The following is a 144,179-nucleotide window of genomic DNA, read 5'->3' on the forward strand; positions in this document are numbered from 1 at the left end:
CAGTATCACTGTGCAGCAGACTGGGAGGAGTGTGAAGCAGGTCAGTTTCACTGTGCAGCAGTCCAGGAGGAGAGTGAAGCAGGTCAGTTTCACTGTGAAGCAGACCGGGAGGAGAGTGAAGCAGGTCAGTATCACTGTGCAGCAGACTGGGAGGAGAGTGAAGCAGGTCAGTTTCACTGTGAAGCAGACTGGGAGGAGAGTGAAGCAGGTCAGTTTCACTGTGAAGCAGACCGGGAGGAGAGTGAAGCAGGTCAGTTTCACTGTGAAGCAGACCGGGAGGAGAGTGAAGCAGGTCAGTATCACTGTGAAGCAGACCGGGAGGAGAGTGAAGCAGGTCAGTATCACTGTGAAGCAGACCGGGAAGTGAGTGAAGCAGGTCAGCATTATTGTGAAGTGAATGAGTGAAGTGCAGCAGGTCAGGATAACTCTGAAGAGACCGGGAGGAGAGTGAAGAAGTTCTGTATCACTGTGAAGCAGACCGGGATGAGAGTGAAGCAGGTCAGTTTCGCTGTGAAGCAGACCGGGAGGCGAGTGAAGCAGGTCAGTATCACTGTGAAGCAGACCGGGAGGAGAGTTAAGCAGGTCAGTTTCGCTGTGAAGCAGACCGGGAGGAGAGTGAAGCAGGTCAGTTTCGCTGTGAAGCAGACCGGGAGGAGAGTGAAGCAGGTCAGTTTCACTGTGAAGCAGACTGGGAGGGGAGTGAAGCAGGTCAGTTTCACTGTGAAGCAGACCGGGAGGAGAGTGAAGCAGGTCAGTTTCACTTAGAAGCAGACCGGGAGGAGAGTGAAGCAGGTCAGTTTCACTGTGAAGCAGACTGGGAGGGGAGTGAAGCAGGTCAGTATCACTGTGAAGCAGACCGGGAGGAGAGTGAAGCAGGTCAGTATCACTGTGAAGCAGACCGGGAGGAGAGTGAAGCAGATCTGTATCACTGTGAAGCAGACTGGGATAAGAGTGGAGCAGGTCAGTTTCACTGTGAAGTTGACCGGGAGGAGAGTGAAGCAGATCAGCATCACTGTGAAGCAGACCGGGAGGAGAGTGAAGCAGGTCAGCATTACTGTGAAGCAGACCAGGAGGAGAGTGAAGCAGGTCAGTATCACTGTGAAACAGACCTGGAGGAGTGTGAAGCACTTAAACAGTGAAAAATTAATAATAGGACAAACCCAAAGGTTTTGTATCTGAACACATGGAGCATTCGGAATGAAATGAATTGAGTTAACAGCACAAATAGATACAATCAGGTATGATTTGGTGGCGATTAATTATTGATCTGTGAGTAAAGGATCCTCTAGGGAAGAGTGATCATTGTGTGCTTGAATTTCAAATTCAGTTTGAGGGCAATAAACTTGGTAATTACGCCGGCGTGCGAACAGATTATGTATTATCTGCCGAGTGAATTGGGCAGAAAGACTAAAAGATAGGACAGCTGAGATTAGATCGGCCATGATCGTACTGAATGGAGGAGCAGGCTCTATGGGGTGAATTCGCTACTCTTGTTCCTAGTTCTGATGTAGAATGAAACAGAGAAGGATCACTGATGCAGACACTCAGGAATGTGAAGCAGGTCAAGATCACGGGAGGAGAGTAAAGCAGGTCAGCATCACTGTGAGGCAGACCGGGAGGAGAATGAAGCCGGTCAGCATCACTGTGAAGCAGACCGGGAGGAGAGTGAAGCAGGCCAGCATCACTGTGAAGCAGACCGGGAGGAGAGTGAAGCAGGTCAGCATCACTGTGAAGCAGACCGGGAGGAGAGTGAAACAGGCCAGCATCACTGTGAAGCAGACCGGGAGGAGAGTGAAGCAGGCCAGCATCACTGTGAAGCAGACCGGGAGGAGAGTGAAACAGGCCAGCATCACTGTGAAGAGACCGGGAGGGGAGTGAAGCAGGTGAGAATCGCTGTAAAGAGTGCAGGAGGAGAGTAATCTTTTCAGATGTGCAGTGGGAGACAGCTGAGTGAGGCAGAGAGAGTGGGATTGAAAGTCGGTTATTTGGATCAGTGTGGTAATTAAAGAGGTAAGTGGTAAATCTAATTTTCCTGGGGTTTTTTCAGTTATATGTTTAGTGGTCTTGTTAGTTGGTAAAAAGGATCTAATCTCAGCCTCATTTCCACTTTCCTGTTACTCCCCAAAAGCCTTCATCCTGTTACTAATTAAAACCCTATTTAGCTCCTCTTTAAATGTGTTTAATGTTCTGGCGTCCATTGCAGTCTTTGTAACTGTTAATCTGCAGGGGGAAATCCAGAGTAAGGTAAGTGATATAATAACCTACCTCAGGTATCTGCAGCAATAAGTGAAGGTAAGAACATAGAACATAGAACAATACAGCGCAGTACAGGCCCTTCGGCCCACGATGTTGCACCGAAACAAAAGCCATCTAACCTACACTATGCCATTATCATCCATATGTTTATCCAATAAACTTTTAAATGCCCTCAATGTTGGCGAGTTCACTACTGTAGCAGGTAGGGCATTCCACGGCCTCACTACTCTTTGCGTAAGAGTTTAATACATTTTCTTAAATAATTTAATTGGTGATGGAAATGTCGGTCAGTGGGGTTAAGTGCTGCACTTGTGAGATGTGGGAGATCCGTGACGCCTCCAGCGTCTCGGACGACTATATCTGCAGGAAGTGCACCCAATTGCAGCTCCTCACAGACCACATGGATAGGTCGGGGCAGCAGTAGGAGCATGAAGGTGGCGGAAAGTGTCAGAGACAGGAGTTCTGGTGATGTGGTGATACCCAAGGTGCAGGCAGATAGATGGGTGACCGCTAGAAGGGGCAGGCAGTCAATGCAGGAATCCCCTGTGGTCATCCTCCTCTCTAACAACTATAAAGTTTTGGATACTGTTGGGCGGGATGGATTATCAGGGGAAAACAGCAGAAGCCAGAACAGTGGCACCACAGCTGGCTCTGTTGTTAAGCAGGGAGGGACAAAACACTAGAGCAATAGTTATAGGGGACTCTATAGTTAGGTATACAGATAGGCGCTTCAGTGGACGTGAAAGAGACTCCAGGATGGTATGTTGCTTCCCTGGTGGCAGGGGCTAGGATACTTCTGAACGGGCAGAAGCATTCTGAAGGGAGAGGGTGAACAGCTGGAGATCTGATACATATTGGTACCAACGACATAGATAAGAAGAGTGACGAGGTCCTGTAGCAGCAGTTTAGGGAGTTAGGTTAAAAGTTAAAAACCAGGACCTCCACGTTTGTAATCTCAGGATTACTCCCTGTGCCACGTGCCAGTGAAGCTAGAAATAAGAGGATAGTTCAGCTCAAAAACACGTGGCTAAACAGCCGGTGTAGGAGGAAGGGTTTCAGATATCTGCGCCATTGGGATCTCTCCCGGGGCAGGTGGGACTTGTACAAGAAGGATCGGTTGCATCTAAACTGGAGGGGCATGAATATTCTGGCCGAGAGGTTTGCTAGTGTCACACGGGAGGATTTAAACTAGTTTGGGCAGGGGGCTGGGAACCAAAGCAAAGGTGAATTAACTGAAGGGGAACGAGAGAGTAGGACCAGTGAGACTCCGAGGAAGAGCAGGCAGGGGGTGGTTGATGATCAAAGAGGGTCAGGTGGGCTGAAGTGCGTTTGTTTCAATGTGAGGAGTGTAACAGGTAAGGCAGATGAACTTCGAGCTTGGATTGGCACTTGGAACTATGATGTTGTTGCCATTACAGACACTTTTTCAAGGGAAGGACAGGATTGACAGCGTAACGTTCCAGGATACAGATTTTTCAGGCGGGATAGAGGGGGGTGTAAAAAGGGTGGGGAAGTTGCACGACAGGTTAAGGAGACTATCACAGCTGTACTGCAGGAGGACACCTCGGAGGCTCATACAGCGAGGCAATATGAATAGAGCTCAGGAATAGGGAGGGTATAGTCACAATGTTGGGGGTTTACTAGGCCCAACAGCCAGGAGGAGATAGAGGAACAGATATGTAGGCAGATTTGGGCAAGGTGTAAAGATAACAGGGCTGTTGTGGTGGGTGATTTTAACTTCCCCTATATTGACTGGGACTTACTTAGTGCCAGGGGCATGGATGGGGCAGAGTTTGTAAGGAGCATCCAGGCGGGCTCCTTGAAACAGTATGTGGAGAGTCCAAGGGGCAGTACTGGACCTGGTATTGGGGAATGAGCCCGGCCAGGTGGTCAAAGTTTCAGTAGGGGAGCATTTCGGGAACAGTGACCACAATTCAGTAAGTTTTAAGGTACTGATGGATAAAGATAAGTGCAGTCCTCAGGTGAAGGTGCTAAATTGGGGGAAGGCTAATTACAACAATATTAGGCAGGAACTGAAGAATGTAGATTGGGAGCAGACGTTTGAGGGCAAATCAACATCTGGCATGTGGGAGGCTTTCAAGTGTAAGTTGATAGGAATTCAGGACCGGCACATTGTGGAACGATAAAGGATAAGTATGGCAATTTTCGGGAACCTTGGATACGAGAGATATTGTGAGCCGAGTCAAAAAGAAAAAAAAGGGAAGCATTTGTCAAGCTTAAGAGGCTAGGAACATACGAAACAAGTGTGGAATACAAGGAAAGTAGAAAGAAACTTAAGCAAGGGGTCAGGAGGGCTAAAAGGAGTCATGAAAAGTCATTGGCCAGCAGGATTATGGAAAATCCCAAGGCTTTTTATAAAGAGCAAGAGGGTAGCCAGGGAGAGGGATGGCCCACTCAAGGACAGGGGTGGGAAACTATGCGTGGAGCCAGAGGAAATGGGCGATTAAATGAGGTATTAAATGAGTGTTTTGCGTCAGTATTCACCAAAGAGAAGGACTTGGTGGATGATGAGTCTGGGGAAGGGTGTGTAGATAGTTTGGGTCATGTTGAGATCAAAAAGGAGGAGGTATTGGAGGTCTTGAAAAACATTAAGGTAGACAAGTTCTTTAAGGGTAGCAAGGATAATCCAGGTAATTACAGGATGTTGAGCCTTACATCAGTGGTAGGGAAATTATTGTAGAGGATTCTTCCAGACAGGATGTGCTACCACTTGAAAATAAATGGACATATTAGAGAGAGGCAGCATGGTTTTGTGAAGGGGAGGTCATGTCACGAAGTTGATCAAGGTTTTCGAGGAAGTGACAAAGATGACTGATGAGGGTAGGGCAGTGGATGTTGTCTACATGGACTTCAGTAAGGCCTTTGACAAGGTCCCTCATGGCAGACTGGTACAGAAGGTGAAGTCACACGGGATCAGAGGTGAGCTGGCGAGGTGGATATAGAACTGGCTTGGTCATAGAAGACAGAGGGTAGCAGTGGAAGGGTACGTTTCTGAATGGAGGGCTGTTCCTCAGGGGTCAGTGCTGGGAGCTTTGCTGTTTGTAGTATATGTAAATGATTTGGAGGAAAATGTAACTGGTCTGATTAGTAAGTTTGCGGACGACACAAAGGCTGGTGGAATTGCGGATAGCAATGAGGACAGCACGGTAACATTGTGGATAGCACAATTGCTTCACAGCTCCAGGGTCCCAGGTTCGATTCCAGCTTGGGTCACTGTCTGTGCGGAGTCTGCACATCCTCCCAGTGTGTGCGTGGGTTTCCTCCGCGTGCTCCGGTTTCCTCCCACAGTCCAAAGATGTGCAGGTTAGGTGGATTGGCCATGATAAATTACCCTTAGTGTCCAAAATTGCCCTTAGTGTTGGGTGGGGTTACTGGGTTATGGGGATAGGGTGGAGGTGTTGACCTTGGGTCGGGTGCTCTTTCCAAGAGCCGGTGCAGACTCGATGGGCTGAATGGCCTCCTTCTGCACTGTAAATTCTATGGTACTATGATAGGGCCGTCAGAAGGTATAGATCAGTTGGAGACTTGGGCGGAGAGATGGCAGATGGAGTTTAATCCGGACAAATGTGAGGTAATGCATTTTTGAAAGTCTAATACAGATGGGAAATATACAGTAAATGGCAAAACCCTTAAGAGTAGGGCAGCACGGTGACACAGTGGTTAGCACAGCTGCCTCACGGCGTCGAGGTCCCAGGTTCAATCCCGGCTCTGGGTTACTGTCCGTGTGGAGTTTGCACATTCTCCCCGTGTTTGCGTGGGTTTCGTGTGGGATTGTGGTTCATATAGTCCCATCAGCAACAGGATGGTAACTGTTTCCAACATTTAACATGGAGCTAAGCCCAGTGAAAGGGTCTGGTCAGCTTTTTAAATGACAGGAAGTCAGGAAGAATGTTTCTTCACAGAACGTCAGACACCAGCCTATTCAGATACTACTTTATTATCACAAATACCTTACAGTAACCCAACAAAGTACAGTCAGAACACACTGCTTCAGAGCAAAGGGCATACCCCTCTCTCTCTAGCTTCCACTATTTCCACAGTAACCTAACCATAGATCAGTTTTAGTATTGTTCCCCATGTACTACACGCAGTGCAAACTTTTCACATTTTTACAATGACAAGGGTCTGATAATCTAAATGGGGAAGAAAGCACAGAAAACACAACCTATGAAAGACATTGAGGTCTTGCTTTGTTCCAATATCCCCACTAATCAATGTGGGAGTTGTGGAGAGATTGGAGAAGGTTACTCCCTCCTTTGAATGAAAGGTGCGTGTGATTTACAGTGTTCCTAAATGATTAAATGTATACATTGGACATAACCTTCCGAATTGTTGTGTAAAGTGATGTTGTTGGTTCCAGCAACACAGAGTGGGGCAGGTGCGATTGGGGGGAATGGGTTCTCTGGGAGTGGGATGTTGCTCAGTGGGCAAGACTTGACTGTCATCCTTTGCACCCCCCCCCCCCACCCCCCCCCCCCACCCCCCTGACACCCCAGGAGACATTCCAGCCCCTTCCCAGGACCACTGACAGGGTTAAGGTCGGAACAATGCTCAGTGGGGCTGGACGAACTTGTCCATCACTGCACGGTGTAAAGGGTTAACAGATGAGCACCACAAAGATAGTTCAGGCCCTGGGCTTGGCGTTTGGATACAATGAGATGTAAGTGCACATTAAATGCTACAAAATGTTAATCTGTGTTAAACATTGCATTTGCTCAACAGAAATGGATATTTTAGGCTCTCAACTGGGGGCAATGTGCTCCAAGTCTTATCTTACAGTGTCATTTGTTTTCCCAGTGAACCTTCCTCCTTTTACCTCTCTTGTGTTACTCGCCTCGCCTGTTATTTGCTGATAATCCAACAACGCACCCACAATGAGAAGCCATGCTCGTGGGACACGTCCTACTCTTAGGTTGGAGACACCGTCAAGTCACTTCCATTGCTCCCCCTCCCCGCACTTTTTCAAAGGGTGAGAATGGAAATTGGCCCTTGGAGGAGAGGGGGGGGGGGGGGGGGGAGAGGGGAGGCCGGGGGGGGGGGGGGGGGGAGGGGAGGGGAGGCGGGGGTGGGGGGGGGGGGGAGGAGGTGGGGGGGGGGGAGAGAGAGAGGGGGGGGAGGCGGGGGGAGCGGGGGGGGGGGGGGGGGAGCGGGGGGGGGGGTCCAAGCCAGCCAGTTCAGACTGGCGTGGTTCGCCTGTTCATCACGTTCACACTGAGACCCTCCTTCAGCTCCTTCTGGAAGCAATTGTGAACCTGGAGGAAGCTCTCTTCCTGCTCTGGGTGATAGGCGCCTCTGACTCCCGCCTTGCTGGCGTCTCTTGTCAAGGTGTACATGGAGATCTCGGTCAGTGGCACCATGCTGCTGACCACCTTCATGTTGGCAGCAGCAGAGATTTCCCGAGCTGGAGAAGGCTCCTCCGACCTGGAGCTCGACCTGGATCTTCTCCTTTGTCTGTACCTGTAGCTGGACATCCTGGCGTAAGGGGAGGAGGAAGTCTTTAGATACTCGCGGTGAGGCTGGGTCCTGACTGCTTTGTTTTTATCGATGTAAATACTGACGGCGAGGACTCCAGCCATCTCCGCCACTATAAAGGACAAGGCTCCGAAGTAAAAGGACCATCCATAAGAATACAGGTTCTTCTTGTCATCGTCATTCTTATCCCACGGGTCACCCGTGTTGCTCGATATATACACGATAATCCCAATAATGTTGCTCAGCCCTAGGACAAAAAACAAATCTATCAGCCTCATCAAGCAGATCAGCAGTGGGAGTCTTCACACTTTCTGTAATGACCTCCAATTGGCATTATTGGTTGGCCAATTGGAGTATGAGCTCCCTCAATGATAGCTCATTGAGGAGGCCCATATAAGCACCTGTGTAGGCTTTGTGAGGCAGTCTTTAGTTGACTGGAGTGTGAGCAGCATTGTTTGGAGCTGCTCTTGTATATAGTTAATGCAAATAAATACTGGTGTGGTGACGGAACCCCTGCCTCCTGTGGATTATTACACTTTCAAACTGATTTAAGAACTTTTGGGAGTTGAACATAATTTTGCTAATTCTTGCTGTTAAAAGTACGCTGCAGATAGTGGCACTGTTATTCCGGTTCACTATTGTGTCGATGTCTCCCGTCAATCAATCCTGACGCCCACACTGCTGTCAATAGCCGGGATTATTTTACTACTTGTTTCTATTCTCCACCCACTGCATTTTATTGGAATAGTAATCCTGCTTTTGGAGGGAGACTTTACAGTAGTTTCGGGGACTCTGCTTAAATAAACTCTGCTCGGTATATCGACTTTCACAGAATCAGAGAATCACATTGTGCAGAAGAGGCCTTTTGGACCATCGGGCCTGCACCTGACCTGCCGACCTGACCCCATTTACCTGCGCTGGGCCCATAGCCTTGAATGCTGTGACGTGCCCAAGTGAGTGTGTGAGTGAGGACAGGGTGAGTATATGAGTGAAAAGAGGGTGAGTGTGTCAGTGAGTGTGTGAGTGAGGAGAGGGTGAGTGTGTGAGTGAGGAGAGGGTGAGTGTGTGAGTGAGGAGAGGGTGAGTGTGTGAGTGAGGAGAGGGTGAGTGTGTGAGTGAGGAGAGGGTGAGTGTGTGAGTGAGGAGAGGGTGAGTGTGTGAGTGAGGAGAGGGCGAGTGTGTGAGTGAGGAGAGGGTGAGTGTGTGAATGAGGAGAGGGTGAGTGTGTGAGTGAGGAGAGGGTGAGTGTGTGAGTGAGGAGAGGGTGAGTGTGTGAGTGAGGAGAGGGTGAGTGTGTGAGTGAGGAGAGGGTGAGTGTGTGAGTGAGGAGAGGGTGAGTGTGTGAGTGAGGAGAGGGTGAGTGTGTGAGTGAGGAGAGGGTGAGTGTGTGAGTGAGGAGAGGGTGAGTGTGTGAGTGAGGAGAGGGTGAGTGTGTGAGTGAGGAGAGGGTGAGTGTGTGAGTGAGGAGAGGGTGAGTGTGTGAGTGAGGAGAGGGTGAGTGTGTGAGTGAGGAGAGGGTGAGTGTGTGAGTGAGGAGAGGGTGAGTGTGTGAGTGAGGAGAGGGTGAGTGTGTGAGTGAGGAGAGGGTGAGTGTGTGAGTGAGGAGAGGGTGAGTGTGTGAGTGAGGAGAGGGTGAGTGTGTGAGTGAGGAGAGGGTGAGTGTGTGAGTGAGGAGAGGGTGAGTGTGTGAGTGAGGAGAGGGTGAGTGTGTGAGTGAGGAGAGGGTGAGTGTGTGAGTGAGGAGAGGGTGAGTGTGTGAGTGAGGAGAGGGTGAGTGTGTGAGTGAGGAGAGGGTGAGTGTGTGAGTGAGGAGAGGGTGAGTGTGTGAGTGAGGAGAGGGTGAGTGTGTGAGTGAGGAGAGGGTGAGTGTGTGAGTGAGGAGAGGGTGAGTGTGTGAGTGAGGAGAGGGTGAGTGTGTGAGTGAGGAGAGGGTGAGTGTGTGAGTGAGGAGAGGGTGAGTGTGTGAGTGAGGAGAGGGTGAGTGTGTGAGTGAGGAGAGGGTGAGTGTGTGAGTGAGGAGAGGGTGAGTGTGTGAGTGAGGAGAGGGTGAGTGTGTGAGTGAGGAGAGGGTGAGTGTGTGAGTGAGGACCGGGTGAGTGTGAGTGAGGAGAGGGTGAGTGTGTGAGTGTGGAGACGGTGAGTGTGTGAGTGAGGAGAGTTTGAGAGTGTGAGCGAGGAGAGGGGGCGTGTGTGAGTGAGGATTGGTGCGTAAGAGTGAGGGTTGGTGCGTGAGAGTGAGGGTTGGTGCGTGAGAGTGAGGGTTGGTGCGTGTGAGTGAGGGTTGGTGCGTGTGAGTGAGGGTTGGTGCGTGTGAGTGAGGGTTGGTGCGTGTGAGTGAGGGTTGGTGCGTGTGAGTGAGGGTTGGTGCGTGTGAGTGAGGGTTGGTGCGTGTGAGTGAGGGTTGGTGCGTGTGAGTGAGGGTTGGTGCGTGTGAGTGAGGGTTGGTGCGTGTGAGTGAGGGTTGGTGCGTGTGAGTGAGGGTTGGTGCGTGTGAGTGAGGGTTGGTGTGTGAGAGTGAGGGTTGGTGTGTGAGAGTGAGGGTTGGTGTGTGAGAGTGAGGGTTGGTGTGTGAGAGTGAGGGTTGGTGTGTGAGAGTGAGGGTTGGTGTGTGAGAGTGAGGGTTGGTGTGTGAGAGTGAGGGTTGGTGTGTGAGAGTGAGGGTTGGTGTGTGAGAGTGAGGGTTGGTGTGTGAGAGTGAGGGTTGGTGTGTGAGAGTGAGGGTTGGTGTGTGAGAGTGAGGGTTGGTGTGTGAGAGTGAGGGTTGGTGTGTGAGAGTGAGGGTTGGTGTGTGAGAGTGAGGGTTGGTGTGTGAGAGTGAGGGTTGGTGTGTGAGAGTGAGGGTTGGTGTGTGAGAGTGAGGGTTGGTGTGTGAGAGTGAGGGTTGGTGTGTGAGAGTGAGGGTTGGTGTGTGAGAGTGAGGGTTGGTGTGTGAGAGTGAGGGTTGGTGTGTGAGAGTGAGGGTTGGTGTGTGAGAGTGAGGGTTGGTGTGTGAGAGTGAGGGTTGGTGTGTGAGAGTGAGGGTTGGTGTGTGAGAGTGAGGGTTGGTGTGTGAGAGTGAGGGTTGGTGTGTGAGAGTGAGGGTTGGTGTGTGAGAGTGAGGGTTGGTGTGTGAGAGTGAGGGTTGGTGTGTGAGAGTGAGGGTTGGTGTGTGAGAGTGAGGGTTGGTGTGTGAGAGTGAGGGTTGGTGTGTGAGAGTGAGGGTTGGTGTGTGAGAGTGAGGGTTGGTGTGTGAGAGTGAGGGTTGGTGTGTGAGAGTGAGGGTTGGTGTGTGAGAGTGAGGGTTGGTGTGTGAGAGTGAGGGTTGGTGTGTGTGAGTGAGGGTTGGTGTGTGTGAGTGAGGGTTGGTGTGTGTGAGTGAGGGTTGGTGTGTCAGAGTGAGGGTTGGTGTGTCTGAGTGAGGGTTGGTGCGTGAGAGTGAGGGTTGGTGCGTGAGAGTGAGGGTTGGTGCGTGAGAGTGAGGGTTGGTGCGTGAGAGTGAGGGTTGGTGCGTGAGAGTGAGGGTTGGTGCGTGAGAGTGAGGGTTGGTGCGTGAGAGTGAGGGTTGGTGCGTGAGAGTGAGGGTTGGTGCGTGAGAGTGAGGGTTGGTGCGTGAGAGTGAGGGTTGGTGCGTGAGAGTGAGGGTTGGTGCGTGAGAGTGAGGGTTGGTGCGTGAGAGTGAGGGTTGGTGCGTGAGAGTGAGGGTTGGTGCGTGAGAGTGAGGGTTGGTGCGTGAGAGTGAGGGTTGGTGCGTGAGAGTGAGGGTTGGTGCGTGAGAGTGAGGGTTGGTGCGTGAGAGTGAGGGTTGGTGCGTGAGAGTGAGGGTTGGTGCGTGAGAGTGAGGGTTGGTGCGTGAGAGTGAGGGTTGGTGCGTGAGAGTGAGGGTTGGTGCGTGAGAGTGAGGGTTGGTGCGTGAGAGTGAGGGTTGGTGCGTGAGAGTGAGGGTTGGTGCGTGAGAGTGAGGGTTGGTGCGTGAGAGTGAGGCTTGGTGCGTGAGAGTGAGGCTTGGTGCGTGAGAGTGAGGCTTGGTGCGTGAGAGTGAGGCTTGGTGCGTGAGAGTGAGGCTTGGTGCGTGAGAGTGAGGCTTGGTGCGTGAGAGTGAGGCTTGGTGCGTGAGAGTGAGGCTTGGTGCGTGAGAGTGAGGCTTGGTGCGTGAGAGTGAGGCTTGGTGCGTGAGAGTGAGGCTTGGTGCGTGAGAGTGAGGCTTGGTGCGTGAGAGTGAGGCTTGGTGCGTGAGAGTGAGGGTTGGTGCGTGAGAGTGAGGGTGAGTGTGTGAGTGAGGACAGGGTGAGTGTGAGTGAGGAGACGGTGAGTGTGTGAGTGAGGAGAGTTTGGGAGTGTGAGTGAGGAGAGGGTGTGTGTGTGAGTGAGCTGAGGGTGAGTGTGTTAGTGAAGACGGTGAGTGTGTGAATGAGGAGAGGGTGAGTGTGTGTGAGGAGCGGGCGAGAGTGTGAATGAGGAGAGGGTGAGTGGGTGAGTGAGGAGAGGGTGAGTGGGTGAGTGAGGAGAGGGTGAGTGAGTGAATGAGGAGAGGGTGAGTGAGGAGAGGGTGTGTGTGAGTGAGGAGAGGGTGAGTGTGTGTGTGAGGAGAGGGTGAGTGTGTGTGTGAGGAGAGGGTGAGTGGGTGAGTGAGGAGAGGGTGAGTGAGTGAATGAGGAGAGGGTGAGTGAGGAGAGGGTGAGTGTGTGAGTGAGGAGAGGGTGAGTGTGTGTGTGAGAGTGAGGGTGAGTGTGTGAGTGAGGACAGGGTGAGTGTGAGTGAGGAGACGGTGAGTGTGTGAGTGAGGAGAGTTTGGGAGTGTGAGTGAGGAGAGTGTGTGTGAGTGAGGGATGGTGTGTGTGAGTGAGGGTTGGTGTGTGAGAGTGAGGGTTGGTGTGTGAGAGTGAGGGTTGGTGTGTGAGAGTGAGGGTTGGTGTGTGTGAGTGAGGGTTGGTGTGTGTGAGTGAGGGATGGTGTGTGAGAGTGAGGGTTGGTGTGTGAGAGTGAGGGTTGGTGTGTGTGAGTGAGGGTTGGTGTGTGTGAGGGTTGGTGTGTGAGTGAGGGTTGGTGTGTGAGTGAGGGTTGGTGTGTGAGGGTGAGGGTTGGTGTGTGTGAGTGAGGGTTGGTGTGTGTGAGTGAGGGTTGGTGTGTGTGAGTGAGGGTTGGTGTGTGAGTGAGGGTTGGTGTGTGAGTGAGGGTTGGTGTGTGAGTGAGGGTTGGTGTGTGAGTGAGGGTTGGTGTGTGAGGGTGAGGGTTGGTGTGTGAGGGTGAGGGTTGGTGTGTGAGAGAGGAGAGGGTGAGTGTGAGTGAGGAGAGGGTGAGTGTGAGTGAGGAGAGGGTGAGTGTGAGTGAGGAGAGGGTGAGTGTGAGTGAGGAGAGGGTGAGTGTGAGTGAGGAGAGGGTGAGTGTGAGTGAGGAGAGGGTGAGTGTGAGTGAGGAGAGGGTGAGTGTGAGTGAGGAGAGGGTGAGTGTGAGTGAGGAGACGGTGAGTGTGTGAGTGAGGGGAGGGTGAGTGTGTGAGTGAGGAGAGGGTTAGTGTGTGAATGAGGAGAGGGCGAGTGTGTGTGTGGAGCGGGCGAGAGTGTGAATGAGGAGAGGGTGAGTGTGTGAGTGAGGAGGGGGTGAGTGAGTGAATGAGGAGAGGGTGAGTGTGTGAGTGAGGAGAGGGTGAGTGTGTGAATGAGGAGAGGGTGGGTGTGTGAGTGAGGAGAGGGTGAGAGTGTGAGTGAGGAGAGGGTGAGTGAGTGAGTGAGGAGAGGGTGAGTGTGTGAGTGAGGAGAGGGTGAGTGTGTGAGTGAGGAGAGTTTGGGAGTGTGAGTGAGGAGAGGGTGAGTGTGAGTGAGGAGAGGGTGAGTGTGAGTGAGGAGAGGGTGAGTGTGTGAGTGAGGAGAGGGTGAGTGTGTGAATTAGGAGAGGGTGAGTGTGTGAATGCGGAGAGGGTGAGTGTGTGAGTGAGGAGAGTTTGGGAGTGTGAGTGAGGAGAGGGTGAGTGTGAGTGAGGAGAGGGTGAGTGTGAGTGAGGAGAGGGTGAGTGTGTGAGTGAGGAGAGGGTGAGTGTGTGAGTGAGGAGAGGGTGAGTGTGTGAGTGAGGAGAGGGTGAGTGTGTGAGTGAGGAGAGGGTGAGTGTGTGAGTGAGGAGAGGGTGAGTGTGTGAGTGAGGAGAGGGTGAGTGTGTGAGTGAAGACGGTGAGTGTGTGCGTGAGGAGAGGGTGGGTGTGTGAGTGATGAGGGTCGGTGTGTGACTGAGGAGAGGGTGGGTGTGTGAGTGAGGAGAGGGTGAGTGTGTGAGTGAGGAGAGGGTGAGTGTGTGAATTAGGAGAGGGTGAGTGTGTGAGTGAGGAGAGGGTGAATGTGTGAATGAGGAGAGGGTGAGTGTGTGAATGAGTGGAGGGTGTGTGTGAGAATGAGGAGAGGGTGAGTGTGTGAGTGATGAGAGAGTGAGTGTGAGTGAGGAGAGGGTGAGTGTGTGAGTGAGGAGAGGATGAGTGTGTGAGTGAGGAGAGGGTGGGTGTGTGAGTGAGGAGAGGGTGAGTGTGTGAGTGAGGAGAGGGTGAGTGTGTGAGTGAGGAGAGGGTGAGTGTGTGAGTGAGGAGAGGGTGAGTGTGTGAGTGAGGAGAGGGTGAGTGTGTGAGTGAGGAGAGGGTGAGTGTGTGAGTGAGGAGAGGGTGAGTGTGTCAGTGAGGAGAGGGTGAGTGTGGGAGTGAGGAGAGGGTGAGCGTGTGAGTGAGGAGACGGAGAGGGTGAGTGTGTGAGTGAGGAGAGGGTGAGTGTGTGAGTGAGGAGCGGGCGAGAGTGTGAATGAGGAGAGGGTGAGTGTGTGAGTGAGGAGAGGGTGAGTGAGTGAATGAGGAGAGGGTGAGTGTGTGAGTGAGGAGAGGGTGAGTGTGTGAATGAGGAGAGGATGAGTGTGTGAGTGAGGAGAGGGTGAGTGTGTGAGTGAGGAGAGGATGAGTGTGTGAGTGAGGAGAGGATGAGTGTGTGAATGAGAGGGTGAGTGTGTGAATGAGGAGAGGGTGAGTATGTGAGTGAGGAGAGGGTGAGTGTGTGAGTGATGAGAGAGTGAGTGTGAGTGAGGAGATGGTGAGTGTGTGAGTGAGGAGAGGGTGAGTGTGTGAGTGAGGAGAGGGTGAGTGTATGAGTGAGGAGAGGGTGAGTGTGTGAGTGAGGAGAGGGTGAGTGTGTGAGTGAGGAGAGGGTGAGTGTGTGAGTGAGGAGAGGGTGAGAGTGTGAATGAGGAGAGGGTGAGTGTGTCAGTGAGGAGAGGGTGAGTGTGTCAGTGAGGAGAGGGTGAGTGTGTCAGTGAGGAGAGGGTGAGTGTGTGAATGAGGAGAGGGTGAGTGTGTGAATGAGGAGAGGGTGAGTGTATGAGTGAGGAGAGGGTGAGTGTGTGAGTGAGGAGAGGGTGAGTGTGTGAATGCGGAGAGGGTGAGTGTGTGAGTGAGGAGAGGGTGAGAGTGTGAATGAGGAGAGGGTGAGTGTGTCAGTGAGGAGAGGGTGAGTGTGTCAGTGAGGAGAGGGTGAGTGTGTGAATGAGGAGAGGGTGAGTGTGTGAATGAGGAGAGGGTGAGTGTGTGAGTGAGGAGAGGGTGAGTGTGTGAGTGAGGAGAGGGTGAGTGTGTGAGTGAGGAGAGGGTGAGTGTGTGAGTGAGGAGATGGTGAGTGTGTGAGGGAGGAGAGGGTGAGTGTGAGTGAGGAGAGGGTGAATGTGTGAGTGAGGAAAGGGTGAGTGTGTGAATGAGGAAAGGGTGAGTGTGTGAATGAGGAGATGGTGAGTGTGTGAATGAGGAGAGGGTGAGTGTGTGAATGCGGAGAGGGTGAGTGTGTGAATGCGGAGAGGGTGAGTGTGTGAGTGAGGAGAGGGTGAGTGTGTGAGTGAGGACAGGGTGAGTGTGAGTGAGGAGACGGTGAGTGTGTGAGTGAGGAGAGTTTGGGAGTGTGAGTGAGGAGAGGGTGTGTGTGTGAGTGAGCTGAGGGTGAGTGTGTTAGTGAAGACGGTGAGTGTGTGAGTGAGGAGAGGGTGAGTGTGTGAGTGAGGAGAGGGTGAGTGGGTGAGTGAGGAGAGGGTGAGTGAGTGAATGAGGAGAGGGTGAGTGAGGAGAGGGTGAGTGTGTGAGTGAGGAGAGGGTGAGTGTGTGAGTGAGGAGAGGGTGAGTGTGTGTGTGAGAGTGAGGGTGAGTGTGTGAGTGAGGACAGGGTGAGTGTGAGTGAGGAGACGGTGAGTGTGTGAGTGAGGAGAGTTTGGGAGTGTGAGTGAGGAGAGTGTGTGTGAGTGAGGGATGGTGTGTGTGAGTGAGGGTTGGTGTGTCTGAGTGAGGGTTGGTGTGTGAGAGTGAGGGTTGGTGTGTGAGAGTGAGGGTTGGTGTGTGAGAGTGAGGGTTGGTGTGTGAGAGTGAGGGTTGGTGTGTGAGAGTGAGGGTTGGTGTGTGTGAGTGAGGGTTGGTGTGTGTGAGTGAGGGATGGTGTGTGAGAGTGAGGGTTGGTGTGTGAGAGTGAGGGTTGGTGTGTGTGAGTGAGGGTTGGTGTGTGTGAGTGAGGGTTGGTGTGTGAGTGAGGGTTGGTGTGTGAGTGAGGGTTGGTGTGTGAGGGTGAGGGTTGGTGTGTGTGAGTGAGGGTTGGTGTGTGTGAGTGAGGGTTGGTGTGTGAGTGAGGGTTGGTGTGTGAGGGTGAGGGTTGGTGTGTGAGGGTGAGGGTTGGTGTGTGAGGGTGAGGGTTGGTGTGTGAGGGTGAGGGTTGGTGTGTGAGAGAGGAGAGGGTGAGTGTGAGTGAGGAGAGGGTGAGTGTGAGTGAGGAGAGGGTGAGTGTGAGTGAGGAGACGGTGAGTGTGTGAGTGAGGGGAGGGTGAGTGTGTGAGTGAGGAGAGGGTTAGTGTGTGAATGAGGAGAGGGCGAGTGTGTGTGTGGAGCGGGCGAGAGTGTGAATGAGAAGAGGGTGAGTGTGTGAGTGAGGAGAGGGTGAGTGAGTGAATGAGGAGAGGGTGAGTGTGTGAGTGAGGAGAGGGTGAGTGTGTGAATGAGGAGAGGGTGGGTGTGTGAGTGAGGAGAGGGTGAGAGTGTGTGAGGAGCGGGCGAGAGTGTGAATGAGGAGAGGGTGAGTGAGTGAATGAGGAGAGGGTGAGTGTGTGAGTGAGGAGAGGGTGAGTGTGTGAGTGAGGAGAGGGTGAGTGTGTGAATGAGGAGAGGATGAGTGTGAGTGAGGAGAGGGTGAGTGTGTGAGTGAGGAGAGGGTGAGTGTGAGTGAGGACAGGGTGAGTGTGAGTGAGGACAGGGTGAGTGTGAGTGAGGACAGGGTGAGTGTGAGTGAGGAGACGGTGAGTGTGTGAGCGAGGAGAGGGTGAGTCTGTGAGTAAGGAGAGTCTGAGTGTGTGAGTGAGGAGAGTTTGGGAGTGTGAGTGAGGAGAGGGTGAGTCTGTGAGTGAGGAGAGGGTGAGTGTGTGAGTGAGGAGAGTTTGGGAGTGTGAGTGAGGAGAGGGTGAGTGTGAGTGAGGAGAGGGTGAGTGTGTGAGTGAGGAGAGGGTGAGTGTGTGAGTGAGGAGAGGGTGAGTGTGTGAGTGAGGAGAGGGTGAGTGTGTGAGTGAGGAGAGGGTGAGTGTGTGAGTGAGGAGAGGGTGAGTGTGTGAGTGAGGAGAGGGTGAGTGTGTGAGTGAAGACGGTGAGTGTGTGCGTGAGGAGAGGGTGGGTGTGTGAGTGGAGAGGGTGGGTGTGTGAGTGAGGAGAGGGTGAGTGTGTGAGTGAGGAGAGGGTGAGTGTGTGAATTAGGAGAGGGTGAGTGTGTGAATGCGGAGAGGGTGAGTGTGTGAGTGAGGAGAGGGTGAATGTGTGAATGAGGAGAGGGTGAGTGTGTGAATGAGTGGAGGGTGTGTGTGAGAATGAGGAGAGGGTGAGTGTGTGAGTGATGAGAGGGTGAGTGTGTGAGTGAGGAGAGGATGAGTGTGTGAGTGAGGAGAGGGTGAGTGTGTGAGTGAGGAGAGGGTGAGTGTGTGAGTGAGGAGAGGGTGAGTGTGTGAGTGAGGAGAGGGTGAGTGTGGGAGTGAGGAGAGGGTGAGTGTGTGAGTGAGGAGACGGTGAGTGTGTGAGTGAGGAGAGGGTGAGTGTGTGAGTGAGGAGAGGGTGAGTGTGTGAGTGAGGAGCGGGCGAGAGTGTGAATGAGGAGAGGGTGAGTGTGTCAGTGAGGAGAGGGTGAGTGAGTGAATGAGGAGAGGGTGAGTGTGTGAGTGAGGAGAGGGTGAGTGTGTGAATGAGGAGAGGATGAGTGTGTGAGTGAGGAGAGGGTGAGTGTGTGAGTGAGGACAGGGTGAGTGTGAGTGAGAAGAGGGTGAATGTGTGAGTGAGGAGAGGGTGAGAGTGTGAGTGAGGAGAGGATGAGTGTGTGAGTGATGAGGGTGAGTGTGTCAATGAGGAGAGGGTGAGTGTGTCAATGAGGAGAGTGAGTGCGTGAGTGAGGAGAGGGTGAGTGCGTGAGTGAGGAGAGGGTGAGTGTGTGAGTGAGGAGAGGATGAGTGTGTGAGTGAGGAGAGGATGAGTGTGTGAATGAGAGGGTGAGTGTGTGAATGAGGAAAGGGTGAGTATGTGAGTGAGGAGACGGTGAGTGTGTGAGTGATGAGAGAGTGAGTGTGAGTGAGGAGATGGTGAGTGTGTGAGTGAGGAGAGGGTGAGTGTGTGAGTGAGGAGAGGGTGAGTGTATGAGTGAGGAGAGGGTGAGTGTGTGAGTGAGGAGAGGGTGAGTGTGTGAGTGAGGAGAGGGTGAGTGTGTGAGTGAGGAGAGGGTGAGAGTGTGAATGAGGAGAGGGTGAGTGTGTCAGTGAGGAGAGGGTGAGTGTGTCAGTGAGGAGAGGGTGAGTGTGTGAATGAGGAGAGGGTGAGTGTATGAGTGAGGAGAGGGTGAGTGTGTGAATGAGGAGAGGGTGAGTGTGTGAGTGAGGAGAGGGTGAGTGTGTGAGTGAGGAGAGGGTGAGAGTGTGAATGAGGAGAGGGTGAGTGTGTCAGTGAGGAGAGGGTGAGTGTGTGAATGAGGAGAGGGTGAGTGTGAATGAGGAGAGGGTGAGTGTATGAGTGAGGAGAGGGTGAGTGTGTGAGTGAGGAGATGGTGAGTGTGTGAGGGAGGAGAGGGTGAGTGTGAGTGAGGAGAGGGTGAATGTGTGAGTGAGGAAAGGGTGAGTGTGTGAATGAGGAGAGGGTGAGTGTGTGAGTGAGGAGAGCGTGAATGTGTGAATGAGGAGAGGGTGAGTGTGTGAATGAGTAGAGGGTGTGTGTGAGAATGAGGAGAGGGTGAGTGTGTGAGTGAGGAGAGGGTGAATGTGTGAATGAGGAGAGGGTGAGTGTGTGAATGAGTAGAGGGTGTGTGTGAGAATGAGGAGAGGGTGAGTGTGTGAGTGATGAGAGAGTGAGTGTGAGTGAGGAGAGGGTGAGTGTGTGAGTGAGGAGAGGATGAGTGTGTGAGTGAGGAGAGGGTGAGTGTGTGAGTGATGAGAGAGTGAGTGTGAGTGAGGAGAGGGTGAGTGTGGGAGTGTGGGAGTGTGGGAGTGTGGGAGTGTGGGAGTGTGGGAGTGTGGGAGTGGGGGAGTGGGTGAAATAGGGGAGGGTGAGTGTGTGTGTGAGGAGAGGGTGAGTGTGTGAGTGAGGAGTGGGTGAGTGTGTAAGTGAGGAGAGGGTGAGTGTGAGTGAGGAGAGGGTGAGTGTATGAGTGAAGAGAATGTGAGTGAGGAGAGGGTGAGTGTGTGAGTGAGGAGAAGGTGAGTGTGTGAATGAGGAGAGGGTGAGTGCGTGAGTGAGGAGAGGGTGAGTGTGTGAGTAAGGAGAGGGTGAGGGAGAGAGGGTGAGTCAGTGAGTGAGGAGAGGGTGAGTGTGTGAGTGAGGAGAGGGTTTGTGTGTGAGTGAGGAAAGGGTGAGTGTGTGAGTGAGGAAAGAGTGAGTGTGTGAGTGAGGAGAGGGTGAGTGTGTGAGTGAGGAGAGGGTGAGTGTGTGAGTGAGGAGAGGGTGAGTGTGTGAGTGAGGAGAGGGTGAGTGTGGGAGTGAGGAGAGGGTGAGTGTGGGAGTGAGGAGAGGGTGAGTGTGTGAGTGAGGAGAGGGTGAGTGTGAGTGAGGAGGGGATTAGTGTGTAAATGAGGAGAGGGTGAGTCCGTGAGTGAGGAGAGGGTGAGTGTGTGAGTAAGGAGAGGGTGAGTGTGTGAGTGAGGAGAGGGTGAGTGTGTGAGTGAGGAGAGGGTGAGTGTATGAGTGAGGTGAATGTGAGTGTGTGAGTGAGGAGAGGGCGAGTGTGTGAGTGAGGAGAGGGCGAGTGCGAGTGAGGAGAGGGTGAGTGTGTGAGTGAGGAGAGGGTGAGTGCGAGTGAGGAGAGGGTGAGTGTGTGAGTGAGGAGAGGGTGAGTGCGAGTGAGGAGAGGGTGAGTGCGAGTGAGGAGAGGGTGAGTGCGAGTGAGGAGAGGGTGAGTGCGAGTGAGGAGAGGGTGAGTGCGAGTGAGGAGAGGGTGAGTGCGAGTGAGGAGAGGGTGAGTGCGAGTGAGGAGAGGGTGAGTGCGAGTGAGGAGAGGGTGAGTGCGAGTGAGGAGAGGGTGAGTGCGAGTGAGGAGAGGGTGAGTGCGAGTGAGGAGAGGGTGAGTGCGAGTGAGGAGAGGGTGAGTGCGAGTGAGGAGAGGGTGAGTGTGTGAGTGAGGAGAGGGCGAGTGCGAGTGAGGAGAGGGCGAGTGTGTGAGTGAGGAGAGGGCGAGTGCGAGTGAGGAGAGGGTGAGTGTGTGAGTGAGGAGAGGGTGAGTGCGAGTGAGGAGAGGGTGAGTGCGAGTGAGGAGAGGGTGAGTGCGAGTGAGGAGAGGGTGAGTGCGAGTGAGGAGAGGGTGAGTGCGAGTGAGGAGAGGGTGAGTGCGAGTGAGGAGAGGGTGAGTGCGAGTGAGGAGAGGGTGAGTGCGAGTGAGGAGAGGGTGAGTGCGAGTGAGGAGAGGGTGAGTGCGAGTGAGGAGAGGGTGAGTGCGAGTGAGGAGAGGGTGAGTGCGAGTGAGGAGAGGGTGAGTGCGAGTGAGGAGAGGGTGAGTGCGAGTGAGGAGAGGGTGAGTGCGAGTGAGGAGAGGGTGAGTGCGAGTGAGGAGAGGGTGAGTGCGAGTGAGGAGAGGGTGAGTGCGAGTGAGGAGAGGGTGAGTGCGAGTGAGGAGAGGGTGAGTGCGAGTGAGGAGAGGGTGAGTGCGAGTGAGGAGAGGGTGAGTGCGAGTGAGGAGAGGGTGAGTGCGAGTGAGGAGAGGGTGAGTGCGAGTGAGGAGAGGGTGAGTGCGAGTGAGGAGAGGGTGAGTGCGAGTGAGGAGAGGGTGAGTGCGAGTGAGGAGAGGGTGAGTGCGAGTGAGGAGAGGGTGAGTGCGAGTGAGGAGAGGGTGAGTGCGAGTGAGGAGAGGGTGAGTGCGAGTGAGGAGAGGGTGAGTGCGAGTGAGGAGAGGGTGAGTGCGAGTGAGGAGAGGGTGAGTGCGAGTGAGGAGAGGGTGAGTGCGAGTGAGGAGAGGGTGAGTGGCGAGTGAGGAGAGGGTGAGTGCGAGTGAGGAGAGGGTGAGTGCGAGTGAGGAGAGGGTGAGTGCGAGTGAGGAGAGGGTGAGTGCGAGTGAGGAGAGGGTGAGTGCGAGTGAGGAGAGGGTGAGTGCGAGTGAGGAGAGGGTGAGTGCGAGTGAGGAGAGGGTGAGTGGCGAGTGAGGAGAGGGTGAGTGGCGCGAGTGAGGAGAGGGTGAGTGCGCGAGTGAGGAGAGGGTGAGTGCGCGAGTGAGGAGAGGGTGATGCGCGAGTGAGGAGAGGGTGAGGTGCGCGAGTGAGGAGAGGGTGAGTGCGCGAGTGAGGAGAGGGTGAGTGCGCGAGTGAGGAGAGGGTGAGGGCGCGAGTGAGGAGAGGGTGAGGGCGCGAGTGAGGAGAGGGTGAGGGCGCGAGTGAGGAGAGGGTGAGGGCGCGAGTGAGGAGAGGGTGAGGGCGCGAGTGAGGAGAGGGTGAGGGCGCGAGTGAGGAGAGGGTGAGGGCGCGAGTGAGGAGAGGGTTGAGGGCGCGAGTGAGGAGAGGGTGAGGGCGCGAGTGAGGAGAGGGTGAGGGCGCGAGTGAGGAGAGGGTGAGGGCGCGAGTGAGGAGAGGGTGAGGGCGCGAGTGAGGAGAGGGTGAGGGCGCGAGTGAGGAGAGGGTGAGGGCGCGAGTGAGGAGAGGGTGAGGGCGCGAGTGAGGAGAGGGTGAGGGCGCGAGTGAGGAGAGGGTGAGGGCGCGAGTGAGGAGAGGGTGAGGGCGCGAGTGAGGAGAGGGTGAGGGCGCGAGTGAGGAGAGGGTGAGGGCGCGAGTGAGGAGAGGGTGAGGGCGCGAGTGAGGAGAGGGTGAGGGCGCGAGTGAGGAGAGGGTGAGGGCGCGAGTGAGGAGAGGGTGAGGGCGCGAGTGAGGAGAGGGTGAGGGCGCGAGTGAGGAGAGGGTGAGGGCGCGAGTGAGGAGAGGGTGAGGGCGCGAGTGAGGAGAGGGTGAGGGCGCGAGTGAGGAGAGGGTGAGGGCGCGAGTGAGGAGAGGGTGAGGGCGCGAGTGAGGAGAGGGTGAGGGCGCGAGTGAGGAGAGGGTGAGGGCGCGAGTGAGGAGAGGGTGAGGGCGCGAGTGAGGAGAGGGTGAGGGCGCGAGTGAGGAGAGGGTGAGGGCGCGAGTGAGGAGAGGGTGAGGGCGCGAGTGAGGAGAGGGTGAGGGCGCGAGTGAGGAGAGGGTGAGGGCGCGAGTGAGGAGAGGGTGAGGGCGCGAGTGAGGAGAGGGTGAGGGCGCGAGTGAGGAGAGGGTGAGGGCGCGAGTGAGGAGAGGGTGAGGGCGCGAGTGAGGAGAGGGTGAGGGCGCGAGTGAGGAGAGGGTGAGGGCGCGAGTGAGGAGAGGGTGAGGGCGCGAGTGAGGAGAGGGTGAGGGCGCGAGTGAGGAGAGGGTGAGGGCGCGAGTGAGGAGAGGGTGAGGGCGCGAGTGAGGAGAGGGTGAGGGCGCGAGTGAGGAGAGGGTGAGGGCGCGAGTGAGGAGAGGGTGAGGGCGCGAGTGAGGAGAGGGTGAGGGCGCGAGTGAGGAGAGGGTGAGGGCGCGAGTGAGGAGAGGGTGAGGGCGCGAGTGAGGAGAGGGTGAGGGCGCGAGTGAGGAGAGGGTGAGGGCGCGAGTGAGGAGAGGGTGAGGGCGCGAGTGAGGAGAGGGTGAGGGCGCGAGTGAGGAGAGGGTGAGGGCGCGAGTGAGGAGAGGGTGAGGGCGCGAGTGAGGAGAGGGTGAGGGCGCGAGTGAGGAGAGGGTGAGGGCGCGAGTGAGGAGAGGGTGAGGGCGCGAGTGAGGAGAGGGTGAGGGCGCGAGTGAGGAGAGGGTGAGGGCGCGAGTGAGGAGAGGGTGAGGGCGCGAGTGAGGAGAGGGTGAGGGCGCGAGTGAGGAGAGGGTGAGGGCGCGAGTGAGGAGAGGGTGAGGGCGCGAGTGAGGAGAGGGTGAGGGCGCGAGTGAGGAGAGGGTGAGGGCGCGAGTGAGGAGAGGGTGAGGGCGCGAGTGAGGAGAGGGTGAGGGCGCGAGTGAGGAGAGGGTGAGGGCGCGAGTGAGGAGAGGGTGAGGGCGCGAGTGAGGAGAGGGTGAGGGCGCGAGTGAGGAGAGGGTGAGGGCGCGAGTGAGGAGAGGGTGAGGGCGCGAGTGAGGAGAGGGTGAGGGCGCGAGTGAGGAGAGGGTGAGGGCGCGAGTGAGGAGAGGGTGAGGGCGCGAGTGAGGAGAGGGTGAGGGCGCGAGTGAGGAGAGGGTGAGGGCGCGAGTGAGGAGAGGGTGAGGGCGCGAGTGAGGAGAGGGTGAGGGCGCGAGTGAGGAGAGGGTGAGGGCGCGAGTGAGGAGAGGGTGAGGGCGCGAGTGAGGAGAGGGTGAGGGCGCGAGTGAGGAGAGGGTGAGGGCGCGAGTGAGGAGAGGGTGAGGGCGCGAGTGAGGAGAGGGTGAGGGCGCGAGTGAGGAGAGGGTGAGGGCGCGAGTGAGGAGAGGGTGAGGGCGCGAGTGAGGAGAGGGTGAGGGCGCGAGTGAGGAGAGGGTGAGGGCGCGAGTGAGGAGAGGGTGAGGGCGCGAGTGAGGAGAGGGTGAGGGCGCGAGTGAGGAGAGGGTGAGGGCGCGAGTGAGGAGAGGGTGAGGGCGCGAGTGAGGAGAGGGTGAGGGCGCGAGTGAGGAGAGGGTGAGGGCGCGAGTGAGGAGAGGGTGAGGGCGCGAGTGAGGAGAGGGTGAGGGCGCGAGTGAGGAGAGGGTGAGGGCGCGAGTGAGGAGAGGGTGAGGGCGCGAGTGAGGAGAGGGTGAGGGCGCGAGTGAGGAGAGGGTGAGGGCGCGAGTGAGGAGAGGGTGAGGGCGCGAGTGAGGAGAGGGTGAGGGCGCGAGTGAGGAGAGGGTGAGGGCGCGAGTGAGGAGAGGGTGAGGGCGCGAGTGAGGAGAGGGTGAGGGCGCGAGTGAGGAGAGGGTGAGGGCGCGAGTGAGGAGAGGGTGAGGGCGCGAGTGAGGAGAGGGTGAGGGCGCGAGTGAGGAGAGGGTGAGGGCGCGAGTGAGGAGAGGGTGAGGGCGCGAGTGAGGAGAGGGTGAGGGCGCGAGTGAGGAGAGGGTGAGGGCGCGAGTGAGGAGAGGGTGAGGGCGCGAGTGAGGAGAGGGTGAGGGCGCGAGTGAGGAGAGGGTGAGGGCGCGAGTGAGGAGAGGGTGAGGGCGCGAGTGAGGAGAGGGTGAGGGCGCGAGTGAGGAGAGGGTGAGGGCGCGAGTGAGGAGAGGGTGAGGGCGCGAGTGAGGAGAGGGTGAGGGCGCGAGTGAGGAGAGGGTGAGGGCGCGAGTGAGGAGAGGGTGAGGGCGCGAGTGAGGAGAGGGTGAGGGCGCGAGTGAGGAGAGGGTGAGGGCGCGAGTGAGGAGAGGGTGAGGGCGCGAGTGAGGAGAGGGTGAGGGCGCGAGTGAGGAGAGGGTGAGGGCGCGAGTGAGGAGAGGGTGAGGGCGCGAGTGAGGAGAGGGTGAGGGCGCGAGTGAGGAGAGGGTGAGGGCGCGAGTGAGGAGAGGGTGAGGGCGCGAGTGAGGAGAGGGTGAGGGCGCGAGTGAGGAGAGGGTGAGGGCGCGAGTGAGGAGAGGGTGAGGGCGCGAGTGAGGAGAGGGTGAGGGCGCGAGTGAGGAGAGGGTGAGGGCGCGAGTGAGGAGAGGGTGAGGGCGCGAGTGAGGAGAGGGTGAGGGCGCGAGTGAGGAGAGGGTGAGGGCGCGAGTGAGGAGAGGGTGAGGGCGCGAGTGAGGAGAGGGTGAGGGCGCGAGTGAGGAGAGGGTGAGGGCGCGAGTGAGGAGAGGGTGAGGGCGCGAGTGAGGAGAGGGTGAGGGCGCGAGTGAGGAGAGGGTGAGGGCGCGAGTGAGGAGAGGGTGAGGGCGCGAGTGAGGAGAGGGTGAGGGCGCGAGTGAGGAGAGGGTGAGGGCGCGAGTGAGGAGAGGGTGAGGGCGCGAGTGAGGAGAGGGTGAGGGCGCGAGTGAGGAGAGGGTGAGGGCGCGAGTGAGGAGAGGGTGAGGGCGCGAGTGAGGAGAGGGTGAGGGCGCGAGTGAGGAGAGGGTGAGGGCGCGAGTGAGGAGAGGGTGAGGGCGCGAGTGAGGAGAGGGTGAGGGCGCGAGTGAGGAGAGGGTGAGGGCGCGAGTGAGGAGAGGGTGAGGGCGCGAGTGAGGAGAGGGTGAGGGCGCGAGTGAGGAGAGGGTGAGGGCGCGAGTGAGGAGAGGGTGAGGGCGCGAGTGAGGAGAGGGTGAGGGCGCGAGTGAGGAGAGGGTGAGGGCGCGAGTGAGGAGAGGGTGAGGGCGCGAGTGAGGAGAGGGTGAGGGCGCGAGTGAGGAGAGGGTGAGGGCGCGAGTGAGGAGAGGGTGAGGGCGCGAGTGAGGAGAGGGTGAGGGCGCGAGTGAGGAGAGGGTGAGGGCGCGAGTGAGGAGAGGGTGAGGGCGCGAGTGAGGAGAGGGTGAGGGCGCGAGTGAGGAGAGGGTGAGGGCGCGAGTGAGGAGAGGGTGAGGGCGCGAGTGAGGAGAGGGTGAGGGCGCGAGTGAGGAGAGGGTGAGGGCGCGAGTGAGGAGAGGGTGAGGGCGCGAGTGAGGAGAGGGTGAGGGCGCGAGTGAGGAGAGGGTGAGGGCGCGAGTGAGGAGAGGGTGAGGGCGCGAGTGAGGAGAGGGTGAGGGCGCGAGTGAGGAGAGGGTGAGGGCGCGAGTGAGGAGAGGGTGAGGGCGCGAGTGAGGAGAGGGTGAGGGCGCGAGTGAGGAGAGGGTGAGGGCGCGAGTGAGGAGAGGGTGAGGGCGCGAGTGAGGAGAGGGTGAGGGCGCGAGTGAGGAGAGGGTGAGGGCGCGAGTGAGGAGAGGGTGAGGGCGCGAGTGAGGAGAGGGTGAGGGCGCGAGTGAGGAGAGGGTGAGGGCGCGAGTGAGGAGAGGGTGAGGGCGCGAGTGAGGAGAGGGTGAGGGCGCGAGTGAGGAGAGGGTGAGGGCGCGAGTGAGGAGAGGGTGAGGGCGCGAGTGAGGAGAGGGTGAGGGCGCGAGTGAGGAGAGGGTGAGGGCGCGAGTGAGGAGAGGGTGAGGGCGCGAGTGAGGAGAGGGTGAGGGCGCGAGTGAGGAGAGGGTGAGGGCGCGAGTGAGGAGAGGGTGAGGGCGCGAGTGAGGAGAGGGTGAGGGCGCGAGTGAGGAGAGGGTGAGGGCGCGAGTGAGGAGAGGGTGAGGGCGCGAGTGAGGAGAGGGTGAGGGCGCGAGTGAGGAGAGGGTGAGGGCGCGAGTGAGGAGAGGGTGAGGGCGCGAGTGAGGAGAGGGTGAGGGCGCGAGTGAGGAGAGGGTGAGGGCGCGAGTGAGGAGAGGGTGAGGGCGCGAGTGAGGAGAGGGTGAGGGCGCGAGTGAGGAGAGGGTGAGGGCGCGAGTGAGGAGAGGGTGAGGGCGCGAGTGAGGAGAGGGTGAGGGCGCGAGTGAGGAGAGGGTGAGGGCGCGAGTGAGGAGAGGGTGAGGGCGCGAGTGAGGAGAGGGTGAGGGCGCGAGTGAGGAGAGGGTGAGGGCGCGAGTGAGGAGAGGGTGAGGGCGCGAGTGAGGAGAGGGTGAGGGCGCGAGTGAGGAGAGGGTGAGGGCGCGAGTGAGGAGAGGGTGAGGGCGCGAGTGAGGAGAGGGTGAGGGCGCGAGTGAGGAGAGGGTGAGGGCGCGAGTGAGGAGAGGGTGAGGGCGCGAGTGAGGAGAGGGTGAGGGCGCGAGTGAGGAGAGGGTGAGGGCGCGAGTGAGGAGAGGGTGAGGGCGCGAGTGAGGAGAGGGTGAGGGCGCGAGTGAGGAGAGGGTGAGGGCGCGAGTGAGGAGAGGGTGAGGGCGCGAGTGAGGAGAGGGTGAGGGCGCGAGTGAGGAGAGGGTGAGGGCGCGAGTGAGGAGAGGGTGAGGGCGCGAGTGAGGAGAGGGTGAGGGCGCGAGTGAGGAGAGGGTGAGGGCGCGAGTGAGGAGAGGGTGAGGGCGCGAGTGAGGAGAGGGTGAGGGCGCGAGTGAGGAGAGGGTGAGGGCGCGAGTGAGGAGAGGGTGAGGGCGCGAGTGAGGAGAGGGTGAGGGCGCGAGTGAGGAGAGGGTGAGGGCGCGAGTGAGGAGAGGGTGAGGGCGCGAGTGAGGAGAGGGTGAGGGCGCGAGTGAGGAGAGGGTGAGGGCGCGAGTGAGGAGAGGGTGAGGGCGCGAGTGAGGAGAGGGTGAGGGCGCGAGTGAGGAGAGGGTGAGGGCGCGAGTGAGGAGAGGGTGAGGGCGCGAGTGAGGAGAGGGTGAGGGCGCGAGTGAGGAGAGGGTGAGGGCGCGAGTGAGGAGAGGGTGAGGGCGCGAGTGAGGAGAGGGTGAGGGCGCGAGTGAGGAGAGGGTGAGGGCGCGAGTGAGGAGAGGGTGAGGGCGCGAGTGAGGAGAGGGTGAGGGCGCGAGTGAGGAGAGGGTGAGGGCGCGAGTGAGGAGAGGGTGAGGGCGCGAGTGAGGAGAGGGTGAGGGCGCGAGTGAGGAGAGGGTGAGGGCGCGAGTGAGGAGAGGGTGAGGGCGCGAGTGAGGAGAGGGTGAGGGCGCGAGTGAGGAGAGGGTGAGGGCGCGAGTGAGGAGAGGGTGAGGGCGCGAGTGAGGAGAGGGTGAGGGCGCGAGTGAGGAGAGGGTGAGGGCGCGAGTGAGGAGAGGGTGAGGGCGCGAGTGAGGAGAGGGTGAGGGCGCGAGTGAGGAGAGGGTGAGGGCGCGAGTGAGGAGAGGGTGAGGGCGCGAGTGAGGAGAGGGTGAGGGCGCGAGTGAGGAGAGGGTGAGGGCGCGAGTGAGGAGAGGGTGAGGGCGCGAGTGAGGAGAGGGTGAGGGCGCGAGTGAGGAGAGGGTGAGGGCGCGAGTGAGGAGAGGGTGAGGGCGCGAGTGAGGAGAGGGTGAGGGCGCGAGTGAGGAGAGGGTGAGGGCGCGAGTGAGGAGAGGGTGAGGGCGCGAGTGAGGAGAGGGTGAGGGCGCGAGTGAGGAGAGGGTGAGGGCGCGAGTGAGGAGAGGGTGAGGGCGCGAGTGAGGAGAGGGTGAGGGCGCGAGTGAGGAGAGGGTGAGGGCGCGAGTGAGGAGAGGGTGAGGGCGCGAGTGAGGAGAGGGTGAGGGCGCGAGTGAGGAGAGGGTGAGGGCGCGAGTGAGGAGAGGGTGAGGGCGCGAGTGAGGAGAGGGTGAGGGCGCGAGTGAGGAGAGGGTGAGGGCGCGAGTGAGGAGAGGGTGAGGGCGCGAGTGAGGAGAGGGTGAGGGCGCGAGTGAGGAGAGGGTGAGGGCGCGAGTGAGGAGAGGGTGAGGGCGCGAGTGAGGAGAGGGTGAGGGCGCGAGTGAGGAGAGGGTGAGGGCGCGAGTGAGGAGAGGGTGAGGGCGCGAGTGAGGAGAGGGTGAGGGCGCGAGTGAGGAGAGGGTGAGGGCGCGAGTGAGGAGAGGGTGAGGGCGCGAGTGAGGAGAGGGTGAGGGCGCGAGTGAGGAGAGGGTGAGGGCGCGAGTGAGGAGAGGGTGAGGGCGCGAGTGAGGAGAGGGTGAGGGCGCGAGTGAGGAGAGGGTGAGGGCGCGAGTGAGGAGAGGGTGAGGGCGCGAGTGAGGAGAGGGTGAGGGCGCGAGTGAGGAGAGGGTGAGGGCGCGAGTGAGGAGAGGGTGAGGGCGCGAGTGAGGAGAGGGTGAGGGCGCGAGTGAGGAGAGGGTGAGGGCGCGAGTGAGGAGAGGGTGAGGGCGCGAGTGAGGAGAGGGTGAGGGCGCGAGTGAGGAGAGGGTGAGGGCGCGAGTGAGGAGAGGGTGAGGGCGCGAGTGAGGAGAGGGTGAGGGCGCGAGTGAGGAGAGGGTGAGGGCGCGAGTGAGGAGAGGGTGAGGGCGCGAGTGAGGAGAGGGTGAGGGCGCGAGTGAGGAGAGGGTGAGGGCGCGAGTGAGGAGAGGGTGAGGGCGCGAGTGAGGAGAGGGTGAGGGCGCGAGTGAGGAGAGGGTGAGGGCGCGAGTGAGGAGAGGGTGAGGGCGCGAGTGAGGAGAGGGTGAGGGCGCGAGTGAGGAGAGGGTGAGGGCGCGAGTGAGGAGAGGGTGAGGGCGCGAGTGAGGAGAGGGTGAGGGCGCGAGTGAGGAGAGGGTGAGGGCGCGAGTGAGGAGAGGGTGAGGGCGCGAGTGAGGAGAGGGTGAGGGCGCGAGTGAGGAGAGGGTGAGGGCGCGAGTGAGGAGAGGGTGAGGGCGCGAGTGAGGAGAGGGTGAGGGCGCGAGTGAGGAGAGGGTGAGGGCGCGAGTGAGGAGAGGGTGAGGGCGCGAGTGAGGAGAGGGTGAGGGCGCGAGTGAGGAGAGGGTGAGGGCGCGAGTGAGGAGAGGGTGAGGGCGCGAGTGAGGAGAGGGTGAGGGCGCGAGTGAGGAGAGGGTGAGGGCGCGAGTGAGGAGAGGGTGAGGGCGCGAGTGAGGAGAGGGTGAGGGCGCGAGTGAGGAGAGGGTGAGGGCGCGAGTGAGGAGAGGGTGAGGGCGCGAGTGAGGAGAGGGTGAGGGCGCGAGTGAGGAGAGGGTGAGGGCGCGAGTGAGGAGAGGGTGAGGGCGCGAGTGAGGAGAGGGTGAGGGCGCGAGTGAGGAGAGGGTGAGGGCGCGAGTGAGGAGAGGGTGAGGGCGCGAGTGAGGAGAGGGTGAGGGCGCGAGTGAGGAGAGGGTGAGGGCGCGAGTGAGGAGAGGGTGAGGGCGCGAGTGAGGAGAGGGTGAGGGCGCGAGTGAGGAGAGGGTGAGGGCGCGAGTGAGGAGAGGGTGAGGGCGCGAGTGAGGAGAGGGTGAGGGCGCGAGTGAGGAGAGGGTGAGGGCGCGAGTGAGGAGAGGGTGAGGGCGCGAGTGAGGAGAGGGTGAGGGCGCGAGTGAGGAGAGGGTGAGGGCGCGAGTGAGGAGAGGGTGAGGGCGCGAGTGAGGAGAGGGTGAGGGCGCGAGTGAGGAGAGGGTGAGGGCGCGAGTGAGGAGAGGGTGAGGGCGCGAGTGAGGAGAGGGTGAGGGCGCGAGTGAGGAGAGGGTGAGGGCGCGAGTGAGGAGAGGGTGAGGGCGCGAGTGAGGAGAGGGTGAGGGCGCGAGTGAGGAGAGGGTGAGGGCGCGAGTGAGGAGAGGGTGAGGGCGCGAGTGAGGAGAGGGTGAGGGCGCGAGTGAGGAGAGGGTGAGGGCGCGAGTGAGGAGAGGGTGAGGGCGCGAGTGAGGAGAGGGTGAGGGCGCGAGTGAGGAGAGGGTGAGGGCGCGAGTGAGGAGAGGGTGAGGGCGCGAGTGAGGAGAGGGTGAGGGCGCGAGTGAGGAGAGGGTGAGGGCGCGAGTGAGGAGAGGGTGAGGGCGCGAGTGAGGAGAGGGTGAGGGCGCGAGTGAGGAGAGGGTGAGGGCGCGAGTGAGGAGAGGGTGAGGGCGCGAGTGAGGAGAGGGTGAGGGCGCGAGTGAGGAGAGGGTGAGGGCGCGAGTGAGGAGAGGGTGAGGGCGCGAGTGAGGAGAGGGTGAGGGCGCGAGTGAGGAGAGGGTGAGGGCGCGAGTGAGGAGAGGGTGAGGGCGCGAGTGAGGAGAGGGTGAGGGCGCGAGTGAGGAGAGGGTGAGGGCGCGAGTGAGGAGAGGGTGAGGGCGCGAGTGAGGAGAGGGTGAGGGCGCGAGTGAGGAGAGGGTGAGGGCGCGAGTGAGGAGAGGGTGAGGGCGCGAGTGAGGAGAGGGTGAGGGCGCGAGTGAGGAGAGGGTGAGGGCGCGAGTGAGGAGAGGGTGAGGGCGCGAGTGAGGAGAGGGTGAGGGCGCGAGTGAGGAGAGGGTGAGGGCGCGAGTGAGGAGAGGGTGAGGGCGCGAGTGAGGAGAGGGTGAGGGCGCGAGTGAGGAGAGGGTGAGGGCGCGAGTGAGGAGAGGGTGAGGGCGCGAGTGAGGAGAGGGTGAGGGCGCGAGTGAGGAGAGGGTGAGGGCGCGAGTGAGGAGAGGGTGAGGGCGCGAGTGAGGAGAGGGTGAGGGCGCGAGTGAGGAGAGGGTGAGGGCGCGAGTGAGGAGAGGGTGAGGGCGCGAGTGAGGAGAGGGTGAGGGCGCGAGTGAGGAGAGGGTGAGGGCGCGAGTGAGGAGAGGGTGAGGGCGCGAGTGAGGAGAGGGTGAGGGCGCGAGTGAGGAGAGGGTGAGGGCGCGAGTGAGGAGAGGGTGAGGGCGCGAGTGAGGAGAGGGTGAGGGCGCGAGTGAGGAGAGGGTGAGGGCGCGAGTGAGGAGAGGGTGAGGGCGCGAGTGAGGAGAGGGTGAGGGCGCGAGTGAGGAGAGGGTGAGGGCGCGAGTGAGGAGAGGGTGAGGGCGCGAGTGAGGAGAGGGTGAGGGCGCGAGTGAGGAGAGGGTGAGGGCGCGAGTGAGGAGAGGGTGAGGGCGCGAGTGAGGAGAGGGTGAGGGCGCGAGTGAGGAGAGGGTGAGGGCGCGAGTGAGGAGAGGGTGAGGGCGCGAGTGAGGAGAGGGTGAGGGCGCGAGTGAGGAGAGGGTGAGGGCGCGAGTGAGGAGAGGGTGAGGGCGCGAGTGAGGAGAGGGTGAGGGCGCGAGTGAGGAGAGGGTGAGGGCGCGAGTGAGGAGAGGGTGAGGGCGCGAGTGAGGAGAGGGTGAGGGCGCGAGTGAGGAGAGGGTGAGGGCGCGAGTGAGGAGAGGGTGAGGGCGCGAGTGAGGAGAGGGTGAGGGCGCGAGTGAGGAGAGGGTGAGGGCGCGAGTGAGGAGAGGGTGAGGGCGCGAGTGAGGAGAGGGTGAGGGCGCGAGTGAGGAGAGGGTGAGGGCGCGAGTGAGGAGAGGGTGAGGGCGCGAGTGAGGAGAGGGTGAGGGCGCGAGTGAGGAGAGGGTGAGGGCGCGAGTGAGGAGAGGGTGAGGGCGCGAGTGAGGAGAGGGTGAGGGCGCGAGTGAGGAGAGGGTGAGGGCGCGAGTGAGGAGAGGGTGAGGGCGCGAGTGAGGAGAGGGTGAGGGCGCGAGTGAGGAGAGGGTGAGGGCGCGAGTGAGGAGAGGGTGAGGGCGCGAGTGAGGAGAGGGTGAGGGCGCGAGTGAGGAGAGGGTGAGGGCGCGAGTGAGGAGAGGGTGAGGGCGCGAGTGAGGAGAGGGTGAGGGCGCGAGTGAGGAGAGGGTGAGGGCGCGAGTGAGGAGAGGGTGAGGGCGCGAGTGAGGAGAGGGTGAGGGCGCGAGTGAGGAGAGGGTGAGGGCGCGAGTGAGGAGAGGGTGAGGGCGCGAGTGAGGAGAGGGTGAGGGCGCGAGTGAGGAGAGGGTGAGGGCGCGAGTGAGGAGAGGGTGAGGGCGCGAGTGAGGAGAGGGTGAGGGCGCGAGTGAGGAGAGGGTGAGGGCGCGAGTGAGGAGAGGGTGAGGGCGCGAGTGAGGAGAGGGTGAGGGCGCGAGTGAGGAGAGGGTGAGGGCGCGAGTGAGGAGAGGGTGAGGGCGCGAGTGAGGAGAGGGTGAGGGCGCGAGTGAGGAGAGGGTGAGGGCGCGAGTGAGGAGAGGGTGAGGGCGCGAGTGAGGAGAGGGTGAGGGCGCGAGTGAGGAGAGGGTGAGGGCGCGAGTGAGGAGAGGGTGAGGGCGCGAGTGAGGAGAGGGTGAGGGCGCGAGTGAGGAGAGGGTGAGGGCGCGAGTGAGGAGAGGGTGAGGGCGCGAGTGAGGAGAGGGTGAGGGCGCGAGTGAGGAGAGGGTGAGGGCGCGAGTGAGGAGAGGGTGAGGGCGCGAGTGAGGAGAGGGTGAGGGCGCGAGTGAGGAGAGGGTGAGGGCGCGAGTGAGGAGAGGGTGAGGGCGCGAGTGAGGAGAGGGTGAGGGCGCGAGTGAGGAGAGGGTGAGGGCGCGAGTGAGGAGAGGGTGAGGGCGCGAGTGAGGAGAGGGTGAGGGCGCGAGTGAGGAGAGGGTGAGGGCGCGAGTGAGGAGAGGGTGAGGGCGCGAGTGAGGAGAGGGTGAGGGCGCGAGTGAGGAGAGGGTGAGGGCGCGAGTGAGGAGAGGGTGAGGGCGCGAGTGAGGAGAGGGTGAGGGCGCGAGTGAGGAGAGGGTGAGGGCGCGAGTGAGGAGAGGGTGAGGGCGCGAGTGAGGAGAGGGTGAGGGCGCGAGTGAGGAGAGGGTGAGGGCGCGAGTGAGGAGAGGGTGAGGGCGCGAGTGAGGAGAGGGTGAGGGCGCGAGTGAGGAGAGGGTGAGGGCGCGAGTGAGGAGAGGGTGAGGGCGCGAGTGAGGAGAGGGTGAGGGCGCGAGTGAGGAGAGGGTGAGGGCGCGAGTGAGGAGAGGGTGAGGGCGCGAGTGAGGAGAGGGTGAGGGCGCGAGTGAGGAGAGGGTGAGGGCGCGAGTGAGGAGAGGGTGAGGGCGCGAGTGAGGAGAGGGTGAGGGCGCGAGTGAGGAGAGGGTGAGGGCGCGAGTGAGGAGAGGGTGAGGGCGCGAGTGAGGAGAGGGTGAGGGCGCGAGTGAGGAGAGGGTGAGGGCGCGAGTGAGGAGAGGGTGAGGGCGCGAGTGAGGAGAGGGTGAGGGCGCGAGTGAGGAGAGGGTGAGGGCGCGAGTGAGGAGAGGGTGAGGGCGCGAGTGAGGAGAGGGTGAGGGCGCGAGTGAGGAGAGGGTGAGGGCGCGAGTGAGGAGAGGGTGAGGGCGCGAGTGAGGAGAGGGTGAGGGCGCGAGTGAGGAGAGGGTGAGGGCGCGAGTGAGGAGAGGGTGAGGGCGCGAGTGAGGAGAGGGTGAGGGCGCGAGTGAGGAGAGGGTGAGGGCGCGAGTGAGGAGAGGGTGAGGGCGCGAGTGAGGAGAGGGTGAGGGCGCGAGTGAGGAGAGGGTGAGGGCGCGAGTGAGGAGAGGGTGAGGGCGCGAGTGAGGAGAGGGTGAGGGCGCGAGTGAGGAGAGGGTGAGGGCGCGAGTGAGGAGAGGGTGAGGGCGCGAGTGAGGAGAGGGTGAGGGCGCGAGTGAGGAGAGGGTGAGGGCGCGAGTGAGGAGAGGGTGAGGGCGCGAGTGAGGAGAGGGTGAGGGCGCGAGTGAGGAGAGGGTGAGGGCGCGAGTGAGGAGAGGGTGAGGGCGCGAGTGAGGAGAGGGTGAGGGCGCGAGTGAGGAGAGGGTGAGGGCGCGAGTGAGGAGAGGGTGAGGGCGCGAGTGAGGAGAGGGTGAGGGCGCGAGTGAGGAGAGGGTGAGGGCGCGAGTGAGGAGAGGGTGAGGGCGCGAGTGAGGAGAGGGTGAGGGCGCGAGTGAGGAGAGGGTGAGGGCGCGAGTGAGGAGAGGGTGAGGGCGCGAGTGAGGAGAGGGTGAGGGCGCGAGTGAGGAGAGGGTGAGGGCGCGAGTGAGGAGAGGGTGAGGGCGCGAGTGAGGAGAGGGTGAGGGCGCGAGTGAGGAGAGGGTGAGGGCGCGAGTGAGGAGAGGGTGAGGGCTGCGAGTGAGGAGAGGGTGAGGGTGCGAGTGAGGAGAGGGTGAGGGTGCGAGTGAGGAGAGGGTGAGGGTGCGAGTGAGGAGAGGGTGAGGGTGCGAGTGAGGAGAGGGTGAGGGTGCGAGTGAGGAGAGGGTGAGGGTGCGAGTGAGGAGAGGGTGAGGGTGCGAGTGAGGAGAGGGTGAGGGTGCGAGTGAGGAGAGGGTGAGGGTGCGAGTGAGGAGAGGGTGAGGGTGCGAGTGAGGAGAGGGTGAGGGTGCGAGTGAGGAGAGGGTGAGGGTGCGAGTGAGGAGAGGGTGAGGGTGCGAGTGAGGAGAGGGTGAGGGTGCGAGTGAGGAGAGGGTGAGGGTGCGAGTGAGGAGAGGGTGAGGGTGCGAGTGAGGAGAGGGTGAGGGTGCGAGTGAGGAGAGGGTGAGGGTGCGAGTGAGGAGAGGGTGAGGGTGCGAGTGAGGAGAGGGTGAGGGTGCGAGTGAGGAGAGGGTGAGGGTGCGAGTGAGGAGAGGGTGAGGGTGCGAGTGAGGAGAGGGTGAGGGTGCGAGTGAGGAGAGGGTGAGGGTGCGAGTGAGGAGAGGGTGAGGGTGCGAGTGAGGAGAGGGTGAGGGTGCGAGTGAGGAGAGGGTGAGGGTGCGAGTGAGGAGAGGGTGAGGGTGCGAGTGAGGAGAGGGTGAGGGTGCGAGTGAGGAGAGGGTGAGGGTGCGAGTGAGGAGAGGGTGAGGGTGCGAGTGAGGAGAGGGTGAGGGTGCGAGTGAGGAGAGGGTGAGGGTGCGAGTGAGGAGAGGGTGAGGGTGCGAGTGAGGAGAGGGTGAGGGTGCGAGTGAGGAGAGGGTGAGGGTGCGAGTGAGGAGAGGGTGAGGGTGCGAGTGAGGAGAGGGTGAGGGTGCGAGTGAGGAGAGGGTGAGGGTGCGAGTGAGGAGAGGGTGAGGGTGCGAGTGAGGAGAGGGTGAGGGTGCGAGTGAGGAGAGGGTGAGGGTGCGAGTGAGGAGAGGGTGAGGGTGCGAGTGAGGAGAGGGTGAGGGTGCGAGTGAGGAGAGGGTGAGGGTGCGAGTGAGGAGAGGGTGAGGGTGCGAGTGAGGAGAGGGTGAGTGCGTGAGTGAGGAGAGGGTGAGTGCGTGAGTGAGGAGAGGGTGAGTGCGTGAGTGAGGAGAGGGTGAGTGCGTGAGTGAGGAGAGGGTGAGTGCGTGAGTGAGGAGAGAGTGAGTGTGTGAAAACTGGAGGAGGAGAAAGTTGGCCCTCACCTGCTGCTACGAACAAGATGCCGGCACTGAGGATAATGTTGTGTTTGCTGCTGTACAGTTTTCCAGCTCCAACACACAGGCCTGCGAGGAGCAGGAGAATGGCACTCAGGATTGGGAATAAACTGGAAGCACGTACAATCCCTGCAGAGAGAAACAAACAACCTTTTCAGTTCTTTTCATGTCTTGTATCTGAGTGCAGTCGTTCGAAATATATAACTTTCCTTTTGCGAATTCAGGGATTTGTGATCAATATATTGAATATGGACAGGTGTGTGTATGGAGCAGACAGATGTGTACATGGCAGAAAAGACCAGAAGTGCTTTTCCCTTTAATTCCTGCCGGGTTTAATAAGATTACATCGTGCAATGTAACACTGTGTCTACGTCAGCAGAATTCCAGACTGGATCACTGATCTCTGGGAATGGGAATGTTTTCCTGCTTCAATGTACCTGCACCCGAGATGGAGACTGAAATCAGATTTGGCTGCCCCAGTAATCCCACTGCAAAGTGAACATGTCTGTCCGGGAGTCAGCAGGTGAGGACAGGATTCTGACACCTATCCTGGTGCAAAAGTCTCCAGCAATCCCTGTCTGGGGTTAGATAGCAGCATTGGGAAAGGTAGCAGATGGTTGGCGCTGACTATTAAATTAACTCAGATCGGGGGTGGCAAGTGGCACAGTGGTTAGTACTGCTGCCTCACAGCGCCAAGGACCCGGGTTCGAATCCCGGCTCTGGATCACTGTCCGTGTGGAGTTTGCACATTCTCCCCCACAACCCAAAGATGTGCAGGTTAGGTGGATTGGCCGCGCTAAATTGCCCCTTAATTGGAAAATAAATAATTGGGTATTCTAAATTTTTAAAAAATTAACTTACATTGAATTTGAATCATAGAATTTACAATGCAGAAGGACGCCATTCAACCCATCGAGTCTGCACCAGCCCTTGGAAAGAGCACCCTATCCAAGCCCACACCTCTGCCCTATCCCCGCAATCCCACCCAAACCTTTGGACACTAAGGGCAATTTATCATGGCCAATCCACCTGCACATCTTTGGACTGTGGGAGGAAACAGGAACACCCGGAGGAAATCCACGCAGACACGGGGAGGACGTGCAGACTCCGCACAGACAGTGACCCTGCCGGGAATCGAACCTGGGACCCTGGAGCTGTGAAGCAACTGTGCTAACTACTGTGCTACCGTGCTGTACCAGGAGAAGAGATTGGAGGGGAAAATATCTATTCTCTCAGGTTTATTTCAAAACCATTAATCCATCTCTGGACATGAACGATGAATATGGGGAGTCAAGATCAAGTGTAATCTTCAGGTAAGGTGGGCAGAGTAATGGTTAGGACAGCCACAAAAACAATCCCTGCTTTCTATCATTACTGAAGAAGTCCTTTGAAGTAAGAAAGGCAAATACAGGAGGGTCTCTCTATGTTACTGTAAGGGGTGGGTAGGACAAATTGAATAAATATTCCGCTTGAGATGAAAGAAAGCACATTTTTTAATGTTCTAGATTGTTACACTCTTTTGGATGAGTTCTGGCTTAGCTCTCAACTATCTGATTGATTATTCCCACATACAGAAGATGAAATTTCTTACGTAAAAGGTATTCTGATCCCTCCTGGTCATAATCATCATCTTCAGGAAAGTAATTGATTCTGAAGCAATGTCCCCTTTGAAGGCCTGAGGATAGAAATCAGAAAGTAACCATGTAACTATGTAGTAACTATCTCCAGAGAAGCCATCAGAGACCTACCATGAAGGGCAAAATTCATAGTAGGTCAAGAAATACGATTGCTAATTACTGAAGCATGTTTTTTTATATATATACTTGTCTGAGGCACCCTATTAAACTGGACTCACTGTTCACAGATCCCAGCTCTGGGCGTCCGGGTTTATTAAATTCAGTGTTAAAGAAGCGCAGTAGTTTAAAAAGACAACAATTTAATGGTTCCACAAGTGTGCTGTTAAAGAATAGAAGTCTGTGTGAGAAGGACCCGTTGTAAAACCAGACTTCTACCAAACGTATCGTGAAAACTTTCCGTTCACAATGTCTCAGGAGAAACACACATTAAAATGTTACCTTATCTATTTCATTTGATGGAACCTGACAATGAGTTCTGCTTCCCTGCTGATGGTCACTGGATAACAGGTCATTGGGATTGCTCTTAGGAAATTGTCTGCTCCTGGACATACTTGACTGCTGTTCGATCAAATAAAAATTCCCATTTTGTATACGGCAGAACTGTTAGCGAGTTTGATTATTTGTGAACTCGCAGCAAATTACTTCCCGCTTCTTGAGGTGGAAAGGTTTTGGGGGAGATTGTGTTTCTGTGCATTTCCCCTCGGAACCAGATAACCAATAAGCTCATTGACCCTCTAAACATCCATGCGTCTGCTAATTTCAACCCCACAGACTCTTTATTGTGTCAAGATTGAGGTTATTGCCTCAGTTGCTACTTCATTATCCTCTGACTCCAAACTTTAGTTTACTCTTCCTCGTTCAATACTTAAACTGATATCATCAACTCAATATTACCTGATTTACCCGTTTCTCTCTCTCGTTTTTTCCAACCCTCGGCATTGGCCCTATACCTGGGTCTCTTGAAACGAGATTGTATATGTTTGCTTGTTGAGTTGGGGAGGGGGGTGGGTGATCATGTGACGTGGGAGCTGTTGGACTGAATTCTCCCTTCCTGAGACTAAGTACTGACACCAATGGAGGACCCGCGGAATTCCATGATGGAAAAATCGCCGGCACACCCGCGCCGATTGCGCTACCGGTGAGGGACTTGCACCGATGCCGCGTGAAACACCCGCGGAACACGGGGAAAATGGTGGGAGAATCGGCGGGTCCGTGCTGCACACGCGCGGGGCTGGCAAGCTGCAGCGGCGCATAGTCTTACACCCCCCACACTCGCACCGATCGCGCCCAAAAAGATGGCAGAAGTGATGGTGTCTCGTGCTTCGGTCGTTGGAATCCTTGTGTGATCCTGAACAATGCTTGTACATCCTGCTTTATCCTTTGCCTTCTCTTGCAACATGGGGGATGTCTTTATCCTGCAGTTCTTCTATAATCCTGAATGTTGCTCCCTGTTGATCATGTTGTTGACTTTTTAATTGCTATCTTTTTTTCCCAGTGGGGGAGTGCGAAATGTGGGCGCGATGGCCTGTGTCGCTGATTATCCTGCTCGAGCAAACTCATTTTGAGTAAATTATGGGAAATGTGATTTGTGCAGTTTTACTCCTTCTCAGTTATTGTGTCTTACGATCCTTGTGGCTGAGGGAGGGGAGTGCTTTCCATCACTCCCTGAATCGCTTATGAAGAGGACGAGTGGAGCTGGGCAGAGTAAAGGGTGGGCGGATATGTCGATAGGGTCAGTTCAGTCCTCACTGAGATTGTGTTTACCAACCCCCCCCCCCCCCCCGCCCCTCCCCGTCCCAGAGGGGATTTTGGGGGGGGGGGGGGTCTTTTTTTAATGTTCTCTGAATTAAGAATCTGTGTCTTTTTAAAAATAAATTTAGAGTACCCAATTCATTTTTCCAATTAAGGGGCAATTTAGCGCGGCCAATCCACCTAACCTGCACATCTTTGGGTTGTGGGGGAGAATGTACAAACTCCACTCGGACAATGACCCAGAGCCGGGATCAAACCTGGGACCTCGGCGCCGTGAGGTTGCAGGGCTAACCCACTGCGCCACCGTGCTGCCCTTAAGAACCTGTGTCTTTAACCTGCTTTGACCTGAGCCGAGTTTGTATCCTGGGGAGAACTGGGTTCCTTCTGTCTCACCAATGAGGTTGAGTTTTTCCTTTCTCTCTTGGGTTCCTCGTCTGTGCTATTGTGGTGGTTGGGTTGTTAAGGAGGGACATTGCTCTGGACGTCCTTCCTGCGATGGTGGTCGCCCTGAGCTCGTTTGGGTGTCCACTCGTTGGGTTGGTACTCTTTGTCCAGAGCATGATGTTGGTACTTGTCCTGATCTGGTCCGGTGGTTTTGGGCAGGGAGGGGGTTTCCCTGGTTATGCCGGGGAGGACGGAATCGGCCCTCCCTCCTAGGGTGCCCAATTGTTGGGAGTCTTGATGGTTCTCCTTTTTCTCGGACTGGAGCCGCTCCGTGGCCGGGGCTGGAATAATCTTCCTCTTATGGTGCGCTGCCCTGGATGGGGATGGAGAGATACAAGCTCGGCGAGGGTCCAGCTTTTTGGAGTGGGCATAGTTTCTTGCGTGTCTGTTGACTGTTATCCTGTTGCCCCTTCAAGTTGTCTCTCTTCAAAGGTGTTGCCAGGGGAATCCTGGCAGACAGTGGTTTGTTTCTTTGTCTCTTCGGTACACAGTGACCAGGGGATGGGTCGAGTTCTGTGCCTTGGTGGATACCCTATTGTTCCCCCTGAGGGGATGGGTCACCCTCTTGTTGGCTGAGGAGACAGTTCTCTCCTTTGCTGGTGGGTGTTGCCAGCTGGTGGGATATCTCTGGCAGGTTTTTCTCTTTATCCTTCTTGCTCTTCTTCTGTACCTTGGGAGACCCTGATCACAGCCCGAACATCTTGTTGCTGTTGCTGGTCCTCTCTTTTTCTTCTTTCTTCAGAATTGCCTGATTTTGGGGGCGGTTTAGTTGCGTTGTGTAGTCTGTATGTAACTCCCTCGGGTTTATAATGGTGGGTATCACAAATCCGTTCTTGGCTCCTACACGGGTGCAGATATCCGGAAAGAAGAGGCTACGTTGAGTTGTTGGTGCTGCTGGAGTTGAGGGGGATGATTGTTGGTGCGCACACGATCATGGCGTGGGAAATGTATCCTGATTTCCCCTGATGATTGTGGGTTTGTGCGGTGTGGGAGGATGTGTGCCATTTTGCCATGTTTTCATTATCTGATCCTGTTTTTTCCCTCAGGCTCTGGTAAGGCCATGTGAGCTTCTAGTTCCATCCAGTGATTATATTGAGCCAGTTGAGATGTTGTTTTCCTGATCCATTCTGTACTTATGTAGATTAAGTCTTTTCAGTTTTTTCCATCCCTTTCTTATGGTGATGTATTATTTTGTAGCTTTGTTGTGTTATTTTATCAAATGTAAAATCTCAATAAACATACTGTTTAAAAAAGTTGAGAACAATGTTCACCAAATCTGGGTCCTGTATCAACATCCAACAACTGACATTTTTTTCTTAATCTGTCACAATATGAGACATCTCCTTGCTATGGGCTGGACCATCTGGTCCTAGGTCAGGATAATTGCAAAGCTAAATCCCCCTCATTCTAACTCTTAATCCCGTCCTTGGAAGAGTGGCCCCCAGCTGCACCATTGTATTATTTACCTTGTCCTGCGCCAGCCTTAGACCACCCAGAAATTGTAGTTTGTGAAATGGCTGTGATTGAAATAGAAGTCATAGTGTCTTAAGAGCTGAAATTTCCAAGATTGTTATGCTTTGAAATATACATTTAATCAATTAAAACAGAATTCCAGGTAAGCACCTGTTTGGAGACATGCCCATGTGATCCAGTTACTATGGGGAAAGGAGCTGAATAGAAAGGCACTGAAGTGGGGTGACAGCTTTACACCTTTGTATAATGTCTCAGAAAAAAAGACAACTGTTATGTGAGGTGAAGAAACACAGGAGCTAGTACGGTGGGAAAGCAGGGCGAACTGGTTTGTGATAACAATCAGGCAGGATGCTTGTGAGAGTTTGGTTTCTATTCAAAAGAAAGAGAATAGAACAGATGAGGCCCGTGAAGGGTTAAGTGATTAGGAGTCATTGAGGTATGCCTTGCTGGCGATAATCATCACTGAGAAAACACAACTGAGTGCAACGATTGTTGAGGAACATTGGAGGTTTTAATTTAGTGTGGGAGGGAGAAGTGAACCTCCACGGGGGAGCTTGAAGTGGCAGTGGGACTGTTCTTGTCATACTATATAGCAGATACTTATCTGCCAAAAGTGCGGTGTTGCATAAAAGCACTTTGTAAGACATATTTAGTTGTGTTAGTGTTGCAAAATGTATGTTTTAAGTTTGGCCATTCATTAATATTTGATCGATGTTGATTTTTGGTATTCATTCATGGGATGTGAGATTCGTGGCTAAGCCAGCATTTAATTGCTCTTGAAAAGGTGGTGATGAGCTGCTTTCTTGACCCACTGCAGTCCATGTGGTACAGGTACACCCACAGTGATGTTCGGCAGTGAGCTCCAGCATTTAGACCCAGCGATCGAAGTTTGTTTGTTACAGTGAAAGTCTTAAAAAGTAAAATTTGTATCCTCTCGAATATTTTAGTTGGTCGTTTGGAAAATCCGCCTCTTTTAAAAAGTTATTGGTCACAATAGTGACAGATTTCGAGACATTTACCATTTTCATCCACTACAGAACAGCAATCATGAAATGCTGAGTTAAAGAACCACAAGAATGGTATACACACCTGAGGGACTTGTAGTTAAATTGTACCACTCTGCTCAGGGCATCATTTTTAATGCTGGTGATCAAGACACCAGTCTCTGAGAGAATGGGGGAAAAGGCGATATCAAACAGCATCCAAGGACTGTAAGAAGTCTTACAACACCAGGTTAAAGTCCAACAGGTTTGTTTCAAATCACTAGCTTTTGGAGCACTGCTCCTTCCTCAGGTGAATGAAGAGGTAGGTTCCAGAAACACATATCTAGACAAAGTCAATGATGCAAGACAATGCTTTGAATGTGAGCATTTGCAGGTAATTAAGTCTTTACAGATCCAGATGCAAGGACTGAATGAGGATGAAAGAGAAAAGCAAAAAAATAAATGAAGGTGATTGAGTGGCGATCTGATAAATTGTAAAAGCTGATAATCAACCTGGAACGGGTAAATCTGGAATGTTTGATTCAAATTACACAGACGACAAGGGGACATCATTTTAAACCAACAAAAAGCGAATCGACGGGGAATTTCAGAAGGTTCTTCCTCACATGGATGACCATCCAGACTGATTAGTGCAAACACAGGCAGCGATATTTATGCGAGGGGATGTAACTGGGATGCAAGAGGGAAGGATGTCTGGAAAAGTCGGGACACAGATCTCCATCGAAAGTTAACCCCACTGTCATTTTCATATTCCATTTCCCACCAGGCAGCCACTTAGATTGTTTAGATGTCTGGTTACCAGGTGAGAAAGCCAGTGGCTGGGGGAGTATGGGTTGGATTGATAATAATAATCTTTATTCGTCCTGGCCTTTGCCTCCCTGGTAGCCTGGAGACGGATCTTGTTAATGTGGAGGGACTCAAAGACCCCGAGTGCAGAGACCTGGGTTAGTGACATGGCTGGTTTCTCAGTCTGAGAGGATAAAGTTTGCCTTGAGGGGGTCCTTGCTGGGGTTCTCCAGGCAGTGGCGGGGGGGGGGGGGGGGGGGAACCGTGGATGGAATGTATACTCTTCTTTTGTAAATGGATTATTGTAGCACCACCGATCACACACGAGGCGAGACGTAGAGAACTTCAATTGAGGCTTTATTGAGCAGACTTGTTCCGACTTGTTCCCCAGCAGCTCAGTCACAGAATGCAGCTGCGGGGAGTAAGCCGGGTTCTTATACCCCGCCTATCTGGGTGGAGCCCAGTAGGCGGCAGATCCAATCGAGACCCAGCATCTGTCCTCCAATGGCTCCTCGGCATTCATGGTGTACCGTATTACCCTAAATACATACCACCACATTCTCCCCTTGTTAAAAAGGAACTCGGCAGGGTGGTGGGTGGTATGGTGGTCGGGGTTTACAGGGTCGGTGCCTTAACCATTGAACTATATACAACCATGCCGCTTTTACTGGGCCACTGAATTATTCACATTTTACCCGATTAGCAGCGTTAACTATTTACAACAATGCCGCTTTACTGGGCCACTGATGGTGGTCTGGTCGCCCTCTCCAATCGTCTCAGCCCGGTTGGTAGTGGTGGTGCTGGCTCGGGTCCGGTCGACTCTGGGAGCATTGCGCTGTCCCTCTCTGTTTCCTTACTCCTGGGCGGGCCTGGGAGGAGAACCAATCCCCCTGGGAAGGGGGTGGCTGTGGGGTGCACCGGCGGGGTGAGGGGGTGGTGATTGGTGTTGGGGGGGTGTGGGGAGCTCTGGCGGGCGCCATGTCCCGCAGAGAGACCTTGTCCTGTCGGCCGTCTGGGTACGCCACGTAGGCGTACTGTGGGTTGGCGTGGAGTAGATGTACCTTCTCCACCAGTGGGTCTGATTTGTCCGCCCGCACATGTTTCTGGAGCAGGATGGGTCCCGGGGCTGCCAGCCAGGTCGGAAGTGACGTTCCAGAAGTGGACTTCCTAGGGAAGACAAGGAGGCGCTCGTGAGGCGTTTGGTTCGTGGTGGTGCACAGCAGGGACCGGATAGAATGAAGGGCATCCGGGAGGACTTCCTGCCAGCGGGAAGTTGGGAGACTCCTAGACCGTAGGGCCAGTAGGATGGTCTTCCAGACCGTTCCGTTCTCCCTCTCTACCTGCCCGTTCCCCTGGGGGTTGTAGCTGGTCGTCCAGCTCGAGGCAATGCCCTTGCTGAGCAGGAATTGAGGCAGTTCGTCACTCATGAAGGAGGACCCCCTATCGCTTGGATGTAGGCGGGGAAACCGAACAGGGTAAAGATGGTGCAGAGGGCTTTAATGACCCTGGCCGCGGTCATGTCGGGGCAGGGGATGGCGATGGGGAAACGGGAGTATTCGTCAACGACGTTAAGAAAGTACATGTTGCGATCGGTGGAGGGGAGGGGGCCTTTGAAATCCAGACTGAGGCGTTCAAAGGGACGGGAAGCCATTATCAGGTGCGCTCTATCTGGCCTGAAAAAATGCGGTTTGCACTCTGCGCAGATTTGGCAGTTCCTGGTGACTGTTCGGACCTCCTCGACGGAGTACGGGAGGTTGCGGGCCTTTATAAAGTGGTAGAAACGAGTGACCCCCGGGTGGCAGAGGTCCTCGTGGAGGGCTTGGAGGCGGTCCACTTGTGCGTTGGCACATGTGCCGCGAGATAGGGCATCAGACGGCTCGTTCAGCTTTCCGGGACGGTACAAGATCTCGTAGTTGTAGGTGGAGAGTTCGATCCTCCACCGCAGGATCTTGTCGTTCTTTATCTTGCCCCGCTGTGCATTATCGAACATGAAGGCTACCGACCGTTGGTCAGTGAGGAGAGTGAATCTCCTACCGGCCAGGTAATGCCTCCAATGTCGCACAGCTTCCACTATGGCTTGGGCCTCCTTTTCTACTGAGGAGTGGCGAATTTCTGAAGCGTAGAGGGTCAGGGAGAAAAAGGCCACGGGTCTGCCCGCTTGGTTGAGAGTGGCCGCCAGAGCTACGTCGGATGCGTCGCTCTCGACTTGGAAGGGGAGGGACTCATCGATGGGGCGCATCGTGGCCTTTGCGATATCCGCTTTGATGCGGCTGAAGGCCTGACGGGCCTCTGTCGACAGGGGAAAAGTAGTGGCCTGGATTAGTGGGCGGGCCTTGTCTGCGTACTGGGGGACCCACTGGGCATAATAAGAAAAGAAGCCCAGGCGGCGTTTCAGGGCTTTGGCACAGTGGGGAAGAGGGAACTCCATGAGGGGGGCGCATGCGTTCAGGGTCGGGGCCTATCACTCCATTACGCACTACGAAGCCCAAGATGGCTAGACGGTCGGTGCTAAACACGCATTTTTCCTCGTTGTAGGTGAGGTTGAGGGCATTAGCGGTCTGGAGGAATTTGCGGAGGTTGGCGTCGTGGTCCTGCTGATCGTGGCCGCAGATGGTGACGTTGTCGAGGTACGGGAATGTGGCCCGTAAACAGTGCTGGTCAACCATTCGGTCCATCTCCCGTTGGAAGACCGAGACTCCGTTCGTGACGCCGAATGGAACCCTTAAGAAGTGGTATAGCCGCCCGTCTGCTTCGAAGGCAGTGTACTTGCGGTCACCGGGGCGAATGGGGAGCTGGTGGTAGGCGGAATTAAGGTCCACGGTGGAGAAGACCTTGTACTGTGCAATCGATTGACCATGTCGGATATGCGGGGAAGAGGGTACGCATTTAGCTGCGTGTACCTGTTCATGGTCTGACTGTAGTCTACGACCATCCTCTGCTTCTCCCCTGTCTTCACAACTACCACCTGAGCTCTCCAGGGGCTATTGCTGGCCTGGATTATGCCTTCCTTCAGCAGCCGCTGGACTTCGGACCTGATAAACGTCCGGTCCTGGGTGCTGTACCGTCTGCTCCTAGTGGCGACGGGTTTGCAATCCGGGGTGAGGTTCGCAAACAAGGAGGGCGGTTTGACCTTGAGTGTCACGAGGCCGCAGATAGTCAGTGGGGGTATAGGGCCGCCAAATTTAGATGTTAAGCTCTGGAGGTTGCATTGGAAATCCAACCCCAGGAGGGTGGGAGCGCAGAGATGGGGGAGGATACACAGCCGGTAATTTTTGAACTCTCTCCCCTGCACCGTTAGGTTTGCGATGCAGAACCCTTTGATTGCAACGGAGTGGGACCCAGCCGCCAGGAACATTTTTTGGGTGCTTGGCCGAATTACAAGGGAACAGCGTCTTACCGTGTCCGGATGAATAAAACTCTCCGTGCTCCCCGAGTCGATCAAACACGGCGTCTTGTGCCCGTTCACCAGCACCTTTGTCGTTGTCGTCTGGAGCGTCCGGGGCCGCGACTGGGGGGTCGAGGGTCACCGATGCCAAACGTGGTTGGTGCATCAGATCGTTGTCTTCAGGCAGTGTGGAGCCGTCCACGCTGGGGTCCTTGCCTGTCAGCCAAGATGGTGGCGTCCATGGATCGCACACTGCCGGGGGTGGACAAAATGGCCGCTCCCATGGGTCGCACGTGGCCGGGGGTGGACAAAATGGCCGCTCCCATGGATCGCACGCGGCCCGTGGGTAGGAAGATGGCGGCGCCCGTCCTCCCCTCGTGGTGTCCGGGGTCCAAAATGGTGGTGTCCGTTGGCCGCCCGTGGGTCGCTGGGGGGGTTGAGCCCATGGTCCCGTTTCTTCCCCGGAGAGAGCGGCGACCCCACGGGACGGGCACACCGCTGCGTAGTGCCCCTTTTTGCCGCAGCTTTTACAGGTGGGCCGGGCAGCGCTGGCGGGTGTATTTTGGCTGCCCACAAAAGTAGCAGCGGGGCCCCCCCGGGTGGTCTGGGATTCTGGCCGCGCACGCTTGCGGAGGGGTGGGGGGTGCCGGGGGGTTGGTCGCGGCGGGGGTCCACGGAGCCCAAGGGGCTGTAGTGCGGTCGGGGGCATAGGCGTGGGCGTTATGGGAGGCCACGTCGAGGGAGGCTGCAAGGGCCCGTGCCTCTGTGAGTCCGAGAGAGTCTTTCTCTAAAAGTCTCTGGCGAATTTGCGACGATGCCAAACCTGCTACGTAAGCGTCTCTGATCAGGAGGTCCGTGTGTTCAGTCGCCGTAACCGCTGGGCAGTCGCAGTTTCTTCCCAGGATCGTCAGCGTACTGAAGAATTCGTCCAGCGATTCCCCGGGGATTTGTCATCTCGTCGCGAGCTGGTAGCGTGCGTAGACCTGGTTGACGGGCCTCATGTAGGTCTGTTTCAGCAAGTTGATCGCCGCTGGGAATTCTTCCGCGTCCTCGATGAGTGAGTAGATTTCGGGACTCACCCTGGAATGCAGGACCTGCATCTTCTGGTCTTCTGTTGGTCTGCCGGGGGCCTTTCGGAGGTATCCCTCAAAGCACGCCAGCCAGTGTTTAAACGCCGATGTTGCGTTAGCTGCTTGGGGGCCGATTCACAGGCACTCCGGGGCGATCCGGAGCTCCATATTCCTTTTTATGTCTGCTCAATAAATTGTAGCACCATCGATCACACACGAGGCGAGACGTAGAGAACTTCAATCGAGGCTTTATTGAGCAGACTTGTTCAGACTTGTTCCCCAGCAGCTCAGTCACAGAATGCAGCTGCGGGGAGTAAACCGAGTTCTTATACCCCGCCTATCTGGGTGGAGCCCAGTAGGCGGCAGATCCAATCGGGACCCAGCATCTGTCCTCCAAAGCTCCTCGGCATTCATGGTGTACCGTATTACCCCTAATACATACCACCACAATTATAACCACCTGTTTGTTACATTTTCTCCTTTTTGTTATTGGTTATGTAACATTTTGTTTAAGAAAAACTTGAATAAAAACAATTTTTAAAAAGAGATAATAATCTTTATTATCACAAGCAGGCTTACATTAACACTGCAATGAAGTTACTGTGAAAATCGCTTAGTCGCCACATTCCGGCGCCTGTTCGGGTACACAGAGGAGAATTCAGAACGTCCAATTAACCTAACAGCACGTCTTTCGGGACTTGTGGGAGGAAACCGGGGCACCCAGAGATCCAGCCGGCTAGATGGTCACATTTATATCCAGCTGGTTTCAAAATGGAGTCACATGTATAAGGGTCACATTTTGTGATTGTAAAATTTTAACCTGTGTGTGTGTGCATCTATATATGTGTGTGTGTATGTGTGTGCATTTGTATATGTGTGTGTGTATAAGTGTTTATGTATATGTGTGTGTGACTGTGTGTAAGTGTTTATGTATGTGTGTGTGACTGTGTGTAAGTGTTTATGTATGTGTGTGTGTGACTGTGTGTAAGTGTTTATGTATGTGTGTGTGTGACTGTGTGTAAGTGTTTATGTGTGTGTGTGACTGTGTAAGTGTTTATGTATGTGTGTGTGTGACTGTATGTAAGTGTTTATGTATGTGTGTGTGTGACTGTGTGTAAGTGTTTATGTATGTGTGTGTGTGACTGTGTGTAAGTGTTTATGTGTGTGTGTGTGTGACTGTGTAAGTGTTTATGTATGTGTGTGTGTGACTGTGTGTAAGTGTTTATGTATGTGTGTGTGTGACTGTGTGTAAGTGTTTATGTATGTGTGTGTGTGACTGTGTGTAAGTGTTTATGTATGTGTGTGTGTGACTGTGTGTAAGTGTTTATGTATGTGTGTGTGTGACTGTGTGTAAGTGTTTATGTATGTGTGTGTGTGACTGTGTGTAAGTGTTTATGTATGTGTGTGTGTGACTGTGTGTAAGTGTTTATGTATGTGTGTGGTTGTTTTGGGGTGGGGGCTAATCTCCCCTAAAAAGTTCTAGATTATAATGGTAACTGAATTTGCTAACTTGCTGTGCTGTAATTATGCCCTCCTGCCAGTATTAGTGTTGTAGGACATGTCGAGAAACTCCTGTGCTCCAACAATCCGATTTTCTTTTTTGTAGTCCAAATTTCAAGATCTGTTGCTTTTTCACTTTGGCATCATAATATATATTTAAAACATACTGTTACTTCCTGGCAACTTTTATCACCATAAACTCTAATATCCACATTTACAACAGGAACTAATTTCACCTCAAGATTACAACTAGTGTAACTCCCTGTGAGGAATGCTATGGGGGATTTAGCAATATTGCATAAAATTACAATACCCAGTGGATCACATAAAGAGGATGCAGATCACTGCTGAGCGTTGGGACTCAACTACCCTGATCAGGAATTGTCACGGCTTAATTCCTAGCCTGCTTTACATCTGAATGCTGCTGGGGTCAGTGGCAAGGGAATTAGCCCGGCCTCCCAAACATGATAGCTATTCACTGACTCCTACGTGTGTCAGAGACATTTGAGCAGGAGGGGGTTTAAACATAAACCCACTCCAATCCCATTAAACCTGTTAATGCCCTGTCTGGTAAAGACTGGCCGCTTATTCGACACACCAACAGACTTATTAGCACCTCTGGAATTACCCGTCTGAGAGAGGAGGGCGGAGGAACAAAGAAAAATATCATGCGGCACACATTTACTGCTTTTATTTTAATTGTTTCTTTGTGAGACAATTTTATTAAAAAGACGAGTTGCAGGCTTTTTGCAATTTGCACCAGCATTTTGATAATATCTGAAACCATACTTGTGTTAACAATATAAATGATCCTTGTTATATATTAGCTGTTTCGCAGACCGAGATCCAAATTACGATCCATGTTATAACTTCTACATCTGCGCAGAGCACCCCCCACCCCCCACCTCCTCCCCATCCCCCCACCCCACTCTGCCGCCATGGGCCTCTTTACGGTTTGAGAGAGTTAACTACAAACTGATGCATTCCTGTTAAATCACAAAACCTCAGGCAGTAGGAACAATCAAGAAATGTTCTTAAAGTCAGTGCACTGAACAGGAATCGTGCTGAAGGCTATTGGTGCAAGAGGCAGCTGTGCTTGTTTATATATTGGGGAAGAGTTGGGCAGCTTGTTCCACAAAAGTGTAGCTGTGAATCCGAGGTGGAAATGGTTAACGTCCACACTTAGAAAACAAGAACGGCGTGTATATGAGGTGTGAACTGATAGATTGCTGAAGGCCTGCTGATGCCGATATCTCCCCTATCCCAGTGGAATCCAGATATTGAGGCTGTATTTTAATCGAATCATAGACCAATAAAACATAGACAGAGGCCATTCAGCCCAGCGCATCTTCATTGGTATTTGGTAGAACAATCCAGTTAATCCCACATTCCTATTATTTCCCAATTGCCTTTAAATCTGTTCCGTTCAAGTATTTATCCAATGCCCTTTTAAAAATTAAATTTCACAAAATCTACAGTGCAGAAGGAGGCCATTTGACCCATCGAGTCTGCACCGGCCCTTGGAAAGATCACCTACTTAAGCCCACACCTCCACCATATCCCCACAACCCAGCAGCCCCATCTAACCTGAGGGCAATCTAGTGTGGCCAATCCACCTAACCTGCACGTCTTTGGACTGTGGGAGGAAACCGGAGCACCCGGAGGAAACCCACGCAGACACGGGGAGAATGTGCAGACTCTGCACAGACAGTGACCCAGCAGGGAATCGAACCTGGGACCCTGGAGCTGTGAAGCCATTGTGCTAACCACTATGCTACCGTGTCTGCATCATTCCTTCAAGCTGGGCAGTGCATTCCAGACCACAACAATTCGCTGTGTAAAAATTGTTTCCTCATCTGACCCCTGGGGTATTTTTTTTGTCAATCGCCTTAAATTTTGTCCCCTCTTTATCAACAGTTGGAAGTCTACTCTTTAATTTTTTTCCAATTAAGGGGCAATTTAGCGTGGCCAATCCACCTACCCTGCACATCTTTGGGTTGTTGGGGTGAAACCCACGCAGACACGGGGATAATGGGCAAACTCCACACGGACAGTGACCTGAGGCCAGGATCGAACCCAGGTCCTCGGCACCATGTGGCAGCAGTGCTAACCACTGCGCCACCGTGCCACCCAGCCTGCTCTTTATTTACTTTACCTAAAGCCGTCATGATTTTAAATGCCTTTTAGTTCTAAGAAGAACAATCCCAGATTCTCTAGTCTCCCCACACAACAGTAATTCTTCACTCCTCGAAATTATTTTAGTGAATCTCTTCCGCACCCTCACCAAAACCTCGACATTCTACCTAAAGGGTGACGCGCAAAAATCAACAATACTCCTGCTGAGGTCTTGCTTTCATTTTTAAAAATGTGTTCATGGGGCGTAAGCATCGCTGGCTAGGACAGCGTTTATTTACCATCCCTGAGGGCATTTAAGAGTCGACCACATTGCTGTGGATCTGGAGTCACATGTAGGCCAGACCAGGTAAGGACAACAGATTCCCCTCCCTAAAGGACATTAGTGAACCAGATGGGTTTTTATGACAATCGATAATGGTTTCATGGACACCTTCTGGGCTTTTAATTCCAGATTGTTTTATTGAGTTCACATTTCACCATCTGCCATGGCGGGATTTGAATCCGCGTCCCCTGGGTCTCTGGATTACTAGTCCAGTAATATACCACCACACCACTGCCTCCCCGATTTCATGTTTTATGCTACTATTAATTAAGCCAACGATCCAAGACAAAAGAAAAATACCACAGGTTCTGGAAACCTGAATTAAAAACAGAAAATGTTGGAAATACTCAGCTAGTCTGGCAGCAACTATGGAGAGAGAAACAGAGTCAACATTCCAGGTCAGTGACATTTCATCAGGCCTGGGAACAGTTAGGTGTGTCATAGACTTTGAGCAAATGGAAGGGGAAGGGTGGAAAAAAAGTACAAACTGGAAAGTATGATTAGATGAAGATAAGGAGAAATTAAATGACAGAAAGGGTTCAAGATGAATAATGATCTTTGTTGGTGTCACAAGTAGGCTTACCTTAACACTGCAATGAAGTTACTGTGAAAATCCCCTAGTCGCCACATTCCGGCGTCTGTTCGGGTGCACAGAGGGAGAATTCAGAATGTCCAATCTGTAGTGATCTGTCCATACATCTGCACATACACCAGGGACTACAGACAGATGTAACAGCCACAGCATCACTAGAGGGCAGCATCAGAGACAGGTATAAAAGGTCGAACCCAAGGCAGGATCTGCCTCTTTCAGAAGCACAGGGCTAGGGAGCAGCAGCAGACAGAGACAGCTCAGCATAGGCAGTTTACCTGAGCTTCACTGGACATACCGCTTGACTGTATAATATCTAGTTAAGCTCTGGAAACAGAACAAACCCATTGAATAAAGTATTTGTGTTAACTGGAAGTCTACAATCTTTATTCAGACTTAGAGAATAACATACAATTCACCTAACAGCACGTCTTTTGGGATTTGTGAGAGGAAACCGGAGCACCCGGAGGAAACCCACGCAGACACAGGGAGAATGTGCAGACTCCGCACAGACAGTGACCCAAGCCAGGAATCGAACCCGGATCGATGTGAAGCAACAGTGCTAACTACCGTGCCGCCCATATGAGAGCAGTTATCGGAGAAGAAAAGAAATGAAAGATGCGTCCTGAGGAGGTGTGAATGGCAGCATCATGGTGCATGTAAGCAAAAAAAAAACGGGGGGGGGGGGGGAAGTCCCTACAAAGATAAAGTAAGCAAAATGGGGCCAGAGATCATGATCTAAATTGTTGAACTCAATGTCGAGTCCAGAAGACTGTAAATGGCCAGTCAAAAGGTGAGGTGATGTTCTTTGATTTTCTTCATTCGAGTATTGCAGCAGGCCGTGGACAGCAAGGTCAGAGTGGGAACAAAGTCAAGAATTCAAATGAAAGGTGATTGGAATTCGGGGTCATGTTTACTGACAGAAAGGATGTGTTTAACAAAATGGCCAACCCCATTGTAGAGAAGACCACACCATGAATACAGAATGCTCAACTGAAAGAAGTACAAGTAAACCACTTTTTCATTTGGAAACTGTACTGAGGCCTAGGCTGGCGAGAGGGAGGGGGCAAAAGACCAAGTGCTACATCTCATGTGCCAGCATGTAAACATGCCATCGAAAAGGGAGGGGGTATTGGGGTTGACTAAGGAGTGGGGCAGGATATCATGGAGGGACGAATAGTGAATGGGGGGGGGGGAGATGTGGTTGGTGGTGGCATCATGCTGCATGTGATAGAACATAGAACAGTACAGCACAGAACAGGCCCTTCGGCCCTCGATGTTGTGTCGAGCATTGTCCGGGAAATGGACGATCCGTTGAACACAGAAGCTGGTGGGGCGGAAGGTGAAGCCCTAAGTAAACCTGTCATGGCTCTGGGAGAGAGGGGGAGGGATGAGAGCAGGAGTGGGTGACATGATTGATGGGAGGTGAGTGGTATCCTCGTTTGAGGAAAGAAGACACAGCAGAGGTGCTAGTATGGAAGATTGCATTGTCCAAACAGAGGTTGTGGAGAAATTGTAAGAATGGAATGGAGTCCTTTTAGAGTGTAGGATGTGAGAAAGTGGAGATAAGGTGCCTTTGGGAACATAGTGCGCTCATAGTGAATATTTGTGAAAACCGATTTCCAGAAATGGAGATAGAGAAGTCAAGGAAGGGAAGGGAAGAGTCTGAGATGGACCATGTGAAGACAAGAGATGGGTGGAAATGTTAATGAAATAGAACATAGAACATGCAGCGCAGAAGGAGGCCATTCGGCCCATCAGGTCTGCACCGACCCACTTAAGCCCTCACTTCCACCCTATCCCCGTAACCCAATAACCCCGTCCTAATCTTTTTGGTCACAAAGGGCAATTTATCCTGGCCAGTCCACCTAACCTGCACGTCTTTGGACTGTGGGAGGAAACCGGAGCACCCGGAGGAAACCCATGCAGACACGGGGAGAACGTGCAGACTCCGCACAGACAGTGACCCAGCGGGGAATCAAACTAGAGTCCCTGGCGCTGTGAAGCCACAGTGCTATCCGCTTGTGCTACCGTGTTGCCCATGTTGTTGTTTGGGATGAGAGGAGGAAATGACACTGCTACAATCATCAATATATTGAAAAAAGAGATGAGGGAGGGGCCTGAGTCAGTTGGATCAATGAATGGTCCACATAATCCCAGGAAAGGCAGTTTAGCTAGAAACCACGCACGTATCCACAGCAACACCTTTTAATTAGAGGAAGTGATTGGAGTTACAAGAGACATTGTTCGACATGAGGAGCAGTTCATCCAGGCAGAGGAGGGGTGGAGGTGGAAGGGGACTGGCTCAGCCTCTGTTCAAGGATGATACAGGGAGCCCGAGACCATCCTGTTGGGGGATGGTGGTGTAGATGGATTGGACATCCATAGTGGAAAAGAAAGGACTAGGGCCAGGAAAATGTTAATGGGGCAAAGGACATTAGGAGAGTCACGGACTGTCCTACTGCCAGCCTTGTCATGGATCCAGTATGTCTTTTAACAGTTTTCTCATCTTCTGTTCCACCTTCAAGAATGTAAACGCCCCTCCGGTCTAACTCTTTAAAATTGAACACGATATTTCAGAATTTCCTCTCCTCATTCTTTCCACCAAAATGTATCACGTTCCATTTCTGCGCAATAACTTACATCTACCATTTACCAATTTGTCTATGACCTCCTGAAGTCTTACTTTTCTCCTCATAGTATATTTCCAAATTTCACAACCCCTTCAAACGTTAACACATGCACTGTGTATCCAAGACCTGCTCAATAATATATCCATCATAGCAATGGTCTTAGTACTGACACCGGGGGAACACCAGTCTATATCCCTCAATTGGAAAAGTAGCCGCAAGGGACTGCTTTTGGTTCCTTGCTGAATTTGGGACCGTATTGCCAGCCTCCCTTTAATAGGCTTTCATTTTGATGGCAGGTCTGTTATGTGCCACGTGCCAAATACCTTTCAAAATCAATTCACACAACATTAACTGCACTACCTTCAATAACTCTCCCTGTTACTTTTAACAAACGACTCCTTCAGTTGTCTTGTTTAAAACGTATTATTTTAGGGCATGGGTCAAATAAACATGATTCCTAATTTGGGATAATATTATCCGTTCCTTCACTGTCTTTGGGTCAAATTCCTGGAACTCCCTCCCTAACAGCACTGTGGGTGTACCTACACCACATGCTCTCTAGCTGTTCAAGAAGGCAGCTCACCACCACCGTGTCAAGGGCAATTAGGAATGGGCAGTAAGTCCTTGCCTTGCCAGCTAAGCACATATCCAGTGGAATAATAAAAATCATTGCTGGGGGAAGTGGTGCTGACTATTGAACATAGAACATACAATGCAGAAGGAGGCCATTCGGCCCATCGAGTCTGCACTGACCCACTTAAGCCCTCACCCCGTAACCCGATAACCCCTCCTAACCTTTTTGGACACTAAGGGCAATTCATCCTGGCCAATCCACCTAACCTGCACATCTTTGGACTGTGGGAGGAAACCGGAGCACCCGGAGGAAACCCACGCAGACATGGGGAGGACGTGCAAACTCTACACAGACAGTGACCCAGCGGGGAATTGAACCTGGGACCCTGGTGCTGTGAAGCCACAGTGCTACCTACTGTGCTACCGTGCTGCCCGTGAGGTTGGGTTTAGCAAGAGGCTGATTGCAATGCACCGGCACTGTGTCTGTCTATTTACCTAAAGGTTTCTTTTTGTTGATTAGAATCTTCTAGCCCAGAAGGAGGCCATTCGGGCCATCTGCCTGTGCTGACCTTGCCAAAGATCTGAACAGTACCTGCCCCTTTTCCATATTCCTTCAAACATTTCCTATTTTCAAATATATCTTCAATTCCCCTTTGGAAGTTACTTCCAGAGCCCTGTCAGGCAGCACATCCCAGATCACACCTCACTGCCTACAAATATCTCTCATCTGGCTCTAATCTCTATTTTAACAGGCACCGTGTGTTTAACCAGACTTGATGTGTCTGGGGCCATTATTGTATAGTTAGAGGAACACGCATCCATTGAAAATTGAATTGGAACATAGAGACTAAACGGTAAAAATCCCCAATAACTTTAACCCGTTTGGCTGGAGTGTTTGTGGGAGACCTGGCTGTGCTATTGGCTGTTCAATTTGGAAACAGATTTGTCACAAATCAGAGTCTTTATTTCTGCTCAGTGAGGAATGCAGTGAAGGCCTTTACACTCCAACGATGTTTTAACCAGGCGACAACTCTTATTGGCTCGTTGCTTTTACACAGATGGAAAGATTCTCCAATGTGTAGCAGCCCCGTGGTTATTTACAGCTTCACCAGCCCAGGGGGGAAATCAGCCTGGGTCACTGCTTGGCATTGCCATGTAGTGACCCCTGCTGGTAAGTGTGGATGGGGCAGGGGATCAAGGGCAGTTTGATGTCAGATTTCCTCACCACACACAGACTCACTCGCGAGGAGGCTATCATAGAATCATAGAATTTACAGTGCAGCAGGAGGCCATTCGGCCCATCGAGTCTGCACCGGCTCTTAGAAAGAGCACCCTACCCAAAGTCAACACCTCCACCCTATCCCCATAACCCAGTAACCCCACCCAACACTAAGGGCAATTTTGGACACTAAGGGCAATTTATCATGGCGAATCCACCTAACCTGCACATCTTTGGACTGTGGGAGGAAACCGGAGCACCCGGAGGAAACCCACGCACACACGGGGAGGATGTGCAGACTCCGCACAGACAGTGACCCAAGCCGGGAGTCGAACCCGGGACCCTGCCGCTGTGAAGCAACAGTGCTAACTAACTACCGTGCTCCCGTAGGAGGATGAGGCGGACAGCCCTTGGAGGAAGCTGGGGCCGGGTGAATGCCTCTGCTGATGGACAGAGATCCTCGCTTTTGTTCCATTCAGCTGGTGGCGGCTCTGCGTTTTCCATTGTCTCCTCTCAGCGGGGAGAGATTGTTTAACAACAAAACTCCCAGCCAGAATTAGGAAATGAATGGAACGGAGGATTCTGCAGACTGTCACATTCTCGGACTGGAGCAGGCAGCAATGGTTCAGGGGGGGGTTAAATGAAGTGGGGGTGGGAGGAGAGGGGGGGTTAAATGAAGTGGGGGTGGGAGGAGAAGGGGGGGGTTAAATGAAGTGGGGGTGGGAGGAGAAGGGGGGGTTAAATGAAGTGGGGGTGGGAGGAGAAGGGGGGTTAAATGAAGTGGGGGTGGGTGGAGAAGGGGGGGTTAAATGAAGTGGGGGTGGGAGGAGAAGGGGGGGTTAAATGAAGTGGGGGTGGGAGGAGAAGGGGGGGACTGTAACACGAATGGGCTGTCGTTATTTATAGAACAAAATAGATGAGAGAAACTTTTTTGAAAACACGTCCCATGTGTTCGAACTGAATGATCCTCCTTCCACACAGCTCATATAAACTGATTTCACAACACACACTCCTGACCCAGCCCGGGGGGGGGGTTCCTCTTGAGCCAGAGACACAGAGACTCAGAGGGATGGAGCAGGTTACTGATCACTGACTGCAGCAGGGGGCTAATGCGGTGCGGTGGAGCCCAGGTCCCTGGATAACCCCCCACTTTCACACCGGCTCACAGATCAAATAAATAAACCCAGGAGGCATGGGGGGGGGGGGGGGGAGGGGGGCTTGTGTAACCGTAAGAGGCTCACAGTCTGGTTAAACACCTCACTGCTCTGCCGCTGACTGTAAACTCACTCAAGCTGCTTCAAGTTTCACAAGTTCCTCTTCTGAATCCTCAGATGGGAAATAAACTCACTTTCCCCCGGGTGTGTGTCTGGGGGTGGGGGGGGGGGGGGGGTGGGGAGGGGTGGGTTGAAGCTGGGCAGGGAGGGATACCCCGCTGGCTGGATCGATTTGGGGCTGGGTGGGAGGGGGGGGGGGGGGGGGCTTGTACTGAATGCCAATCTGCCTTTGCTGGGCTGGGCTGGGTTATGCTGGGCTTGGCTGGGCTGGGCTTGGCTGGATTGTACTGGGCTGGGCTGTGCTGTGCTGTGCTGGGTTATGCTGGGCTGGGCTGGGTTATGCTGGGCTGGGCTGGGCTGGGCTGGGTTATGCTGGGCTTGGCTGGGCAGTGCTTGGCTGGATTGTGCTGGGCTGGGCTTGGCGGGGCTGGGCTGGGCTGGGCTGGGCTTGGCTGGATTGTGCTGTGCTGGGCTGGGTTATGCTGGGCTGGGCTGGGCTGTGCTGGGCTGGGCTGTGCTGGGCTGGGCTGGGTTATGCTGGGCTTGGCTGGGCAGTGCTTGGCTGGATTGTGCTGGGCTGGGCTTGGCGGGGCTGGGCTGGGCTGGGCTGGGCTTGGCTGGATTGTGCTGTGCTGGGCTGGGTTATGCTGGGCTGGGCTGGGCTGTGCTGGGCTGGGCTGTGCTGGGCTGGGCTGGGGGTTGGGCTGTGCTGGGCTGGGCTGGGCTGGGGGTTGGGCTGGGCTGGGGGCTGGGCTGTGCTGCGCTGGGCTGGGCTGGGCTGGGGGTTGGGCTGTGCTGGGCTGGGCTGGGCTGGGGGTTGGGCTGGGCTGGAGGCTGGGCTGGGCTGGGGGTTGGGCTGGGCTGGGGCTGGGCTGGGGGCTGGGCTGTGCTGGGCTGGGGGCTGGGCTGGGGTGGGCTGGGGGCTGGGCTGGGCTGGGCTGGGCTGGGCTGGGGGTTGGGCTGGGCTGGGGGCTGGGCTGGGGTGGGCTGGGGGCTGGGCTGTGCTGGGCTGGGGGCTGGGCTGGGGTGGGCTGGGGGCTGGGCTGGGGTGGGCTGTGCTGGGCTGGGGGCTGGGCTGGGCTGGGGGTTGGGCTGGGCTGGGGACTGTGCTGTGCTGGGCTGGGCTGGGGGTTGGGCTCTGCTGGGCCGAGCTGGGCTGTGCTGGGCTGGGCTGGGCTGGGCTGGGGCCTGTGCTGGGCTGGGCTGGGCTGGGCTGGGCTGGGCTGGGGCCTGTGCTGGGCTGGGCTGGGCTGGGCTGGGCTGTGCTGGGCTGTGCTGGGAGCTGTGCTGTGCTGTGCTGTGCTGGGCTGGAAGCTGTGCTGTGCTGGGCTATGCTGGGTTGGCTTGGGGTTTGGGCTGTGCTGTGCTGTGCTGGGCTGGAGGCTGTGCTAGGCTGGGGGCTATGCTGTGCTGTGCTGGGCCTTGCTGGGGGCTGTGCTGTGCTGGTATGGGCTGGGGCCTGGGCTGGGGGGTGGGCTGGGCTGGTTTGTGCTCGGCTCTGCTGTGCTGTGCTGGGCTGGGGGCTGGGCTCTGCTGGGCTGGTTTGTGCTGGGCTGTGCTGTGCTAGTCTGGGCTGGGCTGTGCTGGGGGCTGGGCTAGGGGCTGTGCTGGGGGCTGGGCTGGGGGCTGTGCTGGGGGCTGTGCTGGGCTGTGTTGCATGAGGCCACACATGTCTCCCTGAGACCACACTGTAAAATCCCCGGACAGTTGGACATGTCCCTGAGACCACACTGTAAAATCCCCAGACAGTTGGACATGTCCCTGAGACCACACTGTAAAATCCCCCAGACAGTTGGACATGTCCCTGAGACCACACTGTAAAATCCCCAGACAGTTGGACATGTCCCTGAGACCACACTGTAAAATCCCCCAGACAGTTGGACATGTCTCTGAGACCAAACTGTAAAATCCCCAGACAGTTGGACATGTCTCTGAGACCACACTGTAAAATCCCCCAGACAGTTGGACATGTCCCTGAGACCACACTGTAAAATCCCCCAGACAGTTGGACATGTCTCTGAGACCACACTGTAAAATCCCCGGACAGTTGGACATGTCTCTGAGACCACACTGTAAAATCCCCAGACAGTTGGACATGTCCCTGAGACCACACTGTAAAATCCCCCAGACAGTTGGACATGTCCCTGAGACCACACTGTAAAATCCCCGGACAGTTGGACATGTCTCTGAGACCACACTGTAAAATCCCCAGACAGTTGGACATGTCCCTGAGACCACACTGTAAAATCCCCCAGACAGTTGGACATGTCCCTGAGACCACACTGTAAAATCCCCAGACAGTTGGACTGTCTCTGAGACCACACTGTAAAATCACCAGACAGTTGGACATGTCCCTGAGACCACACTGTAAAATCCCCAGACAGTTGGACATGTCCCTGAGACCACACTGTAAAATCCCCAGACAGTTGGACATGTCCCTGAGACCACACTGTAAAATCCCCCAGACAGTTGGACATGTCCCTGAGACCAACACTGTAAAACCACCAGACAGTTGGACATGTCTCTGAGACCACACTGTAAAATCCCCAGACAGTTGGACATGTCCCTGAGACCACACTGTAAAATCCCCCAGACAGTTGGACATGTCCCTGAGACCAACACTGTAAAACCCCCAGACAGTTGGACATGTCCCTGAGACCACTCTGTAAAATCCCCGGACAGTTGGACATGTCCCTGAGACCACACTGTAAAACCCCCAGACAGTTGGACATGTCCCTGAGACCACACTGTAAAATCCCCCAGACAGTTGGACATGTCCCTGAGACCACACTGTAAAATCCCCCAGACAGTTGGACATGTCTCTGAGACCACACTGTAAAATCCCCGGACAGTTGGACATGTCTCTGAGACCACACTGTAAAATCCCCAGACAGTTGGACATGTCCCTGAGACCACACTGTAAAATCCCCAGACAGTTGTACATGTCGCTGAGACCACACTGTAAAATCCCCAGACAGTTGGACATGTCCCTGAGACCACACTGTAAAATCCCCCAGACAGTTGGACATGTCCCTGAGACCACACTGTAAAATCCCCAGACAGTTGGACTGTCTCTGAGACCACACTGTAAAATCACCAGACAGTTGGACATGTCCCTGAGACCACACTGTAAAATCCCCAGACAGTTGGACATGTCCCTGAGACCACACTGTAAAATCCCCAGACAGTTGGACATGTCCCTGAGACCACACTGTAAAATCCCCCAGACAGTTGGACATGTCCCTGAGACCACACTGTAAAATCCCCAGACAGTTGGACATGTCTCCCTGAGACCACACTGTAAAATTCCCAGACAGTTGGACATGTCTCCCTGAGACCACACTGTAAAATTCCCAGACAGTTGGACATGTCCCTGAGACCACACTGTAAAATCCCCCAGACAGTTGGACATGTCTCTGAGACCACACTGTAAAATCCCCAGACAGTTGGACATGTCGCTGAGACCACATTGTAAAATCCCCAGACAGTTGGACATGTCCCTGAGACCACACTGTAAAATCCCCAGACAGTTGGACATGTCTCTGAGACCACACTGTAAAATCCCCAGACAGTTGGACATGTCCCTGAGACCACACTGTAAAATCCCCAGACAGTTGGACATGTCCCTGAGACCACACTGTAAAATCCCCCAGACAGTTGGACATGTCTCCCTGAGACCACACTGTAAAATCCCAAGACAGTTGGACATGTCTCTGAGACCACACTGTAAAATCCCCAGACAGTTGGACATGTCTCTGAGACCACACTGTAAAATCCCCAGACAGTTGGACATGTCTCTGAGACCACACTGTAAAATCCCCAGACAGTTGGACATGTCTCTGAGACCACACTGTAAAATCCCCAGACAGTTGGACATGTCTCTGAGACCACACTGTAAAATCCCCAGACAGTTGGACATGTCTCCCTGAGACCACACTGTAAAATCCCCAGACAGTTGGACATGTCCCTGAGACCACACTGTAAAATCCCCAGACTGTTGGACATGTCTCTGAGACCACACTGTAAAATCCCCGGACAGTTGGACATGTCCCTGAGACCACACTGTAAAATCCCCAGACAGTTGGACATGTCCCTGAGACCACACTGTAAAATCCCCAGACTGTTGGACATGTCCCTGAGACCACACTGTAAAATCCCCAGACAGTTGGACATGTCCCTGAGACCACACTGTAAAATCCCCCAGACAGTTGGACATGTCTCCCTGAGACCACACTGTAAAACCCCCAGACAGTTGGACATGTCTCCCTGAGACCACACTGTAAAATCCCCAGACAGTTGGACATGTCTCTGAGACCACACTGTAAAATCCCCCAGACAGTTGGACATGTCTCCCTGAGACCACACTGTAAAATCCCCCAGACAGTTGGACATGTCCCTGAGACCACACTGTAAAATCCCCCAGACAGTTGGACATGTCCCTGAGACCACACTGTAAAATCCCCCAGACAGTTGGACATGTCCCTGAGACCACACTGTAAAATCCCCAGACAGTTGGACATGTCCCTGAGACCACACTGTAAAATCCCCCAGACAGTTGGACATGTCTCTGAGACCACACTGTAAAATCCCCAGACAGTTGGACATGTCTCCCTGAGACCACACTGTAAAATCCCCCAGACAGTTGGACATGTCTCTGAGACCACGCTGTAAAATCCCCACACAGTTGGACATGTCTCTGAGACCACACTGTAAAATCCCCAGACAGTTGGACATGTCTCTGAGACCACACTGTAAAATCCCCAGACAGTTGGACATGTCCCTGAGACCACGCTGTAAAATCCCCACACAGTTGGACATGTCTCCCTGAGACCACACTGTAAAATCCCCAGACAGTTGGACATGTCTCTGAGACCACACTGTAAAACCCCCAGACAGTTGGACATATCCCTGAGACCACACTGTAAAACCCCCAGACAGTTGGACATGTCCCTGAGACCACACTGTAAAATCCCCCAGACAGTTGGACATGTCCCTGAGACCACACTGTAAAATCCCCCAGACAGTTGGACATGTCTCTGAGACCACACTGTAAAATCCCCGGACAGTTGGACATGTCTCTGAGACCACACTGTAAAATCCCCAGACAGTTGGACATGTCCCTGAGACCACACTGTAAAATCCCCAGACAGTTGTACATGTCGCTGAGACCACACTGTAAAATCCCCAGACAGTTGGACATGTCCCTGAGACCACACTGTAAAATCCCCCAGACAGTTGGACATGTCCCTGAGACCACACTGTAAAATCCCCAGACAGTTGGACTGTCTCTGAGACCACACTGTAAAATCACCAGACAGTTGGACATGTCCCTGAGACCACACTGTAAAATCCCCAGACAGTTGGACATGTCCCTGAGACCACACTGTAAAATCCCCAGACAGTTGGACATGTCCCTGAGACCACACTGTAAAATCCCCCAGACAGTTGGACATGTCCCTGAGACCACACTGTAAAATCCCCAGACAGTTGGACATGTCTCCCTGAGACCACACTGTAAAATTCCCAGACAGTTGGACATGTCTCCCTGAGACCACACTGTAAAATTCCCAGACAGTTGGACATGTCCCTGAGACCACACTGTAAAATCCCCCAGACAGTTGGACATGTCTCTGAGACCACACTGTAAAATCCCCAGACAGTTGGACATGTCGCTGAGACCACATTGTAAAATCCCCAGACAGTTGGACATGTCCCTGAGACCACACTGTAAAATCCCCAGACAGTTGGACATGTCTCTGAGACCACACTGTAAAATCCCCAGACAGTTGGACATGTCCCTGAGACCACACTGTAAAATCCCCAGACAGTTGGACATGTCCCTGAGACCACACTGTAAAATCCCCCAGACAGTTGGACATGTCTCCCTGAGACCACACTGTAAAATCCCAAGACAGTTGGACATGTCTCTGAGACCACACTGTAAAATCCCCAGACAGTTGGACATGTCTCTGAGACCACACTGTAAAATCCCCAGACAGTTGGACATGTCTCTGAGACCACACTGTAAAATCCCCAGACAGTTGGACATGTCTCTGAGACCACACTGTAAAATCCCCAGACAGTTGGACATGTCTCTGAGACCACACTGTAAAATCCCCAGACAGTTGGACATGTCTCCCTGAGACCACACTGTAAAATCCCCAGACAGTTGGACATGTCCCTGAGACCACACTGTAAAATCCCCAGACTGTTGGACATGTCTCTGAGACCACACTGTAAAATCCCCGGACAGTTGGACATGTCCCTGAGACCACACTGTAAAATCCCCAGACAGTTGGACATGTCCCTGAGACCACACTGTAAAATCCCCAGACTGTTGGACATGTCCCTGAGACCACACTGTAAAATCCCCAGACAGTTGGACATGTCCCTGAGACCACACTGTAAAATCCCCCAGACAGTTGGACATGTCTCCCTGAGACCACACTGTAAAACCCCCAGACAGTTGGACATGTCTCCCTGAGACCACACTGTAAAATCCCCAGACAGTTGGACATGTCTCTGAGACCACACTGTAAAATCCCCCAGACAGTTGGACATGTCTCCCTGAGACCACACTGTAAAATCCCCCAGACAGTTGGACATGTCCCTGAGACCACACTGTAAAATCCCCCAGACAGTTGGACATGTCCCTGAGACCACACTGTAAAATCCCCCAGACAGTTGGACATGTCCCTGAGACCACACTGTAAAATCCCCAGACAGTTGGACATGTCCCTGAGACCACACTGTAAAATCCCCCAGACAGTTGGACATGTCTCTGAGACCACACTGTAAAATCCCCAGACAGTTGGACATGTCTCCCTGAGACCACACTGTAAAATCCCCCAGACAGTTGGACATGTCTCTGAGACCACGCTGTAAAATCCCCACACAGTTGGACATGTCTCTGAGACCACACTGTAAAATCCCCAGACAGTTGGACATGTCTCTGAGACCACACTGTAAAATCCCCAGACAGTTGGACATGTCCCTGAGACCACGCTGTAAAATCCCCACACAGTTGGACATGTCTCCCTGAGACCACACTGTAAAATCCCCAGACAGTTGGACATGTCTCTGAGACCACACTGTAAAACCCCCAGACAGTTGGACATATCCCTGAGACCACACTGTAAAATCCCCAGACAGTTGGACATGTCCCTGAGACCACACTGTAAAATCCCCAGACAGTTGGACATGTCCCTGAGACCACACTGTAAAATCCCCAGACAGTTGGACATGTCCCTGAGACCACACTGTAAAATCCCCAGACAGTTGGACAAGTCTCCCTGAGACCACACTGTAAAATCCCCAGACAGTTGGACATGTCTCCCTGAGACCACACTGTAAAATCCCCTGACAGTTGGACATGTCTCTGAGACCACACTGTAAAATCCCCAGACAGTTGGACATGTCTCCCTGAGACCACACTGTAAAATCCCCCAGACAGTTGGACATGTCCCTGAGACCACGCTGTAAAATCCCCACACAGTTGGACATGTCTCCCTGAGACCACACTGTAAAATCCCCAGACAGTTGGACATGTCCCTGAGACCACGCTGTAAAATCCCCACACAGTTGGACATGTCTCTCTGAGACCACCCTGTAAAATCCCCAGACAGTTGGACATGTCGCTGAGACCACACTGTAAAATCCCCAGACAGTTGGACATGTCTCCCTGAGACCACACTGTAAAATCCCCAGACAGTTGGACATGTCTCTGAGACCACACTGTAAAACCCCCAGACAGTTGGACATGTCCCTGAGACCACACTGTAAAATCCCCAGACAGTTGGACATGTCCCTGAGACCACACTGTAAAATCCCCAGACAGTTGGACATGTCTCTGAGACCACACTGTAAAATCCCCAGACAGTTGGACATGTCTCTGAGACCACACTGTAAAATGGCCAGACAGTTGGACATATCTCTGAGACCACACTGTAAAATCCCCAGACAGTTGGACATGTCTCTGAGACCACACTGTAAAATCCCCCAGACAGTTGGACATGTCTCTGAGACCACACTGTAAAATCCCCAGACAGTTGGACATGTCCCTGAGACCACACTGTAAAATCCCCAGACAGTTGGACATGTCTCTGAGACCACACTGTAAAACCCCCAGACAGTTGGACATGTCCCTGAGACCACACTGTAAAATCCCCAGACAGTTGGACATGTCTCCCTGAGACCACACTGTAAAATCCCCAGACAGTTGGACATGTCTCTGAGACCACACTGTAAAATCCCCAGACAGTTGGACATGTCTCTGAGACCACACTGTAAAATCCCCAGACTGTTGGACATGTCGCTGAGACCACACTGTAAAATCTCCAGACAGTTGGACATGTCTCTGAGACCACACTGTAAAACCCCCAGACAGTTGGACATGTCTCCCTGAGACCACACTGTAAAATCCCCAGACAGTTGGACATGTCCCTGAGACCACACTGTAAAATCCCCAGACAGTTGGACATGTCTCTGAGACCACACTGTAAAATCCCCAGACAGTTGGACATGTCTCCCTGAGACCACACTGTAAAATCCCCAGACAGTTGGACATGTCCCTGAGACCACACTGTAAAATCCCCAGACAGTTGGATATGTCTCTGGGACCACACTGTAAAATCCCCAGACAGTTGGACATGTCTCTGAGACCACACTGTAAAACCCCCAGACAGTTGGACATGTCTCCCTGAGACCACACTGTAAAATCCTCCAGACAGTTGGACATGTCCCTGAGACCACACTGTAAAATCCCCCAGACAGTTGGACATGTCTCTGAGACCACACTGTAAAATCCCCAGACAGTTGGACATGTGTCTGAGACCACACTGTAAAATCCCCAGACAGTTGGACATGTCTCTGAGACCACACTGTAAAATCCCCAGACAGTTGGACATGTCCCTGAGACCACACTGTAAAATCCCCCAGACAGTTGGACATGTCTCTGAGACCAAACTGTAAAATCCCCAGACAGTTGGACATGTCCCTGAGACCACACTGTAAAATCCCCAGACAGTTGGACATGTCTCTGAGACCACACTGTAAAATCCCCAGACAGTTGGACATGTCTCTGAGACCACACTGTAAAATCCCCAGACAGTTGGACATGTCCCTGAGACCACACTGTAAAATCCCCAGACAGTTGGACATGTCTCTGAGACCACACTGTAAAATCCCCCAGACAGTTGGACATGTCTCTGAGACCACCCTGTAAAATCCCCCAGACAGTTGGACATGTCTCTGAGACCACGCTGTAAAATCCCCCAGACAGTTGGACATGTCCCTGAGACCAACACTGTAAAATCCCCAGACAGTTGGACATGTCTCCCTGAGACCACACTGTAAAATCCCCAGACAGTTGGACATGTCTCTGAGACCACACTGTAAAATCCCCCAGACAGTTGGACATGTCCCTGAGACCACACTGTAAAATCCCCAGACAGTTGGACATGTCCCTGAGACCACACTATAAAATCCCCCAGACAGTTGGACATGTCTCTGAGACCACACTGTAAAATCCCCAGACAGTTGGACATGTCCCTGAGACCACTCTGTAAAATCCCCAGACAGTTGGACATGTCTCTGAGACCACACTGTAAAATCCCCCAGACAGTTGGACATGTCCCTGAGACCAACACTGTAAAATCCCCAGACAGTTGGACATGTCCCTGAGACCACACTGTAAAATCCCCAGACAGTTGGACATGTCCCTGAGACCACACTGTAAAATCGCCAGACAGTTGGACATGTATCTGAGACCACACTGTAAAATCCCCCAGACAGTTGGACATGTCGCTGAGACCAACACTGTAAAATCCCCAGACAGTTGGACATGTCCCTGAGACCACACTGTAAAATCCCCCAGACAGTTGGACATGTCTCTGAGACCACACTGTAAAATCGCCAGACAGTTGGACATGTCTCTGAGACCACACTGTAACATCCCCAGACAGTTGGACATGTCTCTGAGACCACATTGTAAAAATCCCCAGACAGTTGGACATGTCCCTGAGACCACACTGTAAAATCCCCCAGACAGTTGGACATGTCTCTGAGACCACACTGTAAAAATCCCCAGACAGTTGGACATGTCCCTGAGACCACACTGTAAAATCCCCAGACAGTTGGACATGTCCCTGAGACCACACTGTAAAATCCCCAGACAGTTGGACATGTCCCTGAGACCACACTGTAAAATCCCCCAGACAGTTGGACATGTCTCTGAGACCACACTGTAAAAATCCCCCAGACAGTTGGACATGTCTCCCTGAGACCACACTGTAAAATCCCCAGACAGTTGGACATGTCTCTGAGACCACACTGTAAAATCCCCAGACAGTTGGACATGTCTCTGAGACCACACTGAAAAATCTCCAGACAGTTGGACATGTCCCTGAGACCACACTGTAAAATCACCAGAGAGTTGGACATGTCTCCCTGAGACCACACTGTAAAATCCCCAGACAGTTGGACATGTCTCTGAGACCACACTGTAAAATCCCCCAGACTGTTGGACATGTCCCTGAGACGACACTGTAAAATCCCCAGACAGTTGGACATGTATCTGAGACCACACTGTAAAATCCCCAGACAGTTGGACATGTCCCTGAGACCACACTGTAAAATCCCCCAGACAGTTGGACATGTCTCTGAGACCACACTGTAAAATCCCCCAGACAGTTGGACATGTCCCTGAGACGACACTGTAAAATCCCCAGACAGTTGGACATGTCTCTGAGACCACACTGTAAAATCCCCAGACAGTTGGACATGTCCCTGAGACCACACTGTAAAATCCCCCAGACAGTTGGACATGTCTCTGAGACCACACTGTAAAATCCCCCCGACAGTTGGACATGTCCCTGAGACGACACTGTAAAATCCCCAGACAGTTGGACATGTCTCTGAGACCACACTATAAAATCCCCAGACAGTTGGACATGTCTCTGAGACCACACTGTAAAATCCCCAGACAGTTGGACATGTCTCTGAGACGACACTGTAAAATCCCCAGACAGTTGGACATGTCTCTGAGACCACACTGTAAAATCCCCCAGACTGTTGGACATGTCCCTGAGACGACACTGTAAAATCCCCCAGACAGTTGGACATGTCCCTGAGACCACACTGTAAAATCCCCAGACAGTTGGACATGTCCCTGAGACCACACTGTAAAATCCCCCAGACAGTTGGACATGTCTCTGAGACCACACTGTAAAATCCCCCAGACAGTTGGACATGTCCCTGAGACGACACTGTAAAATCCCCAGACAGTTGGACATGTCTCTGAGACCACACTGTAAAATCCCCAGACAGTTGGACATGTCCCTGAGACCACAATGTAAAATCCCCCAGACAGTTGGACATGTCTCTGAGACCACACTGTAAAATCCCCCAAACAGTTGGACATGTCCCTGAGACGACACTGTAAAATCCCCAGACAGTTGGACATGTTTCTGAGACCACACTGTAAAATCCCCCAGACTGTTGGACATGTCCCTGAGACCACACTGTAAATCCCCCAGACAGTTGGACATGTCTCGGAGACCACACTGTAAAATCCCCCAGACAGTTGGACATGTCCCTGAGACCACACTGTAAAATCCCCAGACAGTTGGACATGTCCCTGAGACCACACTGTAAAATCCCCAGACAGTTGGACATGTCTCTGAGACCACACTGTAAAATCCCCAGACAGTTGGACATGTCCCTGAGACCACACTGTAAAATCCCCAGACAGTTGGACATGTCCCTGAGACCACACTGTAAAAGCCCCAGACAGTTGGACATGTCTCCCTGAGACCACACTGTAAAATCCCCAGACAGTTGGACATGTCTCCCTGAGACCATACTGTAAAATCCCCAGACAGTTGGATATGTCTCTGAGACCACACTGTAAAATCCTCAGACAGTTGGACATGTCCCTGAGACCACACTGTAAAATCCCCAGACAGTTGGACATGTCTCTGAGACCACACTGTAAAATCCCCAGACAGTTGGACATGTCCCTGAGACCACACTGTAAAAGCCCCAGACAGTTGGACATGTCTCCCTGAGACCACACTGTAAAATCCCCAGACAGTTGGACATGTCTCCCTGAGACCACACTGTAAAATCCACAGACGGTTGGACATGGCTCTGAGACCACACTGTAAAATCCCCAGACAGTTGGACATGTCTCCCTGAGACCACACTGTAAAATCCCCAGACAGTTGGACATGTCTCTGAGACCACACTGTAAAATCCCCCAGACAGTTGGACATGTCTCCCTGAGACCACACTGTAAAACCCCCAGACAGTTGGACATGTCTCTGAGACCACACTGTAAAATCCCCAGACAGTTGGACATGTCCCTGAGACCACACTGTAAAATCCCCAGACAGTTGGACATGTCCCTGAGACCACACTGTAAAATCCCCAGACAGTTGGACATGTCCCTGAGACCACACTGTAAAATCCCCCAGACAGTTGGACATGTCCCTGAGACCACACTGTAAAATCCCCAGACAGTTGGACATGTCTCTGAGACCACACTGTAAAATCCCCCAGACAGTTGGACATGTCTCCCTGAGACCACACTGTAAAACCCCCAGACAGTTGGACATGTCTCTGAGACCACACTGTAAAATCCCCAGACAGTTGGACATGTCCCTGAGACCACACTGTAAAATCCCCAGACAGTTGGACATGTCCCTGAGACCACACTGTAAAATCCCCCAGACAGTTGGACATGTCCCTGAGACCACACTGTAAAATCGCCAGACAGTTGGACATGTCCCTGAGACCACACTGTAAAATCCCCAGACAGTTTGACATGTCTCTGAGACCACACTGTAAAACCCCCAGACAGTTTGACATGTCTCTGAGACCACACTGTAAAACCCCCAGACAGTTAGACATGTCTCTGAGACCACACTGTAAAATCCCCAGACAGTTGGACATGTCCCTGAGACCACACTGTAAAATCCCCAGACAGTTGGACATGTCCCTGAGACCACACTGTAAAATCCCCAGACAGTTGGACATGTCCCTGAGACCACACTGTAAAATCCCCAGACAGTTGGACATGTCTCTGAGACCACACTGTAAAATCCCCAGACAGTTGGACATGTCCCTGAGACCACACTGTAAAATCCCCAGACAGTTGGACATGTCCCTGAGACCACACTGTAAAATCCCCAGACAGTTGGACATGTCCCTGAGACCACACTGTAAAATCCCCAGACAGTTGGACATGTCCCTGAGACCACACTGTAAAATCCCCAGACAGTTGGACATGTCTCTGAGACCACACTGTAAAATCCCCAGACAATTGGACATGTCCCTGAGACCACACTGTAAAATCCCCCAGACAGTTGGACATGTCTCTGAGACCACACTGTAAAATCCCCAGACAGTTGGACATGTCTCTGAGACCATACTGTAAAATCCCCCAGACAGTTGGACATGTCCCTGAGACCACACTGTAAAATCCCCAGACAGTTGGACATGTCCATGAGACCACACTGTAAAATCCACAGACAGTTGGACATGTCTCCCTGAGACCACACTGTAAAATCCCCCAGACAGTTGGACATGTCTCTGAGACCACACTGTAAAATCACCAGACAGTTGGAAATGTCCCTGAGACCACAGTGTAAAATCCCCCAGACAGTTGGAAATGTCCCTGAGACCACACTGTAAAATCCCCAGACAGTTGGTCATGTCTCCCTGAGACCACACTGTAAAATCCCCCAGACAGTTGGACATGTCTCTGAGACCACACTGTAAAATCACCAGACAGTTGGAAATGTCCCTGAGACCACACTGTAAAATCCCCCAGACAGTTGGAAATGTCCCTGTGACCACACTGTAAAATCCCCAGACGTTGGACATGTCTCCCTGAGACCACACTGTAAAATCACCAGACAGTTGGATATGTCTCTGAGACCACACTGTAAAATCCCACAGACAGTTGGACATGTCTCCCTGAGACCACACTGTAAAATCACCAGACAGTTGGACATGTCTCTGAGACCACACTGTAAAATCCCCAGACAGTTGGACATGTCTCCCTGAGACCACACTGTAAAATCACCAGACTGTTGGATATGTCTCTGAGACCACACTGTAAAATCTCACAGACAGTTGGACATGTCTCCCTGAGACCACACTGTAAAATCACCAGACAGTTGGACATGTCTCTGAGACCACACTGTAAAATCCCCAGACAGTTGGAAATGTCCCTGAGACCACACTGTAAAATCCCCCAGACAGTTGGACATGTCTCCCTGAGACCACACTGTAAAATCACCAGACAGTTGGAAATGTCCCTGAGACCACACTGTAAAATCCCCAGACAGTTGGTCATGTCTCCCTGAGACCACACTGTAAAATCCCCAGACAGTTGGAAATGTCCCTGAGACCACACTGTAAAATCCCCAGACAGTTGGACATGTCCCTGAGACCACACTGTAAAATCCCCCAGACAGTTGGACATGTCTCTGAGACCACACTGTAAAATCACCAGACAGTTGGACATGTCCCTGAGACCACACTGTAAAATCCCCAGAGAGTTGGACATGTCCCTGAGACCACACTGTAAAATCCACAGACAGTTGGACATGTCCCTGAGACCACATTGTAAAATCCCCCAGACAGTTGGACATGTCCATGAGACCACACTGTAAAATCCACAGACAGTTGGACATGTCTCCCTGAGACCACACTGTAAAATCCCCAGACAGTTGGAAATGTCCCTGAGACCACACTGTAAAATCCACAGACAGTTGGCCATGTCCCTGAGACCACACTGTAAAATCCCCAGACAGTTGGACATGTCCCTGAGACCACACTGTAAAATCCCCCAGACAGTTGGACATGTCCCTGAGACCACACTGTAAATTCCCCCAGACAGTTGGACATGTCCCTGAGACCACACTGTAAAATCCCCCAGACAGTTGGACATGTCCCTGAGACCAACACTGTAAAATCCCCCAGACAGTTGGACATGTCTCTGAGACCACACTGTAAAATCCCCCAGACAGTTGGACATGTCTCTGAGACCACACTGTAAAATCCCCAGACAGTTGGACATGTCCCTGAGACCACACTGTAAAATCCCCCAGACAGTTGGACATGTCCCTGAGACCACACTGTAAAATCCCCAGACAGTTGGACATGTCCCTGAGACCACATTGTAAAATCCCCCAGACAGTTGGAAATGTCCCTGAGACCACACTGTAAAATCCCCAGACAGTTGGTCATGTCTCCCTGAGACCACACTGTAAAATCTCCAGACAGTTGGACATGTCCCTGAGACCACACTGTAAAATCCCCAGACAGTTGGATATGTCTCTGAGACCACACTGTAAAATCCCCAGACAGTTGGACATGTCCCTGAGACCACACTGTAAAATCCCCAGACAGTTGGATATGTCTCTGAGACCACACTGTAAAATCCACAGACAGTTGGTCATGTCTCCCTGAGACCACACTGTAAATCCCCAGACAGTTGGACATGTCCCTGAGACCACACTGTAAAATCCCCAGACAGTTGGATATGTCTCTGAGACCACACTGTAAAATCCCCAGACAGTTGGATATGTCTCTGAGACCACACTGTAAAATCCCCAGACAGTTGGACATGTCCCTGAGACCACACTGTAAAATCCCCAGACAGTTGTACATGTCCCTGAGACCACACTGTAAAATCCCCCAGACAGTTGGACATGTCCCTGAGACCATACTGTAAAATCCCCCAGACAGTTGGATATGTCCCTGAGACCACACTGTAAAATCCCCCAGACAGTTGGACATGTCCATGAGACCACACTGTAAAATCCCCAGACAGTTGGACATGTCCCTGAGACCACACTGTAAAATCCCCCAGACAGTTGGACATGTCTCTGAGACCACACTGTAAAATCCCCAGACAGTTGGATATGTCTCTGGGACCACACTGTAAAATCCCCAGACAGTTGGACATGTCTCCCTGAGACCACACTGTAAAATCCCCAGACAGTTGGATATGTCTCTGGGACCACACTGTAAAATCCCCCAGACAGTTGGATATGTCTCTGAGACCACACTGTAAAATCCCCAGACAGTTGGACATGTCCCTGAGACCACGCTGTAAAACCCCCAGACAGTTGGACATGTCTCTGAGACCACACTGTAAAATCCCCAGACAGTTGGACATGTCCCTGAGACCACACTGTAAAATCCCCAGACAGTTGGACATGTCCCTGAGACCACACTGTAAAATCCCCAGACAGTTGGACATGTCTCTGAGACCACACTGTAAAATCCCCAGACAGTTGGACATGTCTTTGAGACCACACTGTAAAATCCCCAGACAGTTGGACATGTCTCTGAGACCACACTGTAAAACCCCCAGACAGTTAGACATGTCTCTGAGACCACACTGTAAAATCCCCCAGACAGTTGGACATGTCTCCCTGAGACCACACTGTAAAATCCTCCAGACAGTTGGACATGTCTCCCTGAGACCACATTGTAAAATCCTCCAGACAGTTGGACATGTCTCTGAGACCACACTTTAAAATCCCCAGACAGTTGGACATGTCTCTGAGACCACACTGTAAAATCCCCTGACAGTTGGACATGTCTCTTAGACCACACTGTAAAATTCCCAGACAGTTGGACATGTCGCTGAGACCACACTGTAAAATCCCCTGACAGTTGGACATGTCTCTTAGACCACACTGTAAAATTCCCAGACAGTTGGACATGTCGCTGAGACCACACTATAAAATCCCCAGACAGTTGGACATGTCTCTTAGACCACACTGTAAAATTCCCAGACAGTTGGACATGTCGCTGAGACCACACTATAAAATCCCCAGACAGTTGGACATGTCTCTGAGACCACACTGTAAAATCCCCAGACAGTTGGACATGTCCCTGAGGCCACACTGCAAAATCCCCAGACAGTTGGACATGTCTCTGAGACCACACTGTAAAATCCCCAGACAGTTGGACATGTCCCTGAGACCACACTGTAAAATCCCCAGACAGTTGGACATGTCCCTGAGACCACACTGTAAAATCCCCCAGACAGTTGGACATGTCCCTGAGACCACACTGTAAAATCCCCAGACAGTTGGACATGTCCCTGAGACCACATTGTAAAATCCCCCAGACAGTTGGACATGTCCATGAGACCACACTGTAAAATCCACAGACAGTTGGACATGTCTCCCTGAGACCACACTGTAAAATCACCAGACAGTTGGAAATGTCCCTGAGACCACACTGTAAAATCCCCAGACAGTTGGTCATGTCTCCCTGAGACCACACTGTAAAATCTCCAGACAGTTGGACATGTCCCTGAGACCACACTGTAAAATCCCCAGACAGTTGGATATGTCTCTGAGACCACACTGTAAAATCCCCAGACAGTTGGACATGTCCCTGAGACCACACTGTAAAATCCCCAGACAGTTGGATATGTCTCTGAGACCACACTGTAAAATCCCCAGACAGTTGGACATGTCTCCCTGAGACCACACTGTAAAATCCCCAGACAGTTGGACATGTCCCTGAGACCACACTGTAAAACCCCCAGACAGTTGGACATGTCTCTGAGACCACACTGTAAAATCCTCAGACAGTTGGACATGTCCCTGAGACCACACTGTAAAATCCCCAGACCGTTGGATATGTCTCTGAGACCACACTGTAAAATCCCCAGACAGTTGGATATGTCTCTGAGACCACACTGTAAAATACCCAGACAGTTGGACATGTCCCTGAGGCCACACTGTAAAATCCCCAGACAGTTGGACATGTCTCTGAGACCACACTGTAAAATCCAGACAGTTTGACATATCTCTGCGACCACACTGTAAAATCCCCAGACAGTTGGACATGCCTCTGAGACCACACAGTAAAATCCCCCAGACAGTTGGACATGTCTCCCTGAGACCACACTGTAAAATCCCCAGACAGTTGGACATGTCTCTGAGACCACACTGTAAAATCCCCCAGACAGTTGGACATGTCTCTGAGACCACACTGTAAAATCCCCAGACAGTTGGACATGTCCCTGAGACCACGCTGTAAAACCCCCAGACAGTTGGACATGTCTCTGAGACCACACTGTAAAATCCCCAGACAGTTGGACATGTCCCTGAGACCACACTGTAAAATCCCCAGACAGTTGGACATGTCTCTGAGACCACACTGTAAAACCCCCAGACAGTTAGACATGTCTCTGAGACCACACTGTAAAATCCCCCAGACAGTTGGACATGTCTCCCTGAGACCACACTGTAAAATCCTCCAGACAGTTGGACATGTCTCCCTGAGACCACATTGTAAAATCCTCCAGACAGTTGGACATGTCTCTGAGACCACACTGTAAAATCCCCAGACAGTTGGACATGTCTCTGAGACCACACTGTAAAATCCCCTGACAGTTGGACATGTCTCTTAGACCACACTGTAAAATTCCCAGACAGTTGGACATGTCGCTGAGACCACACTATAAAATCCCCCAGACAGTTGGACATGTCCCTGAGACCACACTATAAAATCCCCAGACAGTTGGACATGTCTCTTAGACCACACTGTAAAATTCCCAGACAGTTGGACATGTCGCTGAGACCACACTATAAAATTCCCAGACAGTTGGACATGTCGCTGAGACCACACTATAAAATCCCCAGACAGTTGGACATGTCTCTTAGACCACACTGTAAAATTCCCAGACAGTTGGACATGTCGCTGAGACCACACTATAAAATCCCCAGACAGTTGGACATGTCTCTGAGACCACACTGTAAAATCCCCAGACAGTTGGACATGTCCCTGAGGCCACACTGCAAAATCCCCAGACAGTTGGACATGTCTCTGAGACCACACTGTAAAATCCCCAGACAGTTGGACATGTCCCTGAGACCACACTGTAAAATCCCCAGACAGTTGGACATGTCGCTGAGACCACACTGTAAAATCCCCAGACAGTTGGACATGTCTCTGAGACCACACTGTAAAATCCCCAGACAGTTGGACATGTCTCTGAGACCACACTGTAAAATCCCCAGACAGTTGGACATGTCTCTGAGACCACACTGTAAAATCCCCAGACAGTTGGAAAAGTCCCTGAGACCACACTGTAAAATCCCCCAGACAGTTGGACATGTCCCTGAGACCACACTGTAAAATCGCCAGACAGTTGGACATGTCTCTGAGACCACACTGTAAAATCCCCAGACAGTTGGACATGTCCCTGAGACCACACTGTAAACCCACCAGACAGTTGGACATGTCTCTGAGACCACACTGTAAAATCCCCAGACAGTTGGACATGTCTCTGAGACCACACTGTAAACCCCCCAGACAGTTGGACATGTCTCTGAGACCACACTGTAAAATCCCCAGACAGTTGGACTTGTCTCTGAGACCACACTGTAAACCCCCCAGACAGTTGGGCATGTCTCTGAGACCACACTGTAAAATCCCCCAGACACTTGGACATGTCGCTGAGACCACACTGTAAAATCCCCAGACAGTTGGACATGTCTCTGAGACCACACTGTAACATCCCCAGACAGTTGGACATGTCTCTGAGACCACACTGTAAAATCCCCAGACAGTTGGACATGTCCCTGAGACCACACTGTAAAATCCCCAGACAGTTGGACATGTCCCTGAGACCACACTGTAAAATCCCCAGACAGTTGGACATGTCCCTGAGACCACACTGTAAAATCCCCCAGACAGTTGGACATGTCTCTGAGACCACACTGTAAAATCCCCAGAGAGTTGTACATGTCTCTGAGACCACACTGTAAAATCCCCCAGACAGTTGGACATGTCTCTGAGACCACACTGTAAAATCCCCAGACAGTTGGACATGTCTCTGAGACCACACTGTAAAATCCCCCAGACAGTTGGACATGTCTCTGAGACCACACTGTAACATCCCCAGACAGTTGGACATGTCTCTGAGACCACACTGTAAAATCCCCAGACAGTTGGATATGTCTCTGAGACCACACTGTAAAATCCCCAGACAGTTGGACATGTCTCCCTGAGACCACACTGTAAAATCCCCAGACAGTTGGACATGTCCCTGAGACCACACTGTAAAACCCCCAGACAGTTGGACATGTCTCTGAGACCACACTGTAAAATCCTCAGACAGTTGGACATGTCCCTGAGACCACACTGTAAAATCCCCAGACCGTTGGATATGTCTCTGAGACCACACTGTAAAATCCCCAGACAGTTGGATATGTCTCTGAGACCACACTGTAAAATCCCCACACAGTTGGACATGTCCCTGAGGCCACACTGTAAAATCCCCAGACAGTTGGACATGTCTCTGAGACCACACTGTAAAATCCAGACAGTTTGACATGTCTCTGCGACCACACTGTAAAATCCCCAGACAGTTGGACATGTCTCTGAGACCACACAGTAAAATCCCCCAGACAGTTGGACATGTCTCCCTGAGACCACACTGTAAAATCCCCAGACAGTTGGACATGTCTCTGAGACCACACTGTAAAATCCCCCAGACAGTTGGACATGTCTCTGAGACCACACTGTAAAATCCCCAGACAGTTGGACATGTCCCTGAGACCACGCTGTAAAACCCCCAGACAGTTGGACATGTCTCTGAGACCACACTGTAAAATCCCCAGACAGTTGGACATGTCCCTGAGACCACACTGTAAAATCCCCAGACAGTTGGACATGTCTCTGAGACCACACTGTAAAACCCCCAGACAGTTAGACATGTCTCTGAGACCACACTGTAAAATCCCCCAGACAGTTGGACATGTCTCCCTGAGACCACGCTGTAAAATCCTCCAGACAGTTGGACATGTCTCCCTGAGACCACATTGTAAAATCCTCCAGACAGTTGGACATGTCTCTGAGACCACACTGTAAAATCCCCAGACAGTTGGACATGTCTCTGAGACCACACTGTAAAATCCCCTGACAGTTGGGCATGTCTCTTAGACCACACTGTAAAATTCCCAGACAGTTGGACATGTCGCTGAGACCACACGATAAAATCCCCCAGACAGTTGGACATGTCCCTGAGACCACACTATAAAATCCCCAGACAGTTGGACATGTCTCTTAGACCACACTGTAAAATTCCCAGACAGTTGGACATGTCGCTGAGACCACACTATAAAATTCCCAGACAGTTGGACATGTCGCTGAGACCACACTATAAAATCCCCAGACAGTTGGACATGTCTCTTAGACCACACTGTAAAATTCCCAGACAGTTGGACATGTCGCTGAGACCACACTATAAAATCCCCAGACAGTTGGACATGTCTCTGAGACCACACTGTAAAATCCCCAGACAGTTGGACATGTCCCTGAGGCCACACTGCAAAATCCCCAGACAGTTGGACATGTCTCTGAGACCACACTGTAAAATCCCCAGACAGTTGGACATGTCCCTGAGACCACACTGTAAAATCCCCAGACAGTTGGACATGTCGCTGAGACCACACTGTAAAATCCCCAGACAGTTGGACATGTCTCTGAGACCACACTGTAAAATCCCCAGACAGTTGGACATGTCTCTGAGACCACACTGTAAAATCCCCAGACAGTTGGACATGTCTCTGAGACCACACTGTAAAATCCCCAGACAGTTGGAAATGTCCCTGAGACCACACTGTAAAATCCCCCAGACAGTTGGACATGTCCCTGAGACCACACTGTAAAATCGCCAGACAGTTGGACATGTCTCTGAGACCACACTGTAAAATCCCCAGACAGTTGGACATGTCCCTGGGACCACACTGTAAACCCACCAGACAGTTGGACATGTCTCTGAGACCACACTGTAAAATCCCCAGACAGTTGGACATGTCTCTGAGACCACACTGTAAACCCCCCAGACAGTTGGACATGTCTCTGAGACCACACTGTAAAATCCCCAGACAGTTGGACTTGTCTCTGAGACCACACTGTAAACCCCCCAGACAGTTGGGCATGTCTCTGAGACCACACTGTAAAATCCCCCAGACACTTGGACATGTCGCTGAGACCACACTGTAAAATCCCCAGACAGTTGGACATGTCTCTGAGACCACACTGTAACATCCCCAGACAGTTGGACATGTCTCTGAGACCACACTGTAAAATCCCCAGACAGTTGGACATGTCCCTGAGACCACACTGTAAAATCCCCAGACAGTTGGACATGTCCCTGAGACCACACTGTAAAATCCCCAGACAGTTGGACATGTCCCTGAGACCACACTGTAAAATCCCCCAGACAGTTGGACATGTCTCTGAGACCACACTGTAAAATCCCCAGAGAGTTGTACATGTCTCTGAGACCACACTGTAAAATCCCCCAGACAGTTGGACATGTCTCTGAGACCACACTGTAAAATCCCCAGACAGTTGGACATGTCTCTGAGACCACACTGTAAAATCCCCCAGACAGTTGGACATGTCTCTGAGACCACACTGTAACATCCCCAGACAGTTGGACATGTCTCTGAGACCACACTGTAAAATCCCCAGACAGTTGGACATGTCCCTGAGACCACACTGTAAAATCCCCAGACAGTTGGACATGTCCCTGAGACCACACTGTAAAATCCCCAGACAGTTGGACATGTCCCTGAGACCACATTGTAAAATCCCCAGACAGTTGGACATGTCTCTGAGACCACACTGTAAAATCTCCAGACAGTTGGACATGTCTCCCTGAGACCACACTGTAAAATCCCCAGACAGTTGGACATGTCCCTGAGACCACACTGTAAAATCCCCCAGACAGTTGGACATGTCCCTGAGACCACACTGTAAAATCCCCCAGACAGTTGGACATGTCTCCCTGAGACCACACTGTAAAATCCCCAGACAGTTGGACATGTCCCTGAGACCACACTGTAAAATCCCCAGACAGTTGGACATGTCTCTGAGACCACACTGTAAAATCCCCAGACAGTTGGACATGTCCCTGAGACCACACTGTAAAATCCCTCAGACAGTTGGACATGTCTCCCTGAGACCACACTGTAAAATCCCCAGACAGTTGGACATGTCCCTGAGACCACACTGTAAAATCCCCAGACAGTTGGACATGTCTCTGAGACCACACTGTAAAATCCCCAGACAGTTGGACATGTCCCTGAGACCACACTGTAAAATCCCTCAGACAGTTGGACATGTCTCCCTGAGACCACACTGTAAAATCCCCAGACAGTTGGACATGTCCCTGAGACCACACTGTAAAATCCCCCAGACAGTTGGACATGTCTCCCTGAGACCACACTGTAAAATCCCCAGACAGTTGGACATGTCCCTGAGACCACACTGTAAAATCCCCAGACAGTTGGACATGTCCCTGAGACCACATTGTAAAATCCCCAGACAGTTGGACATGTCTCTGAGACCACACTGTAAAATCTCCAGACAGTTGGACATGTCTCCCTGAGACCACACTGTAAAATCCCCAGACAGTTGGACATGTCCCTGAGACCACACTGTAAAATCCCCCAGACAGTTGGACATGTCCCTGAGACCACACAGTAAAATCCCCCAGACAGTTGGACATGTCTCCCTGAGACCACACTGTAAAATCCCCAGACAGTTGGACATGTCCCTGAGACCACACTGTAAAATCCCCCAGACAGTTGGACATGTCTCTGAGACCACACTGTAAAATCCCCAGACAGTTGGACATGTCTCTGAGACCACACTGTAAAATCTCCAGACAGTTGGACATGTCTCCCTGAGACCACACTGTAAAATCCCCAGACAGTTGGACATGTCTCCCTGAGACCACACTGTAAAATCCCCCAGACCGTTGGACATGTCCCTGAGACCACACTGTAAAACCCCCAGACAGTTGGACATGTCCCTGAGACCACACTGTAACATCCCCCAGACAGTTGGACATGTCCCTGAGACCACACTGTAAAACCCCCAGACAGTTGGACATGTCTCTGAGACCACACTGTAAAATCCCCAGACAGTTGGACATGTCCCTGAGACCACACTGTAAAACCCCCCAGACAGTTGGACATGTCTCTGAGACCACACTGTAAAATCCCCAGACAGTTGGACATGTCCCTGAGACCACACTGTAAAACCCCCCAGACAGTTGGACATGTCTCTGAGACCACACTGTAAAATCCCCAGACAGTTGGACATGTCTCTCTGAGACCACACTGTAACATCCCCAGACAGTTGGTCATGTCCCTGAGACCACACTGTAAAATCCCCCAGACAGTTGGACATGTCTCTGAGACCACACTGTAAAATCCCCCAGACAGTTGGACATGTCTCTGAGACCACACTGTAAAATCCCCCAGACAGTTGGACATGTCTCTGAGACCACACTGTAAAATCCCCAGACAGTTGGTCATGTCCCTGAGACCACACTGTAAAATCCCCAGACAGTTGGACATGTCCCTGAGACCACACTGTAAAATCCCCCAGACAGTTGGACATGTCCCTGAGACCACACTGTAAAATCCCCCAGACAGTTGGACATGTCCCTGAGACCACACTGTAAAATCCCCAGACAGTTGGACATGTCCCTGAGACCACACTGTAAAATCCCCCAGACAGTTGGACATGTCCCTGAGACCACACTGTAAAATCCCCCAGACAGTTGGACATGTCTCTGAGACCACACTGTAAAATCCCCAGACAGTTGGACATGTCTCTGAGACCACACTGTAAAATCCCCAGACAGTTGGACATGTCTCTGAGACCACATTGTAAAATCCCCAGACAGTTGGACATGTCTCTGAGACCACACTGTAAAATCCCCAGACAGTTGGACATGTCTCTGAGACCACACTGTAAAATCCCCAGACAGTTGGACTTGTCTCTGAGACCACACTGTAAACCCCCCACACAGTTGGACATGTCTCTGAGACCACACTGTAAAATCCCCCAGACAGTTGGACTTGTCTCTGAGACCACACTGTAAAATCCCCCAGACAGTTGGACATGTCCCTGAGACCACACTGTAAAATCCCCAGACAGTTGGACATGTCTCCCTGAGACCACACTGTAAAATCCCCAGACAGTTGGACATGTCTCTGAGACCACACTGTAAAATCCCCCAGACAGTTGGACATGTCCCTGAGACCACACTGTAAAATCCCCAGACAGTTGGACATGTCTCCCTGAGACCACACTGTAAAATCCCCAGACAGTTGGACATGTCTCTGAGACCACACTGTAAAATCCCCCAGACAGTTGGACATGTTGACCAAGGCACGCTACCTTCCACACAGCAGACCCTCCACAGACCCGAGTGGATCATGGATCCCTTCTCCTTCTTCACCTGGTTGTCCTCCGCGGTGCCGTTGGTCCCGTTACAGATGTAAGCCCGGGAGTGCAGCCAGTAATCGGTGCCGATGGCCAGAGTCATCAGGCTGAAAGCGGCGAAGGCTCCCATCATCGTGAAGAGCATCTGTACACCCGGGTCGCACCAGCCCATTCTGCCTCATAGTCCGGTTAGCCAGCCAGGGGACGGGGGGTGGGGGGCAGAGATACACACACAGACACACACACACAGACAGAGATACACACACAGACACACACACACAGACAGAGATACACACACACACACACAGACAGAGATACACACACAGACACACACACAGACAGAGATACACACAGACACACACACACACACAGATACACACACAGACAGAGACACACACACGCACACACACACAGACACACACACGCACACACACACAGACACACACACAGACAGAGATACACACAGACACACACAGACAGAGATACACACACAGACAGACACACACTGACAGAGATACACACAGACACACACACACACAGGTACACACACACAGACAGAGATACACCCACACACAGATACACACACACACAGATACACACACACACACAGATACACACACACAGAGACACACACACAGACAGAGATGCACACACACACACACAGATAGACACAGGCACACACACAGGCAGTCAGACACACGCACACAGGCAGACACACACACAGTCAGGCAGAAACACTCTCAGACAGACAGACACACACACAGTCACAGACACAGAGAGACACACACACAGACAGTCACACACCCACACAGACAGACACACACACAGTCACACACTCACACACACAAGATAGACACGCAGTCAGGCAGACAGACACGCACACACAGTCAGACAGTCACACACAGAGACAGACACACAGTCAGGCAGACAGACACACACACAGACAGACACACACACACACACAGACAGACACACAGTCAGGCAGACAGACACAAACACAGTCAGACAGACAGACACACACACACACAGACACACAGACACGATCAGACAGACACACACAGACAGACACTCACAGACCGACACACACAGTCAGGCACACACACACACAGCGCACCCCAGGCCACCAACACTCCCTAAGGCAGGGCTAAGTTGTCCCGGGGAACACGCTGCTTATCCACATTCTCCATCCCTGCTCTCGCTCCCCATGCCCCAGTTTGATGTCTCCACTTCCAAATCTCCACCGAGGTATCCAGAGCATCAGAGCGATGGCCAGAGGCTGGTACAGGGGCTGCCAGGCAACTTCCAACTTCAATCCACCGGGAGCTCTCTTTCAGGGTGATTTTTCTACAGCTCCATCTCTTGTTGCTCCCTCCTCGCCGCTGCTGGGTGCTGCCTCCGAGTAGCGGAGATTAAACACGAGCGGCCAGGGCAGGCAGAGGGGCTTGAATGAAAATTCAAGACAGAGACAGCGTCAGCTCCATCCTCCCCATCGACTCGTCACTGGCTCTCTGTACGTGAGGCGGTTCCGCCAATGTGGCCGCACACATCTTCATTGATTCAGTCTGGGGCTCCTGGAGCTGGAACGGGAGAATGGGATAGGGATTCCCGAGTTGTCCATGTGTGTGTGTGTGACACCCCCTCACCCCATTGAGGTGTTTAATGGCCCTGTGCCCAGCTAGCCCTGCCTGCTGGGATAGGGGGGGGGGGGGGGTTCACACAGATTGGCAACAACATGAATAGTTTCTGTCAAAATTCAATTGGCGTTTGGTGGGATTTTTTTTTAAACTGCTGGGTTGTTAGTTGGTTGGGCTGCAGAAAGAGGAAGATGTGAAGGATTCTGGCGGACAGGACTAATTGGACAGATGTATCAAAAAGCCAACATTCATACACCCTCTCTCAAGCAAAATCCCAAAATGCTGGACAACCTCAGCAGGTCTGACAGCATCTGTGGAGAGAGAAGGGAGCTAACATTTTGAGTCTGGATGACTCTGTGAGAAGCTCCTTCTCTCTGTTTCTTTCTTATATTATAAATGCAGTAAGAATGGGGCACTTGTTGGTGACACTCATAGGAATCTACAGTGCAGAAGGAGGCCATTCGGCCCATCGAGTCTACACCGGCCCCTGAAAGAGCACCCTATCCAAGCCCACACCTCCACCCTATCCCCATAACCCAGCAACCCCACCTAACCTTTGGACTCTAAGGAGCAATTTATCATGGCCAATCCACCTAACCTGCACATCTTTGGACTGTGGGAGGAAACCGGAGCACCCGGAGGAAACCCACGCACACACGGGGAGGACGTGCAGACTCCGCACAGACAGTGACCCAAGCCGGGAATCGAACCTGGGTCCCTGGTGCTGTGAGGCAACAGTGCTGGGGAAATTAATCTGTGGGACCCGGTGAAGCAAGTCAGTATCATCCCACTGTGCTCTGGCCGAGGCAAAGGAACCTGGGGGGGGGGGGGGCGGGGGTGGGGGGGTGGGGGGGGGGGGGTTTGAAAGGGGAATCATTCAAAGTGTCCCTTCTAGAATTTAAAGCAAAGGTTTCCAATTTGGTCCATCCCTATTCTGGGTAACACTGCACCACCTGGGGCGTGGAGCTGAGTGCTGTGCCTGGCCCCCAATGGTCACCAGGCATGAGGCGCATTCACCACGAATCAGCTTCCTTCAGCTCCGCCTTCTGAAAAGCCTCAGACTAAACCTCCTCGTGATCAGCTTGGTTTGAAGTGACCAGGGTGTTCAAGGCTCCAGTGCTAGAACAAAGGACCAAGAACCCTAAGGTTGCCTCTGACATCCAATAACCTCGGGACAGGAGAGCAGCACTGGGAGGAATGTAGAACAAGCTATCAGAGGAGTTGGAGAGGCAAACAGCAAAATATAATATTGAAGAGGATGCTGGATGGGGTAGAAAGGGACAGATAGGGAGGATGCGGTGGAGACTTGAGCAAAGTATACAAAAAAGCATGGACCTGTTGGGCTGAATTGCCTATTTATGATCTAGAAATTTCATGCAGCCATTACTTTTTAAAAATAAATTTAGAATGCTCAATTCATTTTTTTCCAATTAAGGGACAATTTAGCGTGGCCAATCCACCTAGCCTGCACATCTTTGGGCTGTGGGGGTGAAATCCACGCAGACACGGGGACAATGTGCAAACTCCACACGCACAGTGACCCAGAGCAGGGATCAAACCTGGGACCTTGGCGCCGTGAGGCACCAGTGCTAACCACTGCGCCACCGTGCTGCCAGTAGGTAGCCACTATTTGAGAGCTACAATGAGAGCTGCAATAAGCTGCAATGAGAGCTGCAATGAGAGCTGTAATGAGAGCTGCAACGAGAGCTGTAATGGGAGCTGCAATGAGAGCGGCAATAAGAGCTGCAACAAGAGCTGCAATGAGAGCTGCAATAAGCTGCAATGAGAGCTGCAATAAGAGCTGCAACAAGAGCTGCAATGAGAGCTGCAATAAGCTGTAATAAGTGCTGCAATGAGAGCTGTAATGGGAACTGTAATAAGCTGCAATGAGAGCTGTAACAAGAACTGCAATGAGAGCTGCAATAAGCTGCAATGAGAGCTGAATGAGAAGTGCAATGAGAGCTGTAATAAGCTGCAAAGAGAGCTGCAAGAGAACTGCAATGAGAGCTGAAATGAGCTGCAATGGGAGCAGTACTGAGAGCTGCAATGAGAGCAGTAATGAGAGCTGCAATGAGGGCTGCAATGAGAACTGCAATGAGAGCTGCAATGAGAGCTGCAGTTAAAGCTGCAATGAGAGCCGTAATAAGAGCTGCAATGAGGGCTGCAATGAGAGCTGTAATGAGAGCTGCAGTTAAAGCTGCAATGAGAGCTGTAATGAGGGCTGCAATGAGAGCTGTAATGAGAGCTGCAGTTAAAACTGCAACGAGAGCCGTAATGAGAGCTGCAATGAAAGCTACAATGAGAGCTGCAATTAAAGCTGCAATGAGAGCTGCAATGGGAGCTGCAATGGGAGCTGCAATGAGGGCTGCAGTTAGAGCTACAGTTAGAGCTGCAATGAGAGCCATAATGAGAGCTGCAATGGGAGCTGCAATGAGGGCTGCAATGAGGGCTCCAATGAGAGCTGTAATGAGGGCTGCAATGAGAGCTGCAATGGGAGCTGCAATGGGAGCTGCAATGAGAGCCGTAATGAGAGCTGCAGTTAGAGCTGCAATGAGAGCCATAATGAGAGCTGCAATGGGAGCTGCAATGAGGGCTGCAATGAGGGCTCCAATGAGAGTTGTAATGAGGGCTGCAATGAGAGCTGCAATGGGAGCTGCATTGGGAGTTGCAATGAGGGCTGCAATGAGAGCTGTAATGAGGGCTGCAATGAGAGCTGTAATGAGAGCTGCAGTTAAAGCTGCAACGAGAGCCGTAATGAGAGCTGCAATGAAAGCTACAATGAGAGCTGCAGTTAAAGCTGCAATGAGAGCCATAATGAGAGCTGCAATGTGAGCCGTAATGAGAGCTGCAATGAGAGCTGCAATGAGGGCTGCAATGAGAGCTGCAGTTAAAGCTGCAATGAGAGCCGTAATGAGAGCTGCAATGAGAGTCGTAATGAGAGCTGCAGCTAGAGCTGCAATGAGAGCCATAATGAGAGCTGCAATGGGAGCTGCAATGAGGGCTGCAATGAGGGCTGCAATGAAAGCTACAATGAGAGCTGCAGTTAAAGCTGCAATGAGAGCCGTAATGAGAGCTGCAATGAGAGCCGTAATGAGAATTGCAATGAGAGCTGCAATGAGAGCTGCAGCTAAAGCTGCAATGGGAGCCGTAATGATAGCTGCAATGAGAGCCGTAATGAGAGCTGCAGTTAGAGCTGCAATGAGAGCTGCAATGGGAGCTGCAATGAGGGCTGCAATGAGAGCTGCAATGAGAGCTGTAATGAGGGCTGCAATGAGAGCTGTAATGAGAGCTGCAGTTAGAGCTGCAGTTAGAGCTGCAATGAGAGCTATAATGAGAGCTGCAATGGGAGCTGCAATGAGGGCTGCAATGTGAGCTGTAATGAGGGCTGCAATGAGAGCTGTAATGAGAGCTGCAATAAGCTGCAATGCAACTTTTGATATTCATGAGATTTTGTTTTTAGAAACAAGCCTCAGTTTGTTTTTGATCATTTCCATTGCAGAGAGCTTCTTTCCTGCCCCATTGAAGGGGCACCGTGATTTGCAGCTTTCTAGGGCACCAAGTACCCCCAATCAGCCCATTCCTCTTCACAAATGGATTCTGGAAGGTGGATACCAGCAGGGGATTCGACCTGCTCCAGCCAGCCCTCCATTCCTGTTGGCACGTGATCACCGTGTTATATAGCTGGCTTGCATCTTTCAGATGGCTTAATCCCCGCAGCAATCTTGTGCTCACTTTTTGGAGATCATAGGCTCGTCCTACCAACCTGCACAGACACTTCTGAACTGGAGAAATGAGCTGTGTCCCTAAAGAGAGCAAGTCTGCATTCACATCAAGCAAACAAAATCATCCAGCATATCTTGGTTTCACTGTCGGTTGCAGCAGTGAATATTTAGACTTGTCTGTCTTATTTGTTAGGTGACAGACTGACCGCAAAGAGAAGACACCGCAACGTTTCTAAAATTCATTTATGGGATGTGGGCTAGGCCAGAATTTATTGTCCATCCCTAATTGCCCTCGACAAGTTGGTGCCTTTTTTGAACCGCTGCAGCCCATGTGGTGTAGGTACACCCACAGTGCTGTTAGGGAGGGAGTTCTGGGATTTTGACCCAGCGACAGTGCAGGAACGGTGACATTGAACCAACTCAGCATGACGAGTGGCTTTCATGGGGTATTTCCAGTGGTGGTGTCCCCAGTGGTGGTGCTGCCGTCGTCCTTCTCTCCAGCAGCGATGGGCGACCTAGTCTGGTGAGTGGGCCGCACGTGTGTCCCTCCTTCACCTCAGGGGGTCGCAAGATTGAAATCGGGCTTGATCACTAACCGTGACACCATTAATACGATTCGATACATTCAATACATGCCAAAGATTTCATGACGAGTTATAGAAAATGCTTAACCATTTATATATTAAGAGAACTGTCATCAACTTCAAATGGTAAAAACAAAATAAATATTTCCACTTTGGGTGCCGAGGGCCCTCACAGGCAGGGATGTGAGCAGTCAGCACACTCCTCACTTCATTCGCCCTCGCTTTACATGCAAATTATTTCAGTCATACCAGTAGGAAAAAAAACGACACGGATGGAAATCAGCAGAATGGGGCGGCCCTGCGCGTGGGCAACAGTCAGCAAAATGTCTCGGGGGCCCCACTCAGAACCCAGGTGGGCCGCATGAGCCCCTGGGGCACAGGTTGCCCACCACTCAGCTAAGGGTCGCACCCGTGCATTTGGAAAGTGCTGGTTAAGAAGCCTTGGTGATTCCCTGCAGTGCATCTTGAGATGATACACACCGCTGCTACTGAGTGTCAGTGGTGAAGGGAGTGAGTGTTTGTGGATGCTCTTTCCTGGATGGTGTCTTCTCGAGTGTTTATTGAAACTGCACTCATCCAGGCAAGTGGAGAGTATTCCATTACACTCCTGACTTGTGCCTTGTAAATGGTGGATAGGCTTTGGGGAGTAAGGAGGTGAATTACTCAGCACAGCATTTATAGCTTTTAACCTGTTCTTGTAGCCCCAGTATTTATATGGTTAGCCCAGTTCAGTTTCTGGTCAATAGCAACCACCAGGATGTTGATAGTGGGGGATCCAGCAATTAGAATGTAATTGAATGTCAAGGTGCGATGGTTAGATTCTGTCTTATTGAAGATGGCAATTGTGAGGTACTTGTGAGGCGTGGATATTACTTGCCACTTGTCAGCCCAAGCCTGGATATTGCTGCATTTGGACACAGCTGCTTCTTTATCTGAGGAGTCGCAAATGATACTGAACATTGTGCAGTCATCCGCAAACATGATGGAAGGGAGGTGATTGATGATGCAGTTGAAGGTGGCTGGGTCCAGTAATGTACTCCAAATTCTCACTGTACCTAACGATGACACCCTAGGTTCCATCAGGCTTGCCCTTCACACCCAGAAACTCTCTGGAGGACACTGCGCTATAACTTTCTGAAAGTTGACTTCTTAACTTTCCCACGTCCCACGTTAAAATTAATTGATTCCCAAAACATTTTGAATCAAATGGAGATACTTTGCGGTTGTTGTTGGAACTGTACATCAAACAAAGGAGGTTCGATCAGTAACTTTCAGATTCTGGCTGACGTCAGTTGCACATTCTCATCATCCTGTTCAAATCCCTTTATGGTCTCACCCCCTTCACAGCCCTGAAACCTCCTCCAGCCCTACAACCCTCCCAACTCTGAAACCTCTACCAACCCCAACCCTTACGACATTGTCTCTGTAACCTTCCCCAGCTCCTACACCCCTTTCTATCTCTGTAACCTTCCCCAGCCCTTTCACCCCTTTCTATCTCTGTAACCTTCCCCAGCCCCTACAACCCTCTCTATCTCTGTAATCTTCCCCAGCCCTTACACCCCTTTCTATCTCTGTAACCTTCCCCAGCCCCTACAACCCTCTCTATCTCTGTAACCTTCCCCAGCCCCTACAACCCTCTCTATCTCTGTAACCTTCCCCAGCCCCTACAACCCTCTCTATCTCTGTAACCTCTCCCAGCCCTTACAACACTGTCTCTGTAACCTTCCCCAGCCTCCCTATCTCTGCAACCTCCTCCAGCTCCTGCAACCTTCCCTATCTCTGTAACCTCCCCAACCCTACAATGCTGTCTATGCAACCTCCTCCAGCCCTACAATCTCTAAGAATTCTGCATTTCTCCAATTCTGACATCTTGTCCAGACTCTTTGCCATCCCCCTCACCAGCCATTCGTTCACTCCAACATTGGTGACCGCTGCTGTACTTTCTGACCCCGGATCTCTGACCTCACTCCCTTCCACCCCTCAACCTCATCTCCCTCTACCCCTCCACCTCACTACCCTCCTTTAAGGCCCTCCTTAGAAATGCAGGAGTTTCCTCCGGGTGCTCCAGTTTCCTCCCACAGTCCAAAGATGTGCAGGTTAGGTGGATTGGCCATGATAAATTGCCCTTAGTGTCCAAAATTGCCCTTGGTGTTGGGTGGGGTTGTTGAGTTGTGGGGATGGGGTGCAGGTGTGGACCTTGGGTAGGGTGCTCTTTCCAAGAGCCGGTGCAGACTCGATGGGCCGAATGGCCTCCTTCTGCACTGTAAATTCTATGAAATTACGTCTCACCCCTTTGCCTCGGTTTTACAACATGTGCTGACCTCTCACATTGATACTTGTTTGATTCTGGGTCGCACTGCAATGTCTTTGCACATTATAAAACCTTCGACTCCCGGCTTGGGTCACTGTCTGTGTGGAGTCTGCACGTTCTCCCGGTGCCTGCGTGGGTTTCCTCCAGGTGTTCCAACGAGAGTATTGGCACCGTATTAACATAACAGCTGTAACTGTAAAGTTACATTAATCGCTTGAGAATACAGAGTGTATAGCTGAACATGGAAGGACTGTTCCACTGAAGTTATTGTGTTTGGCAAGCCGAGGACCCTTTAAAGTATTCCATGTTAAAGCACCCGACCCAGTTAGGATTTATATTGTCAGACAGTAAAATTTTCTTCAGAACACTGTCATTTCCCTGGAAGGTATTTCATGACCGGGGAAAGTGTCCCTCATGCCACAGAGCTGAGCGGCTGCTGTGGTCACTGGGTGGAGGGAAATGCTTTATTCATTCCACAGGGTCTGACTGTTGTTTATTGGGATAGGGTGCAGGACGCTACTGGGTACACAATAAACTGAATGGGAGAGGCGCTCTGACGAATGCACACACTCTGCCCGCATCTCAAAAGACCGCATTTAACAATTCGATCACGTGTGGTATGTTAAACACTGGTTTGCAATCTTCAATAAACAGAACTGTCTGCCGCTCCCAACACACACACACACACACAGGCACAGATACACATACAGAGATACACACACACACACAGGCACAGATACACATACAGAGATACACACACACACACAGGCACAGATACACATACAGAGATACACACACACAGGCACAGATACACATTCAGAGATACACACACACACAGGCACAGATACACTTACAGAGATACACACACAGGCACAGATACACATACAGAGATACACACACACACAGGCACAGATACACATACAGAGATACACACACACACAGGCACAGATACACTTACAGAGATACACACAGGCACAGATACACATACAGAGATACACACACACACGGGCACAGATACACTTACAGAGATACACACACACACGGGCACAGATACACATACAGAGATACACACACACACGGGCACAGATACACTTACAGAGATACACACAGGCACAGATACACATACAGAGATACACACACACACGGGCACAGATACACATACAGAGATACACACACAGGCACAGATACACATACAGAGATACACACACACACAGGCACAGATACACATACAGAGATACACACACACACAGGCACAGATACACTTACAGAGATACACACAGGCACAGATACACATACAGAGATACACACACACACGGGCACAGATACACTTACAGAGATACACACAGGCACAGATACACTTACAGAGATACACACACACACAGGCACAGATACACATACAGAGATACACACATACACAGGCACAGATACACATACAGAGATACACACACAGGCACAGATACACTTACAGAGATAAACACACAGGCACAGATACACTTACAGAGATACACACACACACAGGCACAGATACTCATACAGAGATACACACACACACACAGGCACAGATCCTCATACAGAGATACACACACACACAGGCACAGATACACTTACAGAGATACACACACACACAGGCACAGATACACATACAGAGATACACACACACACAGGCACAGATACTCATACAGAGATACACACACACACAGGCACAGATACACTTACAGAGATACACACACACACAGGCACAGATACACATACAGAGATAAACACACACACAGGCACAGATACACTTACATAGATACATACACACACAGGCACAGATACACTTACAGAGATACACACACACACAGGCACAGATACTCATACAGAGATACACACACAGGCACAGATACACTTACAGAGATACATACACACACACAGGTACAGATACACATACAGAGATACACACACACACAGGCACAGTTACACTTACAGAGATACACACACACACAGGCACAGATACACTTACAGAGATACACACACACAGGCACAGATACACATACAGAGATACACACACAGGCACAGATACACTTACAGTGATACACACAGGCACAGATACACATACAGAGATACACACACACACAGGCACAGATACACTTACAGAGATACACACACAGTCACAGATACACATACAGAGATACACACACACAAAGGCACAGATACACATACCGAGATACACACACACAGGCACAGATACACTTACAGAGATACACACACAGGCACAGATACACATACAGAGATACACACACACACACAGGCACAGATACACATACAGAGATACACACACACACAGGCACAGATACACATACAGAGATACACACACACACAGACACAGATACACATACAGAGATACACACACACAGGCACAGATACACTTACAGAGATACACACACAGGCACAGATACACTTACAGAGATACACACACAGGCACAGATACACATTCAGAGATACACACAGGCACAGATACACATACAGAGATACACACAGGCACAGATACACATACAGAAATACACACACACATAGGCAGATAGACACATACAGAGATACATACACACACAGGCACAGAGATACACACATACACACACACACATACAGAGATACACCCACATACAGAGATACACACGCACACACACACAGACACATACAGAGATACACACACATACAGGCACAGAGATACACACATACACACACACAGAGATACACACACACACAGGCACACAACCACATACAGAAATACACACACACACACGTACAGAGATACACACACAGGCACACAGACATATACAGAGATACACACACACACAGGCACATACAGAGATTCACACACACACAGGCACACAGACACATACAGAGATACATACACACAGATACATACAGAGATGCACACACACACAGACACATACAGAGATACACACACACAGGCACATACAGAGATACACACACACACATACAGAGATACGCACACACACAGAGGCACATACAGAGATACACACACACACAGGCACAGAGATACACACATACTTTAACTTCCCAAATATTGAGTGGAAAATCTTTAGATCAAATAGTTTGGATGGGGTGGTGTTTGTGCAGTGTGTCCAGGAAGCTTTTCTAACACAGTATGTAGATTGTCCGACCAGAGGAGGGGCAATATTGGATTTAGTACTGGGTAATGAGCCAGGGCAAGTGATAGATTTGTTAGTGGGGGAGCATTTTGGAGATAGTGACCACAATTCTGTGACTTTCACTTCAGTAATGGAGAGGGATAGGTACGTGCAACAGGGCAAGGTTTACAATTGGGGGAAGGGTAAATACGATGTTGTCAGACAAGAATTGAAGTGCATAAGTTGGGAACATAGGCTGGCAGGGAAGGACACAAGTGAAATGTGGAACTTGTTCAAGGAACAGGTGCTACGTGTCCTTGATATGTATGTCCCTGTCAGGCAGGGAAGAGATGGTCGAGTGAGGGAACCATGGTTGACAAGAGAGGTTGAATGTCTTGTTAAGAGGAAAAAGGTGACTTATGTAAGGCTGAGGAAACAAGGTTCAGACAGGGCATTGGAGGGATACAAGATAGCCAGGAGGGAACTGAAGAAAGGGATTAGGAGAGCTAAGAGAGGGCATGAACAATCTTTGGCGGGTAGGATCAAGGAAAACCCCAAGGCATTTTACACATATGTGAGAAATATGAGAATGACTAGAGCGAGGGTAGGTCCGATCAAGGACTGTAGCGGGAGATTGTGTATTGAGTCTGAAGAGATAGGAGAGGTCTTGAACGAGTACTTTTCTTCTGTATTTACAAATGAGAGGGGCGATATTGTTGGAGAGGACAGTGTGAAACAGATTGGTAAGCTCGAGGAAATACTTGTTAGGAAGGAAGATGTGTTGGGCATTTTGAAAAACTTGAGGATAGACAAGTCCCCCGGGCCTGACGGGATATATCCAAGGATTCTATGGGAAGCAAGAGATGAAATTGCAGAGCCGTTGGCAATGATCTTTTCGTCCTCACTGTCAACAGGGGTGGTACCAGGGGATTGGAGAGTGGCGAATGTCGTGCCCCTGTTCAAAAAAGGGACTAGGGATAACCCTGGGAATTACAGGCCAGTTAGTCTTACTTCGGTGGTAGGCAAAGTAATGGAAAGGGTACTGAAGGATAGGATTTCTGAGCATCTGGAAAGACACGGCTTGATTAGGGATAGTCAGCACGGATTTGTGAGGGGTAGGTCTTGCCTTACAAATCTTGTTGAATTCTTTGAGGAGGTGACCAAGCATGTGGATGAAGGTAAAGCAGTGGATGTAGTGCACATGGATTTTAGTAAGGCATTTGATAAAGTTCCCCATGGTAGGCTTATGCAGAAAGTAAGGAGGCATGGGATAGTGGGAAATTTGGCCAGTTGGATAACGAACTGGCTAACCGATAGAAGTCAGAGAGTGGTGGTGGATGGCAAATATTCAGCCTGGATCCCAGTTACCAGTAGCGTATCGCAGGGATCAGTTCTGGGTCCTCTGCTGTTTGTGATTTTCATTAATGACTTGGATGAGGGAGTTGAAGGGTGGGTCAGTAAATCTGCAGACGATACGAAGATTGGTGGAGTTGTGGATAGTAAGGAGGGCTGTTGTCGGCTGCAAAGAGACATAGATAGGATGCAGAGCTGGGCTGAGAAGTGGCAGATGGAGTTTAACCCTGAAAAGTGTGAGGTTGTCCATTTTGGAAGGACAAATATGAATGCGGAATACAGGGTTAACGGTAGAGCTCTTGGCAATGTGGAGGAGCAGAGAGATCTTGGGGTCTATGTTCATACATCTTTGAAAGTTGCCACTCAAGTGGATAAAGCTGTGACGAAGGCCTATGGTGTGCTCGCGTTCATTGACAGAGGGATTGAATTTAAGAGCCGTGAGGTGATGATGCAGCTGTACAAAACTTTGGTAAGGCCACATTTGGAGTACTGTGTACAGTTCTGGTCGCCTCATTTTAGGAAGGATGTGGAAGCTTTGGAAAAGGTGCAAAGAAGATTTACCAGGATGTTGCCTGGAATGGAGAGGAGGTCTTACGAGGAAAGGTTGAGGGTGCTAGGCCTTTTCTCATTAGAACGGAGAAGGACGAGGGGCGACTTGATAGAGGTTTATAAGATGATCAGGGGAATAGATAGAGTAGACAGTCAGAGACTTTTTCCCCGGGTGGAACAAACCATTACAAGGGGACATAAATTTAAGGTGAAAGGTGGAAGATATAGGAGGGATATCAGAGGTAGTTTCTTTACCCAGAGAGTAGTGGGGGCATGGAATGCACTGCCTGTGGAAGTAGTTGAGTCGGAAACATTAGGGACCTTCAAGCAGCTATTGGATAGGTACATGGATTACGGTAAAATTATATAGTGTAGATTTATTTGTTCTCAAGGGCAGCACGGTAGCATTGTGGATAGCACAATTGCTTCACAGCTCCAGGGTCCCAGGTTCGATTCCGGCTTGGGTCACTGTCTGTGCGGAGTCTGCACGTCCTCCCCGTGTCTGCGTGGGTTTCCTCCGGGTGCTCCGGTTTCCTCCCACAGTCCAAAGATGTACGGGTTAGGTGAATTGGCCAATGATAAATTGCCCTTAATGTCCAAATTGCCCTTGGTGTTGGGTGGAGGTGTTGAGTTTGGGTAGGGTGCTCTTTCCAAGAGCCGGTGCAGACTCAAAGGGCCGAATGGCCTCCTTCTGCACTGTAAATTCAATGATAATCTATGATTAATCAATGACAAAGGTTCGGCACAACATCGTGGGCCGAAGGGCCTGTTCTGTGCTGTATTTTCTATGTTCTATGTTCTATACACACACACAGAGATACACACACAGGCACACAACCACATACAGAAATACACACACACACGTACAGAGATACACACACACACAGGCACAGATACTCATACAGAGATACACACACACACAGGCACAGATACTCATACAGAGATACACACACACACAGGCACAGATACACTTACAGAGATATACACACAGAGGCACAGATACACATACAGAGATACACACACACACAGGCACAGATACTCATACAGAGATACACACACACACACACAGGCACAGATACACTTACAGAGATACACACAGGCACAGATACACTTACACACACACATACAGAGATACACACACACACACATACAGAGATACACACACAGGCACACAGGCACATACAGAGATACACACACACATACAGAGATACACACACAGACATATACAGAGATATACACACACAGGCGCAGATACACAAACAGGGATACACACACACACAGACACACAGGCACATACAGAGATACACACACACACACACATACAGAGATACACACAGGCACATACAGATACACACACACACACAGGCACATACAGAGACACACAGACACATACAGAGATACACACACACACATACAGACACACACACACACACACACACAGACACATACAGAGATACACACACAGGCATACAGCCACATACAGAGGTACACACACACACACACACACCAACACATACAGAGACACACACACACACATAATGGCTGGTTTAGCACACTGGGCTAAATAGCTGGCTTTTAAAGCAGACCAAGGCAGGCCAGCAGCACGGTTCAATTCCTGTACCAGCCTCCCTGAACAGGCACCAGAATGTGGTGACTAGGGGCTTTTCACAATAACTTCATTTGAAGCCTACTTGTGACAATAAGCGATTTTCATTTTCATTTCATTTTTCACATGCCGAGATACACACACAGATACACACACACACACACACACAGGCATATACAGAGATACACACACACAGGCACACAGACACTTTCAGAGATACACACAAACACTGACACACAGGCACATACAGTGATACACATACACATACAGAGATACACACACATACACCACAGACAGACACACACACATACACCATAGACAGACACACACACATACACCACAGACAGACACACACACATACACCACAGACAGGCACACACACATACACCACAGACAGACACACACATACACCATAGACAGACACACACACACACATACACCACAGACAGACACACACAAATACACCATATACAGACACACACATACACCATAGACAGACAGACACACCACAGACAGACACACACATACACCATAGACAGACACACACACACACACACCATAGACAGAAACACACATACACCATAGACAGACACACACACATACACCATAGACAGAAACACACATACAGCATAGACAGACACACATACACCACAGACAGACACACACACATACACCATAGACGGACACACACACATACACCACAGACAGACACACACATACATCATAGACAGACACACACACATACACCATAGACAGACACACACACATACAGCAGAGACAGACACACACACATACACCATAGACAGACACACACACATACCGCATAGACAGACACACACACATACACCATAGACAGAAACACACATACAGCATAGACAGACACACACACATACACCATAGACAGACACACACACATACACCACAGACAGACACACACACATACAGCAGAGACAGACACACACACATACACCATAGACAGACACACACACATACCGCATAGACAGACACACACCATACACCACAGACAGACACACACATACACCATAGACAGACACACACACATACACCATAGACAGACACACACACATACACCATACACAGAAACACACATACAGCATAGACAGACACACATACACCATAGACAGACACACACACATACACCATAGACAGAAACACACATACCGCATAGACAGACACACACACATACACCATAGACAGAAACACACATACAGCATAGACAGACACACACACATACACCATAGACAGACACACACACATACACCATAGACAGACACACACACATACACCATAGACAGAAACACACATACAGCATAGACACACACACATACACCATAGACAGACAGACACACATACACCATAGACAGACACACACATACAGCATAGACAGACACACATACACCATAGACAGACACACACACATACACCATAGACAGAAACACACATACAGCATAGACAGACACACATACACCATAGACTGACACACACACATACACCATAGACAGACACACACACATACACCATAGACAGAAACACACATACAGCATAGACAGACACACATACACCATAGACAGACACACACACATACCGCATAGACAGACACACATACACCATAGACAGACACACACACATACACCATAGACAGAAACACACATACAGCAGAGACAGACACACATACACCATAGACAGACACACACACATACACCATAGACAGAAACACACATACAGCAGAGACAGACACACACACATACACCATAGACAGACACACACACATACCGCATAGACAGACACACACACATACACCACAGACAGACACACACATACACCATAGACAGACACACACACATACACCATAGACAGACACACACACATACACCATAGACAGAAACACACATACAGCATAGACAGACACACATATACCATAGACAGACACACACACATACACCATAGACAGAAACACACATATCGCATAGACAGACACACACACATACACCATAGACAGAAACACACATACAGCATAGACAGACACACATACACCATAGACAGACACACACACATACAGCAGAGACAGACACACACACATACACCATAGACAGACACACACACATACCGCATAGACAGACACACATACACCATAGACAGACACACACACATACACCATAGACAGAAACACACATACAGCATAGACAGACACACACACATACACCATAGACAGACACACACACATACCGCATAGACAGACACACATACACCATAGACAGACACACACACATACACCATAGACAGAAACACACATACAGCAGAGACAGACACACATACACCATAGACAGACACACACACATACACCATAGACAGAAACACACATACAGCAGAGACAGACACACACACATACACCATAGACAGACACGCACACATACCGCATAGACAGACACACACACATACACCACAGACAGACACACACATACACCATAGACAGACACACACATATACACCATAGACAGACACACACACATACACCATACACAGAAACACACATACAGCATAGACAGACACACATACACCATAGACAGACACACACACATACACCATAGACAGAAACACACATACCGCATAGACAGACACACACACATACACCATAGACAGAAACACACATACAGCATAGACAGACACACACACATACACCATAGACAGACACACACACATACACCATAGACAGACACACACACACCATAGACAGACACACACACATACACCATAGACAGAAACACACATACAGCATAGACACACACACATACACCATAGACAGACACACACACATACCGCATAGACAGACACGCATACACCATAGACAGACACACACACATACACCATAGACAGAAACACACATACAGCATAGACAGACACACATACACCATAGACAGACACACACACATACCGCATAGACAGACACACATACACCATAGACAGACACACACACATACACCATAGACAGAAACACACATACAGCAGAGACAGACACACATACACCATAGACAGACACACACACATACACCATAGACAGAAACACACATACAGCAGAGACAGACACACATACACCATAGACAGACACACACACATACACCATAGACAGAAACACACATACAGCATAGACAGACACACATACACCATAGACAGACACACACACATACAGCAGAGACAGACACACACACATACACCATAGACGGAAACACACATACAGCATAGACAGACACACACACATACACCATAGACAGAAACACACATACAGCATAGACAGACACACACACATACACCATAGACAGACACACACACATACACCATAGACAGACACACACACATACACCATAGACAGAAACACACATACAGCATAGACACACACACATACACCATAGACAGACACACACACATACACCATAGACAGACACACACATACAGCATAGACAGACACACATACACCATAGACAGACACACACACATACACCATAGACAGAAACACACATACAGCATAGACAGACACACATACACCATAGACTGACACACACACATACACCATAGACAGACACACACACATACACCATAGACAGACACACACACATACCGCATAGACAGACACACATACACCATAGACAGACACACACACATACACCATAGACAGAAACACACATACAGCAGAGACAGACACACATACACCATAGACAGACACACACACATACACCATAGACAGAAACACACATACAGCAGAGACAGACACACACACATACACCATAGACAGACACACACACATACCGCATAGACAGACACACACACATACACCACAGACAGACACACACATACACCATAGACAGACACACACACATACACCATAGACAGACACACACACATACACCATAGACAGAAACACACATACAGCATAGACAGACACACATATACCATAGACAGACACACACACATACACCATAGACAGAAACACACATATCGCATAGACAGACACACACACATACACCATAGACAGAAACACACATACAGCATAGACAGACACACATACACCATAGACAGACACACACACATACAGCAGAGACAGACACACACACATACACCATAGACAGACACACACACATACCGCATAGACAGACACACATACACCATAGACAGACACACACACATACACCATAGACAGAAACACACATACAGCATAGACAGACACACACACATACACCATAGACAGACACACACACATACCGCATAGACAGACACACATACACCATAGACAGACACACACACATACACCATAGACAGAAACACACATACAGCAGAGACAGACACACATACACCATAGACAGACACACACACATACACCATAGACAGAAACACACATACAGCAGAGACAGACACACACACATACACCATAGACAGACACGCACACATACCGCATAGACAGACACACACACATACACCACAGACAGACACACACATACACCATAGACAGACACACACATATACACCATAGACAGACACACACACATACACCATACACAGAAACACACATACAGCATAGACAGACACACATACACCATAGACAGACACACACACATACACCATAGACAGAAACACACATACCGCATAGACAGACACACACACATACACCATAGACAGAAACACACATACAGCATAGACAGACACACACACATACACCATAGACAGACACACACACATACACCATAGACAGACACACATACACCATAGACAGACACACACACATACACCATAGACAGAAACACACATACAGCATAGACACACACACATACACCATAGACAGACACACACACATACCGCATAGACAGACACGCATACACCATAGACAGACACACACACATACACCATAGACAGAAACACACATACAGCATAGACAGACACACATACACCATAGACAGACACACACACATACCGCATAGACAGACACACATACACCATAGACAGACACACACACATACACCATAGACAGAAACACACATACAGCAGAGACAGACACACATACACCATAGACAGACACACACACATACACCATAGACAGAAACACACATACAGCAGAGACAGACACACATACACTATAGACAGACACACACACATACACCATAGACAGAAACACACATACAGCATAGAGAGACACACATACACCATAGACAGACACACACACATACAGCAGAGACAGACACACACACATACACCATAGACGGAAACACACATACAGCATAGACAGACACACATACACCATAGACAGACACACACACATACACCATAGACAGACACACACACACATACACCATAGACAGACACACACACATACATCATAGACAGACACACACACATACACCATAGACGGACACACACACATACACCACAGACAGACACACACACACACACATACACCATAGACAGACACACACACATACACCACTGACAGACACACACACATACACCATAGACAGAGACACACAGATACACCACAGACAGACACACACACATACACCACAGACAGACACACACATACACCACAGACAGACACACACACATACACCATAGACAGACACATACACTGTGGACTGACTCACATTCACACTCACAAAGGATCTAGGTTGTATGCGAGCAGCAGTCATTCCTGCACTTTCTGTTTTGATGATAATTTATTTCAGGTTCATGTCCTAATCTAATCAGCCACCAGATTGTTTTTTTATTGGAAAGGTCAGCAGCAGAAATATTCATCACATAACTGTCAAATGTTAGCCGTCTTTATACAGCGAGCCATAGACAGCGATGGTTACTGGGGCCTGATATCAGACTGAACAATGGATTGCTTTGTTGTCAGTTGCTTATTTCCACCTCCACCCAATTATCTTCCTCCTTGCTGACCCCAACTCTACACAAACTCCGCCCTGTTGCCTGAATATGCAACACATTAATTGTTTGTCCATCACCCCTGTCCTCACCAAACTCCCTGTTCCCCATGCATTGAAGGAAAAGTCCTGTCCTTGCTTATAAATCCACCCCTTTCCCTGGTCACAACCCAAGACCATCAGATCCCTGTCTCAAGCACTACTTACTCCACCAGAGTTGGCTGAGCCTTGAGTTAATTTGATCTGTGGAAGTGTTCTCCCCAAATCCCGACCACCTTGCTACCTCCCATTCCACGTAAAAGACAACGTCAACTGCAAGTTTTTCTTTCTAGCATCTTTCCCTAACTAGTCCAAAATGACTTTGTACCTGTTTCCCTTCTGGGAAGCACCTTGAATCTTTGCAATGTTAAGATCACTATTTCCATGTGGGTTCTTGAAGACAAGGAAGCTTGCTCAAGTTTTCTTCGCAGACAGCAGCCATCCCCGAGCAACTAGTATTGGTTTTCAGATATAAACTTGCCCCATGAGTATTCACCCCGGCAAACGCTAAACTGAGTGTAAACCATCCTCCCAGATATCAATACTCCTCCACTTTGCAACTGTTTTCTTTGTCCTGGTTAAAGGTTCGGGGGTTAACTGTAGCTCTCCAACTGTTTTCTACAGCCTAACCTCTGGGAATGAAACACGGACTCAGAATCAAACTGGGGAACTTTTAATCTGCAAACCTTAATGTCACAACAGGGGCGATGAAGTGACTCACTGAACATGTGTAGGAGTTTTGAGTGTACTTTGAATATTTGTAGTTCCCTTCCTCTCCACGTGGCAGAGTGGGCAAGTATGAAGCAGGTAGAATGAGTTTTTCACAGCTTAAAGTCTCATTTCACAAGTGGTGTCCTGGAGTATAAGAATCATTATCTCATTAACTACCCGGAGCATCACGGTGGTGCAGTGGGTTAGCACTGCTGCCTCACGGCGCCGAGGACCCAGGTTCGATCCCGGCCCCGGGTCACTGTCCGTGTGGAGTTTGCACATTCTCCCCGAGTCTGCGTGGGTCTCACCCCCACAACCCAAAGATGAAGGAGCTGCGCTCCGAAAGCCGGTGATTCCAAACAAACCTGTTGGACTTTAACCTGGTGTTGTAAGACTTCTTACTGTGCCCACCCCAGTCCAACGCCGGCATCTCCACATAATGGCAGCCCAAACGATGTGCAGGGTAGGTGGTCACGCTAAATTGCCCCTTAATTGGTAAAAAAAAAATTGGGAGCTTTAAATTAAAAGAAAATCTCAGTAACTACCCATGGGAAGGCATCAGGATTAAAATCACAACCAAAGGCAAGTCAGAACTGAACAATTTGGGGGCATTCCTTATGAAGGGTTCAAACAGGAGCTTGTGAGGACATTAAACGGAAGCTTAGATTTTCCTATATATGGGATAAAGGCTCAGAAACGCTAGTTGAGCTGTGTCTGAGTGACACTTTTTACCCAGGCTCTTTTGCAGACTAGTTTGGTCCAGGTGTTGGGTGCTGAGGTCAGTTTGAACACTGTCCTTTTCTTTACTGAAGTCTGGGGGTTGAACCCAAGCCAAGGTGCTGGATGAAAGGCTCCTCTCTCTCTCTCTTTCTCTCTGTGGCAGCTGGTGGACGGACCCCACAGGAAATGGTTTTGGACAGCAGCAGCAACAGCACCCAACCCCAAATCCGAGCGGGCCCGAGTCCAGCCCTCGAGATATCAGCAGAAATCATTGTCAGATAATTGGCAAGCTTATTCAGGCAGGCCACGGACTGGCTGATATTGGGAAACAGGCACATTGGAGTGACACAAAGGAATGTTCACCTGGGACTGAGTCAGGTCGTACATTTTCCACCCATCCATGTTGCTTCGCAGTCCTTTTTGTGTCCATATACTGGGCTGGAATCTCCGTTTTGGGGACTTTGTCCCCACTCCGTCGGGAAAACGGTGGTCTTTTACACCAGGAAAACTGGAGTCAAAAGACCAAAGATTCCCTGTTGTGCTGGGGGCTAGCAGGCAGCCGTTGTAGAGCTCGCAGCTCGAGCTGTCGATACGCCACCCCCCCCCCCCCCCCCGCTGCAGTTCCGGCGGTAGCCTCCAGCGGCGGCGGCGCACTCCATGGCGGACTCAAGCCGCGGACCTAGACCGCCGAAATAGTGCCCCGCACCGGCCGCTCGCGCGTCCCGGGACCCCCCGCACACATTGCCCCCAGCCCCGAATGAAGCCTCCCCCCCCCCCCCTCCCGCCGCCTTCCGATCGGCCCTCCCCCGACTGTGGCGGCCACGGACTGAGTCCACGGCCGCCACGCGAGGATGACGGATGGTGGGACCATGTTAGAACCACGCCATCGGGAATTCGGCCGGTCGGGGACGGAGTATTGTTGGCCGGGATTCAGGCAATGCCTTGAGGTGGTGGGCCTACTCCACGAGCACGCCGATTTTCGGGGGGGGGGGGGGGGCAGAGAAACCGGCCCTGGTCCCGATTTCGTGCGCGAAAACGGATTTCCCACCTCGGCGCCAAACGCGGTTTTGACGTTGTGATGCGGACAATCCAATCCACTGTTTCTTCTGTTAACAGAGTACTCTGCCAACCAAGCAATCATTAAACCCCAGAATGCTTGTGAGGGGAATGAATTGTGTGATCAATACTCGAATGCTATCCAATCCCGACCACATGGGACCTTATTCCCTCCCCCCTCAATGCCCCCTTGCAGGGGGCAGAGGAACCAAACAAATCCTTGGAGGATTTGATCAAAGGCAAAATATTCTCAGAAACACAAACTCAATTCTTGACCAGAAATCGATCAGCTCCTTTTCTGAAGGATTTAACTGTTAAGCTTTGTCTGTTTTGTCTGGCGGTCTGTGCACGTTGGAGAGGATAAGTGTTCCTTGTAAAGTGATTGATGTGAATTTTTATGTCTATCAATTTGAGGTGTCCAGCTGATGAGATTGTAGCGGCTGTTCAGAGTGACAGGGGCGCCTCCAGCCAGTTGTCTCTTGGAGGCGAGGTTAGAACATCAGGAGACCATTCAGCAAAGAAAATCCCAATTTCTGAATCAGTAATTGGATCAAACCCAGGGTTCTGCATCGAGGCCAATAGCGAACAAGCAAGGAGACGACTCGTTTTAATTCCAACATTAATTTGAATTCCACATTAACCCGTACCAACGTTTACAGATGCGCCATAGAAAGCATCCTATCGGGCTGCATCACAGCCTGGTATGGCAACTGCTCGGCCCAAGACTGCAAGAAACTTCAGAGAGTCATGAACACCACCCAGTCCATCACACGAACCTGCCTCCCATCCAATGACTCCATCTACACCTCCCGCTGCCTGGGGAAAGCGGGCAGCATAATCAAAGACCCCTCCCACCCGGCTTACTCACTCTTCCAACTTCTTCCATCGGGCAGGAGATACAGAAGTCTGAGAACACGCACGAACAGACTCAAAAACAGCTTCTTCCCCGCAGTTACCAGACTCCTAAATGACCCTCTTATGGACTGACCTCATTAACACTACACCCTGTATGCTTCACCCGATGCCAGTGCTTATGTAGTTACATTGTATATGTTGTGATGCCCTATTATGTATTTTCTTTTATTCCCTTGTCTTTTCATGTACTTAATGATCTGTTTGAGCTGCTCGCAGAAAAATACTTTTCACTGTACCTCGGTACACGGGACAATAAACAAATCCAATCGCAGGCTGGAGCTGGGGAGGGAGGGAGAGTGGGCAGAGAGGGAGGGCAGGGGCAGGGAGGGCAGGGGCAGGGCAGGGAGGGTAGGGGCAGGGAGGGAGGGCATGGGCAGGGCAGGGAGGGCAGGAGCAGGGAGGTAGGGCAGGGGTAAGGAGGGAGGGCAGGGGCAGGGCAGGGCCAGGGTAGGGAGAGTGGGCAGGGAGGAAGTGCAGGGGCAGGGCAGGGAGGGAGGGCAGGGGCAGGGGTAGGGCAGGGACGGTGGGCAAGGAGGGAGGGCAGGGGCAGGGCAGGGCCAGGGTAGGGAGAGTGGGCAGGGAGCGAGGCAGGGGCAAGGGTAAGGAGGAAGGGCAGGGGCAGGGTAGGGAGAGTGGGCAGGGAGGAAGGGCACGGGCAGGGAGGGAGGGCAGGGGTAAGGATGGAGGGCAGGGGCAGGGCAGGGGCAGGGCAGGGACAGTGGGCAGGGAGGGAGGCAGGGGCAGGGCAGGGAGGGAGGCAGGGGCAAGGGTAAGGAGGGAGGACAGGGGCAGGGCAGGGAGGAAGGGCATGGGCAGGGCAGGGAGGGAGGGCAGGGGCAGGGGTAAGGACGGAGGGCAGGGGCAGGGCAGGGACAGTGGCCAGGGAGGGAGGCAGGGGCAAGGGTAAGGAGGGAGGGCAGGGGCAGGGAGGGAGGATAGGGGCAGGGCAGGGAGGTGAGGGGAGGGAGAGAGGGAGGGCAGGGGCAGGGCAGGGAGGCAGGGTAGGGGCGGGGCAGGAAGGGATGGGAGGGTAGGGGCAGGGAGAGAGGGAGGGCAGGGGCAGGAGAGGGAGGGCAGGGGGAGGGCAGGGAGGGAGGGTAGGGGCAGGGCAGGGAGGGAGGGGAGGGGGGGAGGGTAGGGGCAGGGTAGGTGGGAAGGTAGGGGCAGGGCAGGGCAGGGAGGCATGGCTGGGGCAGAGGGACGAGCTCAGAGTGGTGAATTGACCATTTTTACTCAGCTCGGAGATAAAGAGGGTTGTGTGGAATGGTAGATGTGCACACTGGTCCTTGTTCGAGCAGGAGTGACAGACACAGCAACCCGCAGCAAATACTCAAATTATTCCAAGAATTGAATAGGGGAACTGGTGGATTTCTGAGTTTGCACGTGTAGCTGGCTCTCTGCACAGACAGGGAACGGCTGAAACCCCGGGGTGTACCGAGCCTGGCTGAGGGCAGCTAGACGGACCCGGTACAGAGCCGGAGAGACGTGTTTCCCCTTTCAGTGGCTCCGGATAATTGGCTGATTCAACAGGCGGAATAATTCCTGACACTCAGCCGGGGAGAGAGCAACAGTAACCGCGTCCAATTAGAACAAACCCGCTTTGGAAGGTGACCCTTTCCCACCAGCTCTCTCTCCTCGACTCGACTCCTTATAAAAATGAATCCTTTTTAAAAATGTCACTGGAAAAGGGGCCGTCACAGCCACATTGAGGGTGATTTGTGTTGTGGGTTGAAATGATATTTGAGCCAGTGTGGATGGAGTGAGTGTGGAAAGGCTGGTGGCTGCCCAGGGTGAATGAGGTTAGCTGCCTGGCACTGGGTATGGGGGTTTGGGTTGGCAGGGGGGTTTAATCAGAGATGGATAGGGTCCACGGGAAACTGCTGCCCCCAGTACAGTGTCACATCCTCGCACCCCCAAAGAGGATCCAGGGAGGGGGTACGGTACTCCCCACACCCCTGCCTCTCTCAAGCACCAATGGGCTGATTTCCCGGCCCACCCACCAGCTAGTTTCAATAATGGATTCTCAGGGAAAGTGTTGCTCACTTTGTGAATGGGGCCTGGGTGGACGGGGGAGGCGGTGATCTAGGGGGGGCACATTACCGGTTAGCTGGGGGTTACACTAACTAATCCAAGACCAATCATTATTTAGCCTCTGACGGGAGAAAGAAAAATAACCCCCCCCCCCCCCCTCCCCCCGTGAACGTTTCTGTGGAAAGGTTAATCACAAAGTGAAGTGGATTTTCTCCAATCTTTGCTATTTCTACTGCCCTTCCCGCAGGAATCCAGACTTTCAGGAAAGAGCTGGCTTCACATTCTGGCCATCGTTTGGGAGAGAGGAGCGGGTAGATCAGGCAGTTGGAGTGGCGAGGGGGGAGAGGTAAACGGAGTAAGTTTGGAGTGAGTTGACTTTGGAGTTAGGGTGTGTGGTAGTCTGTGTAGAGGTATTAGGATACCTAGTAATGCTAGAACACCACTGGTAGATATTGTATGTTTTCCATTGGTCAAGCTGTATGGTAGCTCCGCCCTGCTAGGCGGGGTATAAGAGCCCGTGCCGCCCCAGCAGCCTTTTTTCTGTACCTGAGCTGCTGGGGGAAACATCTAGCTTATTAAAGCCTTCAGTTGGACTGCAACCTTGCTTCAGTAGTCATTGATCGTGCATCAATTTAATAAGCTACATTTAAAAGGATGGAGCTCCGAATCAAGCCGGAGTGTCTGCAACTCAGCCCCCACGCGGCAAACTCAGCGGCAATCTTCAAGCACTGGCTGGCGTGTTTTAACGGATATCTCGGAACAGCCGAAAACACACCCACGGGGGAACAGAAACTACAAGTCCTGCACTCGAGGGTGAGCCCGGAGATTTACACCCTCATCGAGGATGCGGACGACTTCGATGCAGCAATGGAGCTGCTAAAAGAACATTATATTCGCCCGGTAAACCAGGTCTACGGCCGACATCTGCTAGCGACGAGGCGACAAATCCCTGGGGAATCGCTGGAAGAATTCTACCGTGCGCTCCTGGTGTTGGGGAGAAACTGCAGCTGCCCGCAAGTTTCGGCGAGCGACCACATAGAACGTTTGATCTGGGACACTTTTGTTGCAGGTATGCTATCCTCCCAAATCCGCCAGCGATTGCCGGAGAAACACACCCTAGGCCTCAAGGAAGCACAGGCCCATGCCGGCTCCCTGGATATGGCCTCCTGAAACGCCCGCGCTTACGTCCCCAACCGCGTGGCAGCCCCCTGGGCAGTGTGGACCCCCCCCCCCCGTGGCCAGCCCCGTGACATTGCCCATCCCCCCACAAGCGTGTGCTGCAAGACGGCCTAGCAACCCCGGGGGGCCCGCTGCTATTTCTGCGAGCAAGCCAAGCACCCCCGGCAGCGCTGTCCGGCCTGCGCATCCACCTGCAAGGGATGCGGTAAAAAGGGCCACTTCGTGGCGGTATGCCAGGCCCAGGCGGTCGCTGCAGCCTCCGGTGGCGAGTGTGGACCGGCACCACAATCCTCTCCACGGTCCCCGTGCGGCCTCCGTGCGCCACCATCTTGTCCCGCGGACGCCACGGGTGATGCATGGGCGCCGCCATTTTGTGCACCCCCAGCCATGTGTGACCAATGGGCGCCGCCATCTTGGATGGACTCCCAGGACCCCAGCTCGGCTGACCACACACCGCCCGAAGAGAACATTCAACTGCTGCAGCGATTAGCCTCAGTGACCCTGGACCAGTCCCGGCCTCGAACACTCTCGACTGCTACAACAACGGTACTAATCAACGGGCACGAGACGCCCTGCTTAATCGACTCTGGGAGCTTCACACACCCTGACATGGTAAGGCGCTGTTTTCTCCCCGTCCACCCCGTTAATCAAAAAATCTCCCTGGCCTCCGGTTCCCACTCAGTGGAGATAAAGGAGTTTTGTGTAGCAAACCTCACGGTCCAGGGAAGGGAGTTTAAAAATTACCGGCTCTACATCCTTCCCCACCTCTGCACGGCCACACTCCTAGGTTTAGACTTCCAGTGCAACCTCCAAAGTCAAACTTTCAAATTTGGCGGCCCTATACCCCCCCTCACTGTCTGCGGCCTCGCGACCCTCAAGGTCGATCCGCCTTCCCTGTTTGCGAACCTCACCCCGGATTGCAAATCCGTCGCCACCAGGAGCAGACGGTTCAGTGCCCAGGATCGGACCTTTATTAGGTCAGAGGTCCAAAGGCTACTGAGGGAAGGAGTCATTGAAGCTAGCAACAGACCCTGGAGAGCTCAAGTAGTGGTGGTAAAGACCGGGGAGAAGCATAGGATGGTCATCGATTACAGTCAGACCATCAACAGGTTTACGCAGCTGGACGCGTACCCTCTCCCCCGCATAGCCGACCTGGTAAACAGGATCGTGCATTACAAGGTCTTCTCCACGATGGATCTTAAGTCCGCCTACCACCAGCTCCCCATCCGCACTAGTGACCGCAAGTACACTGCCTTCGAGGCAGATGGGCGGCTCTATCACTTCCGAAGGGTTCCCTTCGGTGTCACTAACGGGGTCTCGGTCTTCCAGCGCGAGATGGACCGAATGGTTGACCGGTACGGTTTACGGGCAACATTCCCGTATCTCGATAATGTCACCATCTGCGGCCACGACCAGCAGGACCACGACACCAACCTCCGAAAATTCCTCCAGACCGCAAAGATCCTTAACCTTACATATAACAAGGATAAATGCGTGTTTAGCACTGACCGCCTAGCCATCCTCGGCTACGTAGTGCGAAATGGAGTTATAGGCCCCGACCCCGAACGTATGCGCCCCCTTATGGAGTTCCCCCTCCCTCACTGCTCCAAGGCCCTGAAGCACTGCCGAGGCTTTTTTTCTTACTACGCCCAGTGGGTCCCCAACTATGCGGACAAGGCCCGTCCCCTGATCCAATCCACAGTTTTCCCCCTGTCGATAGAGGCCCGCCAGGCCTTCAGCCGCATCAAAGCAGACATTGCAAAGGTCACGATGCACGCCATCGACGAGCCCCTCCCCTTCCAGGTCGAGAGCGACGCATCCGACGTAGCTCTGGCGGCCACCCTCAACCAAGCGGGCAGACCCGTGGCCTTCTTCTCACGCACCCTCCATGCTTCCGAAATCCACCACTCCTCAGTCGAAAAGGAGGCCCAGGCCATAGTAGAAGCTGTGCGACATTGGAGGCATTACCTGGTCGGCAGGAGATTCACTCTCCTCACTGACCAACGGTCGGTCGCCTTCATGTTCGATAATGCACAGCGGGGCAAGATAAAAAACGATAAGATCTTACGGTGGAGGATCAAACTCTCCACCTGTAACTACGAGATCTTGTATCGTCCCGGGAAGCTAAATGAGCCTCCTGATGCCCTGTCCCACGGCACATGTGCCAACGCACAAGTGGACTGCCTCCGAGCCCTCCACGAGGACCTCTGCCACCCGGGGGTCACTCGCTTCTTCCACTTTATCAAGACCCGCAACATGCCCGACTCCATCGAGGAGGTTAGGACAGCCACCAGGGACTGCCAAATCTGCGCGGAGTGCAAACCGCACTTCTACAGGCTAGAGAAAGTGCACCTGATAAAGGATTCCCATCCCTTTGAACGCCTCAGTATGGACTTCAAAGGCCCCCTCCCCTCCACTGACCGCAACACGTACTTCCTGAACGTGATTGACGAGTACTCCCGGTTCCCATTCGCCATCCCCTGCCCCGACATGACTGCAACCACCGTCATCAAGGCCCTCCATAGCATCTTTGCACTGTTCGGGTTCCCCGCTTACATACACAGTGATAGGGATCCTCCTTTATGAGCGACGAACTGCGTCAATTCCTGCTCAGCAAGGGCATCGCCTCGAGCAGGACGACCAGTTACAACCCCCGGGGTAACGGACAGGTAGAGAGGGAGAACGGAACGGTCTGGAAGACCGTCCTACTGGCTACGGTCCAGGAACCTCCCAGTCTCCCGCTGGCAGGAAGTCCTCCCAGATGCCCTCCACTCCATCCGGTCACTGCTTTGTACCACAATCAACCAAACACCTCACGAACTTGTCTTCCCCAGGAAGTCCTCCTCTGGGACCTCGCTCCCGACCTGGCTGGCAGCTCCCGGACCCATCCTGCTCCGAAAACACGTGCGGGTGCACAAGTCGGACTCGTTGGTCGACAGGGTCCATCGTCTCCACGCTAACCCCCAGTACGCCTATGTGGCGTACCCCAACGGCCAACAAGATACGGTCTCCCTACGAGACCTGGCGCCCGCCAGATCCCCACGCACATCCCAGCCACCAGTCCCACCCTCCCTCCCACCGGTGCACCTTACAGCCGCCCCCTTCCCAGGAGGATCGGTTCTTCCGCCGGCCCCGTCTAGGCCCCCCGCCCACCGACACACCCCGCAGACGCTCCCTTCCCAGGTCAATCGGCTTCCCCACCAGCTCCGTCTAGGGGTGTTGAAGCTGCCACAGAGATCGAGGCCACGCTCCCGGAGTCACAGATGCCCGAGCCTCCACCGGCGTCACCACCAAAGCTTCGACGATCACAGAGGACGACCAGGGCCCCCGATCGACTGATTGCTTCATCTTAAAGTGTGTTTGTTAATTGTGAAATTGTAAATAGTTATGACAATAAGACAAAACGCTTTACGGAGGTATTACGAACCTCCATAACCATAACTTCTACCACGTTACCATGTTGTAATACCAAGCCACCACCCCCGCCGGACTCTTTTTTTAACAGGGGGTGAATGTGGTAGTCTGTGTAGAGGTATTACGGTACCTAGTAATGCTGGAACACCATTAGTAGATATTGTATGTTTCCCATTGGTCAAGCTGTATGGTAGCTCCGCCCTGCAAGGCGGGGTATAAGAGCCCATGCCGCCCCAGCAGCCTTCTTTCTCTACCTGAGCTGCTGGCGGAAACATCTAGCTTATTAAAGCCTTCAGTTGGACTACAACCTCGCTTTAGTACTCATTGATCGTGCATCAGGGTGGAGGGAGTGAGTTTGGAGTGAGGGTGCAGGGAGTGAGATTGGAGTGAGGGTGCAGGGAGTGAGATTGGAGTGAGGGTTGAGGGAGTGAGTTTGGAGTGAGGGCAGAGGGAGTGAGGATGAAGTGAGGGTAGAGGGAGTGAGATTGGAGTGAGGGTTGAGGGAGTGAGATTGGAGTGAGGGTAGAGGGAGGGAGTTTGGAGTGAGGGTAGAGGGAGTGAGATTGGGATGAGGGTTGAGGGAGTGAGATTGGAGTGAGGGTAAAGGGTGTGAGTTTGGAGTGAGGGTAGAGAGAGTGAGATTGGAGTGAGGTGTGGGAGTGAGATTGGAGTGAGGGTAGAGGGGGTGAGATTGGACTGAGGGTGCAGGGAGTGAGATTGGAGTGAGGGTTGAGGGAGTAAGATTGGAATGAGGGTGCAGGGAGTGAGATTGGAGTGAGGGTTGAGGGAGTGAGATTGGAGTGACGGTGCAGGGAGTGAGTTTGGAGTTAGGGGAGAGGGAGTAAGGTTGGAGTGAGGATTGAGGGAGTGTGTTTGGGATGAGGTGAGGGAGTGAGTTTGGAGTGAGGGCAGAGAGAGTGAGATTGGAGTGAAGGTTGAGGGACTGAGTTTGGAGTGACGGTGCAGGGAGTGAGTTTGGAGTTGTGGAGAGGGAGTAAGGTTGGAGTGAGGATTGAGGGAGTGTGTTTGGAGTGAGGGTGCAGGAAGTGAGATTGGAGTTAGGGGAGAGGGAGTAAGGTTGGAGTGAGGATTGAGGGAGTGTGTTTGGGATGAGGTGAGGGAGTTAGTTTGGAGTGAGGGCAGAGAGAGTGAGATTGGAGTGAAGGTTGAGGGAGTGAGTTTGGAGTGAGGGCAGAGGGAGTGAGTTTGGAGTGAGGATTGAGGGAGTGTGTTTGGGATGAGGTGAGGGAGTGAGTTTGGAGTGAGGGTTGAGGGAGTGAGATTGTAGTGAGGGTAGAGGGAGTGAGATTAGAGTGAGGGTTGAGGGGGTGAGATTGGACTGAGGGTACAGGGAGTGAGTTTGGAGTGAGGGTGCAGGGAGTGAGATTGTAGTGAGGGTTGAGGGAGAGAGATTGGAGTGAGGGTTGAGGGAGTGAGATTGGAGTGACGGTGCAGGGAGTGAGTTTGGAGTTAGGGGAGAGGGAGTAAGGTTGGAGTGAGGATTGAGGGAGTGTGTTTGGGATGAGGTGAGGGAGTGAGTTTGGAGTGAGGGCAGAGAGAGTGAGATTGGAGTGAAGGTTGAGGGAGTGAGCTTGGAGTGAGGGCAGAGGGAGTGAATTTGGAGTGAGGATTGAGGGAGTGTGGGATGAGGTGAGGGAGTGAGTTTAGAGTGAGGGTTGAGGGAGTGAGATTGTAGTGAGGGTAGAGGGAGTGAGATTGGAGTGAGGGTTGAGGGGGTGAGATTGGACTGAGGATGCAGGGAGTGAGATTGGAGTGAGGGCAGAGGGAGTGAGATTGGGGTGAGGGTTGAGGGAGTGAGTTTGGAGTGAGTGCAGAGGGAGTGAATTTGGAGTGAGGGTTGGTGGGGTGAGATTGGAGTGAGGGTGCAGGGAGTGAGTTTGGGATGAGGGTTGAGGGAGTGAGATTGGAGTGAGGGTAAAGGGGGTGAGTTTGGAGTGAGGGCAGAGGGAGTGAGTTTGGAGTGAGGGCAGAGGGAGTGAGTTTGGGATGAGGGTTGAGGGAGTGAGATTGGAGTGAGGGTAGAGGGAGTGTGTTTGGGATGAGGGTTGAGGGAGTGAGATTGGAGTGAGGGTAAAGGGGGTGAGATTGGAGTGAGGGTAAAGGGGGTGAGTTTGGAGTGAGGGTAAAGGGGGTGAGTTTGGAGTGAGGGCAGAGGGAGTGAGTTTGGGATGAGGGCAGAGGGAGTGAGTTTGGGATGAGGGCAAAGGGAGTGAGTTTGGGATGAGGGTTGAGGGAGTGAGATTGGAGTGAGGGTAAAGGGGGTGAGTTTGGAGTGAGGGTAAAGGGGGTGAGTTTGGAGTGAGGGCAGAGGGAGTGAGTTTGGAGTGAGGGCAGAGGGAGTGAGTTTGGGATGAGGGCAGAGGGAGTGAGTTTGGGATGAGGGTTGAGGGAGTGAGATTGGAGTGAGGGTGCAGGGACTGAGTTTGGAGTGAGGGCAGAGGGAGTGAGTTTGAGATGAGGGTTGAGGGAGTGAGATTGGAGTGAGGGTAAAGGGGGTGAGATTGGAGTGAGGGTAAAGGGGGTGAGTTTGGAGTGAGGGTAAAGGGGGTGAGTTTGGAGTGAGGGTAAAGGGGGTGAGTTTGGAGTGAGGGTAAAGGGGGTGAGTTTGGGATGAGGGTTGAGGGAGTGAGATTGGAGTGAGGGTAAAGGGGGTGAGTTTGGAGTGAGGGTAAAGGGGGTGAGATTGGAGTGAGGGTAAAGGGGGTGAGATTGGAGGGAGTGTTGAGGGAGTGAGTTTGAGATGAGGTGAGGGAGTGAGATTGGAGTGAGGGTTGAGGGAGTGTGTTTGAGATGAGGTGAGGGAGTGAGATTGGAGTGAGGGTAGATTGAGGGTAAAAGCAAATTACTGCGGATGCTGGAATCTGAAATGAAAGAGAAAATGCTGGAAAATCTCAGCAGGTCTGGCAGCATCTGTAGGGAGAGAAAAGAGGTAACGTCTCGAGTCCGATGACCCTTTGTCAAAGCTATGATGCAGATTGAGATGTTGAGTGCAGCATACATGGCAGTGTTGAGGATATGGAGATGTGAGTATTGAGGATCGGGCTGTGGGAAGCTGGAGACAGGTACGCTGTTTGCTGATAATGAATGTTACTGGAAATACCGAGCGCTCCTCAATCCCCCCCTCCAGAGACAAACGCCTTGGAACAACCCAGTACTGATCCGGCGAATGGAATTGTGAATTGTAACTGTAGAACTATCCATGGTCCTGTAAAGTATAATCCATTGACCGAGCAGATAGAGATGTGCCCGGCGGGAGTATAATCAAACAAGAATTGAAATCCTTCTTGAAATAATTAATGGACATGATGATAAACAAGGGGGGATCCCTGGACTTGTGAGGAACGTTTATTCTCTCCCAAGTTATCCGGGGTTCTCACCTTTCCAAACTGTTGTTCCCACTGGATTGTGGTTTCAGAATGGAATGTGGGTTTTTGGGTGACTTCCTCCCAGATCCATGTAACCAGTCAGTAAATGTGGTTAAATTATTCAACAACAGGAGAACAACATGCAAGGTACGGTGGTGAGTGCCTGGAGCACGTTGCCAGGGGAGGTTGTGGGAGCAGATACATTAACGGCGTTCAAAAGGCATCTGGACAAACACATGGATAGGACGGGTATTGAGGGATTCGGCACAAGGAAGTGCTGAGGGTTTTTGGCAAAGATGGTATCATGACCGGCACAAGCTTAGAGGGCCGAAGGGCCTGTTCCTCTGCTGTATTGTCCTTTGTTCTAAGTCTGATATTGTCCATATCCAGCCCAGGAGCTTTCACTGGGCGATCTGCTCACTCCCTGTCCCTGTGGGTAATAACCCGTTTATCATCTAAGTGTAACATACGATTGTTAAACTGAGAAATTCAGCTTCATGAGTCTGAAAGGCATGAAGATAGTTATGATTATCCGATTTTTACGATGCGATATTTCCACCTGGCGGGGGACATGGGTCTCCAGCTGTTTTGCTGGACAGTATTTGAATAGTTATCGGTGTCCATAACTCTGAATTCACGAATTGAGACATGGAGTGCACTGAGAAACATTCATGTACTTTTCCCACAGAAGGAGGCTCTCCATCCTCGAACAGTTGCCACTTCAATCAGCTAAACCGCGAGCAGGAAAACCCAGTCCAATCTCAGCTACAGAAATCACTTAGATGAATAGATTTTGTCAAAAGAGGAAATATTATCCTCATGGCAAAATAAATGCACAATACTAACATTTTCTGACCACAACATGTCTCTGCACTTAACTGGACATATCACAGAGAGATAATTGCAATATTTGTGATTCTGAAGACCATTAAGTGTCCAGCTACTTTAATAGTCTAGTGTGTTGATGATAACAATGCTGGCTTCCAGAAATAGCATCTCTCCTCATTCTGGTGAATTTTCTTTGACTTCTCTCAGAGGCATGTCTTCCAGCAGTGAATTTCAATCAAACCTTCCCAATATATCTCTGCTCTGGTACCCACTTCCAGCACCAAGTGTAATACTTTCCTCATGTCTCAGAAGAAAGCTATGGAGATCCAGGTTGAATGTTTATTCCAGGGGCTGGTGTGCAGGATTTCCTTGAGGGAAGACTGTAATTGAAAATATGGAAAGATATGTCATTTGAAACGTGGAGGTCTGGCAATACCTGATCTAAGAGTGCATGAGAGAATGTAGGGAAAAATCCCACCAAGGGTTAACAGCAGCTGCAGGAGAGGGCGGTGAAATGCAGATAGCCTTTGTCAAACAGGCTTAGCAAACAAAACAGGCAGGTCTTTCAAGTCACAATCGAGTGAATTTTAGTATACAGCTAAAAGCAATGCTTCGCACCTTCTTAAAGTTAGCTATCTTAGTAAGCAGATGGAAAAGAATGGATAAGGTTTTCAGTTGAATTAGGTGACAAATGTATAGATGTGAAGTTCTGCTGACACCAGGTAAATTAAAGAAAGCTGGAGACAACGTGTCTATGGGAACACACATTAGACCCAAATCAAAGTCAAAATTATGAGCTGGGGACACAATTTGATAATAATAAAACTATAGAATTGACAGGAATCAAAAGTCACACCACTTTGCAATCAAAGCATTTTTGAACATCACAAAGGATACAATGTAATCAGAGATTTATGAGATGAGGTCATGCTCAAAATGAATACTTAGTCGTGTTAGAAAAATTTAGATTAAAGGTACCTTTTATAATCCAAGTGGAATAAAAGTTACTTTACAATAAAGTCATAAAAACGTAATAACTGTTAGAAAGATATATAAGCCCAGAGAAAGGGGACAGCCAGCAGAGTCAGCTCAGAGCCAGCAGAGCCAGCTCTCACAGCTCGGTACATGGGAAAGATAGAGCAAAGCAGCTGAGCTAGAACAGCTAATACATCTAAGGAAGACCAAAAGCTAAAGAAAAGTGATTGTCAAGGTGGACCTGAAGGTCTCTTCAACCAACCAGGAGGATCCAGAAGCAAGATCTTTTTACTTTTCTGTAAAGACAGTGCTTGCATCTTTTAAAAGAAAAAATATAATAATAAAATAACTTAAAAGTTTTAACCTGAAACAGTGGTTATTACTTTACTTACTTTGCAATGCGGGACCCAGGATCGATGCTACTAAGTGGTAAGTAGATGAAATCTTCTGTGAAGGTATGGGTAGTAACGGGGGATAACTTGAAAATATAGTTTGACCTGAACCCACCTAAGCCTGCACAGGAGTCAGGGAGAGAGAATCCCTGTTTACCATTTAGAATGTCGACCCTTTTTGGTACAGGGAGAATTCTAGGAATACTGGTGAGTTTTTAACTTCAAGACGCACAAACCTAACTGCATGACATCAGCCAATGTCCTGCCTATCTCCTCCCTTTAACTTTTTTTAAAAATTCATTAACACGATGTGGACATCACTGGTGAGGACATTGTTTATTGCCCTTGAGAAAGTGGGAGTGAGTCACCTCTTGCCAGCTGAGGGCCTTGCTACACCATTTCAGGAGGCAGTGAAGAGACAACCACATTGCTGTGGGTCTGGAGTCACATGTAGGCCAGACCAGGTAAGGACGACAGATTTCCTTCCCTAAAGAACATGACTGAACCAGATGGGCTTTTCGATCATTGTAATGCCCTTCGAAGTCTCCTACACAAAAGATGGTAAAGTTAATTGGGGGAAAAAAAATAAATGAGTCATTTTTTAGATACCAAATTGAATCACCTAGTTCCTCTTCTTTTCTCTCAGTGTACTGGCCTTGTACCTGACTTTGTACCTCCCTGAATTAAGAATGTCGGTGCTGCTACAGTGCACTGTCAGGAAATTCCCTGGAGCAATACAATAATAATAATAATAATCTTTACTGTCACAAGTCGGCTTACATTAACACTGCAATGAAGTTACTGTGAAAAGCCCCTAGTCGCCACACTCCGGTGCCTGTTCGGGTACACAGAGGGAGAATTCAGAATGTCCAATTCACCTAACAGCACGTCTTTCGGGACTTGTGGGAGGAAACCGGAGCACCCGGAGGAAACCCACGCAGACACGGGGAGAAAGTGCAGACTCCGCACAGACAGTGACCCAAGTCGGGAATCGGACCTGGGACCCTGGCCCTGTGAAGCAACAGTGCTAACCACCGTGCTACCATGCTGCCCACAAGCAGTCTGGAATATGCAACCAGATTGCCATGCCGCAATCAGTAAGCGAGTTTAAAAACACAATGATCAAAGTAAACTATTTAATATAATGTATATTCATACAACAATATAAATCAATGGGCCGCTTAGTGGCGTTAGCACTGCTGCCCCACTGCGCCGAGGTCCCAGGTTCGATCCCGGCCTCGGGGTCACTGTCCGTGTGGAGTTTGCACATTCTCCCCGTGTCTGTGTGGGTTTCGCCCCCACAACCCAAAGATGTGCAGGCTGGGTGGATTGGCCACACTAAATTGCCCCTTAATTGGAAAAAATGAATTGGGCACTCGAAATGTATTTAAAAACCAATATAAATCAATAGTGTATTATAAGAAAAGTAGTATACATAATACTGCACTCTATCAATGTGATTCTAAAACACTTTTTGCTTATTTTATGTAAAGCTATTTATGGATTAATCCGTGATATATTTCCATTCTTGACAATATTAGCTAATAAATGAATTACAAAATATGTTAAATATACATAAAACATTATTTTATTCAGAGTAAATAGAATTACTGTTCAGCAGTAATGTCCTGTCAGTTTTGATGAAGTCACTTGTGCTCGATGCTCATGGAAGACATGGATGCATGTTTTTTTTGTAAAGTGAAACACACTTGCCATTTTTATGCAATGGGGGTGGATATTATTGAGAGCTGTGAGAAGCTGGAGAGGTGGAAAATGACACAAAATGCCTAACCTGACCCCAACTCCCCCAGACTTGATCTGCTGTTATTTTTGTGTTGATGGGTTTCCAGTGTTTTGACTAAGAAAGAAAGGTCACATCATTATTGCAGTTCAATCAGCTCCGCACCGAGCTGATTTAGATTTCACATTTGCCGGGGCTCGGTATAGCGGCAGCGAAATGTGTGGTGATATGCATCACTGAAAATACAAAAGGGGTTAATGTAGATGCACTAGGACTGAGTAAACACTAGAGGGAGCACCAGAGACATCATGACATGCAGACATACAGCTGATGAACACATAGAATAGGACACGACCAATGGGCAGTCAAGACACCCAGAGGTGACACTACCTCAAGGGGGCAACCCATATAAAAGGACAGGGCACACATTCTCTTTCTCTTTCCACAGGCGACACTCAGAGAGTAGGACAGGGGCAGATCAGAAGCATCATACCCACCGCATGGCTTAGAGCAGACTGGTTAGTTAGACTGAGTTACTACAGCAAGATTAGCAGGAGAGTCAAACTCAAGTAGGGAATTGTTAACTGTTCAATAAATGTGTTAAACCTATCTCCAAGTCTGAACCTTCCTTTGTCAGAGTAGACATCAAGGAAGCAGTTTATGCTACATGGAGAAGCAGAACACAACAAAATGGAGACAGGAGCAGCTGTCTGCAGGCAGTAAGTGCTTTTTAAAGCACAGCTTGTGAGCCAAGAGGAGCAGGAGTCCGCTACCCCATTCCCTCTAGCCAACCTTCTGTCAATCTCAGCCTCTGTTGCTCCAAACTGTTGGGTTTCCATCAACCCTGATCTTTCCCTCCCTCCTCATTTGTCCCCATCACCACTCGAACCCCCTTCCACCATCAATACCCTCCCTCACAAAGAGCTGGGCTCTGCCCCTTCACCATGCCCCTACCTTTGCAGATTTTCCGGGACCATCTGCAATATTCCCCCAGCTGTTTTTCTTCCCAGCTGCTGGCCAGCCAGTCACTCTGATTACTGAGCAGGAAGCAGAAAGAAAATGCTAACCAGGTCCTGCTGTTAAGTTCAGTGGAACCTCTGCCTTCCTGCTACTTCCTCATTCCCTCCGTTCCAACACCTGGACATTCATCTAACCCTAACCCTAACCCTAACCCCTAAACCCTAACCCTAACATGTTTACCCAACTGAAACATTCAATCAAAATGCTGGAAATGCACGGGGCAGCGGGAAAAATACAGGTTAATATTTCAGGAATTTTTCGTTTGGCTCACGACCTAGCATCAGAAGACAAACAGGAAAAGATTGTACCACTGGTGAGTGAACCGGAAACAAGAGGATTTGGACCTGGACAATCTGACTGAGAGGTTAGGCTCTTTTCACACCTGGTTCTGAAAAGATTCAACGGGTTGGCTGTTAATGCGAAACTATTGGCATTCTAAATGGAATTGGGAAAAGTATTTGAAATATTCTTGTTCCATATTAATGATTTTGGGTTTAGTGGGCAGGCCACAAATTCACAATTTGCAGATGTCACAAAACTTGGAAATATTGCGAACTGTGAGAATAGTAGGCCGGCACGGTGATTAGCACTGCTGCCTCAGAGCGCCCGGGCCCGGGTTCGAAGCCGACATTGGGTGACTGTGCTTGTAGAATTTGCACTTTCTCCCCGAGTCTGCGTGGATTTCCTCCGGGAGCTCCGGCTTTCCTCCGGGAGCTCCGGTTACCTCCGGGTGCTCCGGGAGCTCCGGTTTCCTACGGGTGCTCCGGTTTCCTCCGGGTGCTCCGGTTTCCTCCGGGTGCTCTGGGAGCTCCGGTTTCCTCCGGGTGCTCCGGTTTCCTCCGGGTGCTCCGGTTTACTCCGGGTGCTCCGGGAGCTCCGGTTTCCTCCGGGTGCTCCGGTTTCCTCCGGGTGCTCTGGGAGCTCCGGTTTCCTCCGGGAGCTCCGGTTTCCTCCGGGTGCTCCGGTTTCCTCCGGGTGCTCCGGGAGCTCCGGTTTCCTCCGGGTGCTCCGGTTTCCTCCGGGTGCTCTGGGAGCTCCGGTTTCCTCCGGGTGCTCCGGTTTCCTCCGAGTGCTCCGGTTTCCTCCGGTTTCCTACGGGTGCTCCGGTTTCCTCCGGGTGCTCCGGTTTCCTCCGGGTGCTCTGGGAGCTCCGGTTTCCTCCGGGTGCTCCGGTTTCCTCCGGGTGCTCCGGTTTACTCCGGGTGCTCTGGTTTCCTCCGGGAGCTCCGGTTTCCTCCGGGTGCTCCGGTTTCCTCCGGGTGCTCCGGGAGCTCCGGTTTCCTCCGGGTGCTCCGGTTTCCTCCGGGTGTTCTGGGAGCTCCGGTTTCCTCCGGGTGCACCGGTTTCCTCCGGGTGCTCCGGGAGCTCCGGTTTCCTCCGGGTGCTCCGGTTTCCTCCGGGTGCTCCGGGTGCTCCGGTTTCCTCCGGGTGCTCCGGTTTCCTCCGGGTGCTCCGGGAGCTCCGGTTTCCTCCGGGTGCTCCGGTTTCCTCCGGGTGCTCTGGGAGCTCCGGTTTCCTCCGGGTGCTCCGGTTTCCTCCCACAGTCCAATTTGTGTATTTTCCTTTTCTTGTTTCGATGCGGTCTGACCGGCTGCTTATTTTTATTTTTTCTCCCGGAGCTGGGTGAAGGTGGTGCTGGGTGAGGGTGGTGCTGGGTGAGGGCGGTGCTGGGTGAGGGTGGTGCTGGGTGAGGGCGGTGCTGGGTCAGGGTGGTGCTGGGTGAAGGGGGTGCTGGGTGAGGGTGGTGCTGGGTGAGGGCGGTGCTGGGTGAAGGTGGTGCTGGGTGAAGGTGGTGCTGGGTGAGGGCGGTGCTGGGTGAGGGTGGTGCTGGGTTAAGGTGGTGCTGGGTCAGGGTGGTGCTGGGTGAGGGCGGTGCTGGGTGAGGGTGGTGCTGGGTGAAGGGGGTGCTGGGTGAGGGTGGTGCTGGGTGAGGGAGGTGCTGGGTGAGGGTGGTGCTGGGTGAAGGTGGTGCTGGGTGAAGGTGGTGCTGGGTGAGGGTGGTGCTGGGTGAAGGTGGTGCTGGGTGAGGGTGGTGCTGGGTGAAGGTGGTGCTGGGTGAGGGTGGTGCTGGGTGAAGGTGGTGCTGGGTGAGGGCGGTGCTGGGTGAGGGCGGTGCTGGGTGAGGGTGGTGCTGGGTGAAGGGGGTGCTGGGTGAGGGTGGTGCTGGGTGAGGGCGGTGCTGGGTCAGGGTGGTGCTGGGTGAAGGGGGTGCTGGGTGAGGGTGGTGCTGGGTGAGGGCGGTGCTGGGTGAAGGTGGTGCTGGGTGAAGGTGGTGCTGGGTGAGGGCGGTGCTGGGTGAGGGTGGTGCTGGGTGAAGGTGGTGCTGGGTCAGGGTGGTGCTGGGTGAGGGCGGTGCTGGGTGAGGGTGGTGCTGGGTGAAGGGGGTGCTGGGTGAGGGTGGTGCTGGGTGAGGGAGGTGCTGGGTGAGGGTGGTGCTGGGTGAAGGTGGTGCTGGGTGAAGGTGGTGCTGGGTGAGGGTGGTGCTGGGTGAAGGTGGTGCTGGGTGAGGGTGGTGCTGGGTGAAGGTGGTGCTGGGTGAGGGTGGTGCTGGGTGAAGGTGGTGCTGGGTGAGGGCGGTGCTGGGTGAGGGCGGTGCTGGGTGAGGGTGGTGCTGGGTGAAGGTGGTGCTGGGTGAGGGTGGTGCTGGGTGAGGGTGGTGCTGGGTGAGGGCGGTGCTGGGTGAAGGTGGTGCTGGCTGAAGGTGGTGCTGGGTGAGGGTGGTGCTGGGTGAGGGCGTTGCTGGGTGAAGGTGGTGCTGGGTGAAGGTGGTGCTGGGTGAGGGTGGTGCTGGGTGAGGGTGGTGCTGGGTGAGGGCGGTGCTGGGTGAAGGTGGTGCTGGGTGAAGGTGGTGCTGGGTGAGGGTGGTGCTGGGTGAGGGTGGTGCTGGGTGAGGGTGGTGCTGGGTGAGGGCGGTGCTGGGTGAAGGTGGTGCTGGGTGAGGGTGGTGCTGGGTGAGGGTGGTGCTGGGTGAGGGAGGTGCTGGGTGAGGGTGGTGCTGGGTGAAGGTGGTGCTGGGTGAAGGTGGTGCTGGGTGAGGGTGGTGCTGGGTGAAGGTGGTGCTGGGTGACGGTGGTGCTGGGTGAAGGTGGTGCTGGGTGAGGGTGGTGCTGGGTGAGGGCGGTGCTGGGTGAAGGTGGTGCTGGGTGAAGGTGGTGCTGGGTGAAGGTGGTTCTGGGTGAGGGTGGTGCTGGGTGAAGGTGGTGCTGGGTGAGGGTGGTGCTGGGTGAAGGTGGTGCTGGGTGAAGGTGGTGCTGGGTGAAGGTGGTGCTGGGTGAAGGTGGTGCTGGGTGAAGGTGGTGCTGGGTGAAGGTGGTGCTGGGTGAGGGTGGTGCTGGGTGAGGGTGGTGCTGGGTGAGGGTGGTGCTGGGTGAGGGCGGTGCTGGGTGAGGGTGGTGCTGGGTGAGGGTGGTGCTGGGTGAGGGTGGTGCTGGGTGAGGGTGGTGCTGGGTGAGGGTGGTGCTGGGTGAGGGCGGTGCTGGGTGAAGGTGGTGCTGGGTGAGGGCGGTGCTGGGTGAGGGTGGTGCTGGGTGAAGGTTGTGCTGGGTGAGGGCGGTGCTGGGTGAGGGTGGTGCTGGGTGAAGGTGGTGCTGGGTGAAGGTGGTGCTGGGTGAGGGTGGTGCTGGGTGAAGGTGGTGCTGGGTGAGGGTGGTGCTGGGTGAAGGCGGTGCTGGGTGAAGGTGGTGCTGGGTGAAGGCGGTGCTGGGTGAAGGCGGTGCTGGGTGAAGGCGGTGCTGGGTGGGGGCGGTGCTGGGTGAAGGTGGTGCTGGGTGAAGGTGGTGCTGGGTGAAGGTGGTCTGGGTGAAGGCGGTGCTGGGTGAAGGTGGTGCTGGGTGAAGGTGGTGCTGGGTGAAGGCGGTGCTGGGTGAGGGCGGTGCTGGGTGAGGGCGGTGCTGGGTGAGGGTGGTGCTGGGTGAAGGCGGTGCTGGGTGAAGGTGGTGCTGGGTGAAGGCGGTGCTGGGTGAAGGCGGTGCTGGGTGAAGGCGGTGCTGGGTGGGGGCGGTGCTGGGTGAAGGTGGTGCTGGGTGAAGGTGGTGCTGGGTGAAGGTGGTCTGGGTGAAGGCGGTGCTGGGTGAAGGTGGTGCTGGGTGAAGGTGGTGCTGGGTGAAGGCGGTGCTGGGTGAGGGCGGTGCTGGGTGAGGGCGGTGCTGGGTGAGGGTGGTGCTGGGTGAAGGCGGGCTGGGTGAAGGTGGTGCTGGGTGAGGGTGGTGCTGGGTGAAGGTGGTGCTGGGTGAAGGTGGTGCTGGGTGAAGCTGGCGCTGGGTGAAGGTGGTGCTGGGTGAAGGTGGTGCTGGGTGAGGGCGGTGCTGGGTGAGGGTGGTGCTGGGTGAAGGCGGTGCTGGGTGAAGGTGGTGCTGGGTGAGGGTGGTGCTGGGTGAAGGTGGTGCTGGGTGAAGGTGGTGCTGGGTGAAGGTGGTGCTGGGTGAGGGCGGTGCTGGGTGAGGGTGGTGCTGGGTGAAGGTGGTGCTGGGTGAAGGTGGTGCTGGGTGAGGGTGGTGCTGGGTCAGGGTGGTGCTGGGTGAAGGTGGTGCTGGGTGAGGGCGGTGCTGGGTGAGGGCGGTGCTGGGTGAAGGTGGTGCTGGGTGAGGGTGGTGCTGGGTGAGGGCGTTGCTGGGTGAAGGTGGTGCTGGGTGAGGGTGGTGCTGGGTGAAGGCGGTGCTGGGTGAGGGTGGTGCTGGGTGGTGGTGCTGGGTGAAGGTGGTGCTGGGTGAGGGCGGTGCTGGGTGAAGGTGGTGCTGGGTGAAGGCGGTGCTGGGTGAAGGTGGTGCTGGGTGAAGGTGGTGCTGGGTGAAGGTGGTGCTGGGTGGGGGCTGTGCTGGGTGAGGGTGGTGCTGGGTGAAGGCGGTGCTGGGTGAGGGTGGTGCTGGGTGAGGGTGGTGCTGGGTGAGGGTGGTGCTGGGTGAAGGTGGTGCTGGGTGAAGGTGGTGCTGGGTGAAGGTGGTGCTGGGTGAGGGCGGTGCTGGGTGAGGGTGGTGCTGGGTGAAGGCGGTGCTGGGTGAAGGTGGTGCTGGGTGAGGGTGGTGCTGGGTGAAGGTGGTGCTGGGTGAAGGTGGTGCTGGGTGAAGGTGGTGCTGGGTGAAGGTGGTGCTGGGTGAAGGTGGTGCTGGGTGAGGGCGGTGCTGGGTGAAGGTGGTGCTGGGTGAAGGTGGTGCTGGGTGAAGGTGGTGCTGGGTGAGGGCGGTGCTGGGTGAAGGTGGTGCTGGGTGAAGGTGGTGCTGGGTGAAGGTGGTGCTGGGTGAGGGCGGTGCTGGGTGAGGGTGGTGCTGGGTGAAGGTGGTGCTGGGTGAGGGCGGTGCTGGGTGAAGGTGGTGCTGGGTCAGGGTGGTGCTGGGTGAAGGTGGTGCTGGGTGAGGGCGGTGCTGGGTGAGGGCGGTGCTGGGTGAAGGTGGTGCTGGGTGAGGGTGGTGCTGGGTGAGGGCGTTGCTGGGTGAAGGTGGTGCTGGGTGAGGGTGGTGCTGGGTGAAGGCGGTGCTGGGTGAGGGTGGTGCTGGGTGGTGGTGCTGGGTGAAGGTGGTGCTGGGTGAGGGCGGTGCTGGGTGAAGGTGGTGCTGGGTGAAGGCGGTGCTGGGTGAAGGTGGTGCTGGGTGAAGGTGGTGCTGGGTGAAGGTGGTGCTGGGTGGGGGCTGTGCTGGGTGAGGGTGGTGCTGGGTGAAGGCGGTGCTGGGTGAGGGTGGTGCTGGGTGAGGGTGGTGCTGGGTGAGGGTGGTGCTGGGTGAAGGTGGTGCTGGGTGAAGCTGGTGCTGGGTGAAGGTGGTGCTGGGTTAAGGTGGTGCTGGGTGAGGGTGGTGCTGGGTGAAGGTGGTGCTGGGTGAAGGTGGTGCTGGTCGAAGGGGGTGCTGGTTGAGGGTGGTGCTGGGTGGTGGTGCTGGGTGAAGTTGGTGCCTGGTGATGGCGGTGCTGGGTGAAGGTGGTGCTGGGTGAAGGCCGTGCTGGGTGAGGGTGGTGCTGGGTGAGGGTGGTGCTGGGTGAAGGCGGTGCTGGGTGAGGGTGGTGCTGAGTGAAGGTGGTGCTGGGTGAAGGTGGTGCTGGGTGAAGGCGGTGCTGGGTGAGGGTGGTGCTGGGTGAAGGTGGTGCTGGGTGAAGGTGGTGCTGGGTGAAGGGGGTGCTGGGTGAAGTTAGTGCTGGGTGAAGGCGGTGCTGGGTGAAGGTGGTGCTGGGTCAGAGTGGTGCTGGGTGAAGGTGGTGCTGGGTGAAGGTGGTGCTGGGTGAAGGTGGTCTGGGTGAAGGCGGTGCTGGAAGAAGGTGGTGCTGGGTGAAGGTGGTGCTGGGTGAAGGCGGTGCTGGGTGAAGGTGGTCTGGGTGAAGGCGGTGCTGGGTGAAGGTGGTGCTGGGTGAAGGTGGTCTGGGTGAAGGCGGTGCTGGGTGAAGGTCGTCTGGGTGAAGGTGGTGCTGGGTGAAGGTGGTGCTGGGTCAGAGTGGTGCTGGGTGAAGGTGGTGCTGGGTGAAGGTGGTGCTAGGTGAAGGTGGTCTGGGTGAAGGCGGTGCTGGAAGAAGGTGGTGCTGGGTGAAGGTGGTGCTGGGTGAAGGCGGTGCTGGGTGAAGGTGGTCTGGGTGAAGGCGGTGCTGGGTGAAGGTGGTGCTGGGTGAAGGTGGTCTGGGTGAAGGCGGTGCTGGGTGAAGGTCGTCTGGGTGAAGGTGGTGCTGGGTGAAGGTGGTGCTGGGTCAGGGTGGTGCTGGGTGAAGGTAGTGCTGGGTGAAGTTAGTGCTGGGTGAAGGCAGTGCTGGGTGAATGTGGTGCTGGGTGAGGGCGGTGCTGGGTGAAGGTGGTGCTGGGTCAGGGTGGTGCTGGGTGAAGGTGGTGCTGGGTGAAGGTGGTGCTGGGTGAAGGTGGTGCTGGGTGAAGGTGGTGCTGGGTGAAGGTGGTGCTGGGTGAAGGCGGTGCTGGGTGAAGGTGGTGCTGGGTCAGGGTGGTGCTGGGTGAAGGTGGTGCTGTGTGAAGGTGGTGCTGGGTGAAGGTGGTGCTGTGTGAAGGCGGTGCTGGGTGAAGGTGGTGCTGGGTGAAGGTGGTGCTGGGTGAAGGTGGTGCTGGGTGAAGGCGGTGCTGGGTGAATGTGGTGCTGGGTGAGGGCGGTGCTGGGTGAGGGTGGTGCTGGGTGAAGGTGGTGCTGGGTGAGGGCGGTGCTGGGTGAAGGTGGTGCTGGGTCAGGGTGGTGCTGGGTGAAGGTGGTGCTGGGTGAGGGCGGTGCTGGGTGAGGGCGGTGCTGGGTGAAGGTGGTGCTGGGTGAGGGTGGTGCTGGGTGAGGGCGTTGCTGGGTGAAGGTGGTGCTGGGTGAGGGTGGTGCTGGGTGAAGGCGGTGCTGGGTGAGGGTGGTGCTGGGTGGTGGTGCTGGGTGAAGGTGGTGCTGGGTGAGGGCGGTGCTGGGTGAAGGTGGTGCTGGGTGAAGGCGGTGCTGGGTGAAGGTGGTGCTGGGTGAAGGTGGTGCTGGGTGAAGGTGGTGCTGGGTGGGGGCTGTGCTGGGTGAGGGTGGTGCTGGGTGAAGGCGGTGCTGGGTGAGGGTGGTGCTGGGTGAGGGTGGTGCTGGGTGAGGGTGGTGCTGGGTGAAGGTGGTGCTGGGTGAAGCTGGTGCTGGGTGAAGGTGGTGCTGGGTGAAGGTGGTGCTGGGTGAGGGTGGTGCTGGGTGAAGGTGGTGCTGGGTGAAGGTGGTGCTGGGTGAAGGGGGTGCTGGTTGAGGGTGGTGCTGGGTGGTGGTGCTGGGTGAAGTTGGTGCCTGGTGATGGCGGTGCTGGGTGAAGGTGGTGCTGGGTGAAGGCCGTGCTGGGTGAGGGTGGTGCTGGGTGAGGGTGGTGCTGGGTGAAGGCGGTGCTGGGTGAGGGTGGTGCTGAGTGAAGGTGGTGCTGGGTGAAGGTGGTGCTGGGTGAAGGCGGTGCTGGGTGAGGGTGGTGCTGGGTGAAGGTGGTGCTGGGTGAAGGTGGTGCTGGGTGAAGGGGGTGCTGGGTGAAGTTAGTGCTGGGTGAAGGCGGTGCTGGGTGAAGGTGGTGCTGGGTCAGAGTGGTGCTGGGTGAAGGTGGTGCTGGGTGAAGGTGGTGCTGGGTGAAGGTGGTCTGGGTGAAGGCGGTGCTGGAAGAAGGTGGTGCTGGGTGAAGGTGGTGCTGGGTGAAGGCGGTGCTGGGTGAAGGTGGTCTGGGTGAAGGCGGTGCTGGGTGAAGGTGGTGCTGGGTGAAGGTGGTCTGGGTGAAGGCGGTGCTGGGTGAAGGTCGTCTGGGTGAAGGTGGTGCTGGGTGAAGGTGGTGCTGGGTCAGAGTGGTGCTGGGTGAAGGTGGTGCTGGGTGAAGGTGGTGCTAGGTGAAGGTGGTCTGGGTGAAGGCGGTGCTGGAAGAAGGTGGTGCTGGGTGAAGGTGGTGCTGGGTCAAGGCGGTGCTGGGTGAAGGTGGTCTGGGTGAAGGCGGTGCTGGGTGAAGGTGGTGCTGGGTGAAGGTGGTCTGGGTGAAGGCGGTGCTGGGTGAAGGTCGTCTGGGTGAAGGTGGTGCTGGGTGAAGGTGGTGCTGGGTCAGGGTGGTGCTGGGTGAAGGTAGTGCTGGGTGAAGTTAGTGCTGGGTGAAGGCAGTGCTGGGTGAATGTGGTGCTGGGTGAGGGCGGTGCTGGGTGAAGGTGGTGCTGGGTCAGGGTGGTGCTGGGTGAAGGTGGTGCTGGGTGAAGGTGGTGCTGGGTGAAGGTGGTGCTGGGTGAAGGTGGTGCTGGGTGAAGGTGGTGCTGGGTGAAGGTGGTGCTGGGTGAAGGCGGTGCTGGGTGAAGGTGGTGCTGGGTCAGGGTGGTGCTGGGTGAAGGTGGTGCTGTGTGAAGGTGGTGCTGGGTGAAGGTGGTGCTGTGTGAAGGCGGTGCTGGGTGAAGGTGGTGCTGGGTGTAGGTGGTGCTGGGTGAAGGTGGTGCTGGGTGAAGGCGGTGCTGGGTGAATGTGGTGCTGGGTGAGGGCGGTGCTGGGTGAAGGTGGTGCTGGGTCAGGGTGGTGCTGGGTGAAGGTGGTGCTGGGTGAAGGTGGTGCTGGGTGAAGGTGGTGCTGGGTGAAGGTGGTGCTGGGTGAAGGTGGTGCTGGGTGAAGGCGGTGCTGGGTGAAGGTGGTGCTGGGTCAGGGTGGTGCTGGGTGAAGGTGGTGCTGTGTGAAGGCGGTGCTGGGTGAAGGTAGTGCTGGGTCAGGGTGGTGCTGGGTGAAGGTGGTGCTGTGTGAAGGCGGTGCTGGGTGAAGGTGGTGCTGGGTGAGGGCGGTGCTGGGTGAAGGTGGTGCTGGGTCAGGGTGGTGCTGGGTGAAGGTGGTGCTGGGTGAAGGTGGTGCTGTGTGAAGGCGGTGCTGGGTGAAGGTGGTGCTGGGTCAGGGTGGTGCTGGGTGAAGGTGGTGCTGTGTGAAGGCGGTGCTGGGTGAAGGTGGTGCTGGGTCAGGGTGGTGCTGGGTGAAGGTGGTGCTGGGTGAAGGTGGTGCTGGGTGAAGGTGGTGCTGGGTGAAGGGGGTGCTGTGTGAAGGTGGTGCTGGGTGAAGGCGGTGCTGGGTGAAGGTGGTGCTGGGTCAGGGTGGTGCTGGGTGAAGGTGGTGCTGTGTGAAGGCGGTGCTGGGTGAAGGTGGTGCTGTGTGAAGGCGGTGCTGGGTGAAGGTGGTGCTGGTTGAAGGTGGTGCTGGGTGAAGGTGGTGCTGGGTGAAGGCGGTGCTGGGTGAAGGTGGTGCTGGGTCAGGGTGGTGCTGGGTGAAGGTGGTGCTGGGTGAAGGTGGTGCTGTGTGAAGACGGTGCTGGGTGAAGGTGGTGCTGTGTGAAGGCGGTGCTGGGTGAAGGCGGTGCTGGGTGAAGGTGGTGCTGGGTGAAGGTGGTGCTGGGTGAAGGCGGTGCTGGGTGAAGGTGGTGCTGGTTGAAGGTGGTGCTGTGTGAAGGCGGTGCTGGGTGAAGGTGGTGCTGGTTGAAGGTGGTGCTGGGTGAAGGCGGTGCTGGGTGAAGGTGGTGCTGGTTGAAGGTGGTGCTGGGTGAAGGTGGTGCTGTGTGAAGGTGGTGCTGTGTGAAGGCGGTGCTGGGTGAAGGTGGTGCTGGTTGAAGGTGGTGCTGTGTGAAGGCGGTGCTGGGTGAAGGTGGTGCTGGTTGAAGGTGGTGCTGGGTGAAGGCGGTGCTGGGTGAAGGTGGTGCTGATTGAAGGTGGTGCTGGGTGAAGGCGGTGCTGGGTGAAGGTGGTGCTGGGTGAAGGTGGTGCTGGGTGAAGGTGGTGCTGGGTCAGGGTGGTGCTGTGTGAAGGTGGTGCTGGGTGAAGGTGGTGCTGGGTGAAGGTGGTGCTGGGTGAAGGTGGTGCTGGGTCAGGGTGGTGCTGGGTGAAGGTGGTGCTGTGTGAAGGTGGTGCTGTGTGAAGGTGGTGCTGTGTGAAGGCGGTGCTGGGTGAAGGTGGTGCTGGGTGAAGGTGGTGCTGGGTCAGGGTGGTGCTGGGTGAAGGTGGTGCTGTGTGAAGGCGGTGCTGGGTGAAGGTGGTGCTGGGTCCGGGTGGTGCTGGGTGAAGGTGGTGCTGTGTGAAGGTGGTGCTGTGTGAAGGCGGTGCTGGGTGAAGGTGGTGCTGGGTGAAGGTGGTGCTGGGTGAAGGTGGTGCTGGGTCAGGGTGGTGCTGGGTGAAGGTGGTGCTGGGTGAAGGCGGTGCTGGGTGAAGGTGGTGCTGGGTCAGGGTGGTGCTGGGTGAAGGTGGTGCTGTGTGAAGGTGGTGCTGTGTGAAGGCGGTGCTGGGTGAAGGTGGTGCTGGGTGAAGGCGGTGCTGGGTGAAGGTGGTGCTGGGTCAGGGTGGTGCTGGGTGAAGGTGGTGCTGGGTGAAGGCGGTGCTGGGTGAAGGTGGTGCTGGGTCAGGGTGGTGCTGGGTGAAGGTGGTGCTGTGTGGAGGCGGTGCTGGGTGAAGGTGGTGCTGGGTCAGGGTGGTGCTGGGTGAAGGTGGTGCTGGGTGAAGGTGGTGCTGTGTGGAGGCGGTGCTGGGTGAAGGTGGTGCTGTGTGGAGGCGGTGCTGGGTGAAGGTGGTGCTGTGTGAAGGTGGTGCTGGGTGAAGGTGGTGCTGGGTCAGGGTGGTGCTGGGTGAAGGTGGTGCTGTGTGAAGGCGGTGCTGGGTGAAGGCGGTGCTGTGTGAAGGCGGTGCTGGGTGAAGGTGGTGCTGTGTGAAGGCGGTGCTGGGTGAAGGCGGTGCTGGGTGAAGGTGGGTGGGGTAGAATTAGTAAAAAGTTTGCGACGTCAGTTCCTCCGCCTTTGCGGCGAGCCGATGAAAAAATGTTGCGAACTAAGTTTTAAAGTTTTAAATTCTCTCCCCGGCCCTTGAAACGTCTTCCTGCATGGGGGATCCTTCACAATATCACCGCACGGCTTTGGGCCATAACGTTCTGGATCCCCAATGTCACATTTGGGGGATATCCCAAGACTGATCTGGGGATTCCCTCTCGGAAGCTCCCAGGTAAGAATTTCTTGACAATTGTCTGAAGGGCTAATCTCCCCGGGACAACTGAGCTGCACTGGCCACCGTCCGGCAAAGTGATTCAAATCGCTCACTTCAGATGATTCTGCCAATGAGAAAAACAACATAATTTCAGTGTAACTGTTTTCAATACTCAGACTGACCCTTCATGCGATACCTCCCCCCCCACTTGACTGCCCCCCCCCCCCCCCCCGGGACCCCCACAACCATGCACCCTGTCCCCCACGGTAGTCCCCACCCCCCCCCACCAGCCTGGCGGTATAAAGGGTCCTCTTTTCTCCGCTCCTTTTGCACTTCAGCAGTCGATTCGGGTTCACATTTCTCCCCCTCAGTCTCACCCAGCCCGAGGACGGACGGAAGTGAGAAACAGGCACTTTGCCATCCAAGCACAGCTGGATTGGATTGGATTTGTTTATTGTCACGTGTACCGAGGTACAGTGAAAAGTACTATTCTACGAGCAGCTCAAACAGATCATTTAGTACATGGAAAGAAAAGGAAATAAAAGAAAATCCATAATAGGGCAACACAAGGTACACAATGTAACTACATAGACACCGGCATCGGATGAAGCATACAGGGTGTAGTGTTAATGAGGTCAGTCCATAAGAGGGTCATTTAGGAGTCTGGTGACAGTGGGGAAGAAGCTGTTTTTGAGTCTGTTCGTGCATGTTCTCAGACTTTTGTATCTCCTGCCCGATGGAAAAAGTTGGAAGAGTGAGTAAGCCGGGTGGGAGGGGTCTTTGATTATGCTGCCCGCTTTCCCCAGGCAGCGGGAGGTGTAGATGGAATCAATGGATGGGAGGCAGGTTTGTGTGATGGACTGGGCGGTGTTCACGACTCTCTGAAGTTTCTTGCGGTCCTGGGCCGAGCAGTTGCCATACCAGGCTGCGATGCAGCCCGATAGGATGCTTTCTATGGTGCATCTGTAAAAGTTGGTAAGAGTTGTCATAATATCCACTCATATATATAATGAGATGCAGACAGGCAGTGATTGACACACAGGGTAACCAATGAACACACACGACACATAACAACCAATCACCAGACAGGACACCACCACTATAAAGCACACAGGGCATTAAGACTCTCCCTCTCTCTCCAGGACACAGCGACTGAGATAGTTAGAGTGCACAAGCCAGTGAGCACCATCTCCATGAGGTAGAGAGTTAGTCTGGTCAAGCCAGTAGGAGGTTTTCAGTTAGATTGACAGAGTGTCAACTCACAGCAGACTATGTACAGCAATCAGCAAGTTCAATAAAACAGTGTTGGACCATCTCCTGTGTCAGAAGCCTGTTTCTAGTTTCACTGCATCCAGTTGCAGTCAACGTTGAACCAAAATACTTAACACATCAAGAGTCAGTGTGGACATGCCGAATTTTGTTAGTTTTTGTTAGAATTTTGAAAGCGCTGTTGTGCTTTCTTGGTCGTAGCGTCGACGTGGGTGGACCAGGACAGATTTTGGTGATGTGCACACCTTGGAATTTGAAGCTATCAACCATCTCCACCTCGGCCCGTTGACGCTGACAGGGGTGTGTACGACACTTCGCTTCTTGAAGTCAATGACCAGCTCTTTAGTTTTGCTGGCATTGAGGGAGAGATTGTTGTCGCTGCACCACTCCACTAGGTTCTCTATCTCCCTCCTGTATTCTGACTCGTCGCTGGGAAGTTATAGGATTGTTGTTGCTTTCATTACTTAATGTAAGCCTACTTGTGACACTAATAAAAATTATTATTATTATTATTAATGAAAACTTCTCTCCTCCTATAAGGTCATCCCTAAAATCAATTGCCTTCACCAAACGTTTAGTCACTTCTTCTTTGGCTAGGTACTATTTTTTCCCCTGATTACCATTATGTGACGTTTCTCAAAACAATTTGACACATTAGCCCTTCATAAATACAATGTCATTGACAATATTTTAAGGTAATCTTAATCATTGGTATCTGGCTCAATAGTCATATTTCTCCTAGATCTGCTACTGCTGAAGAGGTTCTGCTCGTCTCTGTTATTTTTTATTCGTCTCCCTTGTTTTGTTCTGGTCTCTGTTGTGTGAATAATCTCCCTTCAGTCCTTGGTTCAGACTCACAAGCTGCTGCTCCAAACATTTGCGCCACCAAGTGCTCAACAAGAGAGCTGCACCCAACAACGCCGCTCCATTGCACGCCTAGAAAATTAAAGAATGCAATACTGATCTCTCGAACCTGGGAATCTGCAAAGGGAGATCCAGACCTCAGCACCTGTAAGCAAGTTTACATATAGTGTTAGTGACAGGTCAGACACGCAGAATCTTCAGCTTCTAGACTGCTTCTCTGTACCATTCCTTTCCACAGCTTGCACGGACTCGGAAATATCAGGCCTTACATAATCTGGACCCTGGGACTGCTTCCTCCATCTCACCTTGGTCCCTTCATCCATCACGCCCAACTCCCTGTCCTCTTTCCATGGCACCTTGCAATTGCAGGAGGTGTGACGCCTGCCTGTTTATCTCCTCCCCTCTCACTGTTCGATGCCCCAAACACTTCCTTTAAATTAAGCAGCGTTTCACTTGCACACCTTTGATTTATTGTAGTCACAGCTCCCATTGGGGTCTCCTCTACATTGGGGAGACTAAACGCAGACTGGGTGACCGCTTTGCGGAACATCTTCGCTCAGTCTGCAAGCATGACTCCAACCTTCCTGTTGCGCACCATTTTAACTCAGCGCCTTGCTCTCATTCCCACACATGTCCGTCCTTGACCTGCTGCAATGTTCCAGTGAAGCCTGGGGCGATCTGGTGAAGCAGCAACTCATCTTCCGGTTGGGCACTTTGCTGCCCTGGGAATTCAACGCTGAGTTTGGCAACTTTGGATTGTGAACTTTCTCCTTTTCAAAAATATCCCATACATGCTTCAATACCAATCGCCCCATCCACCCTCCACATCCAGACCATCTTTTGTTCTAAAAGTTGCCACTCATTGTTGCAATCTCTTACAGCTCTGACACATTCTCCCTTCCTTTAGTTCTGTGAAGAGCCAAAGGACTCGAAATGTTAACCCTGCTTTCTCTCCAAATCGAGTCTGCCAGACCTGCTGAGTCTATCCAGCCTCCTTTCAGATTCCAGCACCCGCAGTATTTTGCTTCTTTTTCAAAATATAATCTGTTGTTGGTTCTTTCTGGTGTTCAGTGACAAATCGCAGAGCTTGAGCATCAATTCTATTCAAGGGCCGGAATTCTCCGCAATCGGCGCGATGTCCGCCGACCGGCGCCAAAAACGGCGCAAATCAGTCCGGCATCGCGCCGCCCCAAAGGTGCGGAATTCTCCGCATCTTGAGGGGCCGAGCCCTCACCTGGAGGGGCTAGGCCCGCGCCGGAGAGATTTCCGCCCCGCCGGCTGGCGGGAAAGGCCTTTGGTGCCCCGCCAGCTGGCGCGGAAATGACTTTGCCGTGCGACGCATGCGCGGGAGCGTCAGCGGCCACTCACGGCATCCCCGCGCATGCGCAGTGGAGGGGGTCTCTTCCGCTTCCGCCATAGTGAAGACCATGGCGAAGGCGGAAGGAAAAGACTGCCCCCACGGCACAGGCCCGCCTGCCGATCGGTGGGCCCCGATTGCGGGCGAGGCCACCGAGGGGGCACCCCCCGGGGCCAGATCGCCCCACGCCCCCCCCAGGACCCCGGAGCCTGCCCGCGCCGCCTTGTCCCGCCGTTCGAAAGGTGGTTCAATCCACGCCGACTGGCGTGGGTTGACAGCGGCGGGCCTTCGGCCCATCGCGGACCGGAGAATCGCCGGGGGTGGGCCCGCTGACCGGCGCGATTTCCGCCGACCGGCGCAGCGCGATTCCGGCCCTCGCCAAATCTCCGGTGGCGGAGAATTCGGGACACGGCGGGGGCGGGATTCATGCCGGCCCCCGGCGATTCTCCAACCCGGTGGGGGGTCGGAGAATCGCGCCCAAGGTTCTCATTTCAGACACAAATCAAAGGGTAATACCTGAGCTCAGAGTTATAATTTAGTAAGGAGCATATTCTGTGACCAATGGGTTGAAAATGTTCCCCATAGGGCAGCACGGCGGTGCAGTGGTTAGCACTGCTGCCTCTCGGCACCGAGGGCCCGGGTTCGATCCCGGCTCTGGGTCACTGTCCGTGTGGAGTTTGAACATTCTCCCCCGTGTCTGCATGGGTCTCACCCCTACAACCCAAAAAGATGTGCAGGGTAGATGGATTGACCGCGCTAAATTGCCCCTTAATTTGACAAAAAAAAGAATTGGGCACTCTAAATTTATTAAAAGTAGAAATGCCCCCGTGTGCCAATCCAGCAAGTGTGATCCAGGATGGTGGTTGATGGCTGCATCTTCGCTGTGGGTAAGAGGCGGGGACAGACCATACACAGGCCTTCCATTCGGGACCACTAGATAGTGATCATGAGCAGGAGTTCAGGCGACCTTCCCTCTCCTGTTCCGAACCCAGGGGTGTTGAGGACCATGGTGTATTTCCTTCTTTTCTTTTGTTCTATAAATTTAAAGTACCCAAATCCTTTTTTTCCAATTCAGGGGCAATTTAGTGTGGCCAATCCACCTCCCCTGCACATCTATTTGGGTTGTGGGGGTGAGACGCACGCAGACACGGGGAGAGTGTGCAAACCCCACCCGGACAGCGACCTGCCATTGAAGTATTCCCATTGACACATGCTGCCATCACACTAACTAAGATTGAAGATTAAATGTGAGACCTTCCTGTCCGGTGTTTAAATGTCACACAGTTCAGTTACACACTGAGACATTGAACCAACCAACACTTTTTCAACAAACATTTTGTGATAATACAAAGATCAAATTGATCCCTCAGGATGCAATTACAGCGCAGTAATTGGTATAAAGTGGTTTTCAGTTCATTGAGATGCTAAACCTGAGCGAGGATAATTTCAGGAGGGGCTGCGTATGGTGTAGGCTCTTGTTGAACAGCAGTGCAGGTTATAGAAATTCCTCCTCGTTGATATGTAACAAAACTCCTAACCGATAGCTGGGCCTTGTATAATTTCCCAGGTAGTGCCAATCCGGAGTCTGGGCCCAACCTCATTCTGTAGTGCATCACAGTAAAATTCGATACAACACCAATGTGAATTTGAGTAGCACCCTCGCCGAGTCAAGTGTCTCAATGCATTCCTCAACTAAATTTGGTAACAGTCTACATCAAGAGATGTTAGGACAGGTGGCCTGGACGAAGGTTTGGTCAAAAAGGTTTTAATTGTGGTCTTAAAGGAGACAAGGGAGGTAAAAGGACGAGAGGTTTGGATATGGAATTCCAGCATTTCGATCTAGGTAGCTGAAGGAATGTCTGCCATTGTGGAGCGATTAAACTTGGCAAAAATCCGGAATTGGGGGGAGTGCAGATATTTTGTAAGGTTGGAGGATTGCAGGTGATTATAGAGATGGGGGAATGAGGCTGTGGAGAGATTGGGAAACAGAATGAATTTTACAATCAAGACGCTGCTTAAACGGGAGGTGGGGTAGCACAGATGCGATGGACGAATGGCGTTAGTTAGGAGAGAAGCTGTGGAGTTTTAAACTCCCCGCTGCTAAACTTGTCGTGCTAAATTAGTTTCATATAAGAAGTTGGTAAAGGTGACCCCTGTTATCGAGATAGAGCGCCAATGAGAAACTCAGTCTGAGAAGACTTTCTTTTCTCTTTTTTAAAAATAAATTTAGAGTACCCAATTCATTTTTTCCAATTAAGGGGCAGTTTAGCGCGGCCAATCCACCTACCTTGCACATCTTTGGGTTGTGGGGGCAAAACCCACGCAAACACGGGGAGAATGCGCAAACTCCACACGGACAGTGACCCAGAGCCGGGATCGAACCTGGGACCTCGGCGCCGTGAGGCAGCAGTGCTAACCACTGCGCCACCGTGCTGCCGTCTGAGAAGACTTTCAACCAGTTACACATTGTAATGACTCCGAAGGTGATCCATTATATAAGCTGGGCAAAATCAGAGAGCCATAGCTTAATGACGTTGTACAGTATATTTACAATGTATTTGTTTTCCAAATGAGGTGATGGCGGTCTTTAAAGTGTTTCCCTTAGCAAGTCACAAAATTAATTTTAAAATGGTAAATGGTGGTCCCCCTAGATCGACATCTGGCGAAATAGCCCAAAAGCTTCCACAAAGGTCATTCTGGGCTTGTGTTTATTTAGTGATTTTAGTTGAGGTATAAATATTGAACAGGGCTCCTGAGAGAGAGCCGGCAGGGTCTTGATATAACATCTTATCCAAAAGATAAGCACCTCCAACAGTGCAGCACTCCCTCGGGACTGCACCAAAGTGTCGAACAAGATTTCATTATCAGGTTTAATTGGAGTGGGTCTTGATTCACAGGTAAGAGTATTAACTCTGAGCCACAGCTGAAGAGAGAATTGAGCAAGTTTCTTGCTGGTGATCACTATGTAACAGCCCCTACCAGAGTGCAGACGGTCTTGGTGCCCGACATTGACAGCTCCAATGCCGCTTCTCAAAACCCTGTTGACACTTCCTGTTCAGGAACAAGCAATGTATGAGGATCCATGCCCACAAAAGCCATGCCTCATGAGCTTGCAGCTTTAGCTGTGATCAATGTAGGCTGGTTCTTCTCTCCTCTCCCTACTACTGCGAGTGATTGGAAATCAAGGAAGAGTTTGAGGGAATGTCCAGATTTCCCGAGAGAAACTGAATGATATTTTATATCAAATCCACCTGCAGTGGGTTTCCACGATTTGAAATGAGAATTAGCATTCTCCCATAATGAAACCAATTAAATAGAACGTTCTGGATTGGCTGTCCATAGAATCCCGAGAGTGCAGAAGGAGGCCCTTCGGCCCATTGCGTCAGCACCCACCCTCCATAAGAGCACACTGCCCACGCCTGCTCCCCCTATCCCCGTAACCCCGCGCATTGATCACGGCCAATCCACCCAACCTGCACATCTTTGGACTGTGGGAGGAAACCGGAGCACCCGGAGAAAACCCGCGCAGACAAGGGGAGAACGTGCAAACTCCACATTGTCACCCAAAGCTGGAATCGAGTCCGGGTCCCTGGCGCTGTGAGGCAGCAGTGCTAACCGCTGTGCTACCATGCCGCCCTGTCATGAGCTTTTAATTTATTTTATTTAATTCAAAACATTTTCATCAATTTCCCTCCTCCGTCTAAAGCCTGTGACTCATGTTGGAACACAAGGATTCCATTGTGCACTGAATCGGAACGGCCCTTTCATCCCTGCGACGTTCGTGATGACAGTGCAGGTTAGTGGAATTTAAATGAAGCCACAGAATCACAGAATGGTTACAGTACAGAAGGAGGCCATTCGGCCCATTGTTCCATCTATAAGAGCAATTTGCCCAGTACCATTTCTCTGCCTTCTCCCCCAACCCTGCACATTCTTCCTTTTTAGATCATTCTAATTCACTCTGGAATGTCTCAATTGAATCTGCCTCCACCACACCCTCAGACAGCACATTTCAGACCCTAATCTCTCAGTGTGTGAAATAGATTTCCTCATGTTGTCAATGACCTTAAAGCTGTTCCCTCTTGTTCTCAATCCTTCCACCAATCGGAATAGTTTTTCCCGATCTACTCCGTCGTGAGTTTTGAGTACCTCGATCAAATCTCCTCTCAACCTTCCCATCTCCGAGAACAGTCCCAACTTTCCCAATATTTCTCCGGAACTGAAGTTCCTCATCCCTGAGACCGTTCTCGCGAATTAAAGACTCTTTAATGCCTTCCCATGCACCCTAAAGTGTGGCGTCCGGAACTGGGCGCAATGCGCCAGGTGAGGGCAAGCTAACGTTCTATAAGTGTAACATAATGTAGGATCGATTTTAACTACATGCTGAGGGACGCACTAAACCTTGGGGAAGTGGGAAAGCCTGCCTTTCAGCCACCTGAACTGAGGGGCGGGGAATTGTATAGAAGCCCTCGGGCTGTCTGACTCGTATTGAAGGTACAAAGTGAATATTACGTGTCTCACAATTGTATTCCAGCACCTCAGAGTGAACAGGAACACCGTTGACAACTTAAATACCACTGCATCCATAGAAATAAACATTTTGATGTGTCTAATGTTTTTTGACTGCATTGAAGCACCTCAGAGTGAAAACTCGGATGTTGTAGCACTTTGTGTGATGGCTATTTCCAAATGTTTGTAATGTTGATCCAGATATTTTATGAATAAAGTATATTTGTTTGCGAAACAAATGTTTTAACTGTGTATAAGTGAGCTGGGTTTGAGTGCCTGACGTCATGTGGTGTGTTGATCCACTCACTAACCATCCAACATAGAATAAGGTTATTCAGCCATTGTGCTTATGCCAGCTCTTTGAAGGAAAAAGAAAGACTTGCATTTACATAGCACCACCCACAACCACCAGATGCCTCAAAGCACTTTACAGCCAATTAAGTACTTTTTAGATACGCAGTCACTGTTATGATGTAGAAAACACACCAGCCAATTGGCACTCAACATAGACATAGAACATGCAGTGCAGAAGGAGGCCATTCGGCCCATCGAGTCTGCACCGACCCACTTAAGCCCTCACTTCCATTCTATCCCCGTAACCCAATAATCCCCCTGAACCATTTTTGGGCAATTTAGCGTGGCCAATTCACCTAACCTGCACGTCTTGGACTGTGGGAGGAAACCGGAGCACCCGGAGGAAACCCACGCAGACACGGGGAGAACATGCAGACTCCGCGCAGACAGTGACGCAGCGAGGAATCGAACCTGGGACCCTGGTGCTGTGAAGCCACAGTGATAACCACTGTGCTACCGTGCTGCCCAAATAGCGATGTGATAATGATCAGATTTACCTGTTTATCTAGGAGGTTAATTGAAGGGTAAATATTGTTGCTCTTACTTAAAATAGTGCCATAGGATTTTTTACATCCACACGAGGAGGCAGAAGGGCCTTTGTTTAGTGTCTCATCCTAAAAGCAGTACTGCCAACAGGGCTGTGTTGCCTCAGTACTCCGCTGAAACATCAACCGTAACATTTGAGCCAAAACCCTGAAGTGAGACTTGAACCTAGAACCACCTTGTGTTTCGAGCTACCCACTGAGCAGGCCACGCAGTCAGCTCCTCTGACCTCTGCTTTCTCCCTCGCCCTCATGTGTTAGTCACAACTCAGAAAAACGTAATTCTGTCCCCTCCTGATCGCCATACACACACCTCGATGGGTTTCCAGCTCTTAGATTCTCCACTCTCGGTGACTGGCTGTACTTTCCAAACTTGCTTTCTTTCCATTTCGAATGGTGGAACAAAACTCCAGTATTTGGAGGTTTTCTTTTGCCCTTTGAAGGTTAAAATATTTTTTTGAAAAAGAGGAATGAGATGACGATAATGCCTTACCTTGTGTAACTGTTGCAAACTCCTTGCACGGTGTCTTAATCAAATTTCACATTCGTTCTCACAAAAAAAAGAAAAGTAATGGCGACTATGACGATGCCAATGATTGTCATAAAAACCCCTCTGGTTCACTCATGCCCCTTGGGAACCTGCAGTTCGAGGGCAGTTAGGGGGATGAGTAACAAATCCCAGTGATGTTATATCCATGGAAGAATAAATTTAAAATAAATAAAAACTCTGACACCATCACATTTCCCCCTTTTGCGCTGCACTAATCATCGATCGAGGCTGGATCTCCCTGCTGTGCACGAGTCCGATTCAGCCAATCGCATTGCATTCCATTTGGAGCTGTCACAGGTTTAGTTTATATCAGTTACTGTGGGAGCATTTCCACATTTACAAGTGTTTTCCTCGCCCCCCCCCCCCCCCCCACCCCCCGCCCCCATCCTCCTCCTGCTGTGCTAATGTTCACTTTGAGAAATTCGCAAGGCAACATTACATTGAGACGATGAAGGAAGCTGTGTGTTGGTGACACCTGGGGGCGAAATTCTCCCCCAACAGCGGGATGTCCGCCGACTGGCGCCAAAGCCGGCGCCAATCAGACGGGCATCGCGCCGGCCCAAAGGTGCGGAAGGCTCCGCATCTTTGGCGGCCTAGCCCCAACATTGAGGGGCTAGGCCGACGCCGGAGGGATTTCCGCCCCGCCAGCTGGCCGAAATGGCGTTTGTTTCCCCGCCAGCTGGCGCGGAAATGCGGCGCATGAGCAGGAGCGTCAGCGGCCGCTGTCAGTTTCCCGCGCATGCGCAGTGGGGAGAGTCTCTTCCGCCTCCGCCATGGTGGAGGCCGTAGCGGAGACGGAAGGGAAAGAGTGCCCCCACGGCACAGGCCCGCCCGCGGATCGGTGGGCCCCGATCGCGGGCCAGGCCACCGTGGGGGCACCCCCTGGGGTCAGATCGCCCCGCGCCCCCCCCAGGACCCCGGAGCCCACCCACGCCGCCTGGTCCCGCCGGTAAATACCAGGTTTGATTTACGCCGGCGGGACAGGCAATTTCTGGGCGGGACTTTGGCCCATCCGGGCCGGAGAATCCAGCGGGGGGTCCCGCCAACCGGCGCGGCCGGATTCCCGCCCCCCGCCCAATCTCCGGGAGCGGAGACTTCGGCGGGGGCGGGGGCGGGATTCACGGCGGCCAACGGCCATTCTCCGACCCGGCGGGGGGTCGGAGAATGACGCCCCTGATCTCTGATTTGCAATGCACATCACAGCCATGTCTGTGATACAAACCCCATCGATATGCTAATCGAATCGACGCTGAATGGAATAAAATGAATCACATTCAACCGCTGTCACCAAGGATTTCTCGGTTGCAACTTTGGACTTGTTTATTCCCAGCACTTATGTAGCTTTTAATTTTACGGTGACCCTTTTAGAAAATGTTTACTGGATGCT

The 144,179-nt window shown here is 53.0% G+C and overlaps 1 protein-coding gene across 1 annotated transcript; it reads right to left on the bottom strand.

Moving 5' to 3' along the window:
* Nucleotides 1-7,423: 7,423 nt before the first annotated feature.
* On the bottom strand, nucleotides 7,424-84,377 carry LOC140395675 (voltage-dependent calcium channel gamma-4 subunit-like). The gene is made up of 4 exons (XM_072483737.1): nucleotides 82,711-84,377; nucleotides 37,257-37,340; nucleotides 35,654-35,794; nucleotides 7,424-7,996 (listed from the first exon to the last, which is right to left on the bottom strand). Exons 1-4 carry the CDS (start codon nucleotides 82,925-82,927, stop codon nucleotides 7,452-7,454), a joined length of 987 nt encoding a protein of 328 aa, XP_072339838.1. The 5' UTR covers nucleotides 82,928-84,377; the 3' UTR covers nucleotides 7,424-7,451.
* Between the last annotated feature and the right edge of the window lie 59,802 nt (nucleotides 84,378-144,179).

Source organism: Scyliorhinus torazame, chromosome 18, assembly GCF_047496885.1.
Source record: "Scyliorhinus torazame isolate Kashiwa2021f chromosome 18, sScyTor2.1, whole genome shotgun sequence".
NCBI lineage: Eukaryota > Metazoa > Chordata > Chondrichthyes > Carcharhiniformes > Scyliorhinidae > Scyliorhinus > Scyliorhinus torazame.

Bases quoted from the DNA above. Each gene is read 5' to 3' on its own strand.
- LOC140395675 (XM_072483737.1), bottom strand. From the start codon at position 82,927: ATGGGCTGGTGCGACCCGGGTGTACAGATGCTCTTCACGATGATGGGA. The intron at 35,795-37,256 runs GTAAGAAATTTC...TTCTCTCTGCAG, and splicing joins GGGATCAGAATACCTTTTAC to GGATTGTACGTGCTTCCAGT. The intron at 7,997-35,653 runs GTGAGGGCCAAC...TTTTTGTCCTAG, and splicing joins CATCTTGTTCGTAGCAGCAG to GGCTGAGCAACATTATTGGG.